We start from the raw sequence: 118,476 nt of genomic DNA on the forward strand, positions 1-118,476 counted from the left end.
CCCATCCAGAGTATTCACTATGACAACACAGGTCTTTTCTTCCCTTCCACACTAACTGTCTTTAAAGGGTTGCTGGCCATTTTGCAGGCCTTCTGCACATGGCAGACCTTGGGGCAGTTTCATGTCCGGAAGGATTTTGTCCCATCTGTTGTATTTTTAAAAAGCTTTTGGGTATGTATTGTTTGTCCTCCAGTTTCCATGCTCAGCCCTTTCTCATGAAAGGAGCAGAAAGGGGCCCCTCCCATTACAGCCAGCAGCCAGCGCCCTCCCCTGAGCTGTGAGACACCCAGATTCAAGCCCTGCTCTGACTGATTGGAGCAGGGATGTGCAGCCAGGGCTCCCAGCTCTCAGGAGACGACCTGGGCACCAGCCTGTGGGATATTCAGGGGAGGGGATGTCTCAGTCTCTTCTGTTAAAGTCATTTCACCAGGTATAAATAGTCACCTGGCCCAGAGAAAGCAAGTGAGGGATTGACTCTAACCCAGCAACTGGGGCCCTCAACTAGAAGATGCCAGAGCAAGGTTCAAGTCCCTTCTCCAAAGCAGACAGAGCAGGGATTTGAATTTGGATCTTCCCTCTCCCCAGCAAGCACCCTGTTCACCTGGCTCCTGGGACACATCCCCACTCACCCTGGCTGGGTGAGATCGGAGCACACCTACCAGAGCGGGTCCCTCACGGGAGAGAGGCAGAGAATTGCCTGGTTGGAGCATCCTGCTGGGGCAGCATCAGGACTTAGGCATGCACAAGGTTGCCCACCAGGGGAACGTAGGTGCCTGTGGGCATTGAGGTGGTGGCTGAGCAGGGCTTTTGGGCACATCAGCGGCACCTGGCTATCGAAAGAGGCAGTTAGGTGCCCATGTGAATCCAGCCCAGAAACCTGTATCATCGAGTGGCCTGGTCCTTCCAGGGGGGCTGGGCTCAGCCCGTCTGCCAGGCACGTGATGGGTTTGGACTTGGGGCAGGTGACCAGGCATCATGTGATGGTAGCCCCAGGCAAGGCTTCCTGTGAGAGGGGGCTCGAGAGCCCAGGAAGGCCCTTGGAGGCCTTTGGAGTGGGGCTGGCAGCGCTCCCCTGCTCAGAGAGCTGTGGGGGCTGAAAGAAATAGCTGGGGGTGTCATGTCCTGATACAAAGATAAAAGGGGAATGTACAGGTGAGCAGACTGGGGAAGGGGCTCTCCATGCCACGCAGAGAGAGGGCAGGTAGAAGTGCCCGGCCGTGAGGGGCAGAAGCTACTGAAAGGGCGCATTTGAGGGAAGCATTCAGGGAGAACGAGCTGGCTCTGGGGAAGGAGGTATTGAAAAAAGCCAACAGCTTAGAGGCAATTTAGTGAGGGGGAGGGGAAGTCTCCCTTCTATCGCCTTGAGTTGCCCAGTGCAAGGCCCTGGTAAGGCGTAGCATGAAGTTGCGGGTGTCTGTTTTGTTTAGATGACCTGGGTTGTTTTAATAACATCTCCTGGAAGGGATATTTGACTTGTCCAAGCACCTGGGATGTGATTTGAAAGCCTGAGAGCAGGGAAATTGAGGCAGCTAGGGGGAACAGTGCTGGATGAGGCGAGATCATGTTGCTCACAGTTTTCATAGAGATTTCTAAACATTAGCTGTGCTGGCTCACAGCAACTGCGTGGGGTAGGTTTGGGAATATGGCAACATAAGTGAGAGGGAAGAACTATCGCTTGCAGTGTCAGACCAACAGGCCTGAGTGCAATGTAAGCTTTTCTCCCTGACAGGCAGTAGTGGGATCTCTGCTGTTCCCTAATTGGCTGACATTCATTCCTTTCCTATCTCAAAGAGGACCCAATCTGGCTGCTGTCATGAGTGCTAAATATTTATTCCCCCCCAGTGCTCTGAATACCATCCCTTCAAAGGGATGTGGAATTGCTTGTCCCAGTGCTGGGATGCTTCCCATCACCATGGAGAGTAGCAAAAGGCTAGACATTCACGCAGGAGCAGAGTTACAGCGCAAACAGCTAGAATCCTAGCATCCTAGGCCCTTGTATTTAAAGCTATATCACACTTGCCCTTGCTGGAGGAGGTCTAAATGATGCAGTGGTGTCTGAGTCACTAGAGGAGAGATAAAAGCAGCAGGTTGGGTTTTTGTTGATTTTGGTTTTGGCGGCGGGGGGGGTGGGGGAGCGTTTAAGAACTGAGGCAAAGGAGAAACACTAAACATCCTGTGTTCAGCTTCCAACCTGTGAGCATGAGTGTAGCCCATAAAGAAGGCAATATTTTGCCCTAGATTTGAAGGGCACCGCATGGCACACTCAGCACCGGAGCCAGAAGGTGACTTAGCATTGCAGCACCTAGCGTCAGCTGGCCTACTGCTCCGTGGAACGTTCAGCCTTGACTTAGCCTCCCTGCCCAGGACGCAGGGAGTGCCACAGTGCCCAAGAACGGGATCCACGAAAGCCGGCCTGCTGAGCGGGGGAGCTGCCCAAGCTAGCTAATAGAATAGAGTGAGGAGAGGGGAAGTGGCCTGAGCCCCACCCTCTTAGGGAAGTAGGCGGGTAACTCTGGGCTAGAGGGAGGCACCATCCTCCGCTTGGGATTCACGGCTGCGAACCCTCTGCTGGAGCCAGGTGCCCAATCCAGATCGGTCCATTCTTGCAAAAAACAAAGGTGGTGGTAACGGTGCCAGCCCCCATCTCACCTCTTATGCCCAATAGCCCACTGGTTAGAGAACTCAACCCAGCATGGGAGAGACTGTGATGGGGCAGCGTGCTGCAGCCCCACCTCTTCCACAACACAGACCTTGCTTGTGAACCTCCCCGCACAGTTCATTTACAGTATTTAACCCCTCCACAATACACAGCAGTATCTCTACAGTTTTACACACCGCTTCTCAACTTTCGCACCCCTTTGCCAAAAAAAGGGGGGAGGGAGGTGTCTCCTCAGAGGACCCCCTTTATCAGGCTCTCCTAGTTTTCTGTGTCTCTCCCAACCACTCCTTCCTGTCCCCTTTTATACAGCTTCCCTGTTAACACGCTAATTGTCTCATTGACTCACCAGCCCCAACCTGGCCTGTTAATCAGGTATACCTCAGTCTAATTAGACTTTCTCCAGGGGAATCTAATTAGTACTAATAGTGACTAGCATGCTCGCTCAAGTGCTAGCCATCAGCACTCCATCACAGGGACCAAGGTTCATCTCTTCCCTCAGCCTGCTTTGGAGTAGGAATTTGAACCTCCATTTCCCACCCCTGGTCACCAACCATGTTACCTCAACAGGTCCTGCTGGGTTTGACCCCTGCAAAAGAGCACGTTTCAGGAGCCTATGATCAGCGTGAGAACACAGTGACAGAGAAGGGCTTGTTCAAAACAAAGAATGATTTATATTTCCATAGGAAAACAGACAGGAAAAGGATCAAAACAACAAAATGATTTTCCACATGTTATCCTGCCTAAACCTTAACCTCTCCTTATATTTTTCCATAGGCTCCCTTGTCTCAGACACACACCCCAGCACCGGGTTGGGTGAGGGCCCCCCTGCAGCCTTTACTGTCAGTCTGGCCCCAGTCAGTATCTCGCCCCCAAGCACTCTTTTATCCATTTCAAAATCCCTGTTTGTTTGGGGACCCTGAACCTGGGCACCCCACGTAACAAGGTCACCATTCACCATTAGCACGGCTCCTTGCATTCAAGTGATGGAACTTTGCTCCTGCTGCCTCGCTCTGCGATAGCTTTTCTTCTGGTAGCTTGGCCCTCTGCCAAGGTCACCATTTAGCCCACCCCTTCCCTGGTTACAAAGTTCAACAGGACCCCTGTCCAAATGCCATCTCCAGATGGTGTTCGGCCCCAGCTAAGTGATAAGAACACACCTAAATTCTTAAAGTCTAGGCCTTTACAGACAGGCCTGAATATCTATATCCTAACACGCCACCCCTTCCTTTTCTTTTGGGATCCTCCTGCCCAGGTATCCCTGGAAAAGCATAGGACATAGGGCGACACACTTCCTGATAGGGCCAGGCATCAAGGTGGAAGGTGTTGATGCTCCATCTGTCCCACTGCCCCTTGTGTAGTACCATGCCCTGCAGCTTCTCTCGTACGGGCATATCACACCTATTCCAATTAGTGTTCCAGACTTCTCAGTATAGCAGGCCCAAGAAGGTTGGGTCTGGGTTGTCTAGCACACTGAGGGGTGGGGAGGGCTTACTACATTAGTTATCGGTTATAATTACTGGCTGTTCTCTAGGGGGTTGTGCCCACCTTGTTCGTTTTCATATGCAACGTAACACAAATACAGTTAACAATACACCAGCTGCTATGATAATCCACAGCAACACTGAGTGTCCTGACCACTGCAGTATGGTCCAACATCCCGGCCACCACCAAAAACACGGCTTCTCCTCCTGTGATAGGGTTAAGATCCTAATGTGTCCAGTTGCTGGCAGTTGCAACAAACTGCCCCTGCAGGTTTTGCGTGCTTTTGTCCATATTATAAGTCCGTTGAATGTCCACAGAGAAATGGGTTATTGTCCAAACCAACTTAACCACTTGGTATGGAATCAGGCCATATGCCCTGGCTCGATTAGTTACAGCAATAGGATTTACATATCCATTTGTGTGCCAAAGTCCAGATAGCAATGTGTAGATGTATGTGGTTTGGTTATGGGCTGGTGTAATTGTGCCCCCAGTAATATGTACATTCCCAGCAAAACACTTCATACACAGTACACCCAATTGTCCACCCCTTGCCAGAGGCCATTGGCTGTGCTCCTCCATGGCCATCAGGGAGGGGCACATCCAAACATCTTCTCTGGATTTACACCATTTTACACACCCCTACATTGATTCCAAGTGAGCTCCTCCCCTTCTCATTATTCCCATAGGGCTTGTGGGGACCACCGTAGTTGCCGTTCCATTTCCAGGTACCACGGTAGCTATTACACAGGTGCTGGCCTCCTCGTTGAGCATTTTGCATTCCCATACACATCTTCCCCCCAGGTCAGCCTTTTGAAGCCATCCCCCACCCACATCATGAGGTTTTGTGTTCATTGAAACAACAATGCTAGCAACAAGACAAACACCACAGATAAACAACACAAAACATAGATCATTGGCATTATGGGTTATTCTTCTACTGGCGCCAGCTTGCTTGTAGAGTGTCTGACAAAAAGAAACAATTTCCACTCCCCTGGCGGAGACAGATTATTGCTTAATAATAATACCACTTCCTTTTACAAATCTCCTTGCTAATTGCAGGAAAACAGAAGAATTACCTCCAGGCTCTCCTTATTTTGTTCTATAGTTGGGCTAGTGAATTACCCTGCTCACTGGTCATTTATGAAATTCATGAGGTGGTGTACCTCAGTTTCCCCTCTTGTACAACAGACCAGGTTTGCTATAGTTTTTCTGCTGTACCAAGCTTTAAGTTTATTCTCAGATAATAGCAGAGAGACAGCTTCAGATTTTAGCACTGCACACACACACCCCCCCACACCCCCACCCTCTTAAGGTTAACCTGTCCCCCTTATTTTCAGGCTTGACTTGTTTTTTCCACCTCCCTTTCCTGGAGGGCCATAATTTGAGTCTTCTAGTAGCTTGTTTGCTGATCAGATGTATTTATTATTTGCAGGTCCTTTGTTTCTTTGTGCTGCCACTTCCCTTGCCCCATCAGCTAAGTAATTTGCATCCACACAGAGGCTTTTTGGCTTGCTTTTGGATGAGCAGCCCAGAGACTGTCTTAAAAGGGACACATTCCACTTCAACCAGAGTTCTGATTACTTTCCACTTTCATCTCCTGCTCCAAAACACACACAGATCTGAAAAAGAAAGCACAACCTATTGTGGCTCCTTTTGGAGCCCTAATAGGATTATATTAAGTGCCATGTTTTGTTTGCATTTCTTTTACCCCTTCTCAAATATACACTGCACACGTCCTGGGAAAGTGCACATTCCTTCCATAGTTTAACCTCCATAACATTATATTAGCCATATTAATTCTACACAAGGTGTAGCTGCCTCCCCCGCGCCCACAGAGTTTTCATGCACCCCCACCAAAGCGACATCCCAATCCCCCAGAGCCACCCCAAGGCTCAGTGTTCCAAGGCATCATTGCTCCCCTTTTCCTTTTCTTTTTCCTGTGCGCACACACAAAGTTCTCTTTTGCCTAACATCCCTTGCACTGCGATTACTCTTTTTTTACACAACTGTACCCCAATTACACTCCCATCTTGTACAACTAGAGACAGCCATGGGTAGCCAAGTTAAATTCCAATAGAAACCCCTTACATTCCTTTAGTGATTTTGATTACATTACCTAATAGTTAAATCATTTGATCAGATTATCTCTGCCTGCTGCGTGCAGCAACCCCTTATAGACCATTTCTGTGGGAAAAGGGCCCATTTTCCCTCAGAATAGCTGTAAAGACTTCTGGGGACAGAAGCATAGTGCTGGTAGTAGCCACTCTACCTGACCCCCTTGGATAATTTAATTACCAAGCTTTCAACCTATGTGATTGCACAGAGTCGCACATACAGTTACATTTATTTAACTGGGTTTTATCATTAAACAAAAACTTCCTTCTTGTAATACCACAATTGTTACTCTTTAACATCTTCACAACTGTTACCTTTTACCATTTCCACAACTCCCAAATGTTTACTTTCATCCAAACTTTGTATTATTAATTTTTGCAAAAGCTATTTGTAACTTTTCACTTACTTCTTTAAATCACTTACTCCTACATTTAGTTCTTTAAGATAGTGCAATTTGTATGTAACAACTTAGCCACCAAGTACAATTATTGCCACACAGCTGCCTTAACCTGTGCTGTCTTTACCTTAAGACTATTACAAAATGCAGTAAAACATTTGTCTCCATGGATGCCCATGGATCTTATACTCCAAAAAATTCCAATGGAATACAGCAGACCTCCATCATGCTTTGTGCAGAAAACCCAAAACCTTTTACATACGTATCCAAAGTACCCTCCATTAAAACTTCAGAAAAACAAAAGTGTGGAAAGGTGGAAGAAGAGGTGGAAAGAAACTAATTAAGCCTGTCAGGTCAGTTTAAAGTACAGGCTTCCAGCAGCAAATTAAGTAAACTGAAAAAAGGAAGAAGGAAAAGAAGAAAAGGATACAGTTAACTCTGAGCCAAGATTAAGCTCCCTGGGTTGAAACACTTGGGAACCCTTACTCCCAGGTTTTCATCCTGGCTCCGGGACAAGAGTGGGGGTTAGTATCTGCTCCTGCAAACCCTGCCATTTTTCACTTTGAAACCTACTTTCCTCCCCCCACCCCACTCCCCAAGGGCCAAGTCCCACCTCATGTAATGCTGCCCGTACTTCAAATCTCTCACAAGCAGACTGAAGTGCCTCCATTCCCTGGACAGCATCTAGTCCCCATGGGCAGGAACCTTCTTCCACTACCCATATACCAAGGAGGGTGGGCTTCTCAGCCACTCCCCATACCACTGGATTCCCTAACACAACCTCCGTTTCCTTTTTAATCTCATCCCACGCTCACCCCTGCACCTGGTATGGGGCCTGGTTCTTCCTTATCCATTTATCAAAAAAATCCATTACCCCGGCTTGCCAGAACCCGCAACTACCATTTCAAGAGTGCACTATACCCCTCCAAGCAGCTGCGCGGACTATTGGGGTGGGGGACTTACAGGCTGCCACTCACCTATCTGATGCGATGCATCCAAGTCATGGCACCAAGATGTTAGAGAGTTTATTCCTTCACTCTGCCACTTCCCTGGTCCTTCTCGCATGAACAGAGAGCAACAATACCCGAAGTCCAAAGGTGCAAACAATTCGGTGTTTATTGGGGTGAACTTCCAGCAAGCTTAAATCCAAATTCTTTTCCTTATTTGTGAATCCCAACTTACTTCCTGTTTGCCCCTAATTTATATAGTAATATTCTCAGCTATACCTTAACCAATCATTTTACTGAAATTTAACTAACCAATCCGAACATATTGTAACATGATTAGGTAACCAATTATATCCCACCACCTTAATTAGTTTACACCCAGCAAAATTAATTATACAGCAGACAGAAACTATCACAGAACCAGACAGAGACCATGCAAATAAACAATAACAAAGTGGGAACTATAATGACAAAACAATACAGAAGTGAGGATTTTACAACGACATCTATAAAGACATAAGGGTTTCCCAGCTGTGTCTATTGATAAGTGAGTTCTCACGAAACAGAAAACTATCAAATTAAATTTGCTTTTACATCCTCTAAGCTCTTCCCTTTCTCTGGAGGAGATAGATTGGATCATCTTTCTAACAGCCCCAGATTGCCTTATTTCAATATGACTAGTTTGGGATGTGACCGTTCGCTTCCCAGCTTATGGCTGCTCCCACTGCTTATCCAAAGGCCTTAGCCTGAGAAGAGGGCCTCAGACTGTCACAGTGAGAGGAGGCCCTTACACCGACAGACAGTGATTTTGATTCTTTCTTTTATACCTCTATAACTAGCTAAGTGATAAGAACAAACCATCCCGATGTGTAGAAAGAATAGTAAATATGGCAGGCGACCAGCTTGGCTTAACAGTGAAATCGTTGCTGATCTTAAATACAAAAAAGAAGCTGACAAGAAGTGGAAAATTGGACAAATGACCAGGGAGGAGTATAAAAATATTGCTCAGGTATGCAGGAATAAAATCAGGAAGGACAAATCACACTTGGAGTTGCAGCTAGCAAGAGATGTTAAAAGAAGGGCTTCTTCAGGTATGTTAGCAGCAAGAAGAAAGCCAAGGAAAGTGTGGGCCCTTTACTGAACGAGGGAGGCAACCCTAGTGACAGAGGATGTGGAAAAAGCTAATGTACTCAATCCTTTTTTTGCCTCTGTCTTCACGAACAAGGTCAGCTCCCAGACTACTGCACTGGGCAGCACAGCATTGGGAGGAGGTGACCAGCCCCCTGTGGAGAAAAGTGGTTCCGGACTATTTAGAAAAGCTGGACAAGCACAAGTCCATGGGGCCAGATGCGCAGTATCCGAGGGTGCTAAAGGAGTTGGTGGATGTGATTGCAGAACCATTGGCCATTATCTTTGAAAACTCATGGTGATCGGGGGAGATCCCAGAAGACTGGAAAAAGGCTAATGTAGTGCCCATCTTTAAAAAAGGGAAGAAGGAGGATCCTGGGAACTACAGGCCAGTCAGCCTCACCTCAGTCCCTGGAAAAATCATGGAGCAGGTCCTCAAGGAATCAATTCTGAAGCACTTAGAGGAAAGGAAAGTGATCAGGAACAGTCAGCATGGATTCACCAAGGGCAAGTCATGCCTGACTAACCTAATTGCCTTCTGTGATGAGATAACTGGCTCTGTGGATGAGGGGAAAGCAGTGGATGTGTTATTCCTTGACTTTAGCAAAGCTTTTGACATGGTCTCCCACAGTATTCTTGTCAGCAAGTTAAAGAAGTATGGGATGGATGAATGGACTATAAGGTGAATAGAGAGCTGGCTATATCATTGGGCTCAACAGGTAGCGATCAATGGCTCCATGTCTAGTTGGCAGCGAGTATGAAGCGGAGTGCCCCAAGGGTCGGTCCTGGGGCCGGTTTTGTTCAATATCTTCATAAATGATCTGGAGGATGGCGTGGATTGCACCCTCAGCAAGTTTGTGGATGACACTAAACTGGGAGGAGTGGTAGATACGCTGGAGGGTAGGGATAGGATACAGAGGGCCCTAGACAAATTGGAGGATTGGGCCAAAAGAAATCTGATGAGGTTCAACAAGGACAAGTGCAGATTCCTGCACTTAGGACAGAAGAATCCCATGCACCACTACAGACTAGGGACCGAATGGCTCGGCAGCAGTTTGCAGAAAAGGAGCTAGGGATTACAGTGGACAAGAAACTGGATATGAGTCAGCAGTGTGCCCTTGTTGCCAAGAACGCTAACGGCATTTTGGGCTGTATAAGTAGGGGCATTGCCAGCAGATCGAGGGACGTGATCGTTCCCCTCTATTCGACATTGGTGAGGTCTCATCTGGAGTACTGTGTCCAGTTTTGGCCCCACACTACAAGAAGGATGTGGAAAAATTGGAAAGAGTCCAGCGGAGGGCAACAAAAATGATTAGGGGGCTGGAGCACATGACTTATGAGGAGAGGCTGAGGGAACTGGGATTGTATAGTCTGCGGAAGGGAAGAATGAGGGTGGATTTGATAGCTCCTTTCAACTACCTGAAGGGGGGTTCCAAAGAGGATGGATCTAGACTGTTCTCAGTGGTAGAAGAGGACAGGACAAGGAGTAATGGTCTCAAGTTGCAGTGGGGGAGGTTTAGGTTGCATGTTAGGAAAAACTTTTTCACTAGGAGGGTGGTGAAACACTGGAATGCGTTACCTGGGGAGGTGGTGGAATCTCCCTCCTTAGAGGTTTTCAAGGTCAGGCTTGACAAAGCCCTGGCTGGGATGATTTAATTGGGGATTGGTCCTGCTTTTGAGCAGGGGGTTGGACTAGATGACCTTCAGGGGTCCCTTCCAACCCTGATATTCTATGATTCTATGATAAGCCCTGGCTGGGATGATTTAGTTGGGGATTGGTCCTGCTTTGAGCAAGGGGTTGAATTAGATGACCTCCTGAGGTCCTTTCCAACCCTGATACTCTATGATTCTATGAATACACCTAAATTCTTAAAGTATAGGCCTTTTCAGACAGGCTTCAATATCTATAGCCTAACACATCTCTTCCTGGGTCTGGGTTTACCACTGGAGTTTACTCTACTCCCTCTGGCTACTTTACCCCTCCTAGCCTCTTTCCAGACTCCTTATTCCAGGACAGGGTCTGAGAGCTTACTCTCCCCCTGTACCTCTTCCTTGTCCCTGATGAGACCTCCACCCAGGGAGTGACTGAAGATTCGATTAGATTCAATCCAGTCCAATCAATCCAATCCCAAAGAGTGACTAAAGATTCCTTCTCCTGAAGCCCCTTTCTACTCTCAGCTTCCTAGTTTCATAGTGCTGTCCCAGTCCTTCCCCAGCTGGGCTTTATTCTCAATTAACCTCCTTCTCTCAGGTGATGCCAGGTGACCTAATTGGCCTCTCAGCGCCTTCTTAACCCTATCAAGGCTGGTGTGGGGTGCACAATTCATCACTGTCAGGTTTATGCTTTTCCTCAGGAAAGTTGGGGGCAGACCTCCAGCAGTAGATTTATTGTGTTGTTGTTAAGCAGCAGCAACTAAATTAGAGTCATTGCCTCATTCTGGGTATGTGTGGAGAGCTCCAGCTGGAACTACCCCTTGGTGTTCCATAGAGCTGGCCGCACTATGATACTCAACTAGAGATACACATAATATTCATTAAAAAATACAGATATCTCCACGTTTTTCAAAGCTTTGCAGAATACACAGCGTGAATCAAGCTTTTCTGGTATGAGTAAGAGTCAAGTTTCTTGTGAGTCTCAAAAAAAATGGCCCAGCTTACAATGCCAGAAGTGCCATATAACCTCTGACATGAAATCTCACATGCATTCACAAACACATTTATCAAAGCATGAGTTCCCCAAGCATGGCTGTAGAGGTAATTTATGAAGTGTGTGTTCTGTATGAGGTTTCTTTGTGGGCCCAGCACTCACACCGGAAATTCCCCTAACCTAGCAACTATCTGTAGAAACCACAGGGTGTCCCATCAGAATTCACTGTTGGCAAAAGGGCTGGCCAACTTCTGCCTCCAAAAATGCAAAGTGGGTAAATGCTGGTATCTACAATCCACTACTGCAGCTCTGATTCCCATCACAGAACAGCTGTGTGTTTGGGCCACGCCTAGCAGACTTGCCCTGAACAGGCTAAGTCCTAGAGGCAGTGTTTAGGATACTTATGCACATGTTTCATAGCTGTATTGCAAGAGCACCCAACTGAGTTGTAATTAAAGAGTCAGAATTCTAAGCTATACGCTCCCATCTATAACCATTCTGGCATCTCCAGTGGGTGTATCAGGGATAAATGACTTGCATATGTCACCACCAGCCAGTAGTTCTTATGGCTTCTTTGCTTGGTCTCTAGTTAGTACCCAAAAATCTTCCCATTCACCTTGGACTTGCAGGCCATATTCCCCAAAGCTTCCTGGTAACTAGCCTGAGGCCAGCAGAGAAATGTGAAACATACACACTTCTCTGCTCCCTGGAATGAGACCTGGCAAAATGGACTAGATCATAGTGGTGAGGGATAGAAAACACCTTTCAGAACACTGAGTCTTTCCCTAGGCCAGGCCTGGCAAGATATTAGGGTCATGGGTTCCCAGGGCTGAAGGCACCCTCCTTCATATAAATACAAACATTAGTTGCTCTTCATAGTCTGCTAAATAACTTTTGTTGACAGGTGCATATGAATGCAATATGAAAACATACAGCATCAGCAGACAGCACCACACTGACAGGTCTGAGCAAAGTCTTGGCTTTGAGAGTTGATGGCTCAGGCCTCATGTAGCTTGGATTGCTTGCACAAGGGGCTATAGAATCATAGACAATCAGGGTTGGAAGAGACCTCAGGAAGTCATGTAGTCCAACCCCCTGCTCAAAGCAGGATCAACACCAACTAAATCATCCCAGCCAGAGATTTGTCAAGCCTGATCTTAAAAACCTCTAAGGAAGGAGATTCCACCACCTCCCTAGGTAACCCATTCCAGTGCTTCACCACCCTCCTAGTGAAAAAGTTTTTCCTAGCATCCTAAACCTCCCCCATTGAAACTTGAGACCATTATTCGTTGTTCGGTCATCTGCTACCACTGAGAACAGCCTAGATCCATCCACTTTGGAACCTCCCTTCAGGTAGTTGAAGGCTGCTATCAAATCCCCCCTCACTTTTTTCTTCTGCAGACTAAATAACCCCAGTTCCCTCAGCCTCTCCTCATAAGTCATGTGACCCAGGCCCCTAATCATTTTTGTTGCCCTCCGCTGGACTCTCACCAATTTGTTCACATCCTTTCTGCAGTGGGGGCCCCAAAACTGGACACAATACTCCAGATGAGGCCTCACCAATGTCGAATAGAGGGGAATGATCACTTCCCTCGATCTGCTGGCAATGCCCCTACTTATACAGCCCAATATGCCATTAGCCTTCTTGGCAACAAGGGCACATTGTTGACTCATATCCAGCTTCTTGTCCACTGTAATCCCCAGGTCCTTTTCTGTAGAACTGACGGTTAGCCAGTCAGTCCCCAGTCTGTAGCGGTGCATGGGATTCTTCCATCCTAAATGCAAGACTCTGCACTTGCCCTTGTTGAACCTCATTAGATTGCTTTTGGCCCAGTCCTCCAATTTGTCTATGTCACTCTGGACCCTGTTCCTACCCTCCAGTGTATCTACCTCTTCCCCCAGCGTAGTGTCATCCGCAAATTTGCTGAGGGTGCTTAAGAACATAACAATAGCCAGACTGGATCAGACCAATAGTCAATCTAGCCTAGTATCCTGTCTTCTGACACTGCCAGGTGCTTCCAAGAGAATGAACAGAACATGGAAATTGGAAGTGACCCATTCCCTGTTGTCTAGTCCAGCTTCTGGTAGTTGGAGGTTTAGGGATATCTGGAGCATTGGGTTTTATCCCTGACCATCTTGGCTAATAGCCATTGATGGGCCTATCTTCCATGAACTTATCTAATTCTTTTTTGAACCCAGTTATAATTTTGGCCTTCACAGGATCCCCTGGCAATGAGTTCCACAGGTTGACTGTGCGCTGTGTGAAAAAATGGGTGTCCCCTAGTTCTTGTGTTAGGTGAAGTAATAAACAATAAGTCCTTATTCACTTTCTCCAAGCCATTCCTGATTTCATAGACCCCCCTATCATATTCCCCCCTTGGCTGTTTCTTTTCTAAGATGAACCGTCCCAGTCTTTTTAATCTCTCCACATGTGGAAGCTGTTCCATACTCCTAATAATTTTTGTTGCATTTCTCTACACCTTTTCAGATTTTTGAGATGGGGGAATCATAGACTATCAGGATTGGAAGGGACCTCAGGAGGTCATCTAGTCCAACCCCCTGCTCAAAGCAGGACCCATCCCCAATTTTTGCCCCACATCCCTAAATGGCCCCCTCAAGGATTGAACTCACAACCCTGGGTATAGCAGGCCAATGCTCAAACCACTGAGCTATACCTCCCTGCAGAAACAGAACCAGCACTGCACATAGTATTCAAGGTGTGGGTGTACCATGGATTTATTTTTGGCTTTATGATATTTTCTATTTTATTATTTATCCCTTTCCTAATGGTTCCTAACAGTCTGTTAGCTTTTTTGACTGCCGCTACAAATTGAGCAATGGTTTGCAGAGAACTATCCAGTGACTCCAAGATCTCTTTCTTGAGTGGTAACAGCTAATTTAGACCCCATCATTTTGTATGTACAGTTGGGATTATGTTTTCCAATGTGCATTACTTTGAACTTATCAACATTGAATTTCATCTACCATTCTGTCACCCAGTCCCTCAGTTTTGTGAGACTCCTTTGTAACTCTTCACAGTCTGTTTTGGACTTAACTATCATGAGTAATTCTCTATCATTTGCAAACTTTGCCACTTCACTTTTCATCCCCTTTTTTGGATCATTTATGAATATGTTGAATAGTATAGGTCCCAAGATAGATCCTTGGAGAACCCCATTATTTCTTTCTCTCTCCATTGTGAAAACTGATAATTTATTCCTACCTTTTGTTTCCTATCTTTTAATCAGTTACTGATCCAAGAGAGGACCTTCTCTCTTATCCCATGGCTGCTTACTTTTTTTAAGAGCCTTTTGTGTGTGACCTTGTCAAAGACTCTTCCTCAATATATCATGTCCATCTATGAGTCTGATAATTCTGTTCTTTCTATCCATAGAGCTTCTATGGGACAGTTTGATTTATTTAACATTTTTACTTTGACTATTTGACTCGATGCTTTCTGTTACTAAGTGTGCCAGTGTGCCCATCCCGCACGAGCACAAACTCCTCTGTCATTCTGATATATTTTGTACTCTGGTGTTACCATGTCCTACTGATTATCATCATTCCACCAAGTTTCTGTTATATCAACATCCTCATTTATTGCCAGGACGCTAATTCACTCTAGTATTTAGATTTCTAACATTTGTATATAAGCACTTGTACATTTTGTCAATATTCAGTTGCTTTCCTTCACATCTTATATTTAAATGGGACTCTTTTACATTTGACTGTTCCTCACTAGCTTCTACCTGTACTTTATTAGCTTCTTTCCTACCCTCTTTACTAGTACCCCCTTTAATAACTGCATCACTAAGGGGTGCTATTATCAATGGCTATTAGCCAGGATGGGCAGGGATGGTGTCCCTAGCCTCTGTTTGCCAGAAGCTGGGAATGGGTGACAGGGGATGGATCACTTGATGATTACCTGTTCTGTTCATTCCCTGTGGGGCACCTGGCATTGGCCACTGTCGGAAGGCAGGATACTGGGCTAAGTGATAACATGATTTTGGTAATTAATTGATCTTTAAATATTCATGGTAAATAGGCCCAATGGCCTGTGATGGGATGTTAGATGGGGTGGGATCTGAGTTACTACAGAAAATTCTTTCCCGGATATCTGGCTGGTGAATCTTGCCCATATGCTCAGGGTTTAGCTGATCGCCATATTTGGGGTTGGGAAGGAATTTTCCTCCAGGGCAGATTGGAAGAGGCTCTGGCGGTTTTTCGCATTCCTCTGTAGCATGGGGCACGGGTCACTTGCTGGAGGATTCTCTGCTCCTTGAAGTCATTAAACGACGGACGATCTGAGGACTTCAATAGCTCAGACATAGGTGAGAGGTTTTTCGCAGGAGCGGCTGGGTGAGATTCTGTGGCCTGCGTTGTGCAGGAGGTTGGACTAGACGATCATAATGGTCCCTTCTGACCTTAGTATCTATGAATCTATGGACCTTTGGTCTGACCCAGTATAGCCGTCACTATGTTCCCTACACGTGTGCTCCTCCACGCCTATCAGCATTCCATATGGGATTTTGAGTCCATGAAGCAAAGAACAGCTTACAATTGAGCATATATGCATCCCTTTCACCTGTTACAGTAGCAATATATGAATAATAGTCTTCATTTACAAAGTAATCCAAGTGTAAGTATAGAGCTGGTTGAATAACTGATTTTTCAGTTCAGTGGCCAAACTGAAAAAAAAAACAGAAAAATGTTTTGTTTCGGGTCAACCCAAAATGACAATTTCTCACCCTAAAAGAAAAAAATTTTTTTTTTTTTTTTGTTTCGGGTCAAACAAAACATTTAGTTCAACTCAAAATAGAATGTTTCATTTCATTTTGGGAGTTTTTTATACTTTGGGGGGAAATTAGCTAAATGTAGCTAAATTTTTAAGCAAATCATCATTTTGAAACAAAAAATCAAAATGTTTCACTTCAGCATTTTCAGAATATTTTTTCCTTTTTTTTCCAGCCAAAACTATTCACTGAATTCGACCCAAATTTGCAAATAGTTTCAGTCAACCTGAAACTACATTTTTGGTGAATAAACTATTTGCCAAAAAAAATTCACCCCCGCTCTAACAGTGAATGGAAATTGCTTATGAAAAACATGAGAAAGGATTTCTGCATTGGGTTGTAGGTACCTCCCAGCAAAGTGAAAGGCATGTCTTTGCAGACCACGGTGGTTCTGGGCCTTCCCATGAAGATGAAACTAAAACATGTTATATATGGGCAATATGTGTGGGGAAGAGGCCAAATTAAGCACAAGGCGAGTATAAAGAATGTGGAGTTGGATGGGCTAACTCATGGAAGAAATCCTCTCATAGGGCGCCTCTGAGAAACAAAGGAACTCAGGGCATGGGGAGTATGATCCAGCCCTAATTGTGCAAAGAAATACTCTGAGTTTTTTTAATTTTTGGACAAATTTTTATTTGAGAACTTGGGTAGAGACGCAACGTATTTAAAAGCAGCAGCAGCTGAATCACTGGCGGGCTTTTCCCCAGATCATCCATCTCTTCTTTATTCAAACTCTCCCAAGCATACAGTCTACCTACAACATGTAATCACATGCACTGGGGAGGGGAACAGCAGACAAGACAGCCATGAATCTTCGAAGGATTTAATGAACCTAAGAGCCAAGGGGTTCAGCGCTCAATAGGGTGTGCTAGTTTTTGAAGCCTGCTGGAGCAAACTGCCTTCTTAGCAGACTCCTTTACAAAAAAGGCATCTGGATCAAACTGAGCAAGGTTTGCAGTGGGCCTGAAACCGTGAAAACACAGAAGAAGAATGGGTTAGGAGTGTCAACGTGATTTCTGAAGACTCCCTCAGTTTTAACAACTGGAGCTTAAGTTCTGAATCTATAGCTACTAAGAATAAGAGCTTATGTTTTCAGGAGAACTTCAAACTGCACCCCTTACACTCTGCACAAATCACTGACGACCTCTCCATGTCTCTCAGCCAAGATTTAATAGCAGGCATCATTGAGAGGTCCCATAGTACTAAAATTTCATTATTTTTGCAAAATCTATCACAGCGCATTCCGTAGTACATGCTGATATATTGCCACAGATAATTAAGGCTGTGATGCTGACAGGCCAGGTGCCAGTGCATGCCAGATTCTCAAGGCAATTCACTTGTATGTGAATATCAAAGATGTTGATTATATCGTTTTCATCTGTCTATATCCCATAGTTTGCTATTACGTTACTTCTACATTATGTATACCCTGTAATCAAAGGTGTGTTCGTGTAAGATTGTAATCAGGTATTAAAACTTCATGAAAACTAATGAAGGATTGTTGTTTGCTATTACCTTACCTTTTAAATTATGTATATCCCTGTGACTAAACTCATCAAACAAAAATGGAATCTTGGAAATGCTAATGAAAGACTTAATGGCTGTAACAGAAAATGCTAATTTCAAAGCCAGGGATCATGGAGGAATAAAGACACTTGTCAGATTGCCTCCTGTGGGGGAAAGCTATAAATATGGGTTCATGGAACGATCCTGCATCTCTGGACTTCTGGATTCCAACAGGGTGGAAATACTGAGTGAACCGACAGAGATCCCCAGAGTTCTCCTGGGTAACCCTGAAAGTCTTTTGGAGACTGGCAGATTACTCCATCTCTGCTAACATTTGGACTTACAAACTTTGACTCACCTGTTAATATGTTTTACTTGCTTTAACCTCTCAATAACTCTCATTTCTTTTTCTTAGCTAATAAACCTTTAGTTAGTTTACTAGAGAACTGGCTATAAGTGTTGTTCTTGGCATAAGATCCAGACTACCAATTGATTTGGGGTAAGTGACTTTGGGATTAGGAGTAACCTAATGTGATGTGACTTTTGGTTTCTATAATTTTTTATCACAAAGTGCAGTTTGTCTGGGTGGCAAGATGGGCTGGAGAGTCTAAGGGGACTGTCTGTGACTCCAGGTATAGTGATCCAGGCATTCACATTTGTTACTGGCTTGGTAAAAATCTAATAATAGAATGCACCACGAGTTTGGGGCATCTGCCCTTGTTTTCTGGCAGTCTGCCCTGAGATAGGCACTCACAGTTGTGAGCCACTCCAGACAGCCTGACAAAGGCTACACTACGATTAACAACATAAATGAACAAAGAGCATTGTATGATACATTAGCCTTACTTTTCTTACCGTATTTACTAAGTAATGTGTTAAAATCAGTAACTCAAGAGTGGTTTTCCCAGCGCTGCCATCTCAAAAAATTTCATAGCACTTTTCAAACTGTATATACAGTCTAATATACATTCACGAGTCGCTTCTTCCAATAGTAACATGCAAACATCTCTGGGGTGGAATGGCAGCTGTTTAACAGCACAACTAGCTTTTGGGTTCCTACAAGAACTAGTTCTGCTTAATACATTTCCGCATTCTGAGCGAAATGGCCATAGAACCAGCTGGTGAGACACAGGAACGATGACAAAGAAACGTGCTCTCTGCACAGCTGAGCAATCTTTCCCCTCTCCTTTTAGCAAGCCCCCTCTGGTGAGCACGTACCTTTTGCACGGCTGGGACAGTTCCTCAATCCTAGGCGTAGGCACTGCATGCTTTGCTGCCTTTGTCACTGGCCATTCGGTATCACGGGCAGGCAGATACTCGTGTGGCACCTCTTTTGCTTTAGCCAACTCTAGTGTCCGAACACTTGCTACTGCTTGCTGGGCAGCCCTGGATACCTGTGGGAGGAACCATGGGAGAAGCTCCCCTAGAGTTCTGTCCTGAAAGCACAGCTGTTAGATTGGAGCCGACAAGCATTTGGCCGTGAAGCACTGGGCTGAATGTTAGGTAGCCCCTGGGCAGCCAGTGCCAATCCTGCAGCCCAGTGCCATACTCTCCTGTCAGGAGACACCACTTCACAAAACCTTCTGTTCCCAAAGGAATTTAAGGTGTACCCAGTGCAGCCCAGCATAGCAGCCTAGAGGTGACAAAGGCATGGATCACAGTGGCAAAGTCCACAGCCAAGAGAAAAGGCTGGAGCCTAGTGGCCAGACACTGCCTGGCCACTGCTGTTATTTGATCCGAGGGAAGCACCTGGGAGTCTACCAAGCCTACTAAGTTATACACCTAAGTGACAAATGCTGCACCCATGCCCTCAATCAGAGGGGCTGACAGTGACTTTGCTAAACCCTGCAGCTGCTTCCCCCAACCTGCCGTCATAGGCTCAGTCTCAGCGAGAATGAACCTCACGTCCAGTCCTGCCCAGACCTGGAGAGAAACACACCACCGTACCCTGTGGCCTGGGCTAGGTGGCCCCATTATAATGCTGGACGCATCAAGGCGACTCGGGGTAGGGACACAAAAGGGGGCACCAGCTAAAGGGGGGGGCACATGACCTCCCTATGTGACCCCCCCACATGACTGTGCCCCCACCCACCCCCAGCCTAGGGCCCCCGCGCTCTCCCCGTCCAACGTTACCTGTGGGGGGCGGCTCTGTCCTCCCACTGCGCCAGCTTCCCCGGCATGTTTGACTGCTCTTCCTGGCAGCCAGGGCCCGGAGCCACTCCAGACGCTGCCCGGCGCAGCGCAGCAGCTGCCTGGAGAGCGCGCGGCTGTGGCAGCAGCAGGCTGCTCCTGGGGACAGCAGCTGAGAGAGCCGGAGCGCCCCCAGGGGCTGAGGAGAGCGTCCCAGGCAGGCAGCGAGGCTGGAGGAGGAGAGGCTCTGGGCCTGTCCCTCCTCTCCCCGCCCGGGCCGGCTGCTGGGGGCACTGGACGCTGGGGGGGTCGCTTGACCCTTCGGCAGACTGCAGGTGCTGCAGATACAGCTCTGCACTGAGCCTCCCCCGGCTCCTCACACGCACGCACCGAACCAGGGTGGGCAGGGTGGAGATGCCTGACACCCGCCAGAGAGCCCCCCCTAAACAGTGCTAAAGTGTCCATATCAAAGCTAGCCCGCTTCCCCAGCCCAGCTGGGAATCCATCTCTCCTAGCTGCCTCTCCCGCTACCAATTCCGTTCTCACAGCACGAGATAGGGTTGCCAACTGTCTAATTACACAAACCCAAACACCCTTGCTCTGCCCCTACCCCACCCCGCCTCAAGGCCCCACCCCCCTGCACCTTTTCTGATGCCACGCCCTGCTCACTCCATCCCCCCTCCCTTTGTCACTCGCTCTCCCCCACCCTCATCACTTTCACCAGGCTGGAGCAGGGAGTTGGGGTGTGGGAGGGGGTGCGAGCTCTGGGCTGGGGCTGAGGGGTTCAGAGTGTGGGAGGGGGCTCCGGGCTGAGCCTGGGGCAGGGGATTGGGGTGCAGGAGGGAGTGAGGGGTGCAAGTTCTGGGAGGGAGCTTGGGTGCAAAAAAGGGGGCTCTGGGTTGGGGTAGGGGGTTGGCATGCAGGAGGGGGTCTGGACTCTGGGAGGGAGTTTGGGTGCAGGAAGGGGCTCACGGCTGGGGCAGGGGCTTGGGGTTCGGGAGGGGGCAAGGGGTGCCATCTCTGGCCAGGTAGCGTTTACCTCAGGTGGCTTCTGGGAGGCGATGCAGTGGGGCTAAGGCAGGCTCAGAAGCAGCACGTCCCTGTGGCCCCTGGTGGGGAGGGGGAAGACGGCTCTGCACTCTGCCTCCGCCCACAGTTCCCAGCCAATGGGAGCTGCGGAGCTGGTGTTCGGGGCGGGGCAGCACGCAGAGATCCCCTGGCCTTTCCCACCCACCAGGGGCCACAAGGATGTGCCGACTGCTTCCAGGAGCGGCACAGGACCAGGGCAGGCAGGGAGCCTGCCTTTACCCCACTGTACCACCAGACTTTTAGCGGCCTAAAATCTCCCGGTTTGGCTTCAGCAGCCTCCGGGTGTTAGAAACTGATTCTGGGAGACTCCTGGCGAAATGGGGAGGGTTGGCAACCCTAGCACGAGAGCTCACTAGAGTGGTCATATCTGGAGAGAGAGCCATAGGTGTGCACGGTGAAGAGAGGCCCTTGGTCCAAAGGGCTACGTTAGATAACTCCCACAAGAAGAGTAGAGGGTGGGAAGGAGACAAGAGAAAATAAGGAAAGCAGCATTGTCCAATGAATAGGGCTAGGAACCAGGAGACACAGGATCTATTCCCGGAGCTGCTACTGACATACTATGACAGGTTTCAGAGTAGCAGCCATGTTAGTCTACCTGAAGCTAATACTCTCCAGCAACCACACAGCAAAAACACTAACCCAGGAACCTATCCTTGCAACAAAGCCCAATGCCAACTCTGTTCGCATATTTATTCAATAAATGACACCATCATAGGACCTAATCACATTAGCCACACCATCAGGGGCTTGTTCACCTGCACATCTACCAATGTGATATATGCCATCATGTGCCAGCAATCATAGAATCATAGAATACCAGGATTGGAAGGGACCTCAGGAGGTCATCTAGTCCAACCTGCTACTCAAAGCAGGACCCATCTCCAATTTTTGCCCCAGATCCCTAAATGACCCCCTCAAGGATTGAACTCACAACCCTGGGTTTAGCAGGCCAATGCTCAAACCACTGAGCTATCCCTCCCCCCATGTACATTGGCCAAACCAGACAGTCTCTGTGCAAAAGAATAAATGGACACAAATCTGACATCAGGAATCATAACATTCAAAAACCGGTAGGAGAACACTTCAACCTCTCTGGCCACTCAGAACAGATTTAAAGGTGGCCAGAAAAGCTTCAAAAATAGACTCCAATGAGAAACTGCTAAGCTTGAATTAATGTGCAAACTAGATACCATTAACTTGGGTTTGAATCGAGACTGGGAGTGGCTGGGTCATTACACATATTGAATCTATTTCCCCATGTTAAGTATCCTCACAGCTTCCGGTCAACTGTCTAAGTGGGCCATCTTGATTATCACTACAAAAGTTTTTTTCTCCTGCTGATAATAGCTCATCTTAATTAATTAGCCTCTTACTCCACCTTTTTATGTTCTCTGTATGTATATATATATTGTGACAAATCTCTGTCCTTGCCTCCGTGGGTCCTGTGTTTCCTGGCAGATTTCGCTAGCCTCAGAGGCTCACTGTGACCCTCCACATAACCCTTCTCTCTCTAGAGACAAGGATCACAGTCTACTGAGCCATTTGCATCATAAGCCAGCGAGGGAGGTGAGGAGAAGTTATCCTTCCTTGCACAGTCTCTGTTCTCTCCCAGTATCAGTGATTAATCAGGGGGTAAAGGTCGGGGGGGGAGAGCCCAGGCTCACCCTCTACTCCAGGCTCCAGCCCAGGGATCCTAATAGCATCAGCTATGGGAGCTGACCTTTTAGAAACATGACATGTACAATTCCCTGGGCTACTTCCCCCACAGCAGCCCTCACTTCCTCAAGCTCCACTTCACCCTTACCTCAGGGCCTCCTTCCTTGTGCCTGATATGGTGTGTACTACTCAGTCTCTCCAACAGTGCAACTTCCTCCCACAGCTCCTGACATCCACACCCATCTGACTGACTGGGAGGCTTTTAACTAGTTTCAGCCAGCCCCGGATTGGCTTCAGGTGTCCCAATCAACCTAGCCTTCTCCCTGCCTTCTGGAAAGTTCTTAATTGGCCCCAGGTGTCTTAACTGACCTGGAGCAGCTGCCATTTCACTTATCCTGGTACCAGGGATTTGTTTAGCCTGGAGCTAATATATTTATCTCCCACTACTTTTCTATAGCCATCTGGCCTTGCCCCGTCGCATATCCCCTCCTCTGCTCAACACCATAGAGTTGGGCAACTTGGGACGCCAGGCAGTATGCTCGTGACAGACCATGAGCGTTGCCATGGTGGCATCCACCCCTGTGCCATACGCGGAACTGGAATGGTTGGAGGGATAAGAACCACCTGGTGTCCCTGCCATGGGGCCAACAGTTTACTTTCTGCTGTGGGCACCCGTACCATCACCCGATCCCCTGGTTGGAACTGTCGAAGCTTCGCTTGGTGGTTATAATGGGTTCGTTGGGTCTCCTGTGCTCTCTCCAAGTGTTCCCGTACATGGGCGTAACTCGGGCTATCCGATCTCTCATCTGCAGTACGTGCTCAACTATGTTCCTTCCGGGATTTGGCTCCTCTTCCCAGACTTCTCTGGCTATACCCAATATGCCCCAAGGGTGGCGCCCATATAGTAGTTTGAATAGAGAGAAACCCGTGGAGGCTGCGGAACCTCCCGGATGGTGAACATGAGGTAAGGCAATAGGGTATCCCAATCTTTCCCATCCCGGCTCACCACTTTCCTGATCATGGCCTTGAGGGTCCTATTGAACCTTTCCACAAGGCCATCTGTTTGCGGGTGGTATACAGAGGTCCGTAGGGCTTGTACATGGAGCAATGAACAGAGATCTTTCATCAACTTGGACACGAAAGGTGTCCCTTGATCAGTCAATATCTCCTTGGGTAGCCCAACCCGGGCAAAGATCTGTACTAGCTCCTTAGCTATTGTCTTGGAAGCTGTGTTGTGCAGGGGAACAGCTTCCGGGTACCAGGTTGCATAGTCCAGTACAAGCACATGTTGGTGGCCCCGAGCTCTCTTCTCCAGGGGCCCTACCAGATCCATGGCTATCTGTTCGAAAGGAACCTCTATTATTGGAAGAGGTATCAAAGGAGCCCGCAAGTGTGGGTGAGGGCTATGTAACTGACACTCTGGACAAGAGGTGCAGTATCGCTGGACATCTTCATGTACTCCTGGCCAGAAGAACCTTCACAGGATCCGTGCCTGGGTTTTCTCTACCCCTAGGTGTCCTCCAAACAGGTGACTGTGGGCGAGACTCAATATGGCTTTTTGATGTTTTTGTGGCACCAGAAGTTGTTGTATCTCTTGCTCCTGCATTTGCACCATGCGGTACAGGAGATCTTTCTTCACTATAAAGTAAGGTCTGGGACCCCGGACCTTTCCATCCACGGGTATCCCATCAATCTCAGCCACCTCTTTCCTGGCGTTATCATATCTGGGGTCCTCCGCCTGGTCCCGCCCAAAAGTCTCTCTCCCAGGACTAACCTGCCTAAGCTCCCAGGGGCCGGCTTCTGCTTCTTCCAACGGCTCGCCACCGTCATGGCTGGGGGCAGCCTCTGGCTCACCTTCTGTGGTGGAAGTTTCTCTGTTGGCTGCTCGCGTCCATCTGCCTACTAGGGAGGTCTTCTGGCCCTGGGTCAGGATCCGGGTTCCCAAGGCCTTCGCAGCCTTCCTCTCTTTTTTTGTCTTCCGCGTCTTTCGGGTGGCTGAGAACAGATCTTGAGAAATCTCAGCGAACATCGGGTGTTGACATTCCCCCGGTGACAAGTTGCTGTCTCAGGATCCCCACCTCCCTCCAGCCTCTCTGGGGGGAGTAAATTATCAAACCCTGGATAGTCCCTCCCAATGACTACAGGATATGGGAGTTTAGGAACTACGCCCACGGTCACCTCAATGGGGTTTCCCTGAACCTCTATCTCCCCTGGGATGGTGGGGTAATGGCTCATGGCCCCATGCACACATGTCACTGCTATGCGTTTGGCTTGTAGCAGCTGACTATTTTTACCAGCTTCCCCGATATAAGGGTGATAGCACTCCCAGAGTCCACAAGCGTTGTAGTCTCTGCTCCATTTATCCTCACTGGCCTGGTGTAATTATGTGGGGCTAATGCGACCCCCGCGAGGTGGATAAGGGAGCATGGGACCTCCCAATCCCCCAAGTTACATTGCATAGGCTCCTCGGTGCTGGGACACTGTGCTGCTATGTGTCCCCACTCCCCACATGCATAACATCTATAATTGCTTTTAATCACTCCCCTATCCCGGGGGCTAGGGGGTTTAGTCCTGGGGTTCTCCCCACTCAGGCCAATCCCTTCCTTCTGGGGTCCCTGCTGGTTTTCAGCCCCCCCTCTTCCACCTAGGACTCCCCGGGGGTTTGGCTGCCCAACCTTCCAGGGTTGGGGTCGGGTGCTTGCTTCGAAAGGGGCCTTCCTTGGGTAGTCGGGTCAGTTCCCTGGCAGTCATCTGTCTTTCTATCAGCGTGATCATCTCGTACGTGGAAGGATCGTTCTGGCCTACCCATTTGCGGAGATCTGGCGGCAGTCCCCGCATGTAATGGTCTATGACCAGGGTCTTCAAAATCTCCTCTGGCCTGCACACCTCGGGCTGTAACCACTTCAATGCGAGGTGTATGAGGTCGAATAGCTCGGACCTCAGGGGTTTGTTCTCCTGGTATTTCCACTCATGGAACCTCTGGGCCCTTACCGCTGCCGTTACCCCTGATCGTGCTAGGATCTCTGCCTTCAGAGGGGTATAGTCAGTGGCATCCGTGGCAGGCAAGTCAAAGTAGGCCTTCTGGGCCTCTCCACACAAAAAAAAGGGGTGAGAATGCTGGCCCACTGCTCCTGGGGCCACTCCTCACGCTGAGCAGTCCTTTCGAATGAGAGGAGATATGCCTCTATGTCATCTCCTGACGTCATCTTTGGCAGACAAGCAGTGGCCCTCAGGGTTAGCGTCCTGTCAGACCCCTGGGCCTGGGTGGTGAGGATCTTCAGCTGGTCCACCGCCTCCCTCAAGAGGGCATGATCTTGGGTCACCTGGCTCATCAATAATTGATTGGTTTCCTGCTGTAGCCGCATAGACTCCTGTTGTGCCATTGCCTGAACCTGGGTGGCCTCCTGCTGGGCTGCCATGGCTTGTACCAGAGCTTTGACCACCTCCTCCACTGTAGTACAAAGCAAACAAACAAAAAACAAAAAAAAAATCCAAAACCCCAGTGCACTTTTTTTTTAAACCTCTTTCTTCCGCCACGCTGTGAATGAAGTCCCACTCCTGACACCAGTTGTGACAAAGCTCTGTCCTTGTCTCCATGGGTCCCGCGTTTCCTGGTGGATTTCGCTAGCCTCAGAGACTCACTGTGACCCTCCACATAACCCTTCTCTTTCTAGAGACAAGTGTCACAGTCTACTGAGCCATTTTCATCATAAGCCAGAGAGGGAGGTGCAGAGAAGTTATCCTCCCTTGCACAGTCTCTGTTGTCTCCCAGTCTCAGTGATTAATCAGGGGGCAAAGGTGGGGGAGGAGGAGGAGGAGAGCCCGGGCCCACCCTCTACTCCGGGCTCCAGCCCAGGGATCCTAATAGTATCAGCTATGGGAGCTGACCTTTTAGAAACATGACATGTACAATTCCCTGGGCTACTTCCCCCACAGCAGCCCTCACTTCCTCAAGCTCCACTTCATCCTTACCTCAGGGCCTCCTTCTTTGTGCCTGATATGGTGTGTACTGCTCAGTCTCTCCAACAGCACAACTTCCTCCCACAGCTCCTGACATCCACACCCACCTGACTAACTGGAAGGCTTTTAACCAGTTTCAGCCAGCCCCTGATTGGCTTCAGGTGTCCCAGTCAACCTAGCATTCTCCCTGTCTTCTGGAAAGTTCTTAACTGGCTCCAGGTGTCTTAATTGACCTGGAGCTTCCGCCATTTCACTTATCCTGGTACCAAGGATTTGTTTAGCCTGGAGCTAATATATCTATCTCCCACTACTTTTCTATAGCCATCTGGCCTTGCTCCGTCACAATATCTTCTTACTCTATATTCCATTCTATGCATCCAATGAAGTGGGCTGTAGCCCACGAAAGCTTATGCTCAAATAAATTTGTTAGTCTCGAAGGTGCCACAAGTACTCCTGTTCTTTTGACGTACAATGTGATCTTGGGCAAGTCACCTCCCTTCTCTGTGCCTCAGTTACTCCTCCCTCCCCTGTCCACTTAGACTGTAAAAGTTCTCTCACTGCGTGTGTGCAGTGTCCAGCACAGCAAGGCCTGATGGCTGAGGGAACCACTGTAATACCAAAGATAAGGCCCAAGGGGCTAGGAGCTTGGGCAAAAGAGAATCAAGTCCAGGGCCAGGGTGTTAGTGGTTGGGATGGAGAGGAAAGAGCGGATTTCAGAGCTATTGATGGGAAAGAACCAGCTAAGGAGAGGGAAATGAAGGAGAGGAATTCCCTCAACTCCAGACCCTGCCCCTTTGTTCTGGTCCATTCCACAGACTCAGACTTCAGTCTTGAGCAACCCTTGGCTAGCTGAGATCCTGCAGTCAGGCCCCCTCTCCGATGAGACTAGATCACCCTGGCCTCTCAGGCTATCCTATGCCAAAGCACTTTCATTCCATGCCTCACCTTTGCTGCCCTGCATGGTGCACTCTCCATCTTAACCACTGAGTCTCCCTCTTCCCATAAGCTGGACAAGCTTCAAATGGATCTGTACTGCTGCAACAATTGCTCCTTTTTCTACTGGGGCAAGTCCAAAGCGCAGTGCCAGCCTGTGAACCATGTCAGGTGCCAGGCAAATACATGGGTGGGAGAAAGAATCCTTGTCCCAGGCTACAGACTGGCTGCAGGCCTGTTCTGCAGCAGTTACTTCAGCCTAATGGGTAGAGCAGCTTCTCTGGGCCCTTATGCATGGAGGATAATGAGAGGATCTGTGCAGTGATAGAATCATAGAATACCAGGATTGGAAGGGACCTCAGGAGGTCATCTAGTCCAACCTGCTGCTCAAAGCAGGACCCATCCCCAATTTTTGCCCCAGATCCCTAAATGGCCCCCTCAAGGATTGAACTCACAACCCTGGGTTTAGCAGGCCAATGCTCAAACCACTGAGCTATCCCTCCTCCCCTTCCAGTCCCCACTGTCCTCCAGTCTGTCCATCTCTTACCTACTCACCCACCCGCCATCTATCCGTCTGCCTCGTGTTCATGCCTTGCACATCTTCAGGGTATCTGAGCACCATAAGCCAGGCACCCGGGATCCAGCGGATTGCACCAGAACCATTGCCCAGAGGTTCTCTGCAGGCAGGGAGGAGGGTACTGGGTTGTGAAGCCCTAAGCTGTTTTTTAAACACTAAAAGCTAGCAAGAGATGTCAAGAGTAACAAGAATGGTTTCTTCAGGTATGTTGGCAACAAGAAGAAAGCCAAGGAAAGTGTGGGCCCCTTACTGAATGAGGGAGGCAACCTAGTGACAGAGGATGTGGAAAAAGCTAATGTGCTCAATGCTTTTTTTGCCTCTGTCTTCACTAATGAGGACAGCTCCCAGACTGCTGCGCTGGGCATCACAACATGGGGAGTAGATGGCCAGCCCTCTGTGGAGAAAGAGGTGGTTAGGGACTATTTAGAAAAGCTGGACGTGCACAAGTCCATGGGGCCGGACGAGTTGCATCCGAGAGTGCTAAAGGAATTGGTGGCTGTGATTGCAGAGCCATTGGCCATTATCTTTGAAAACTCGTGGCGAAAGGGGGAAGTCCCTGATGACTGGAAAAAGGCTAATGTAGTGCCAATCTTTAAAAAAGGGAAGAAGGAGGATCCTGGGAACTACAGGCCAGTCAGCCTCACCTCAGTCCCCGGAAAAATCATGGAGCAGGTCCTCAAGGAATCAATCCTGAAGCACTTACATGAGAGGAAAGTGATCAGGAACAGTTAGCATGGATTCACCAAGGGAAGGTCATGCCTGACTAATCTAATCGCCTTCTATGATGAGATTACTGGTTCTGTGGATGAAGGGAAAGCAGTGGATGTATTGTTTCTTGACTTTAGCAAAGCTTTTGACACGTTCTCCCACAGTATTCTTGTCAGCAAGTTAAAGAAGTATGGGCTGGATGAATGCACTATAAGGTGGGTAGAAAGTTGGCTACATTGTCGGGCTTAACGGGTAGTGATCAATGGCTCCATGTCTAGTTGGCAGCCAGTGTCAAGTGGAGTGCCCCAGGGGTCAGTCCTGGGGCTGGTTTTGTTTAATATCTTCATAAATGATCTGGAGGATGGTGTGGATTGCACTCTCAGCAAATTTGCGGATGATACTAAACTGGGAGGAGTGGTAGATACGCTGGAGGGCAGGGATAGGATACAGAGGGACCTAGACAAATTGGAGGATTGGGCCAAAAGAAATCTGATGAGGTTCAGTAAGGATAAGTGCAGGGTCCTGCACTTAGGACGGAAGAACCCAATGCACAGCTACAGGCTAGGGACCGAATGGCTAGGCAGCAGTTCTGCGGAAAAGGACCTAGGGGTGACAGTGGACGAGAAGCTGGATATGAGTCAGCAGTGTGCCCTTGTTGCCAAGAAGGCCAATGGCATTTTGGGATGTATAAGTAGGGGCATAGCGAGCAGATGGAGGGACGTGATCGTTCCCCTCTATTGGACATTGGTGAGGCCTCATCTGGAGTACTGTGTCCAGTTTTGGGCCCCACACTACAAGAAGGATGTGGATAAATTGGAGAGAGTCCAGCGAAGGGCAACAAAAATGATTAGGGGTCTGGAACACATGACTTATGAGGAGAGGCTGAGGGAACTGGGATTGTTTAGTTTGCAGAAGAGAAGAATGAGGGAGGATTTGATAGCTGCTTTCAACTACCTGAGAGGTGGTTCCAGAGAGGATGGTTCTAGACTATTCTCAGTGGTAGAAGAGGACAGGACAAGGAGTAATGGTCTCAAGTTGCAGTGGGGGAGGTTTAGGTTGGATATTAGGAAAAACTTTTTCACTAGGAGGGTGGTGAAACACTGGAATGCGTTACCTAGGGAGGTGGTAGAATCTCCTTCCTTAGAAGTTTTTAAGGTCAGGCTTGACAAAGCCCTGGTTGGGATGATTTAATTGGGGATTGGTCCTGCTTTGAGCAGGGGGTTGGACTAGATGACCTCCTGAGGTCCCTTCCAACCCTGATATTCTATGATTCTATGAATGCATAAGCATTGTCTGCTTTGTCATCTAAGGGAGACCAGTGACAGCCCGTCAATAGAGAGGAAGGCCCTCCACGACAAGGAGCTGCAGCCACGTTGCCTTACTGGGCGGATCGCGGACTCGGGACTTCCCCGGTCGTAGCACAAAGTATTCTTCTGAATCTTCGGCTGGGCAAGACGTTGTGTTCTTGGAGGGGTGAGAGTCATCCTTGCAGTGTCTGCAATTTGTGTTTCAACCTACAGAGGACAAATAAACCAGTACACAGGTCTGTTAGGTTTCAGAGTAGCAGCCGTGTTAGTCTGTATTTGCAAAAAGAAAAGGAGTACTAGTGGCACCTTAGAGACTAACCAATTTATTTGAGCATAAGCTTTCATGAGCTACAGCTCACTTCATCGGATGCATTCAGTGGAAAAACTTATGCTTATGCTCAAATAAATTGGTTAGTCTCTAAGGTGCCACAAGTACTCCTTTTCTTTTTGCGAATACAGACTAACACGGCTGCTACTCTGAAACCTTTTAGGGTGGGAGTTTCAAAAGTGCCTAAGTGGTTGAGGAGCACAAATCCCATTGAAATCAATGGGCCCTGGAAATGCCACTCTGACTCCACAAACCGGGCTTCACTGAATTCAGTGGGGCTTCACTGAATGCTGTTTGGAAGTCAGGGTGTTGGCCTTCTTTATGAGAGGAAACAACAGATGGACCGAGGACCTCACAGAACTGCTGGAGCCACAGGCAATGGAAAGGAAGGACCTTAGATAATGGTTACAGTGGTGCGTTCACAATTCTGTGCTCAAGGGTGGATAAACAGCAACCATAGGAGGAGAATACAGGGATTATAAGTGAAGAGAGAAAAGGGGAAGTCCTTCCAAAGTTTGTGTGTGCGAGTGTACCTGGTAGCCAGCCAACCTGCTCAATGGAAACTCGCCAGGGGTGCCCCAGGCACACAAAGGCTAATCAGAGCCATGTTAGTCTGTACCCACAAAAGCAACGAGGAGTCCGGTGGCACATTAAAGACTAACAGATTTATTTGGGCATAAGCTATTTTGGGCACACACTAATCTGTAAGGCAAGAGAAGCAAGGGGGGATAAAACACTTCACACAGTATAGATGGCATGGAACTGCTTAGTCTGCAGGCCTGCAGCCAGGGGTTACTGGGCCTGGGAAAAGTGCATCAGCAGGCCCAATGGGCCCCAGGGGATCCAAGTACGGTAAAGCCATTTCTCACCAGATGTACAAGGTACTTGTCCTGACATCAGCCTTTCCACTCGCCTCTCCACCACAATGCCAAGCTCTTTCTGGTCCACCAACCGCTGTACTGTATTACTTTCCCAGAGCCTCACAGACTTCGATCCTGCTACTCTTCCCCTGGGTCCTACTCTCTTGTCCTGCACTTTACCCTCAGCATCTAACCTTTCTGGCCATGTCTCCAGGCAGGCTGCAGCAGGCTTCCTGCTCCTCTCCAGCTGTAAGCACTGCTCTCACCCCTCTCGCTGTGTGTGCGGCTTGATCACATCCCAGCCAGCTCTGGCCCCCACAGTAGAGGACCTGGCAGTGTGGTGGAGGAGAGGATGGAAGGTCTGATGTCAGGCACCTACTTCGTACACCTGGTTTGAACCGAGGCCTATTGGACTCGAACAGAGGGGGCTGACAGGACTCCCGGGAAGGTAAAGCCACCTGGCATTCACTGAGCTGCATCCATTATCATGGGCATACATGTGCTAGTATAACTGTAGACATTGATCTGGGGGGTTAGGACTGTGCTTCATTGACAATAAACCTGACCAAGTGCCTTCCCACCTTGACGGATCTTGTGGTCATTGAGCACTCTGCTCGAGGTCTGCTGTGCCAGCTACCTGCGCAGAGCTGGGATGGCATATGGAGGAAACACACGCAACCAAACGTCTAACTACACTGGGGACCCCAACCACTGATCTGTTAAGTAAATGAGCTGCCCTCTGTAGGAATCACAATCTAACTTGGCAGAAAGCTATGAGTTAGGGAACCCTCTAACCTACCCTGCAAATTCCCACAAAGTTTGATGAAATTTGGACCCGATGAATTGCCAGCAAGGGGGGCCCCATGTGAATTTTAAAAAAGAAAATGGGGAAACATGACAATAGGTGCTGGGTCACTTTTAATCATTACTTGGCTTCCAATTTGCCATTGCTTAATATCACTCTTTTCATCAAATGCTTGATTCATTTTTTGCTGTTCTGCGGCGTGTTATGCTGCAGCAGCCCCTTGGACCATACCCAACCAGTGTTTAAGATTGTTTATCCTGATTGTTGTTGCCATTGCTTTTACAGTTTCCCAGTCTGGGGGGTATAGCAAGTTTCTCCAGCCATGCATCGGTCTGCCAAAGAGCACCTCAGAAGGGCTAAATCCGGTGAAATTTGGACGGCTCCGGATTCTCACATGAACCCATGGTAGCACCATATCCCAATTTGTTCCCAACTCACTGCACACTTTGGATAATTCAATTTTAAGAGACTTGTTCATTCTTTCCACCTGCCCTCAGAGGATGGTAGGGAATGTGCAAAGGTAGGGGAATACCAGCCCATGTACCCATGCTCTGGAATACTTCCCCAATGAATGCAGGTCCATTATCAGAATCAATACTGTGTGGTAGTCCCCATTTGGGGAACACTTCCGTCATCAGCATTTTAGCAGCTGCAGGGCTATCTTCCTTCCTGGTGGGAAATGCCTCTACAAATAAAAATCTGTTCTTTCTCAGTGTGGTGAGCAATGGCCCCACAAAATCCACCTGCAAGCGCTACAGCCTGCAAGGGACTCTTTAAAGCCTGGTGCATTAGTTCTCCCCACCTTTTCCTTCTAGCAGGGCTTATAGGGAATATATCTGGTATTCATCTATTCAAGAAAATAATCGTGTAATCCCTCATATATATCCATCTATAAACCTGTACTACTCTATAAAGTATAAGCATAATACACTTATAACCGTGACCAAAGCCCTTCTCATCTATCACCAATTAAGTAGAAAGGCCTTCTCATGTCACCCAAAAGTTATCAAAAAACAACTCTAAACCCCACACATCAGTCATGGTCCCATGCCTAACACTCCCAGGTCCACCATAAGGAACTAAAAACAATTAAAAAATAAAATCTGTCTATCAGTCGTACGAGGGAATGTGCAGATTATGGGACAGATGAGGCATGAATGTGTGGATGGTAAAGTAAGGTGACTACATAACACTGTTTAGTCCAATGGGTCATCTTCAGTCCATGAATTATGCTTTTCCAGGACAATCAATGGGTGAACATCCTCCCCATAAAAAGAGAAAAAGTGGGGGCATGTGGTAGAAAGAGAGTCTGAGACATAAGCCCTTGTATCAGAAGCCTGGAATAAGGCCTGAGGCCTGGGCTAAAGTTGTGATCAAAGTCAGGCTGTGAGCTAGGCTTCACTGAATCTGGCAAGAACAGGACTGATATTGCAGAAACACACATTCCGAAGAGGTGCTAGGCACAGGACACTCACACAAACACATTCCAGAAGGGTGGTACCGGAACAGCACTTCAATACCAGCACATTCCCTAACGAGAACAGGAACACGCTGACCCATCTTAAAGATAAGGTCAGAATGACAGCATGATGGACAGAGATGTTTTGATCGAACCAACGTGTACAAGGTGATGGGTGGCACCTAACTACGTCAGCGGGGCAATATGTAACTTGTTTGCATTGAGGTATAAAATGGAGTCTTGGAGGAAGTGTCTTTGGTCAGCCAAGGGGATAGTGGAAAGTCCCGCCATTCATTGACCTGGTCCATAACCACGGGGCATACATGTGCTAATGTAACTAGACACTGATCTGGGGAGCTAGGACCATGCTTGATTGACAATAAACCCGACCAAGTGCCTTTGCACCGTGATGGATCTTGTGGTCATTGGGCAGTTTGCTCAAGGTCTGCTATGCCAGCTACCTGTGCAGAGCTTTGACAGCATACAGAGGAAACAAACACAGGCAAACATCTAACTACATTTATAACTATACGTTGTGGTAGCACTGAGGAGGCCCAGTCATGGACCAGGACCCCATTGTGCTAGGTACTGTACAAACATAGAACAAAAAGACTTAATCTAAGTGTAAGACAAGAGACAACAGATGGACACAGACAGACGGGGGAGTGCAAGGAAACAAAGAGACAATACAGGTCAGCATCATGGACAGTGGGCTTAGCACACCAGCGACCTGAACTTTGTCAGGTTTTTTTGTATGCTTCATGGAAAAGGAGGGCGGTGCAGGATGCCAGTGAGGTGGCTTGGTGGGTATTTAGGGGAGCTCCTCCCAAGAGGGAGGTACAGCATGGGAGGAAGCACAAAGAAGCTTGTTTGACAATTTAGCAAGTGGAGTTTTGCAAGATCAGCCAGGGGACTTTCGGGGACATGAGTATTGTACTTGTCTTCTTTTGCTGGCCACATTGTATCTGGGAAATAGAGAGAATGGGATCTGTCATTTCAGCCAAATGTTGTTCTTGGCATTCACAGCTGGCATGAAGTAGGCAAACACCTGCATCCAAAAATATAAACTGGATATACAACATGTTCCCTCCCAGACAGCCCTACTGCTACACAACAGAAGTCACTAAAGAGAGGGAGGCATTGCTTTCCTAGAATACATCTATTTTTCAGCTACGACAGGAAATACTGTGACAAAGAAATATATTGACCATCAACAATCCACCTATTGCACAAAGCATCCAGATTTTTGTGGCTAATGGGATTCATGGTTGTTATTGTTTTTTTTATTTTAGCCAGCTGATTGAAATGAAATGATATGAAATGAAATCACTGAACTACACCCAAATAGAATTCACAGAAGCTATGTGAGCAAAATGCAGAAGTAGGTTTCTCCCTGTGTTGTAATAGTGCGAGATGTGGCAATGGCCTGCAATATCCTTGGAAGACCTTACTGAATTAAGTTTAAGTATCTTTGCGGTCCATTATATTAAATGCAAAGGTTATTATCGTGGGGCAGGATAGTATGTAACCTCTCTGGGGGCGGGGCAGCTGTGATGTGAGGCGTGAATGATCAAAGGACTATACTGAACAATGTGCCAGATGAGAATGGGCAATTGTGAAGGGGATTTCCTGGGAAATGCCTCGGGGGAGGTGAATGTAAATTCCCTGTCTCCAGTTACGCAAAAACCAAGCTTTTTGAAGCTCCACGCTGAGGAGCGGGCTTTTGTTTCACCTGTTACATGAGGCCAAGATCAAAGGCCCAAGCTGTATACAGGAAAGAGTGATGACTCCCCTTTTACAGTTACAGTGTGAGACCTATCAGTTAGCCAGTTTTAATCAATTTAATGTGTGCCATGTTAATTTTGTATCATATTTTTTTTTAACCAAAATGTCATGCAGTACCAAGTCAAAACCCTTACAGAAGTTTACGTGTATTCTGTCACCCCTATTATCTTTATCAACCAACCAAAGCAATAAAAAAAAGACATCATGCAAATGGGCTACCATTTAAGTCACCACTAAAATACAAGAAAAAAGACGCTTTAAAAATGGCATCAGTTAGTATGGCTAAGCAGCCACGGCAGGTCTGGCAAACTTTCTTAACCTAGTAATTAAAAAGCATATCAAGCAACTTCTGCCCCATCTCCTGAACTGGTGGAACCATCCAGCTGTTTCTGTAGTGCAAACAGGCCATCGTGTCTATTCCGGGGCTAACCTCGGGCTGCAGCATCCAAAGTTAATCTGCTGCTGAAAGCCGATACAGGGAGGAGCAATGGTTCCCCTTTCCCAGTTTGGCTGAACATCACCATCACCTTTCTGTCTAGCTTGAAGCCTGGATGCACTGATTTCGGACAGGCAAGTTCTTGAACCCGCTGGGAAGCCTCACAGGTGAGCGCAGCTGTTGACACGGGCCACTCCGGAGAACTACGAGGCCTAGAGAAAAACACAAACATGCAATATGGACACAGCTTCAGGGCGTTCCCAGAATACGTTTGTTTATTTGAATTAAACTAGACACATTGTTGCAGAATTATTGTAGTTGTTTGTCTACAAGGATTGTGGTGGTAATGCTGTAACAACCAGCCCTAAAACTGGTTTTCATTTAATGCCTGGTGTAAATAAAACCAAACCCATAGAGACAATGTAACTTAAGGAGTGCATGAAAATATCTGGAGTAGGTGTGTGCTTGAGGGACCCATCACCCTGCTAAGCAGTGAGCTGGGTGTGGAGTCCCCACTCCACATGGACATGGGTCCAGTGTGAAAGGTCTAGTCCTACCCCACCAGCCCTGATTGAATTGGGGGGCGGAGAGGGGAGCTGGCCCCAGAGCTCTGCTGGCTAAGGGATGGCTGACTTGACTCCCTGAAGCCAACCTACTCCCCACTGGAGGAGGGGAATGCCACTCCAGAGCAGGAGCTCTGCCTGCAGCCCTGGCAGGCTCTGGGCTGATCGGTGGGCACAGGGGTGGGGCTGGAGAAGACTGTGGGGTTAGGTGGGGAGCACATGTTGCTGCGGGAGGGAGCAGGACCATGTACAGCCTGGCCCTGCAGGCTGGGGGTCAGCCCAGGGAGCAGGTTGGGGGCATGGGCACAGCAAGGCTGAAGGCACAACCTGGATCCAGCGAGGAGCCCAGTGACACGGAGATGGACACCAGGCAATGCAGCAGAGACCAGGATTCACCCTCCCAGCTCACACCCAACCAAGACCCTGGCCTGTGCTGCCAGGGGCAGGAGGTGCCTGTCCTGGGACTGGAGCTGCAGGTCAGATGGACTCTTATTTGGGCTAGTGAATGCTGATCTGTATGTCTGGGCTCTGGGGACTCAGTACACCATGCTCTGGCTGGAAGCAGCATGAGAGACTCACCACAGGCCCACAAATGGTCTCTTGTGGTATTTCAGGGTTTGTCCTGCCCACATAAAGCCACTGACGTAATAGCTGAGTGCAGCCTTTATTTCCGGCTGCCTCCCCGAGGGCTGTTGAGGGACCCAGGGGTTGGGAGATTAGCAGGGTTCTCTCAGGCATGAGGCTTGGGATCTGGGGTCCACATGATGAACCGGGGGTGCTCCACCCTGAGACTGAATTGCCTCACATTACAGAACTGGGAAGCAAAGTGATTTGTTGCTCTCTTTGTTACCTACGTTGCTAAACCCTCCACCACCGCGTGCCTCGCCATGATGCAAAACCATCAGCTCTACACCAAAATGTGGTATAAGCCACTTTGTACATGAATATTTAGCTGCTCTGGTGCAGAACTCCAGTGGTCAAATGAACGAAGGGAACTAGGGTGACTGTGCAAATGAGATCAAAAGAAAGAGCCGGGGAATTACAATGAGCTGCTGTGTGGACGAGGGGAAACCCTGCCATCTCTTTCCTCTCCCCGTCACAAAGCAAGGGGGACACACTCCATGTTTCAGGTCAAAGGCTGGGAACAATTTTTAACAAAATGGGGGAAGGGGTGCATTTTCACTCAGTGAAGAAGCAAAAGGCGGCAGCTGAAAATAAGGAATATAGGCATTCGAAATAGACCTGAAGTGGTGCCCAAATCCCATTGACTTTCACCTAACGACTCCAGCTCCCAGCTTAAAGTTGCATGCAGTGTACGACCTGGTGCTGCAAAGTTGGTGATGGACAGTTGCTAGTAAACTGCCTTCTACTTTTGATTGTCTGTTTCCCTAGCACACTCTGCCTCTGCTTCTCTTGGGAGACCCCATAAATAAGGCCTTCCTTTTTTTACACTGAAAATAACTTGCAGCCTGGTTAGCCCATCTCTCTGTGCTGAAAAACAGATAAGCCATTCAGGACTGCACTTTGCAGGGGAAAGCTCTTAAGAATTCTATACCTGTCCCCCAGCTGCTACCCTAACTGGACCCAGAGCAGAGAATTCTTATGATCAGGTTCACCATTTCTGATGGTTTCTGTCTACCCAGAGCTTGATAGTGGGGCCATCACAGCAGAATCTGTCTCTCCCCAAGAGTTATAACCAAGCCCAGGGCTTAATTTGTTTCCCTACTTCCCCAGAGGAAGTCAGGCAGTTTCCTTTCTTCTTTCCTTTTCGTCTTTTTTCCTCCCCCTACCCACCCCTGCCCCCCCTCCACTAGCTCTTCTCCCCTTCCTCTCTTCATCTCATTTTCCTCCTCTTCCTCTTTGCTTGAAGTTATATCAAACAGGTGAGTTATACCTCTTCCTCTTTGAGGAAGTTATACCAAACAGGTGAGTTTCACATGTCCTTCTGAAGGCAGCCAGATTAGTGGTCACTCATCTCCTCAGCCCTGCTCACACCATGTCTCCCACTCTCACCAACATCACCCTCAAGCCTGACAGCTGCACAGATGTGGAGGAATGCAGCTGCTAAGGGAGGTTATGGTCACACAGGGTTTGTCTAGACAAGGAAAAGAAGTGGACATTAGGCCAGGGGAAGAGCTGTTTGGAAAAAAGGAGGTTGTCTCCCCATGGAAAGAACATTCATTTTCATCTAATTTTCCACAGAATAATTAGATTTTTTTTGTCCAAAACTGAAAAAATTCTATATGGAAATGTGGCCACGGCACCCCATGGGAGGTGTAGTTCAGATGCCTCCTGCTCCCTTTCTCCTCCACAAGTTGGGCTCCTTGGTTGCACCAAACCTCCCTTTTTGGAGGCGGGAGGCAGTGTACCATGGAGTCCTTGGCCATGGTACACCTTGGGAGATGCAGTTCTACCAGGGCGCCTGGTAGATAAAGAAGAATGGAGACACGAGGGAACAGAACTACAATGCCCATGAGACACCACTGCAACATTTCCAAATTGAAACACTTCCACTTCCGCCATTCTGGTTTTTGGCAAAACAATACATTTTTTCAGTGGAAAGCTTTTTGCAAAAAACTTCATTTTGTCAAAAACCCATTTTTATGTAAAAAAACCCAACAGTTTGGATTGACTATTTTCAGCCTGCCCTAGTCAGGGGCAGCTAATATTTGTTAGCTAAGCCTGACCTATCCTCACCTCTTTTCCTAATCTAACCAAGCCCAGAGAGAAAGGCACCCTCTTAGACCCTATGGTCAGTACTATGGAGGGTCTGTTCCATCAGGACTATGCTTTGAATATGACCCAGTGTTCTATTCTTTTCATCAGATGAATACGTGTTTATGGTAAATGTATCCTTGTCTCACATTTATAACCCTTGCCTATTCCAAGTACACCACCTATTTTGCCCTTGGAGTCATCATAACATAATGATGTGCTCTCTAGGACGGTTCGCAATCATTTTCAAAGTGTGGAGTTTGTTGGCCACACAAATACAGAAACTTTCAGCCCTCCCATTCACATCTATGCAGGCAATGTGAGGAAAGCACTGCGTGTAACTTATATGCTTAGCTTCTTTCAACCCAATTTGGCAGCTGGAAGGAGGCAAGTCCACACGATGACAGCAGCCAGCTAGCTGCAGATCATCAGCAAGGGCCACACAGAGCACAGCACCTCTGCTCTCCCCCTTTTTTGGTTCTGTTCGTTTTGCTCCTACTCCAACCAGACAAACTGCTTTTGAATGCTCATTATGCTGAAAACCCACTTGAAACATGTGTAGCACAATAAGAGCTGTGTCATCTTTTACCTTTGTTTTAAGTACACTGTTTGGTATTTTTTAGGTTCTGCCAACTTCAATATTCGAGGTGACGGTAAAGCTAAATCCATCAACGGTGGGCGCTGCCAGATCTCTGACATCCGGCCACAGCTGTACAGGAAGAGATGCCTTTGGGAATGTCATGGAAGAAGTAATGAAGAGAGTCAGGCAGGACCATAACCTCATTAAAACAGTGACAACAAGCATGCATGGCCAAACCAGGATAACTTAAATCCATACGCAGACATTCCACATGCAAAAATCCACATTTCTGTACTCAAACTAGGTACAATGCATAAACAAATGGGTACTTGCACATGGGATTACCTGATTTGGCCATGCAAATACCTGCTTGCTTGCATGCACAAAGGTGTGTGGGGGGGGGGGGTGAAAATGTAGTCCTTTCTATGGGCAGTTTTAAGAAACTACTTCATAATACAAATCCCACAATATCTCTGAAGCATGTAAATTAGAATCAGTCTAAGTATAACATTTAATAACATATTGAACTGTTATAGCTCCTTTCATGTCAGGGTCTCAGAAGCACGGAATTAATTTAGCCTCATAACAATCCCCTTGGCAGGTGGAGTCAGGATGATTATCCTCACTGTATGGATGGGGAAAATGAAACACAGCGAGGTTTGTTCGAGGCCAGTGGTGGAGATGGGACTACAATGCGGTAGTACAGATTCCCAATTGTTTCTCTGTAATTCTCACCCCACCTACTATACCCACTTTACTTAACACTGGCATTTTGTTTTTTATTTGTAAATCAGTGTTTTATATTAACTCTGAGTAGGAAAGAGACAAGAAACTAGTGGCAATGGCAAGAGAGAAACAAATACAGTTGTATTGTCATGACATCCCCAATCCTTATTCTGGCTACTGAGCATTATATTCAACAGCACAAGAAATGCAGAGACACTTTCTCATGGGTGTTATGGCTCCTCAGGGGCTAGAAATCTACTCTACACCCTGACAGAGCTTTGACCTAGTCTCCTCACCAAAACCACCCCCTCCAGTACTTATTTCAAAAATGAATTGAGACTTATAAGCACTTAGAGAAACCTTCCGCTAAAAAAATCCAGTTATCCCCCTGGGATCTACAAAGCATCGGGGACAGTGAATCTTTAGGAAGGGACTGGTGAATTAATTCAATGATTAGCACCTGATAAGCAAAAAATATTGTTTATTCTTCTGTGACTTTATTGAAACTGCTACCAGAGAACTGCAAATTTGGGCATTGTCCCCCTGGAACAACTTTGAACTACATATCCGTATGGCCAGTTTGTCCCCTGGCTTTGCCTTATTCCATCAAATCCATAAGTTATGAAAAACAATGATCATCTGGAGAAGGGAATTTCCATTGGTTTTTTATGACAAATACAATTGGCAGATGTTAATGAAACTGAAGATTCATTACCTCAATATAACCAATAGTGGTAATAATCATTCACCTACACCTCAAGATGGGCATTTTAAGTATGTACATGGCTTTGTGATCAATCCTCTTTTGAAAGAGGAACTAAATAACACTGCTCAGTAATAACACTTGTTAGGGCCTGTTTTCTTCTTGCAAGCTGTTGGCAGTGGGTTGGTTAATTTGTTGCCTTACAGCCACATTCCTTGGACAATAGTGTGCTCTCGTCTATGCCCTCATTTGGTGTACTGGCTCCTCTTTGATATCATCACACGCGGTCTGGTATGTTAACAAAACTCCATGCTACAAATTCAACCCTATTAATTCATATATCTTTCCATTCTCTTCATCAGCATGTGACACAGGGATGTTTGTTGAACACAGGGGAATTTACACAATGTAGACGATTTGCTGAAGGATGCATGCGCCATTATCTAGCATTATCCTTCTTCTCATGGAACAACAGGGCCATGAAGGAGAGAGGGCTATGGTCTAGGAAAGCACACAGGGCCTTGTTTCCAAGGGTCTCAGCCATGGGGCATCAGACAGCATGTGCAAGACAGGACAGTTGTGGCTTGCTGAAGGCTATTGGGTACAGGGGCCTGCAGACCAGGGGAAATGGAGAGGTCAAAGACAGCGCCAACCCTGTGCAACTTAGCAAGTCACTATAGAGAACCCTGGGCTCTTACAGTGGTGGGGAGAAGGAAGGGGGAGTGGACAGCAGGTCCAGAGCTTCTGCCCAGGCAGTCCTCCCACCTGGCCCTGCAGACCAGCTAACGAATGATGCAGCAGGACTCTGCTCCTTCTACCCTCAAGCCGCTGGATCGTTATGCCTTTGAAGTGGCAGTGCGTGTGGGACAGGTAGTTGAGTAAATGGGTGAACAGTGAAGGGGTGATAGGTTGGGCGGGGGACAGTGCCACATAAATCCAGGTCTAATGCTGCATAGGATACAGGGCCTTGCATTGGGGGCAGGGTGTAACAATCCACACCCACGCACATTACACAGACACAACCACCACCAGTCAAATGTCACACAACACCCGGCGTTCCGTTCTAAAGCCACGCGCCATGTGGAAACCAAGATCAAATTGGCACTAGACTGAACCTGGTGTCACTGGAATTCTAAGATGACAAATTGTTGCTCCAGCAACAACAGCTTCCCTTTACGTGAGTCATACCCTTCTCACAGCCCATCAGCGGCTCCACCCTTCTACCTAATCCCTGTATTGCCTGCCAGGTTTTGGAGGGAGCCTGAATTAAAACTGAAATACAATTTAACCCTCCCAATTTCCCTTTGGAAATCAACCTGCTCACAGTTTTTGGAACAAACATATATTTAGGAGGAGACTATATTATGAAGAACCAAGATTTTCTATTATGAAAAATCGGGATTTTTCAGAAGTGACCAGTGATTTGCTGACTTGTGTTTGGGTGCTCAACCTGAGAAAACCTTAAAAGGGGGGCTTGATTTTCAGAAAGTGCTGAGCACCTGCCCTCTGAAAAAATGAGACTCCTTAAAGTGTCTCAAATTGGCCACCTGAAAATGGAGGCACTCAGAATCATTAGTCCTATGTTGAAAATCTCAGCAACATTTAGTGACCAGAACAACCACAAAGATGAAATAGATGGGAGCCATTGAAAAAACATTCTATGTAGAGACATTTGTAATAAATGCTTTACACTTCTGCAGCCCCTTTTCATCCAGAAAATTGCAGAACTCAGCCAAACATAGAGAGACCTTAAGACGGCAAAACTGAACAACTGCTTTACTCAGTAGCAGCTCTGCTGAGCTGATCTCAGAGGGAAGCTGTTCATGGTGGATTGGACTACAGTCATAATGTGAAAGTGCAGAAACTTCTGCTTTCTTCTCCTGTTCTAGATTCACCTCTGTACAGTTGTCATGTCTTTATTTGTATTGATTATTATCAGTAAACCCTGAGCTGTTGCATTCATTAGTGAATGTTTTCCAACAGAAGGAAGAGCGCTCCTGAATACAACCAACCTGCGCTGAAGGTTACCATCGAAAATTTTCTTGGGTTTGGCCAGAGACATAATTCTTGGCGTTGGCTGAGCCATCAAAGCACTCAGGGAGAGGGGCCAAATTGTCTGCTGGTTTCCCCATTCTAACCTACTGTTAAAACAGGGAATAAAAGGGAAACAAAATTCACGGTTAGATGATCACTAAACTAAGCTTTGCACTGAGCCTCTGATGCTCTTCCAAATTTGCAAAACAACTGAGGAGCAACGTGCATGTTTATTGGTTTCAACCATTGTCGCTGCACAATGTGAGCAGCCCTCTCAATGACATTCCTGAGGAACAGCATGACCTGCTCCATCCCACCATCCCCAGCCATGTCCACTTTCAGGAGAGGCCATCTTCCATCTGCCAGACCTTAAACACACTGGTAAGGGTGGTTGATAAGTCTCCCTTTGCTCTCCTCCCAACTGTCCAAAATGTGCAGGGGAACAAGAACTGGCCAGGCATGACAAGAACTGGAAAAATGCACAGCCACCCAAATGGCAGGTGAAACTTGAGGACTACAGTAATCCTGACCACAACCGGAGCTAAATTAACGTGTAGGCACTACATATTCAGGGCCCTGGATTGTCTTAGCCTGACCACAGCTGCTGTGGGTGAACTTTGGCCTGGTCTACAGTACGTGGTTATTTCGGAATTAGCAGAGTTAATTCGAAATAAAACTGATTCCGTCCACACGACCAAACCAGTTTTTTTGATTTAAAGGGCTCTTTAATCCGATTTCTGTACTCCACTTCAGCAAGTGGAGTAGCGCTAAAATCGAGATCACAGTTCTGGGTTACAGGTACCGTGGACACAATTCAACATTATTGGCCTCCGGGAGCTATCCCAGAATGCTCCCTTGTGACCACTCTGGACAACACTCTCAACTCCGACGCACTAACCAGGTAGGCAGTAAAAGCCCCAGGAACTTTTGAATTTCATTTCCTGTTTGGTCACCATCAGCACAGTCCACTATCACAGGCGACCATGCAGAGTCCACCATCACAAGAGACCATGCAGTCCCAGATTCGCAGACTAGCTCCAGCATGGTCCGAATGGGAGGTACTGGATGTCATCACATTTTGGGGAGACAAATCTGTTATGGCAGAACTGTATTCCAAAAAAAAAAAAAAAAAATGCAAATACTTACGCTGAAGTCTCCAGGGCCATGACAGAAAGAGGCTACTCCAGGGACACAGAGCAGTGTCGTTCAAAAATCAAGGAGCTCAGGCAAATGTACCAAAAAGCCAGAGAGGCGAACGGGCACTCTGGGTCACAGTCCCATACATGCTGCTTCTATCGTGAGCTGCATGCAATTATGGGGGGTGACGCCACCACTACCCAACCACTGTCCGTGGACGTCTGCAAGGGGGGAGTTGCATGGAGCGAGGAGGATGAGTTATTGGAGAATGAAGAGGAGGAGGACAGTACACAGGGGGCAAGTGGGGAATCTGTTTTCCCCCCTAGCCAGGAACCAGTCTTAACACTGGACCCAGTAGCCTCCCCCCACTCCCAAGGCGGGCTCCTGGAATATGACCCTGGAGAAGGCACTTCTGGTGAGTGAGAGCCTGATCAGAGCCACGCAGTGGGGGGAAACCCAGCCGTGCTGGGCTGTTCGCATTTAGTTTAAAGGGCTCATCGCTGCTCAGAGCCTCATCGGAGCCATGCGGTGGGGGTGTGTGGGCAGCTGGGGGGTGTTGTGTGAAGCAATCATCCCAGAGAGCCCGCAGGCCCTCCTTTGATATGGCAAACGCACCAGGCATTGCTTGCTATGGGAAAGGGGGCCTGGCAGTTTGAAAGCATTGAAACGAATGCGGAAGAAACAGAACCCTGTGTGCCCCTAGGGCTTACCATGTCTGCCTTCAAGCTGAATTCTGTTGCCCAGCCACATGTGATGGCTTACTCACACCAAAGTGTCAGGCACTTCAGCATAAGAGGCAAAATGCGACCTTGTACAAAAAGAACATGTGCTGTGTACTATGAATTGCTTGTTTCACTGAGAAAGAGTGTCCCCTTTGTTCTCTAAAATGTATCTTTTAAAATACTACCCTCTCTTTTTCTCCTCCCGCAGGTGAAAATGTTTCGACGCAGCCCCTATCTACTCCGTCCCAGAGGCTGGTCTAGATTAGAAGGTAGAAAAAACGAACTCGGGACGACATGTTCGCCGAACTCATGCAGTCCTCCCGCACGGACAGGGCCCAGCTGAATGTGTGGAGGCAAACAATTGCAGAGTCCCATAAAGCATTAAATGAACACGAAGAGAGGAGGGACGCGCGTGATGAGAGCAGGCAGGATGCTATGGTCAAGCCCACGGGGGAGCAAACTGACATGCTCCACTGTATGGTGGATCTAATGCGGGAAAGACAGTAGACCACAGACTGCCACTGCAGCCCCTGTATAACTGCCCTCCCTCCTCCCCAAGTTCCATAGCCTCCTCACCCAGATGCCCAAGAACACGGGGCGGCGGGGGAGGGGGGGGCGGAGGGAGGCTGCGGGGACCCACACACTCAACCCCAGAGGATTGCACAACCAGGAGAAAGCTGGCATATCCAAAATTTTGATTTGCTTTCCGGACTTGTCCTTCCCTCCTCCTCCACCCCCCTCCCACAGTACCCCCCTCCCCAGTCTATCTTCTGATTTCTCTCAATGTGTTGTGCAACAAATAATAAAGAACGGTTTTTAAACAATTGTGACTTTATTTCCTTTCATATATATAGGGGACAGGTAACTTGAAGAGAAACAAACACAACTGTCATGCCGTACCCTGGGAAGTCATGAAACTGGCTTTCAAAGCTTCTCTGATGCGCAGCGTGCCCTGCTGTGCTCTTCTAATCGCCCTGTTGTCTGGTTGTGCGAAATTGGCCACCAGGCGAGTTGCCTCAACCTCCGAACCCACCATAAACGTCTCCCCCTTACTCTCACAGAGATTATGGAGCACACAACAAGCAGCAATTACAATTGGAATATTGGTTGTGCTGAGGTCTAACCGAGTCAGTAAACTGAGCCAGCACACTTTCAAATGTCCAAAAGCACATTCTACCACCATTCTGCACTTGCTCAGCCTATAGTTGAACTGTTCCTTACTACTGTCCAGGGTGCCTGTGTACAGCTTCATGAGCCATGGCATTAAGGGATAGGTTGGGTCCCTGAGGATAACTATAGGCATTGCAACATCCCCAACAGTGATTTTCTAGTCTGGGAAGTAAGTCCCTTCCTGCAGCTGTTCAAAAAGACCAGAGTTCCTGAAGATGCGAGCATCATGCACCTTTCCCGGCCATCCCACGTTGATGTTGGTGAAACGTCCCTTGTGATCCACCAGTGCTTGCAGCACCATTGAAAAGTACCCCTTGCGGTTTACATACTGGCCGCCCCAGTGTTGCGGGGTCAAGACAGGGATATGAATTCTGTCTATTGCCCTGCTGCAGTGCATTAAAGCCATCCACTATGACGTGCACATTTCCCAAAGTCACTACCCTTGATAGCAGCTGGTCAATGATTGTGTTAGCTACTTGCATCACAGCAGCCCCCACAGTAGATTTCATAGAATCATAGAATACCAAGGTTGGAAGGGACCTTAGGAGGTCATCTAGTCCAACCCTCTGCTCAAAGCAGGACCAATCCCCAATTTTTGCCCCAGATCCCTAAATGACCCCCTCAAGGATTGAGCTTGCAACCCTGGGTTTAGCAGGCCAATGCTCAAACCACTGAGGTATCCGTCCCCCGCTCCATTTGCCCACTCCAAATTGATTCCCAACTGACGGGTAGCTGTCGGGTGTTGCAAGCTTCCACAGGGAGATGGCCACTCGCTTCTCAACTGTGAGGGCTGCTCTCATTTTGGTGTCTTTGCGCTTCAGGGCAGGGGACAGCAAGTCACAAAGTTCCATGAAAGTGGCCCTACGCATATGAAACTTTCGCAGCCACTGGGAATTATCCCATACTTGCAACACTACGCGGTCCCACCAGTCTGTGCTTGTTTCCCGGGCCCAGAATCGGTGTTCCACCGCATGAACCTGGCCCAACACCACCATAATCTCCCAATCACCACATGCTGTGCTTCTAGGAACGTCTGTGTCCCGGTCCTCATCACTATCGTAATCGCGCTGCCGTCGCTTCCTCGCCTGGTTTTGCAGGTACTGCACATACTGCTGGATAATGCGCAAGGTATTTACAATGGCCAAAACTGCAGCGGCAATCTGAGCGGGCTCCATGCTTGCCGTACTATGGTGCCTGCATGGGTAATCCTGGAAAAAGGGCGCGAAACGTAGGAGAGCAGAATGGCAGCGGAAGAGGTGCTGTTCAGTTCACGATAGCGGAAAAAATGCGGGAAATGGTTGTCTTCTGTAGCTTTCATGGAGACGGGAGCCCAGGACAGACAACATGGAGAAGCTTGGTAGCGCGGCAAGAGCGGGAGAGCAGAGTTGGTGGTGGAAGCTGTGCTGCTCAGTTCACGATGGCTGAGCAGAGTTGGCAGCGGAAGTGGTCGATGAGGAAGAGAGAGTGTAGATACTTATAGAGTTTACATAGAAAGACGAGAGGAAATGCGAGGTGGATTCATAGTACCAGAAGAGAAGTGGTGCACCATACTGCACCATCTGCCGAAAGCAGTATGGCGTCTGCACGCCAAAAAGGCACAAAACGATTGTCTGATGTAGCTTTCATGGAGGGAGGAGCAACTGATGACACGCACCCAGAAACACCTGCGAGAATGTTTTTGACCCATCATGCACTGGGAGCTTAACCCAGAATTCCATTGGGCAGCAGGGACTGCGGGAACTGTGGGATAGCTACCCACGGTGCACCGCTCCAACATTCGATGCTAGCCTCAGTACTGTGGACGCACTCTGCCAAATTCACGTGTTTTAGTGGGGACACACAAGACCGAATGTATAAAGTCACTTCAGAAAATTCAAATAGAATAATTTCGAAATAATTTTGTACTGTAGACATACCCTTAGACTCGCTAGCACTGTAAACAAAAAGTCATATTCTTTTGTCTTTCCCAGATGTCAGATGGAGACAGCTTACCAGTGTAGAAGAAACCCAAAGCCCATACAGCGTAAGCTTTGTACTTTTTCCACTAACCTACTATAGTTCTCCCAAGCTGCTTTAGGCTTCTTTGGTCTTGCTAGTTCTCTGATCCTAGTAAATGCAAATCAAGGTTACATAAGCAATTAAACTCAGAGGCTGTTAAAACAAGCATAGAGCAGGCGTTACAGTATTCTGAACCTTAAATAATTCTTGAGTCACTCAAAGATTTTCATCATGAAGCCAACATGACAAAAGAACATTCATTCATTTTTTTAAGTAATGGGCCTGGCTAATCATTGTCTCTATAACTTTACCTATCTTTTCAGTACATATATTGACGTAAGAATTCTTTCCCTCTCAGTCCAGTTTCTCCTTTGCTCAGTTCTCTGGTGAACTCATAATCCAGTTTTTTTCTGTTACAGTAGTCTGCTGTCTGGGCCAGAATTGCGCAGAAAAATTCAGGATTAAGACTTCAATGCAGAATCAGTGTGAGATGGGCCGATGTGGAAGCACTTTTTATTGTTTTAATACTGTGATATTAATACACAAGGACTAGGAGCTCAGAGATTCTCCCAGCCAACACAAAAATAAACAGAACAAGCACCACACAAATGTGCATGCATTATTATCATCATGATTATTAAATAACACCATTCACACAGTGCTTTACAAGTATAGATTAAGTCACATTCCCTGCACTAAGCTGCTTACACTTTAAGATCAATTTATTATATTACTGGTAATATTAATGTTGTTTGCTTGTTTCCGCTAGTACCTACAATGTGCAAGGCACTGCAGAAACACACAAAATACATGGTCCTTATCCCAAAAAGCTTCACTGTAAAGAAGGTAAGATGGTTACATTGAATTATCAAGAATTCCCAACAAAGTATTGTCTGTCTCTGTTTATACAGTGTCTGAAGCATGGGTAGGCACACTTGACTGGTGTTTGCGGTTGCAAGATTAAATATTCAGACTGCATATCCAATCAGGGGAAGAGATACAAGCAATTGATTTAGCAGTTCAATAGTATTTGCAAGGTCTTTGAATTAGAATCAGACTAAGTCCTCTGTCAACAACCTCTTTGCTTGTTGGAAGTTAGTGGCAAAAGAGTCTAATTAAATAGATGAAGTGCCATCAAATTCTTCCTCCTTCTCCATGAGTCCCATATTTCATATGTTGACATCCTTGGTGTCTATTCAACACTTTCTCCAGGCAGGAAGGGGGCTGGTGGCTTCCCTTTACTTTGTGACACTTCCCTTAGCAATTGAACAGAAATAGGTGTATAAATTATGCACTATGGGCCTGATCCAACACCCACTAAAGTCAATGGTGTCACTGGGCGTTGGATCAGGCCCTCCATTAGCCTGGCAATGGGAACACAGCCTGGTGAGGGGGTGGGGCTGGAGCAGTGTCTGAGAGATGTTGGTTAAGAATGCATGTACTATGTGATTATGCTATTGGGTTCTCTTAAGGGCATGTGGCCTGTCAGGGTTCCTTCCCCACTCTGAACTTTGGGGTACAGATGTGGGGACCCGCATGCAAGACCTCCTAAGCTTATTTTTACCAGCTTAGGCTAAAAACTTCCCCAAGGCACAAATTCCACCTTGTTCTTGAACAGTATGCTGCCACCACCAAGTGATTTAGACAAAGAATCAGGGAAAGGACCACTTGGAGTTCCTGTTCCCCCAAAATATCCCCCCCAAACCCTTACGCCCCCTTTCCTGGGGAGGCTTGAGAATGATAACCTAACCAAATGGTTACAAAGTGAACACAGACCCAAATCCCTGGATCTTTGGATACTGAAAAAAAATCAATCAGTTCTTAAAAGAAGAATTTTATTTAAAATAAAAAAGAAAAGGTAAAAATCCCCTCTGTAAAATCAGGTTGGAAGGTAACTTTGCAGGGTAACAAAAGATGCACAAAACACAGAGGAACCCCCTCTAGCCTTAGTTTCAAAGTTACAACAAAACAGGGATAAACCTCCCCCCAGCAAAGGGAAAATTCACAAGTTGAGAAAACAAAGATAAACTAATATGCCTTGCCTGGCTGTAATTACAATTTCTGTAATATGAGAGACTGGTTCAGTAGGGTTTGGAGGACATGGATTGATGTCCAGTCCCTCTTAGTCCCAAGAGCGAATGAACACAGAAACAAAGAACCCAAAGAAAAGCCTCACCCCATCCCCTCCCCCCGATTTAAAAGTATCTTTTGTCCTCATTGGTTCCTTTGGTCAGGTGCCAGCTAGGTTATTTGAGCTTCTTAACCCCTTACAGGTAAGGAGGAATTTTAGGCTACCTCTATGGTTATGACACAGCCTGATTTGAAACTGCTGAGAACTTCTTGCAAGATGCTGAGCACAGTAAATTCTCCCTGAAGTCAGTGGGAATGGGGGAGCTCAGCCTCTTGCAGGAAGCTGGAAAGATGCCTGCAATAGCAGATTATCTTTTAGGCAGTCTATTGTTGTTTACTTGATGCAAGAGGCAAGATAATGGACTGTGCTAATTATACTTAAGCTCTACCATCCTCACATCATAGAATCATAGAATATCAGGGTTGGAAGGGACCCCTGAAGGTCATCTAGTCCAACCCCCTGCTCGAAGCAGGACCAATTCCCAGTTAAATCATCCCAGCCAGGGCTTTGTCAAGCCTGACCTTAAAAACCTCTGAGGAAGGAGATTCTACCACCTCCCTAGGTAACGCATTCCAGTGTTTCACCACCCTCTTAGTGAAAAAGTTTTTCCTAATATCCAATCTAAACCTCCCCCACTGCAACTTGAGACCATTACTCCTCGTTCTGTCATCTGCTACCATTGAGAACAGTCTAGAGCCATCCTCTTTGGAACCCCCTTTCAGGTAGTTGAAAGCAGCTATCAAATCCCCCCTCATTCTTCTCTTCTGCAGGCTAAACAATCCCAGCTCCCTCAGCCTCTCCTCATAAGTCATGTGTTCTAGACCCCTAATCATTTTTGTTGCCCTTCGCTGGACTCTCTCCAATTTATCCACATCCTTCTTGTAGTGTGGGGCCCAAAACTGGACACAGTACTCCAGATGAGGCCTCACCAATGTCCAATAGAGGGGAACGATCACGTCCCTCCATCTGCTCGCTATGCCCCTACTTATACATCCCAAAATGCCATTGGCCTTCTTGGCAACAAGGGCACACTGCTGACTCATATCCAGCTTCTCGTCCACTGTCACCCCTAGGTCCTTTTCCGCAGAACTGCTGCCTAGCCATTCGGTCCCTAGTCTGTAGCGGTGCATTGGATTCTTCCCTCCTAAGTGCAGGACCCTGCACTTATCCTTATTGAACCTCATCAGATTTCTTTTGGCCCAATCCTCCAATTTGTCTAGGTCCTTCTGTATCCTATCCCTGCCCTCCAGCGTATCTACCACTCCTCCCAGTTTAGTATCATCCGCAAATTTGCTGAGAGTGCAATCCACACCATCCTCCAGATCATTTATGAAGATATTGAACAAAACCGGCCCCAGGACCGACCCTTGGGGCACTGCACTTGATACCAGCTGCCAACTAGACATGGAGCCATTGATCACTACCCGTTGAGCCCGACAATCTAGCCAGCTTTCTACCCACCTTATAGTGCATTCATCCAGCCCATACTTCCTTAACTTGCTGACAAGAATACTGTGGGAGACCGTGTCAAAAGCTTTGCTAAAGTCAAGAAACAATACATCCACTGCTTTCCCTTCATCCACAGAACCAGTAATCTCATCATAAAAGGCTCATCATGTACAAACTGCTTTCAGAAAGATCAGCACAACTCCCATGAGCTTCAGAGGGATTTGCTCATGAAACTCTGGTCCTGTGCCTTCAGCTCATGGCAGAACATGTCCAGGTATGGCCTTGTCTTTTAAGGATCCGAGCATCAGTTTCATTTTTTAACTCCCAGTCAAGTTGTTCTACAATGGTCTTTCCCTGAGAAGAAGCAAGGGGCCAATTAAAATTTTATATAGAACTATTTTTAGTTCCAGCCTTGTCACGGCATAAATTTAACAGTAGATAAACTCGTTTACTGAAAATGAGATTATTACTGGGCATCCTCTCAGCAGAAGAGGCTCATTAGTATCTCTCTAATCTTTACTCATCCACAATATAGTACGTTGGCCTAGATCCATTTTCTAACTATATCCAGTGGATTATAAGGAAAGTCTGACTGTAATACTTTATGTTTTCCTAAGAATCAAATCACCTCACAAAGTATGTTCTGTGCAAAGATTCCTCTCAAGAAGCATGAAAAACACCAAGATGACCTTCTGCTTGTATGCTGTTTGTTAAAAATGACAGAATGGCTGTAATTTACATCTCACCTTCAGTTTGAAATGTAGACACTTTAAAGAAATAAGTTAAAAGTATTTTCATGTCCCACTCCTGCCCCTGAATTCCACTCACAATTTTTGTGTTTTTTATGAATCACATTTTCCTGTTTTTAAAAAAATGTCATTCTCTCCTCTGCTGTCACGTGAAAGACTCCCACAAACAGGAGAAAATGACTCTCTGAAGTCCCAGCCCAGCAAATGATTTAAATAAGTCTGTAACTTTAAGCACATGAGCAGTCATATTGACAGGAGAAATAATGAAATTGACTATACCGGTCTAGTATTTGGGATTTTTTACAAATTAAAATAAATAAGCCTAAATCCTCTGCATACAATGAATGCATTTCTATTCTTTATGTGGGCATTATAATCAAAACTAGCACATCTCCAGTTTTGTATGCATGGGAATTTCTGGTAAGAGATTCTTCTAGTTGAGACAGAATAGTCTTTTACATTAAACCTCCTGGATTCACAGGTTGCTCTTTCACAAGGCGCTCAGGGTCAGCGCCACATACCTGCACACTATTACAAGCATCTATATCATGGAATGGATTTATTTTTTGCAGGTGATACACTGAAATAATGTGAATAATTTCCCCTACATTAGTTCTTGTAATAACCAGTTGACACAGACCTCCAAAAGCACATCAGCGTTGTAAGAAATGTTGTTGTGCCATCATAACTGATTTACTCATTCAAGTTCCCTCATCTGCAGCAGACATTTCCTCCTAATATTTATGACATTAGCCCCAGCCCCATGAATCCCCTTGGAGCCAGGCCTGCAGTCCACACTCAGGCAAAGCTCCCATTAGGTATGCTGGGAGCTCTGTCTGAGTGAGGAAGAGGACTTATGTACTTGCATTTCCAGATGCCTGCCAGGTTATTTTTTCTTACCTGTCACTTGAATATGAACAGAAGTAAGAAACTGCAAAGAAAACAAAAACAAAGTGGGTATTAAAAGGCTGGATAATGCCTGCATTCTGTGCTATCATTTATTTGCATTCATTGTAAGTAGATGACTATACTTTATTCTCTATAAAATAACTGGCAAGGGAAAAGAAGCGTGTCCAACTACTTAAGCCTTAGTTATCGGACAGCTTTGGGTATGTTTTCCTAGTAGTTATCCTGAATGTAACTACAGTGCAATGTACACATCATCTCTCACACTTCCCTGTGATTAATTGATGTAACAAAAAACATTCACATATTTCTTTGAACCATGCAACTGTAAGCAGGGTCTGAATGAATACTTCCCTGACAGCTAGCTGGGAGAGGAAGAGACTATGGATATGTTTATGTAAATACAGTTTGCTCCTGTTCTGTTTACATATTCATCATTTACAGCTGTGTCAAAGGATCAACTTTGGCTGGTGTTGGGTACAAATGATCTTAGCACTGAATGCAGGGGTAGTGAAGTATGGTTACCAATGTGGTAATTATTATAGGAATACAGGAAAGCAGGACTGTGCTTAACCCAGTGGTTCTAAGACTTTTGTATTGGTGACCCCTTTCACACAGCGAACCTCTGAATGTGACCCCCCCCTTATACACTAAAATTTTAAAAAAATATTTAACACTATTATAAATGCTGGAGGTGAAGCGGGGTTTGGGGTGGAGGCTGACAGCTCGCAACCCCCCAGGTAATAACCTCGTGACCCCCTGAGGGGTCACAATCCCCAGTTTGAGAACCCCTGGCTTAACCTGTCCCAAATGAGGGGGGGCACCCTCAGTTGAAAGAACCTCATTAAGCAGGGGCTCAAATGTCAGAGCCCTATGAAAGTAAGAGGGGTGGGGACAGGAGTCCTGGTGTCCTGGTCAGGAGGCTGCACAACTCCCCACCACATCCCAGGGCTCCTCTCTAAACTGGCTTAACCTGTTCTTCCTCACTGTTCAAAGAATAGAGCTAAATAGGCTTCATTAGGAGCCTCTTTTTTTATTTTAAATGTTCAATCAGAGCTGAAACCAGTTGGGTAGGACTATGTTTCTGCCCTGCCTGCTAACAGCTAAAATCACTGAGAGCTGAAATCACTTGAGATGGGGCTGTGTTTCTGCCCAGCCTGCAAAAGAACCAAAAATCACTGAGAGACTGATGTGCAGAGGTCACAGCAGAGAGGCAGAAGGTGACTTACAGTCAGCTGGCGAATGAGTGATCAGCAGGGTGGCGGCAGAGAGGCGTGACAAGCGACCCACAGGGGGCGGTGGAGGGGCTTGAAGAGCGGTTGGCAGGGTGGCTGGTGGAGGGGTGCGGCGAGAGCAGGTTGCCAGTGAGTGGAGTAAGATGCCTCTTTACCCCCCACCCAGGGGGGGAGGTGAACTCTGCAGATGCACCTCTGAACTCTGGTCTGCACTGACCAAGAACAACAACTGTGAGTGGGGTGCAGAGAAGGGTCGGGAATTTGAAGAGACTTTTGGGTTGCTGGACTTAAGAACCTGAGGAGAAAAGGACACTGCCCATCTTACTTGGGGGTGGGTCTTTTATTCATGGTTTATGTTTATGAACCCTGTTTGCGGTGTTTTCCCAAATTAACTCCTGAGTTACTTCCCTCCTTTTATTAAGTTTCTTTTCTACACTCAGACTCTGTGCTTGCAAGAGGGAAAGTATTGCCTCTCCGAGGCACCCAAGGATGGTGTGTAAATTTCCCAGGTTAAGGGTGGGGGCACGAGCTGGTTCTGTGTTGCATCAATGGAAAGGAGCCCCGAGATATTGAACCCAGCCCCGGTTGCTGCTGGCTCCACCTAGCAAAAGGGTTACATGCAGGGGTGAAAGTAACTCAGGACACTTACCGGAACGGGGCCAGGGCGAGGGGGGGGGGGGCAAAAGGGTGGGGACCTCAAAGTGCAGCAGGGTCCTTTGCCGCTGCTGTGCTTTAATGTCCCTGCCCCTTTTGCCTCCCCTAGCAGCAGCCCTGCCAGTACGGACCCTACCAGCAGGGAGAGGCAAAAAGGGTAGGGACATAAAAGTGCTGCCATGGCAGCGCTTTAATGGGGGCTGGGTACAGGCGGTGTGGGTTCTTAATGATAAGCCGTACCAGCCCGTTCCGGCTCACTTTCAATCCTGGTTACATGAGCAACAAGGGGAAATTATCATTGGATGTAACGGTAATGTACAAGTCCTTCTTTGGCTAAGTCTAATAATCTATTATGTTCTTTAACTAAAACTTCAAGGGAATTTTTCAGAGCCTTAGGTAAGCAGTATTATATAAACTGTACAAGACAAAGTACAAAAGGAATAGTGCCATTTTCAGAACTGGGATGCTTGAGAAACAGGAAAAATCCAGGGCCAATGATGTATGTTGTAAAGGCAGAAGTGAAGCAAATGATACCATACTTGTGTAATTATTGGGAAACAATGCATTATGAGGACCTCAACAAAAGCAAATCTGCAGATGGTGTGAGTTGTTATAATTAATTTCTTCAGACACTATTATTTCAACACCACTACTGGAGTCTTTATAGCTGAGGCTCTCATTTGTTCCACATCCTTTTAACCTGCTACCAAACACTATTTTTTACAAACTGATAAATATCAGCTTTAAATATTCATTCCAGGCAGTAGCCTGGCATGTAAGAAGAGCAAAGCAGGAGAAAAGAGATCTGGTATTGCAATGGTGGGATTTCTTTGCAATTCCTAGCTGATTTCTACACCATTTAAGCTGTACGTTAAAAGGAAGTTGCTAACCATTTCTTCTACAAAGACAACTTTCCAAATGCACTTTTGCACAATTAAGCCAGCCTTGCAGAATCTGTGCCCAGCTAGACAATTGCAACAACAAAACATGTAAACTGTTCCCTCACTTCACTCAAATGAGAGGTTTACTTAATTATTTTCCGGAGATCACTACAGTGCTGGAATCAGGTGTTTTTAAAAAAAAACACTTACCTTTCCCTTTGGAGACCAACAACCATGAATCACTGCTTGGAAGGCATGAGTGCCATATCACTCTCCCTGCTTCTTCCATCTACACTTGTGAAGTCGAACTATTCCCTGTAGCCCAGAGACTTGGAAAAGTGATGCCTAGGTTTTGACCACAGTATTAGCAGACTAGTTGCAGACAGAGCGTTGTGATATCCAGTCTCACAGGCTTGGAGAGCAGAACTGGGTCAGGATTTCCTCCCACTTACATGAACAATGATGATTATTTCCATCGAGGTGGCACCAAAGGACCCCAGTCAAGGATCAGGGCCCCGTTGTGCTAGGCGCTGTACAGGTGAATGACTGCATATGTGTTCCATGTGGCCCAAAGACAACTGATATGGACGTAGAGGCAAAGTGAGGACAGACACATGCATGGAATTAAACGGCAGGCTGCAACTTTTATTAAACAAGAAAGGGGCACTACCCACCCATCACCCACACTCTCCTATACCAGGCATTAAATTGGGGGTTACAGGGCTCCTTACCATATAGCCCATAACGAGGCTCTCCTCAGCCCACTCCCCAGGACTCAGTTCTCTGAGTCCTAGCACCCTCCCCCGCATGAGGGGGACAGATGGTGCAGCAGGATAAGGATCTCGGCCCATGTCGGCCACAAGTCCTGATCTCAGCCCACAAGGACTCATCTTATCACATAAGCCCATCACCCAAATCCCAGATATTTTATCTCTAGAAACCATTCACTTTGTTCTATTAATCGCACTGGAAACCAGTCGCAAGTTGCGATGAGTAAACACCAGCACCTCAGTACTGCAGTTAGGTGCTAAGCACGTTCCTATTCAACCCACTGTGGCTTGCAGGTGCTGCAAAGAAGGCCAAAAAAACCTCTCTGATCCTCTGCCAATTGGCCTATGGGAGAAAAATTCATTCCAGACCCCCGAAACAGGCAATTGGCTACACCCACAGCATCGATCAGGCCAGGCTCCCACTCCTAGTTTAGGGGGTAGGGTGGGCTGCTGGAACGGAGCTCAAAGAGGCTCCACGTGGCTCCTGCACCCTGGGAAGTGGGGAATGCTGGCCAATCAGCACCCCCCTCCTCCAGCTGGCCAATAGATGGCAGAGACTCCAGGGGGAGGGGCTACCTATCGTCCCTTGGCCCATCAAGTTCCCCCACCCATTGTTGTGGGTGGTGGCATTTCACACCATCAAGGAAACCTAAAGTTCAGAGAGGAGACTCGTCCTTATTGCACCTTGTTGGCCATGACGTATGCATTATGCTAGGGAGATGAGGTCCCTAGACTTGCTTTTGTGGCATTCAGTAACATCCTTTAATGTCCCTTTTTAATTAATTTATATAAGCGGCCAAGCTTCCCTGCCTCTTGGTTGTTGAAGTGAGGTTCTGCTCTGGAACGCGACCATGCAGAAATGAGAGAACCTCTGCAGGGCTCCCTCCCTGTTGATTATCTCTCTCTGATTTCCATATCAATTGTCCTCAGTTTCTAGGTAAAACATATAGCTCTGGCTACTCCCAGCTGCTCAGCAGAGAAAACAGATTCTGGCTGGGAAGGACTGGCAAAGAATTCCCCAGGTGTAAGAGGATTCTCTGACGGGAGGGTTGAGGGAGGCAGAACCGTTCCTGCACCAGCTGACCTTGTTAAGAACTTTACGTAAAAGCTGTAATGCTTGAGCAAGCCCCAAGCAGCTATAGCTTCTGCTGGGGCTGGCTGGCACTGGGCTAAGACACCACTTGGGCCCCATTCCCCCCTGCACTCAAGCAAAGCTTAGGGGCCAAGGGAGGGGGAGAGAATCCTGCCAATTGTTTTTCTAACTGCCAGCTCTGCACATTCCACTCGGATCCTAAAGCCAAAGTGGGCTCTTTCTGACAGCTGCATCATCCTCAGTCAGCCTCTGCTGCAGGGAGCACGACCAGTGTGCAAGTAAAATCAGCCAGGTGCCCAATTCTGTGAGCAGGGCTATCCCCAGGGTGGGGGCGAAGCTGGATGGTCCCGCATGGGTGAGGAATGAGTGGCAGGGTCATGCTGGATTGGGGAGTGTCCTGTGACTGAAGAGATGAGGGTCGGTGACTGGAGTGGGTTGAGAGTCTGTGAATATGGAGGCTGAAAGAAAGGGCACCTGGCTTTCACAGAGTGATATCTGAGAACAGGGTCACATAATTGTGATCAGGCTAAGGCAGGTACTGGTGTAAAGACAGGCTTCCTCTTCACTGGAGGAGAGGGTTAGGAGCGGCTTTCTGGCTCTGACAAGCACCGAGCCAAGGCCCCTGCCCTTAAGCAGGAGCCAGCTTCTCTGGTGCCTGTTTCCATGTGGTGAGCACCCCCCTCCCCATTTCCTTCAGGTACTCAGCTGAGACTGTAGCTCCAGCCAGCAACCTCACAGAGCTCCCATCATCCATCAGCTGAGTTTGTAAGTTACACAAACCATGGCTGAGGCTCTCATGGAACCTGCAAACACAATAGCCACTATACATATTACTCCTAATGGCCACAAGGCTGGATTCTCCTCATGCTTACACTGGTGTTATGCTGTTGTAACTCCACTGACTGGAATGGGGTTACTCTTGACTTAGACCCATGGAGCAGGAGCAAAATTAGGCCCATAATCTCCACAGAGACCTTAGTATAACTTCCAGAAATAAAAAATGTGGGATTGCCTTGCATCTTGAGGAGTCCTTTAGCCTTGTGCAAAGTGTGTGCAAAGCACCACCAGTCTGAGCTGGGAGCACTTCACACCAGTTCTGCACAGGAATAAATAACTCCACAAGGTGAAACAATGGAGAGAATCGGACCTAGCTCTAAAATTTTCAACGCAGCCTTAGTAAAAATAGTCCTATGCCCAAAGTCTCAAAAGTACTACTAAATACATTCCTAAATGTCCTTCTTCTTTCAGTTATTCTATTTTGTATCTATTAAGTAAACAAATGCATGCTGGAAGCTTTTACAAAAAAGGAAAGAACGCTTTTTTAAAAAAGTCTCTTATTGCAAAAATGATGAGCCTCCAGCTCCTTGGGTTAGAAACCGAACATGAAAAACGTGAGGAGGAAAGAAACATCTTCTGAAGAAGTTACACAGTTGTTTGTGTGCACATGGAGAACTGGGCTTACAACCTTAGCTGTGGAATAATGTAGCTCCACACCTCAGTGTCTAGTATCTGATGGAAAAGCTTGCCCTCTGCTGGAACGCTTTATCAAAAGTCATGGTCAATGTAACATTGTACCAGACGTGATATAGGACAGAAATGAACACTATTTACTGTTCAAGCAGAAAAGGAGAGAGAGTCAAGACAGTGCAACATTCAGGCGTTATTCCTTCCTCTATGTATGCTGTTTTCTCATCAAGCACTTCCTGTGTAACTCACCTAAAGGCTTACCATCCCCTGATGATAACCTAGGCAGGCCTAGTTTCTTCAGATACCTCAGCAAGTGCCTGGGCATTAGCCTGGCTCCCCCAAACAACTCCCACCTCTCTTTCGGGGGGGAGGGATAGCTCAGTGGTTTGAGAATTGGCCTGCTAAACCTAGGGTTGTGAGTTCAATCCTTGAGGGGGCCATTTAGGGATCTGGGGCAAAAATTGGGGATTGGTCCTGCTTTGAACAGGGGGTTGGACTAGATGACCTCCTGAGGTCCCTTCCAACCCTGATAGTCTATGATTCTTAAGAGAGTGTTCCTTTTTAAACGTCAGGATCCTTTTGCTCTCCTGGGTCCCTAGGATTTTCCCCATTCTGGCATGGTCTCTTGGCAACCCTCAAATGCTTGCTGAAAAGTGCCTTACCGTGAGCCATTTTTTTCCTTCCTGACAACCCCCTAGTAAACTAAACCAGAATATTCGCACAGCAAACATCCTGCTAACCAGACCAAGACACATTCATTGCTGCAGGCGCCACCAATTTGGGAGACTTAATGTACCTTTCTACACACAATACATTATTTGAAAGCTTATTATGTCCACTCTAACATGAGCTGTCAAGTGGTGCCATCACCATAGAAATAGGGATAAACAATGGTATCATCAACGTGTTGAAATATTAGCATTTGTTTTTGTTAGTTTAATGACTCTATGAATTATTTTCAAGACATAAAATTAGATTTCTTTGTGACCTCAAAGCATCATAACAAAAAGGGTAAAACAAAATCTAATAATAAATGTGTACAGGTACCATTAAAACATAATCACACTTGTGACATTTCTAGTCATTATCTAGTTCACCATTATGGTCTCCGTGGAGAGTGCATGGGATTCGAGAGTCTTCCTTGCTGTGGCAGTGCGCAGTTCTGTGCAGGGAAGATTGCGCCTGAAGTCAGAACAGATGATTGTGGAGCAACCTCTACCGGCAGAGGCACAAACAAGGTGTTGTAGAAGCTCAGATGCCATCGGGCCCTTGAATACAGAAAGTAGTTCACTATCTCCATTTTCCCCATCCATGTTGCACTGGTGATCCAGTATCTGGCTTACCTATGTGCAAAGGTGTCCAAATCTTTGTTTGCCAACATGCTCTTTTGACTTGTTCTTCAGAACTATCCTCACATGGTGGGAGTCTGGCCAGTGACCTGTCCTTTTTGATGGCTAGATTGAGGCGCAAGCAATGTAGGCCTCAGGGTCTCCTTTTTCGCTCGCTCTGGTCTTACAGCACTGCTACCAACTTCCTTGCTGCAGAAATTGCAGCTTGTCCGTCACTCTCACAATTTGACAAGATCTCTGAAGCAGTAAGCTCCCTTTCTTTTGACAACATTAAACAGATTTTTTTCCCCAATACCAAACAGGGATAACACAAAATCACAAGCTGTTAATGCATGTATAACAGGAAATATGCTGCAGAAATCAGGAGTGAGTGCGTCACAGATTGCACGTACAGGCATGAAGCGATGCTTGTCAGTTGTACTGGTAATGGTGCCTGTTTCAATCCACACATTATCTCTGTGTTCTATTTTTTGAAAGCAGTGAACAGCAATGACCAAAACATCTCTATCAGGTCACTTAATTACAATGGTTTCTTTGACATCAAGAGACCCAAAAGACATACCTGGGAAGAGTTTTGTCTGCATGAAGTGCCGTCTGATTGAGCTGATGGAAGAAAAGATCCGAGGATTGGAGATGCAGGTGGAAAGTCTGATTGAGTTTAGAAGGGGGTTCGAGCGGATTATGGAGCAAAGACATGAGGCGGCTGAAGGGAAAAGCTCAGACTTGCAGATGGAAGCAGGACCGAAGAACTCTGAGGTGAAGAAAATGGACAGTGGAAGCATGTAACTAAGAGAACCAGGTAGAGGAAAAGACGGGCTAGTGAAGGAGAAATAGAGCTCAAGAACAGGTTTTCAGAGTTGGAAAATGAAGAAGGGGCTCAGCAGGTGGTCACTGAAGATGGAAGAGCAAGGAAGAAGAGAAGAGCGGCTAGTCCTAAAGGAAAAGGGGAAGAGTCAATGGAGACTACACCAAATATGAGCCCCAGAAGGATACAGGATGGGTTGAAGAAGATTACAAGGGAGAATAGGAATGGAAAGAACTTGCACCCAGAGGGAACAGGGGATAGACCGGAGAATCGCACCATCACCAGGAAAAGGCAGGTCTACGTGATCGGGGACTCCTTACTGAGAAGAATGGACAGGCCTGTAACCAGAGCTGATCCAGAGAATAGAAGGGTGTGCTGCCTTCCAGATGCTAAGATACGGGATGTGGACCTGAGGTTGAAGAGGATCCTAAGGGGAGCGGGAAAGAATCCACTGATCGTCCTTCGTGTGGGAACAAATTTTACAGGTAGATTCTCACTTGAACAGGTTGGGGAAGACGCTCCACCAGCGGAGAGTGCACCCCGTAACAAGTAGGCAACCCCATCATTTCGCCAGATTGGCTTAGGAAAGGAATTCTGACCATCAGCCAATTTAACATGGCACTTTCCTCCCTTTTACAATATTAAAATTGAGGTCCAATCTAGAGCCTAAGAAGGAGTGGCAATATTCCCAAATTAGACATGCCCTCTCCCATCTGTTTGGCCCCATGCCTGAGCTAACCTGACTCACCTGAACTGCTTTCATTCCTCCAAATATTATCCAGATTGCCAAGATCTATGGCAACACTATATGCACACAGGGCCAGCAAATTTGAAATAAACATGAATACCCCAAAAAGAAATGGGAGGAGGAACTAGGATTGAAACCAATTGAAACAAAATTTAGCCAGTGCTCCTTAGATCTCCATTTAAGCTTAACCCATCCGAAAATCATATAGAGTATGCATTGGACCCCTCTCCAACTGATCAAAACAGCTGCTGCTAAGGCAGACAAAGGTTGGTGCCATGATTCAGCAGGTGCTAACTTAACACATGTACTCTGGGAAGGCTCCTACACCAGGCAGAAGTGAATGGCAGAGTTAATTTTTTCCGATCAAATAAAATTTGTTACAAGCTAAACAGGTAATTTAAAACCTAATGGATGTTAATTGGAAGCTGAATAAAGTGAAAAACTTTGGCTAAGCAGAGTGTTAATAATTGCTGAAAGACTAGCACTACAAACATGGAAATCCAAAAGGGGACCAAAGACTGGAACACAGACATGGTAAACTGGGCCCCCATGGAAAGAATCGTACACACCTTAACAGCAATAGCCAAGAACAACTCTCCGCCATGTGGGATGCTCTCCTGCAAGTAGCTGGATGATCTTATTAATAGGGCTGTCGATTAATCACAGTTAACTCACGTGATTAATTCAAAAAAATTAATCGCAATTAAAATAATTTACTGTGATTAATCGCAGTTTTAATTCACTGTTAAACAAGAAACTACCAATTGAAATGTATTAAGTATTTTGGATGCTTTTCTACATAGTCATATATATGTTGTATTCTGTGTTGTAATTGAAATCAAAGTGTATAATTTAATTACAAATATTTGCACTGTAAAAATGATAGAAGAAATAGTATTTTTCAATTCACCTCATACAAGTACTGTAGTGCAATCTCTTTGTCCTGAAAGCGCAACCTCCAAATGTAGATTTTTTTTGTTTGTTACATAACTGCACTCAACAACAAAACAATATAAAACTTCAGAGACTATAACTCCACCCAGTCCTACTTCTTGTTCAGCCAGTCGCTAAGACAAACAAGGTTATTTGCATTTACAGGAGATAATGCTGCCCTCTTCTTATTTACAATGTCACCAGAAAGTGAAAACAGGCATTTGCATGGCATTTTTGTAGCTAGCATTGCAAGGTATTTACGTGCCAGATACGCTAAACATTCATATGCCCCTTCATGTTTCAGCCACCATTCCAGAGGACATGCTTCCATGCTGATGATGCTTGTTAAAAAAAATAATCTGTTAAATAAATTTATGATTGAACTCCTTGGGGGAGAATTGTATGTCTTCGGCTCTGTTTTACTCGCATTCTGCCATATATTTAATTTACAGCAGTCTTGGATGATGACCTAGCACATGTTGTTGTTCGTTTTAAGAACACTTTCACTGCAGATTTGACAAAATGCAAAGAAGGTACCAATGTGAGATTTCTAAAAATAGTTACAGCACTTGACCCAAGATTTAAGAATCTGAAGTGCCATCCAAAATCTGAGAGGGACGAGGTGTGGAGCATGCTTTCAGAAGTCTTAAAAGAGCAACACTCAGATGCAGAAACTGCAGAACCCAAACCACCAAAAAAGAAAATCAACCTTCTGCTAGTGGCATCTGACTCAGATAATGAAAATGAACATGCGTCGGTCCGCGCTGCTTTGGATTGTTTTTGAGCAGAACCCATCATCAACATGGACGCATGTCCCCTGGAATGGTGGCTGAAGCATGCGCATCTGGCACGTAAATATCTTGCGATGCCGGCTATAACAGTGCCATGAGAACACCTGTTCTCACTTTCAGGTGACACTGTAAACAAAAAGCGGGCAGCATTATCTCCTGCAAATGTAAACAAACTTGTTTGAGCGACTGGCTGAACAAGAAGTAGGACTGAGTGGACTTGCAAGCTCTAAAATATGACATTGTTTTATTTTTGAATGCAGTATTTTTGTACATAATTCTATATTTGTAAATTCACCTTTTAAGATAAAGAGATTACACTACAGTACTTGTATAAGGTGAATTGAAAAATACTATTTCTTTTGTCTTTTTACAGTGCAAATACTTGTAATCAAAAATAATAACAAGTGAGCACTGTACACTTTGCATTCTGTATTGTAATTGAAACAGATATATTGGAAAAAGTTGAAAACATCCTAAGACATTTAAATAAATGGTATTCTATTATTGTTTAACATTGTGATTAATTGTGCAATTAATCACGATTAATTTTTTAAATCGCCTGACAGCCCTACTTACTAATGCCGGTTTTGGCGGCGTGTGAATGGCGCTCTGCAAAGCCCTGCCCCAGAGCTCCGCACGCTTCGGGGGCCAGCCGAGCCCGGCCCCAGTGCGGGCGGGGGTCAGGCTGGGCACGGCCAGTCGCTGCCGCTCTCCGTACAGCGGCACCCGGAGCACCAGCGCGGCCGGGGGAAGGTGCCGCTCCCCGGCAGGGCGGCTGCACGTCGCGGTCCCGCCCCGCGCAGGGCCGTGCACCCACCTGGCTGCCGGCCCGCCATGCTGAGAGCCGGACCCGCTCCGCGCCCGCCCTGGCTTGGCGCCGCCCTTTGTCCCGGTCGCCAGGGCAACCGCGTTCTCAGCCACAGAAATGGGGCGGCGCGCGCCGCTGTAGGTGCGTGGCGCGAGGGCAGCTCGCGCGCTGCAGCGCCCCCTGCTGCTAGAAGCCGGCTTGCAGCGCCCCCGCGGCCGGGGCTGGGGCCAGGGGCACCGGCTGGGCTCAGAGCCCCCGCGGCCGGGGCTGGCGCCAGGGGCCCCGGCTGGGCTCGGAGCCCCCGCGGCCGGGGCTGGGGCCAGGGGCCCCGGCTGGGCTCAGAGCCCCCACGGCCGGGGCTGGGGCCAGGGGCACCGGCTGGGCTCAAAGCCCCCGCGGCCGGGGCTGGGGCCAGGGGCACCGGCTGGGTTCAGAGCCCCCGCGGCCGGGGCTGGGGCCAGGGGCACCGGCTGGGTTCAGAGCCCCGCGGCCAGGGCTGGGGCCAGGGACACCGGCTGGGTTCAGAGCCCCGCGGCCGGGGCTGGGGCCGGGTCCCCGGCTGGGCTCGGAGCCCCCGCGGCCGGGGCTGGGGCCAGGGACACCGGCTGGGTTCAGAGCCCCGCGGCCGGGGCTGGGGCCGGGGCACCGGCTGGGCTCAGAGCCCCCGCGGCCGGGGCTGGGGCCGGGGCACCGGCTGGGTTCAGAGCCCCGCGGCCGGGGCTGGGGCCAGGGGCCCCGGCTGGGCTCAGAGACCCCGCGGCCGGGGCTGGGGCCAGGGGCCCCGGCTGGGCTCGGAGCCCCGCGGCCGGGGCTGGGGCCAGGGGCACCGGCTGGGTTCAGAGCCCCGCGGCCAGGGCTGGGGCCAGGGACACCGGCTGGGTTCAGAGCCCCGCGGCCGGGGCTGGGGCCGGGTCCCCGGCTGGGCTCGGAGCCCCCGCGGCCGGGGCTGGGGCCAGGGACACCGGCTGGGCTCAGAGCCCCCGCGGCCGGGGCTGGGGCCGGGGCACCGGCTGGGCTCAGAGCCCCCGCGGCCGGGGCTGGGGCCGGGGCACCGGCTGGGTTCAGAGCCCCCGCGGCCGGGGCTGGGGCCGGGGCACCGGCTGGGTTCAGAGCCCCGCGGCCGGGGCTGGGGCCAGGGGCCCCGGCTGGGCTCAGAGCCCCCGCGGCCGGGGCTGGGGCCAGGGGCCCCGGCTGGGCTCGGAGCCCCGCGGCCGGGGCTGGGGCCAGGGGCCCCGGCTGGGCTCGGAGCCCCGCGGCCGGGGCTGGGGCCAGGGGCCCCGGCTGGGCTCGGAGCCCCGGGGCTGGGGCCAGGGGCCCCGGCTGGGTTCGGAGCCCCCGCGGCCGGGGCTGGGGCCAGGGGCCCCGGCTAGGCTCAGAGCCCCCACGGCCGGGGCTGGGGCCAGGGGCACCGGCTGGGTTCAGAGCCCCCGCGGCCAGGGCTGGGGCCAGGGGCACCGGCTGGGTTCAGAGCCCCCGCGGCCGGGGCTGGGGCCAGGGGCACCGGCTGGGTTCAGAGCCCCGCGGCCAGGGCTGGGGCCAGGGGCCCCGGCTGGGCTCGGAGCCCCCGCGGCCGGGGCTGGGGCCAGGGGCCCCGGCTGGGCTCGGAGCCCCGCGGCCGGGGCTGGGGCCAGGGGCCCCGGCTGGGTTCGGAGCCCCCGCGGCCGGGGCTGGGGCCAGGGGCCCCGGCTAGGCTCAGAGCCCCCACGGCCGGGGCTGGGGCCAGGGGCACCGGCTGGGTTCAGAGCCCCCGCGGCCAGGGCTGGGGCCAGGGGCACCGGCTGGGTTCAGAGCCCCCGCGGCCGGGGCTGGGGCCAGGGGCACCGGCTGGGTTCAGAGCCCCGCGGCCAGGGCTGGGGCCAGGGGCCCCGGCTGGGCTCGGAGCCCCCGCGGCCGGGGCTGGGGCCAGGGTCCCCGGCTGGGTTCAGAGCCCCGCGGCCGGGGCTGGGGCCAGGGGCACCGGCTGGGCTCAGAGCCCCCGCGGCCGGGGCTCGGGCCGGGGCACCGGCTGGGCTCAGAGCCCCCGCGGCCGGGGCTGGGGCCAGGGGCCCCGGCTGGGCTCGGAGCCCCCGCGGCCGGGGCTGGGGCCAGGGGCCCCGGCTGGGCTCGGAGCCCCGCGGCCGGGGCTGGGGCCAGGGGCCCCGGCTGGGCTCGGAGCCCCGCGGCCGGGGCTGGGGCCAGGGGCACCGGCTGGGTTCAGAGCCCCCGCGGCCGGGGCTGGGGCCAGGGGCACCGGCTGGGTTCAGAGCCCCCGCGGCCGGGGCTGGGGCCGGGGCACCGGCTGGGTTCAGAGCCCCCGCGGCTGGGGCCAGGGTCCCCGGCTGGGCTCGGAGCCCCGCGGCCGGGGCTGGGGCCAGGGGCCCCGGCTGGGCTCGGAGCCCCGCGGCCGGGGCTGGGGCCAGGGGCCCCGGCTGGGCTCGGAGCCCCGCGGCCGGGGCTGGGGCCAGGGGCACCGGCTGGGCTCAGAGCCCCCACGGCCGGGGCTGGGGCCAGGGGCACCGGCTGGGTTCAGAGCCCCGCGGCCAGGGCTGGGGCCAGGGTCCCCGGCTGGGTTCAGAGCCCCCGCGGCCAGGGCTGGGCTCAGGGTCCCCGGCTGGGCTCAGAGCCCCCACGGCCGGGGCTGGGGCCAGGGGCACCGGCTGGGTTCAGAGCCCCGCGGCCAGGGCTGGGGCCAGGGTCCCCGGCTGGGCTCAGAGCCCCCACGGCCAGGCTCAGAGCCCCCACGGCCGGGCTCAGAGCCCCCACGGCCGGGCTCAGAGCCCCCACGGCCGGGGCTGGGGCCAGGGTCCCCGGCTGGGTTCGGAGCCCCCGCGGCCGGGGCTGGGGCCAGGGTCCCCGGCTGGGCTCAGAGCCCCCACGGCTGGGGCCAGGGGCCCCGGCTGGGCTCGGAGCCCCGCGGCCGGGGCTGGGCCAGGGTCCCCGGCTGGGTTCAGAGCCCCGCGGCCGGGGCTGGGGCCAGGGGCACCGGCTGGGCTCAGAGCCCCCGCGGCCGGGGCTGGGGCCGGGGCACCGGCTGGGCTCAGAGCCCCCGGGGCTGGGGCCAGGGGCCCCGGCTGGGCTCGGAGCCCCGCGGCCGGGGCTGGGGTCAGGGGCACCGGCTGGGCTCAGAGCCCCCACGGCCGGGGCTGGGGCCGGGGCACCGGCTGGGCTCAGAGCCCCCGCGGCCGGGGCTGGGGCCAGGGGCTGGGGCCAGGGGCCCCGGCTGGGCTCGGAGCCCCGCGGCCGGGGCTGGGGCCAGGGGCCCCGGCTGGGCTCGGAGCCCCGCGGCCGGGGCTGGGGCCAGGGGCCCCGGCTGGGCTCGGAGCCCCGCGGCCGGGGCTGCGGCCAGGGTCCCCGGCTGGGTTCAGAGCCCCCACGGCCGGGGCTGGGGCCGGGGCACCGGCTGGGCTCAGAGCCCCCGCGGCCGGGGCTGGGGCCAGGGGCCCCGGCTGGGCTCGGAGCCCCACGGCCGGGGCTGGGGCCAGGGGCCCCGGCTGGGCTCGGAGCCCCGCGGCCGGGGCTGGGGCCAGGGGCCCCGGCTGGGCTCGGAGCCCCGCGGCCGGGGCTGCGGCCAGGGTCCCCGGCTGGGTTCAGAGCCCCCACGGCCGGGTTCAGAGCCCCCACGGCCGGGTTCAGAGCCCCCACGGCCGGGGCTGGGGCCAGGGGCACCGGCTGGGTTCAGAGCCCCGCGGCCAGGGCTGGGGCCAGGGGCACCGGCTGGGTTCAGAGCCCCCGCGGCCGGGGCTGGGGCCAGGGTCCCCGGCTGGGTTCGGAGCCCCCGCGGCCGGGGCTGGGGCCAGGGTCCCCGGCTGGGCTCAGAGCCCCCACGGCCGGGGCTGCGGCCAGGGTCCCCGGCTGGGCTCGGAGCCCCGCGGCCGGGGCTGCGGCCAGGGGCACCGGCTGGGTTCGGAGCCCCGCGGCCGGGGCTGGGGCCAGGGGCACCGGCTGGGCTCAGAGCCCCCACGGCCGGGGCTGGGGCCGGGGCACCGGCTGGGATGGGTTCAGAGTCCCACAGCGGGGGCCAGGGGCACCGGCTGGGGCCAGAGACCGCTGACCATGGCTGTGGCCAGGGGCTCCGACTGGGTTCAGAGCCCTGCGGCCAGGGCTAGGGACTAAGTTGTGATGGGTTCCCCCTGGGATGCTACCTGGAACTGGGGTACCACTGAGCCCTCTGATCCACCAGCCTGTGCTCCCTGTCCCACTGTACTGCTGTGAGAAGCTGCAAAGCTCTCCAGCCTGCACTTTCACCAGCATACATACAGGCAGGAACACACCCAGCTGCAGTTACATGCAGGCTCTCTAACCGCCAGCTTCCCAGCCTAGGGCCACAGAGCAGTACCATCCTGCCCTGGTCAAATCTGGCCAGTATATGGGTTTAAATACCACATTTGCCTCTCCCTCAATGTGAAGAAAACAATGCACATTTGTGGTAACCAAGCAGAGCTTTTCCTCAAGCACTCCAGTCAAAGCTCACTGGTTTAGATTAAAACAAAAATAAATTTATTAACTACAAAAGACAGATTTTAAGTGATTATAGCAAACAGATCAAAGCAGATTACCTAGCAAATAAACAAAAATCACAAACTAAGCTTTATATACTAAATAGATTGGATATGAATTAGCAAATTCTCACCCTGAGTGATAAACAGGCTGGCAGATTCTTAAGGCACAAGCTACCTTTGCTTTGCAGCTTGGGTTTCCCAGGTTTTCATACACAGGCTAAAAATTAGGACTTTCAAGCGATTAAAAAAAATAATTGTGATTAATCGCACAATTAAAAAAAAATCATGATTAATTGCGCTATTAAACAATAATAGAATATCATTTATTTAAATATTTGTGGATGTTTTCTACGTTTTCCAGCATATCTATTTCAATTACAATACAGAATACAAAGTGCACAGTGCTCACTTTATATTTATTTTTATTACAAGTGTTTGCACTTTAAAAAGACAAAAGAAATAGTATTTTTCAATTCACCTAATACAAGTACTCTAATGCAATCTCTTTATCATGAAAGTTGAACTCACAAATATAGAATTCTGTACAAAAAAACTGCATTCAAAAATAAAACAATGTAAAACTTTAGAGCCTACAAGACCACTCAGTCCTACTTCAGCCAATTTCTCAGACAAACAAGTTTGGTTACAATTTGCAGGAGATAATGCTGCCTGATTCTTGTTTACAGTGTCACCTGAAAGTGAGAACAGGCGTTCTCATGGCACTGTTGTAGCCGGCGTTGCAAGATATTTATGTGCCAGATGCACTAAAGATTCATATGTCCCTTCGTGCTTCAACCACCATTCCAGGGGACATGCATCCATGTTGATGATGGGTTCTGCTCAAAAACCATCCAAAGCAGTGCGGACCGACACATGTTCATTTTCGTTATCTGAGTCAGATGCCACCAGCAGAAGGTTGATTTTCTTTTTTGGTGGTTTGGGTTCTGCAGTTTCTGCATCTGAGTGTTGCTCTTTTAAGACTTCTGAAAGCATGCTCCACACCTCGTCCCTCTCAGATTTTGGATGGCACTTCAGATTCTTAAATCTTGGGTCAAGTGCTGTAACTATTTTTAGAAATCTCACATTGGTACCTTCTTTGCATTTTGTCAAATCTGCAGTGAAAGTGTTCTTAAAACAAACAACAACATGTGCTAGGTCATCATCCAAGATTGCTGTAACATGTAATATATGGCAGAATGCAGGTAAAACAGAGCCGAAGACATACAATTCTCCCCGAAGGAGTTCAGTCACAAATTTAATTAACGCATTCTTTTTTTAACGAGTGTCATCAAAGCATGTCCTCTGGAATGGTGGCCGAAACATGAAGGGGCATACAAATGTTTCGTGTACCTGGCACATAAGTACCTTGCAATGCTAGCTACGAAAATGCCATGCAAATGCCTGTTCTCACTTTCTGGTGACATTGTAAATAAGAAGAGGGCAGCAGTATCTCCTGTAAATGTAAATAACCTTGTTTGTCTTAGCAATTGACTGAACAAGAAGTAGGACTGAGTGGACTTGTAGCCTCTGAAGTTTTACATTGTTTTGTTTTTGAGTGCAGTTATGTAACAAAAAAATTCTACATTTGGAGGTTGCACTTTCAGGACAAAGAGTACAATACACTACAGTACTTGTATGAGGTGAATTTAAAAATACTATTTCTTTTGTTTATCATTTTTACAGTGCAAATATTTCTAATAAAAATAATAATATAAAGTGAAAATTTTACACTTTGTATTCTGTTTTAATTGAAATCAATATATTTGAAAATGTAGAAAACCATCCAAAAATATTTAAGAAATGTCAATTGGTATTCTATTGTTTAAGACTGCAACTAATCATAATTAATTTTTTTGAGTTAATCGTGTGATTAATCGACAGCCCTACTAGAAATCCCTTAGTCTGGGACCATCACTTCCCCCAGGTCAGTCTTTGTTCCTTAGATGTTTCCAGGTGTGTTGTTGTAGGGAGAGTGAGGTCCCATCATGATGTCATTTTCTCCCTTTTATATCTTCTCCCCACTTGCTGGAAAGCTCTTTTGCTGTGACCTGGGTCAAACAGTTCCCATTGTGCAGTGCTATCTCTGAGAGGTTTATGTTGTACACAGTTCCTGGGGTAATCCTGGTGCTTGTGTGCATTTCCTCAATAAGCCATTCACGTTGTTTGGCCTTTTAACTGTTGTACCTGGCAGGCTGCTTGTGGGTGATTTCAACCTCACAACAGGTTTCAGTAACACATACAGAGCCAAACTTCATAACTTCTCATACGATGATAGAACGTACCATCCAATGAGCTATTACTGTCTAGCGGATCAAGACTTTTTGAATGATACCTCACAAGGCATACTTTGGGCAAAACATATCTTAATTGTATGACAGTGGTGAATAAGGGGGTGCCAGGGTGTCACCGGCCAGGTTCAGAGCCCTGTAGCCAGTGCTGGGGATGGGGCACCGGCTGGTCCAGAAGCCCCAGGGGTAGGGACGGGGTCACTGGTCCGGTTCAGAGCCCTGCAGCCTGGGGTGGGACAGGGACAGGGGCAGCAGCTGGTCCAGAGCCCCCTGGCCAGGGCTGAGGACAGGAACCAGCTGGGTCCAGAGCCCCCGTGGCCGGGGCTGGGATGGAGGCACTGGCTCTGGACAGGGGCTCCTAGGCAGGCTCACCAAGCTCTTACACTCCAGCTGTGACGCTGTGACGCTGCCCTAGGTGTGGGTGGCACATCCAGTAGAGTTCAGAGGTGCCCACCCGCATACAATGGAAGCCCATCGCCCAAGGCCATGACCAGAGGGAGCGGCGGTTCCAACACCTTATTTGCCCAACACTTATTTCTTCTTCTCCAGCTCCCTGCAGCCAGGCCCAGTGCAGGCTGCTGGATCCTGCTGTGTGCACTGCCCCAACAGTTTAAACCAGTCCACAGCACAGGTAGGTCCTGTCTGCACTGGCCAGGGAACCTGTACTTAAACCTGAATAGCTAGAGAAGCCTTAACATGGGGCCTGATCTTACCAAGGACTGAGCATCTCCTGCAGCGTGCTGCTCAGCTTATGGGAAACAAAGGTGCTCAGCACCACACAGAATCAGACCCCCAGTTTCCCTGGCTATGTAGACTGGGCCTATGGGAGAATGAATCCAGGAAGTGCAGATCTGGACTGTTAAACATTTTGGGCCGATTCTCCACCCTTACAACATCATTTGTTAAGGAAAGGTAAAGCACCTGTTATGCTGAAAGTATTTAAATCTTGATTTGAGAACTTTAAAATAACTCAGCCAGAGGTCATGGGTCTATTACAGGAGTGAGGAGCTGAGGTTTTGTGGACTGCAGTGTGCAGGAGGTCAGACTAGATGATCATCATGGTCCCTTCTGGCCTTAAAGTTTAGTCTATTAACCTACTAACAGGGAGAGAATTTTAAAACCACTTTACTGACAATGAGTTAAGATCAAGTATAGCATCAGCTTGCTATCAGTTATGCAGCCTGTCTATAGATCATAAACTGTATTTACAGAGAAGGAATTCTTTGCACTGGCATTTTTTCCCTACTCTCTCAACTCTGATCTTATATTAAAATAATGTCAAATATTATTTTAAATTAGCAGATGGCATCAGGGCTCTGCCCTGTCTGTTAGGAATGGCATATTTTTTTTCTTCTGACAGTATTGCAGTCCCAGTGTTGCCAACTCTCACAGCTTCAACAGGAGTCTCATGATATTCAATGCTTTCTTTAAAAACCCAGCTTCTGGAGTCATGATTACTTTGAGAATCTCAGCATTCACTTTAAAAATAAGTTTATAGCCCTCATGGATGTGAAGAAAAGCTTTAAAATGTGACCCCTAAAGCCTATGACACCAGAAGGCAAAGAAAAGGAACCCAAAAGTTATTTTTAAAATCTTGTAATTCTGAGTGCTTGGGATTGATAATACTGCATCCCCATGGTCTTCTCTTTCAACTCCTTCCAATTTGAGCATTTTCTTTTTAAAGATTTTAAAAAATTCTCTTGTAGTTGTCTATGAATTTGTCATGGTTATGGCTGCTGTAGTGTTTGCCCCTTGTGCCTGCCCTAGCTGGAAGAAGACGGAGTCTCCGATTCATAGATTCTAAGGGTACGTCTTCACTACCCACTGGCTCAGCGGGTAGTGATCGATCTATTGGGGATTGATTTATTGCGTCTCGTCTAGATCCCTGAATCGACGCCTGTACTCCACCTCGGCAGGAGGAGTAAGCAGCGTTGATGGGGGAGCTGCTGCGGTCAACTCGCCGCTGTGAGGACGGCCAGTAACTCGAACTAAGATATTTCGACTTCAGCTATGCGAATAGAATAGCGGAAGTTGCGTATCTTAGTTCGAACCCCGCCCCCCAGCGTAGCCCAGGCCTCAGGCTAGCGAACAGGAGCGGCTAATGGGAGTGTTGCAAGGGAGTTCTCCAGGTGAAGGAGGAGCAATTACATGACCCTTGGGGTAAGTTTGGCGTCTGTTGTGTGTGTGTGTTGTGGTGTGCTTGCTGCTGGACTGAAATATACCATGTGTTCTGTTTGTTTGGGGGACCGTGTGCTGAGCCTAGCAGCCTGCTAGGCAAAGCTGAGAGCGTCTTAACGAGGCTTTGATCCCTAAGCCCTTTAGCACCCATCAACCCTTAACCAGGGGGTGGGGCTTGTCAGGAAGACCAGTGCTTTAAAAAGCCCACTCCTAAAACCAGAGGAGCTAGCGAACAGGGGAGTCTTGTGAGGGACTTTAGAGGAGTGTGAGGGGGGGCTAGATACACTTAACATTCTTTAAATTTAAAGCCCAAAACACCCCCTGACAAAAATCAAAACAACAACAAAGGAACAAGCTGCAGGAGTAAAAAGAGAATGCAGGCAGAAGTCAAGCAACAGAGTGGGGGCTATCCAATTTATTGCATCCAATGCAGCTCTCTATAAATATATCAGAGGGATAAATACCACAGAGGGAGAAGAATTATTTAAGCTCAGTACCAATGTGGACACAAATGGATATAAACTGGCGATCAAGAAGTTTAGACTTGAAATTAGATGAAGGTTTCTAACCATCAGAGGAGTGAAGTTCTGGAACAGCCTTCCAAGGGAAGCAGTGGGAGCAAAAGACATATCTGGCTTCAAGACTAAGCTCGATAAGTTTATGGAAGGGATGATATGATGGGATAACCTAATTTTGGCAATTAATTAATCTTCAATTATTAGCGGTAGATATGCCCAATGGCCCATGATGGGATGTTAGATGGGGTGGGATCTGAGTTACTACAGAGAATTCTTTCCTGGGTGTCTGGCTAGTGAGTCTTGTCCATATGCTCAGGATTTAGCTGATCGCCATATTTGGGGTCAGGAAGGAATTTTCCTCCAGGGCAGATTGGCAGAGGCCCTGGAGCATTTTTGTCTTCTTCTGCAGCGTGGGACACGGGTCACTTGCTGGAGGATTAGCTGCACCTTGAAGTCTTTAAACCACCATTTGAGGACTTCAGTAGCTCAGACATAGGTTAGGGGTTTGTTAGAGGAGTGGGTAGGTGAGATTCTGTGGCCTGCTTTGTGCAGGAGGTCGGACTAGATGATCATAATGGTCCCTTCTGACCTTAAAGCCTAGGATTCTATGAATGATTACCTGCCCTATGGGCAGGAGGTGTATGTGTGTATTCGGTGCAAGGAGCTCCTGGCCCTCAGAGACCGTGTACGGGCTTTGGAGACCAGGGTGGCTGAGCTGGAGGAGCTAAGGGAGACAGAGAGGTACATAGATGAGACTTTCTGGGACACAGTAGAATGGTCCCACCCCCGGTCTGACAGCCTCTGTGCTGTTGAGGAGGATGAAAGTCTCAGGGAAGGAGAACATCCAACTGGAGCCAAGGGAAACAATCCCATAGTTGTGGAAGTCCCAGACGATTTTGTGTTATCCTCTTGCACTGATACCTCTCCAGAGGGAACTCCAGTTATTAGGAAGAGACAGGTATTAATAATGGGTGATTCAATGATTAGAAACAGATAGCTGGATTTGCAATGACTGCGAGAACAGCCTGGTGCGACAGTAAGTGCAGATCTCTCGAGACACCTAGATAGACTTATGTGTAGTGCTGGGGAGGAGCCTGTGGTCGTGGTACATGTAGGTACCAATGACATAGGGAAGGATAGGAGAGAGGTCCTGGAGGCCAAATTAAGCTGCTAGGTAAGAGATTGGAGTCCAGAGCCTCTATGGTAACATTCTCTGAAATGCTCCCAGTTCCATGCACAGGGCCAGTTAGACAGGCAGAACTGCAGGATCTCAATGCGTGGATGAGATGATGGTGCATGGAGGAGCAGTTGAGATTTCTTAGAAACTGAGGAAGCTTTCGGGAAAGGGGGAGCCTATGCTGGAAGGAGGGGCTCCACCTAAACCAGAATGGAACCAGAGGGCTGGCACTTCACATTAAAAAGGTTGTAGAGCAGTTTTTAAACTAAGGGCTGGGAAACGCCGACAGGTGCGGAGAAGCACGTGGTTCGGACAGAGACATCCCTTAGGAGAGGCTCTATTAATGGAAATTCTCTATGTCCTAGTAAGGAGGAGGGGATGGAAGATGATAAAAGACTGGTAGGATCTGATAAGAAACAGTTAAATGAAAAAAAGCCCCATTCAATTACATCATGTAATCACAGACAGCTAAAAAGTGACAAGTTTTTAAAGTGCTTATATACCAATGCTAGAAGTCTAAATAATAAGATGGGTGAACGAGAATGGCTCGTGTTAAAGGAGGATATTGATATAACAGGCATCACAGAAATTTGGCGGAATGCGGATAATCAATGGAACACAGTAATACCAAGGTTCAAAATATATTGGAAGGACAGAAGAGATCGTGCTGGTGGGGGAGTGGCACTATATGTGAAAACGTAGAATCAAATGAAGTAAAAATCTTAAATGAACCAAACTGTACCATAGAATCTCTATGGATAGTAATTCCATGCTCTAATAAGAATATAGCAGTAGAGGTATATTACCGACCACCTGACCAGGATGGTGATAGTGACTGTGGAATGCTCACGGAAATTAGGGAGGTTATTACAATAAAAAACTCAATAATAATGGGGGATTTCAGCTATCCCCATATTGCACTATAAGGTGGGTAGAAAGCTGGCTAGATTGTCGGGCTCAACGGGTAGTGATCAATGGCTCCATGTCTAGTTGGCAGCCGGTGTCAAGTGGAGTGCCCCAAGGGTCGGTCCTGGGGCCGGTTTTGTTCAATATCTTCATAAATGATCTGGAGGATGGTGTGGATTGCACTCTCAGCAAATTTGCGGATGATACTAAACTGGGAGGAGTGGTAGATACGCTGGAGGGGAGGGATAGGATACAGAAGGACCTAGACAAATTGGAGGATTGAGCCAAAAGAAATCTGATGAGGTTCAATAAGGACAAGTGCAGGGTCCTGCACTTAGGATGGAAGAATCCAATGCACCGCTACAGACTAGGGACCGAATGGCTAGGCAGCAGTTCTGCGGAAAAGGACCTAGGGGTGACAGTGGACGAGAAGCTGGATATGAGTCAGCAGTGTGCCCTTGTTGCCAAGAAGGCCAATGGCATTTTGGGATGTATAAGTAGGGGCATAGCGAGCAGATGGAGGGACGTGATCGTTCCCCTCTATTGGACATTGGTGAGGCCTCATCTGGAGTACTGTGTCCAGTTTTGGGCCCCACACTACAAGAAGGATGTGGATAAATTGGAGAGAGTCCAGCGAAGGGCAACAAAAATGATTAGGGGTCTAGAACACATGACTTATGAGGAGAGGCTGAGGGAGCTGGGATTGTTTAGCCTGCAGAAGAGAAGAATGAGGGGGGATTTGATAGCTGCTTTCAACTACCTGAAAGGGGGTTCCAAAGAGGATGGCTCTAGACTGTTCTCAATGGTAGCAGATGACAGAACGAGGAGTAATGGTCTCAAGTTGCAGTGGGGGAGGTTTAGATTGGATATTAGGAAAAACTTTTTCACTAGGAGGGTGGTGAAGCACTGGAATGCGTTACCTAGGGAGGTGGTGGAATCTCCTTCCTTAGAGGTTTTTAAGGTCAGGCTTGACAAAGCCCTGGCTGGGATGATTTAACTGGGAATTGGTCCTGCTTCGAGCAGGGGGTTGGACTAGATGACCTTCAGGGGTCCCTTCCAACCCTGATATTCTATGATTCTATGACTGGGTACATGTCACCTCAGGACAGGATGCAGAGATAAAGTTTCTTGACACCTTAAATAACTGCTTCTTGAAGAAGCTAGCCCTGGAACCCACAAGAGGAGAGGCAATTCTTGATTTAGTCCTAAGTGGAGCACAGGATCAGGTCCAAGAGGTGAATATAGATGGACCGCTTGGTAATAGTGACCATAATATAATTAAATTTAACATCCCTGGGACGGGGAAAATACCACAGCAGCCCAAATATGGTAACATTTAATTTCAGAAAGGGGGGCTACACAAAAATGAGGAAGTTAAATAGAAATTAAAAGGTACAGCACAAAAAAATGAAATCCCTGCAAGCTGCATGGAAACTTTTTAAAGACACCATAATAGAGGCTTTAAACGTACACCCCAAATTAAAAGACATAGTAAGAGAACCAAAGAAGTGCCACTGTGGCTAAACAACAAAGTAAAAGAAGCAGTGAGAGACAAAAAGTGAAAGTTAAAGTGAAAGTTAAATCGTAGTGAGGAAAATAGAAAGGAGCATAAAGTCTGGCAAATTAAGTGTAAAAATTTAATTAGGAAGGCCAAAAAAGGATTTGAACAGCTTGCCAAAGACTCAAAAAGTAATAGCAAAAAAATTTTTTTAAGTACATCAGAAGCAGGAAGCCTGCTAAACAACCAGTGGGGCCACTGGACGATCGAGATGCTAAAGGAGCACTCAAGGATGATAAGGCCATTGCGGAGAAACTAAATGAATTCTTTGTATAGGACTTCATGGCTGAGGATGCGAGGGAGATTCCCAAATCTGAGCCATTCTTTTAGGTGACAAATCTAAAGAACTGTCCCCGATTATAGCAGAACTACTAACTATAATCTATAACCTATCATTTAAATCAGCTTCTGCACCAAATGACTGGATGATAGCTAATGTGACATCCATTTTTAAAAAGGGCTCCAGAGGTGATCCCGGCAAATACAGGCCAGTAAGCCTGATTTCAGTACCGGGCTAACTGGTTGAAACTATGGTAAAGAACAGAATTGTCAGACACATAGATGAACATAATTTGTTGGGGAAGAGTCAACATGGATTTGTAAAGGAAATCTACTAGAATTCTTTAAGGGGGTCAACAAGCATTTGGACAAAGGGGATCCAGTGGATATAGTGTACTTAGATTTTCAGAAAGCCTGTGACAAGGTCCCTCACCAAAGGCTCTTAAGCAAAGTAAGCTCTCATAGGATAAGAGGGAAGGTCCTCTTACGGATTGGTAACTGGTTAAAAGATAGGAAACAAAGGGTAGGAATAAATTGTCAGTTTTCAGACTGGAGAGAGGTAAGTAGTGGTGTCCCCCAGGGGTCTGTACTGGGCCCAGTCCTATTCAACATATTCATAAATGATCTGGAAAAGGGGGTAAACAGTGAGGTGGCAAAATCTGCTGATGATACAAAACTACTCAAGACAGTTAAGTCCCAGGCAGACTGCGAAGAGCTACAAAAGGATCTCTCAAAACTGGGTGACTGGGCAACAAAATGGCAGATGAAATGTAATGTTGATAAATGCAAAGCAATGCATGTTGGAAAACATAATCCCAACTATACATATAAAATGATGGGGTCTAAATTAGCTGTTACCACTGAATAAAGATCTTAGAGTTATTGTGGATAGTTCTCTGAAAACATCCACTCAATGTGCAGCAGCAGTCAAAAAAGCAAACCGAATGTTGGGAATCATTAAGAAGGGGATAGATAATAAGATAGAAAATATCATATTGCCTCTATATAAATCCATAGTACATTCACATCTTGAATACTATAGGCAGATGTGGTTGCCCCATCCCAAAAAAGATACATTGGAATTGGAAAAGGTTCAGAAAAGGGCGACAAAAATGATGAGGGGTATGGAACGGCTGCCATATGAGGAGAGATTAATAAGACTGGGACTTTTCAGCTTGGAAAGGAGACGACTAAGGGGGGATATCATAGAGGTTTATAAAATGACGACTGGTGTGGAGAAAGTAAATAAGGAAGTGTTATTAACTCCTTCTTATAACACAAGAACTAGGGGTCACCAAATGAAATTAATAGGCAGACGATTTAAAACAAACAAAAGGAAGTATTTTTTCACACAACGCAGTCAACCTGTGGAACTCCTTGCCAGAGGATGTTGTGAAGGCCAAGACTATAACAGGGTTCAAAAAAGAACTAGATAAGTTCATGGAGGATAGGTCCATCAATGGCTATTAGCCAGGATGGACAGGGATGGTGTCCCTAACCTCTGTTTGCCAGAAGCTGGAAATGGGCAACAGGAGATGGATCACTTGATGATTACCTGTTCTGTTCATTCCCTCTGGGGCACATTGGCCATTGTTGGAAGGCAGGGTACTGGGCTAGATGGACCATTTGTCTGACCCAGTATCGTCGTTCTTATGTTCTAAGGCCAGAAGATATCATTATGATCAACCAATCTGACCTGCATAGCTCACCTGCCAGAGAATTTTACCAGTAATTTCTATATTAAGTCCATAACCTCTGTTTTGAGCTATCATCACCTCTTTCTCAGCTTAGGGCAAAGGGCAAGGAAACAAAGCAGTAGTGGTGTCACCGAATTTGGTTAAAGTTCTGCTCCAGTAGTCTATCTGGCAGAAAAATCAGTTTTGGTCTGTTCTTTAAGTCAGTAAAGTCCAATATTTTGGGTCAGATCTGCTCCTGGAGTAGGGTTCAGCACTATACAGGCGGAATGGTGAGGCTGGAAACTGGACACAGTCGGAGGTTTGAAATGAACACACTTTCTCTCTCATGCTGCTTGTTTGGGAGGGTGTTTGAATGAACACCCCCTTCCTTTCCCCAGCCAATCAACTAACAGGAGTGGCCCAAGCAATGGTTGCAGGCAGTCACTGTTAACCAGGGGGAGAGTGCTAGCTGCCTGAGCAGAGTCCAGGAAGTGGGAGGTGAAGCAGCAGCCTGGAACAGGAGATGTGTTCGAAGCAGAGGAAAGGAGGTCTTTGGAGAAAGAGTGGGAAGCCTGGGACCAGGATGGGGTGCAGAAAGGGAGGGGGAGAGAGAATGGTACCTGGGGCTGCAATGAGGAATTACAAAGGAAGAAGCCTAGACTCTAGATGGCTGTGAAAGGGTCTGATTTTGACATTAGCAATACCAGAGTGTAATGAAACCTCAAACTAACTCTACCAGACCATCGTGAGGTTCTGGAATATCAACTGAGCAGTCTGGTCAGATAAATGAAACTCAGACATGTGACTAAGATAAAATGTTCTGCTTTATATAACTGTTTCAGTGGACAAATGGAAAGGCTGCTGCTACAAAACCTTTGTACAGTATCTGCTGTTACAAAACCTTTGCTTGGTATTTACAGTATTTTCTAAATAGTCTTATTAAGGAGATACATTCTTTAAATTAAAGAGACAATGGCAAGATGAACATAATGAACAAATTGTTTTCCTCATCTGTAAATAACCAAAGTAATTTTTAAAATGTGATTTATTTTTCATCTTTGATACTGTGTTTACTTTTTGGCATTTGACTTAGTTCAGGGCCGGTCAATTTGCCCTGAAATAACTTTAATTGTCTTTAAAACCAATATAGTTAAACTAATGCAAAGAGGGTGTCTGGACAGTCTTATCTGGTATAAGAATGGCTAATTTCAGTTTAGCTTAAATGAGTTCCTAACTGAATTAAAATAAACCAAAATAAGCCACTCTTAAACTAAAGTAAGTGTCCCTACAGCCGTCTGCATCACTTTAACTAAACAGATTTAAATTCACACCGTAAATTATACTGTTGAAACTATCTTCTATAGGAAAAGAAACCTTTAGACAGTGGTTTCTACCGTCTCAGTTTCACTTCCTGGTTTTCACACACCCAACAAAAGGCTGCAAGCCAAGATTTTCAAAGGGAATTAGTGATTTTGGATGCCCAACTCAAGACTCCTTAAAAGGGCTCAATTTCCAGAAAGTGACGAATGGCCACCCTCTGAAAAACAGCCCTTCTCAAAGGTGTCAAGCTGACACTCAGAAATTGGGGCATCCAAAATTGCTAGTCACTCCTGAACAATCTTATTCTTCCCAACACTGTGGGGGAATGTTTTCATATTTTTAAGTGCAGAAATCATTGCTATTAGGATTTTGTAAAACATAAAAACAAAAACTAAATTTCAGGCTTAGCTCCTCAGCTGGTATAAATCAGTGTCATGTAACTGAAGTTAATGGAGTAAGGTTGATTTATACCAGCTGAGGATCTGGCTCAGTGTGTCTAAACTGCATCTCCTATTAACTCTGTCTTATTGAAACTTCCCCTGCCCCACAAATACTAGAAAAAAAAATACACTGCTTTTCAAAGATATTTTAAACTGCAAACCCTAAATAAAATAGATGTTCGTAACAAATTGACATCATTTTCATATAAACTCAATGCATTAGGAAAAATAAAGCCACATATTTTGATTTGAAAGTGGCTGCAAGCTGGCAATACAATAGTACAGTATCCCATTACTGCTCCCAGGAGAACAGTTGTCACTGAGTTTCTGAAACCAGCTGCGCAATCAGTTCCTTGGCATCCTTCATGCTGGAAGAGATCTCGGAGCCATCCTCTGCCACGTGGGTTCCAATCAGGAACATCTTTCTCTCATCTCCCATTTGAGACAATGCCAGAGCATCATGAATGTCTGTGATGCAATATGCACCTTTGAGATCCTGACCAACAAAGACAAAACAACTCTGTTACTTGCATCTCTTATAAGCACCAATTACACCATTCAGTCTCTGAGGCAAAGACCAGTACATTTGGATAATTGAGAGCGAGTACTGTGAATTGAGGGGAAGATTTTCAAAAGCGCCTAATGGATTTCGGAGCATAAATTCCTATTGACTCAGTGAGATCTGTGCTCCCAAACCCTTCAGCCTTTTGAAAATCTGGCTATCTCCGTTTTAATTTTTCTCTAGCATATAATCCAAGGGCATGATCCTGTTTTATGCTGTTCCAATGTCTCTGACACCAAGGCCCATCCCTGAACTTGAGAGTCCCCACTGGTAATGTGACCCAATGGATTTCTAGAAGTGCACACCCATCAGACAGATACATGGCCCAAGTAAAAGTCAAGTCATTAGAAAATCTGAGGCAAAGCAGAAGAAACAAACAGGGTTTTATTAAGATAAAAGCATCTTGTTTTAGAAAAGAAAAGGCATTTTCTTTGTCATATTGATATAATATGGGTGTGATTCAATTCAGGGTGCAGAGTAGCCAAGGAATACAAAGTTATCTTCTGTATTTTAGTGCATTAGGTAGAAGAAAATGTGCCTAGTTGAGAGAAAGCATATCGCAGTTTCCACGTTCCTTCAGCTATGCACCCATTCTATGACACAAAGTACCTAATATAAAGAATCATTTGGGATTCACCAAGTGGATGCTAGTAGGTAACGTGAAACATATAGATAAATGCCATCCAGCCCCTAAATTAAATAATATTTTCCCATGACACTGTACAGACACATTGCTGAGCCTTCAGATCCAAACTGTCAACCAGGGTTAGCCAGTTCTCCATTTTTGCACCTGCAAATTGCACACACAATTTCACATGTGAATTTATTTACACCCCGACTTAGGTCATATATAAGCACCTGACCTAAGTGCAAAACCAATCCTTGGATTGTTTTCATCTGCAATTGGGAAGCACAAAATTGAAGACCAATTTCTGAAATACCTGGCCTTTAAAGATTCAGATGTGTTTGGAGAGGTTTATTCTTCCCCTCCACTTTGAATGGTGAAGTTTCCCTTTTACCTGTTTATTGGCTAGGATCACTACGGGCAGAGTGGAGTCATTTTGGATCAGCTGATGAAGAAGCTGTTTAGCCAAAGGGAAGCGCTCATGATCTGCTGAATCCACAACGAATATCAGCACCAGAACCCTGGGCAGGTACATCTTCCAATAGGAACGCAAAGATTCACTGCCCCCAACTGGAAGAGAACAGTATAGCAGAGCACTCTGTTAGTAACCCTCGCAATGCAGCTACAAGATATGCAATGTGAACACAAGATATTCAGATGAGAGAATATTTGATTTTATGTACTTTTGTTATCCGTTAACAATTCCTAAATATAAAGGCATCTAATCAAAATACCATCTCCTTATTTTTCAAATGTTAAGCTGTCCTTAGTTTCTCTATGTTTTGCGGGGGAAGGGGAGTGGGGGAAGCTAGCTTCGTGCTACAGGATAGCAGATTCTCTCCCTGAAAACATTCCTACAAAAGACTACATCCAAGTGCTTGTTCTTTTATTAAGGCCTAACATTTTCAAACATTTGAGAAGCTTACTCACCTTGCAGTAACTGAGGTTCTTCGAGATGTGTCCCTGTGAGTGCTCCACTCCAGGTCACGGTGTGTCCCAGCACCATTGATCGGAGATCTTTGGCAGTAGTGCCTGGTCGGGACGAACGCACTCAGCTGCTGTCTCGCATCGTCGTTAGGATCTGCCTGAGGGTGCGCGTCCCGCACCCCACTCAGTTCCTTCTCTACCCGTAGAGTTGTCTGATTAGTACTCCAAAGTAGAGGGGAGGAGGGTGGGTAGTGGAGCACCCACAGGGGGACACATCTCGAAGAACCTCAATTACTGCAAGGTGAATAACCTTCTCTTCTTTTTCGAGTGCTGTCCCTGTGGATGCTCCATTCCGGGTGACTGTGAAGCAGTACCCACTATGGTTGGTGGGATTTTGGAGTTGCGGCTGTAATAATGGTAGACAGTACTGTATGGCCTACTATGGTGTCTGCCATGGTATCCTGTGTGATAGCCTAATGTCTGGCAAATGTGTGGTCTGATGTCCATGTGGCCACCTTGCATACGTCAGTAATAGGTAAGTTGTGGAGGAAGGCAACAGATGTTGACATCACCCAAGTAGAATGAGTTCTGATGTCTTCGGGTGGTTGAGCATTCTGAGTCTGGTAGCATGACCTGATGCAGTCAGAGATCCACTTGGAGAGTTGTTGCTTAGAGATAGCATCACCCTTTGATCTCTCGGTAGTGGAGACCAATAGCCTAGAGGATTTACGAAATGGCTTAGTTCTGTCAAGATAGAATGCAATTGCCTGCTTCCTGTGGAGTCTTATGAGGTTTGGGATAGAATGCAGGTAAGTGTATTGGCTGGTTAAGGTGGAAGGTAGACACCACCTTGGGGAGGAATTTGGGGTGGGGACGCAACATAACCTTGTCTTTAGAGAAAATCGTGTAGAGAGGGTAGGCCATCAGGGCGCTTATTTCACCGACCCTTCTCACTTACATTATGGCAACCAAGAAAGCTACTTTCATAGACATGTGGAGCAGGGATGAGGTAGCCAGGGGCTCGAAGGGAGGTTTCATGAGACCTTGGAGAACTAGGCTGAGATTCCAGAAGGCTGCTGGTGGATGAATCTCAGGGTAGAGATTTTGCAGGCCCGTGTAGAAGCGTTTTATGTGGGGGGCGCAAAAAGTGAATATCCATCCAGCCAGTCATGGAAGGTGGTAAGGGACGCGAGGTGTACTCTGATAGAACCGAGTGAGAGCCTGTCCTGTTTTAGATTCAAAAGGTAGTCTAAGATGTCAGGGAGGGTTGCGGTAAGGGGTGTCAAGCGTCTGTGGAAGCACCATACAGAGAAGCGTTTCCACTTTTGCAGGTAAGTCTTACGAGTGGAGTCTCTTCTACTGTGCAGGAGGACATACTGGACCTGCTCCGAACAGGCTAATTTGTGGGTTTGAAACCATGAAGGAACCACGCCGTCAGATGGAGTTTCTGGAACTGCGGGTGGAGAAAAGCTGACTGTTATCCTGGAAGAGCAGATCTGGTCTGTTGGGGAGAGTCCTTGGAGGACGGATGGACTTGCGCAGCAGGTAAGGATACCATGTCTGTCTGGACCAATATGGGGCAATAAGTATGACCCTGTCCTCATCCTCTCTGATCTTGCGTAGAATCCTGTGTATCAGTGGGATCGGTGGAAAAGCATACATGAGGGATTTGTTCCACAGAATGAGGAATGCATCCCTTAGGGATGTGGTCCCGAGTCCAGCTCAGGAGCAGAAGAGATGGCATTTGCAGTTTTGAGTTGTGGCAAAGAGGTCTATCGACGGCGTGCCCCAGTGGGAGAAGAGCTGTCGGAGTACCGTGGTATGTAATTCCTATTTGTGTTCCTTGGAGAAGTGTCCGCTGAGTGTATCAGTGGTAGTGTTGTGACACCCAGGCAGGTGGGAAGTGGTGATTTCGATGTGATGTTGTATGCACCAATTCCATAACCGGATGGCTGCTGTGCCTAGGGAGTGCGATTGTGCTCCCCCGCGCCTGTTGCTGTAGAACATACATGCTATATTGTCCATCAGGATCCAAATTGATTTGTTCTTTATGATGGGGAGAAAGTGAAGGCAGGCATACCTGACTGCTCTGAGCTCTAGAACACCGTGTGTTCCCCTAGGTGCGCTCCCCAGCCTATCAGGGAAGCATCCGTGCTGAGCATGAGTACTGGGGAGTGTGGATGGTGTGGAAGAGTGTTGGATCATATTAAAGAAGTTCTGTATTAAAATCACAAATGAGTTTGATTCCCCATAGTTTAAATTCCAGGGTATTACTAATTAAGAGGTCTCTTGGTTTTTGGTACTGTTTCTCTCCCTCTATGTGTGAAACTTTCCAGCCGCTAATTGTGTTAGTACATTCTAAGACAGAGTCTGTTCTCAAAGCAATTCTTTGTAACAACAACAACAACTCACACAGAGAGAGACTCAAAGCAATACTCTGTAACAACAGAAACAGCACTCAGAGACTCCCCGTCCTTTTGTTGTATTCATCTCGCTTTGTTAACAATTGTGATTAAAATAGAGATAGAGGATGTACATGAATGGATGCTTGGTGTGGATAATAACTGAATGATCAGGGAGGTGCCAGCCTAAGAATCCAGTGTCCATTGGCTGAAGAAGGCGTCAAGTGGAAATAACCAGAGGACCCCCAGAGGGCAGACTGGGAATCCACCCAACAGCCACAAGAATGGGAGAACCAAAGAACAAGATAACAGCTGGCAGCACGGAGCCGTCAGTAATGTGCCATATGCTGATTGATTCAGCAACAGCATGATGAAGCAATTCCCATAGACTGGCATAGGAAGAAATTCCTGTAAAAATGGACTCTAGAAAGTGAGAATTTTGGGGTCTGATTCTGCAAACCAACTTCCAGGAGCGTCAGATGAGCATCTGACAAGGCCCTGCTCCCTCCTCATGTCCAGGCCACCTGGCCAGTGGCTTGGCATGAGCAACTCTAAGGCTGGTAACTATGATAACAACCTTGCAGAACCTGTGTGTGTATGAATGAATGTGTGAATAAATATGAAATTGAATGGAATGTTATAGCTATAACTAACAGCTTACTATGATTCTTTCTGTATTCACAATAAATGTGGCATTTTGCCTTTTCCCCTTTAATAAGATCCGGCTGGTTTTTATTTTATTGGTATAACAAGAGAAAGATGGTAAAACGTGTCGCTTTTAATGTCTCGTTGTACGTGCCACCTTTGATAAGGCAGTCGTCTAAGTATATCCCGTGTTTGCAGAGGTGGGCCACGACTACAGCTAGGGTCTTGGAGAATACTCTTGGTGCTGTGGAAAAACAGAATGGAAGTACTCTGTATTGAAAGTGGTCGTGTCCGCGTGAGAATCGCAGGAAGCGTCTGTGTGCTGGATGAACGGATATGTGGAAATAGGCATCTTGTAGGTCAAGGGCTGTGAACCAGTCCCTTTGTTCCAGCATAAGTATTATTGTGCCCAATGTGACCATCTTGAATTTCTGTCCGCGTACAGATGTGTTGAGTGGGCGTAGGTCTAGTATAGGTCTCCATCCCCCGCCTTTCTTTTGGGTCAGAAAGCAGTGAGAGTAGAAGCCTTTTCCCCGACGTTGTCTTCGTACAGACTCCACTGCACCTAGCCGGAGAAGATGAGCCACTTCCATGCGAAGTAGGTGCTCGTGAGAGGGGTCCCTGAAGAGGGAGGGGGAACGGTGGGCAGGATATGAAAGGGATGGAGTAACCTGACTGAACTATTTCCAGGACCCAGCAGTCCTGGGTGACCCGTTGCCAGGCATGGTGGAAAACCTAGAGAGGGTGGCCAAATGGGCAAATAGGTGGCAGAGTCAAGGGGTGGTCGTGCAGACCCCCGACCAGCACTTCAAAATTGCTGTTTATTTTCCGATGGGTGGGAGGTAGCTGGTTGCGTGTGGTTTTGTCTGCGCCTAGGAGTATTGCAGTTTCTCCCAATATCATACAGTCTGGGCTGGGGCTGGTGATATTGTTGTGTGCAGGGCCTCTGATAAGGTTGATACCGTTGTCTCCTGGGGAGGGACGAGTATATCCCTAGTGTGCGCAGGGTGTCTTTCATAGTGTGAAGGACTTCGTCGCTTTAGTTTTTTGTTGGTCTGCAGATCTTTGGGATACCGGAAGCAGACAGCCAGGAAGACCTGCGCATCACCACCGCAGTCGCAGTAGTGCGGGCTGCTGGGTCCGCCATGTCCAGGGATGCTTGTAGTGCCGTCCTGGACACCAACTGACCTTCGACAAGGACTGACTTAAAATTCCACTCTCCTGTCCTTCGGGATATGGGAGGCAAAATCAAAGAGCTTGTTGTAGTTGTCATAGTCATAGCTTGCGAGGAGGGCGGAATAATTTGCAATTTAAATTGTAGAGCAGAGGAGGTATAAACCTTGCAGCCCAGGAGGTCAAGGCGTTTGAGGTCCTTGTCTTGCGGAGTGGGCTGGTATTGTGGCTGTTTTGTTCTGTGTATCGCTGCATCCACCACAAGAGAGTTGGGTTGTGGGTGGGAAAATAAGAAATCTACCTCCTTAGTGGGAACATAATATTTACATTCAGCCTTCTTGCATGTTGGTGGGATGGAGGCAGGGGTCTGCCATAGAATATCAGCTGATTCTAGGAGGAATTTGTTTATGGGTAGCACGATCTTTGAGGGCGCAGAGAGTTGGACAATTTTGAGGCATCTGTATTGTGTCTCCTGGACTTCCTCCAAAGGAATGTCTTGGCTGAGTGCCACCCTATTGAAAAGTTCCTGGAATTGCTTAAAATCATCCACATTTTGTGGAGGTGGAGGCATGAGGGCTTCATCTGCAGCTGATGGAAAGGCAGGAGCCAGTAAATCCAGGAAGGGTTCATAGCCCACATCTTCAAGAAGGGGTTCAGGAACTCTAGATGTAGATGTTGCTGGAGACAGAGGCGCAGAACGGGCTTGCGGTCTGGTGGAAGGGGCATGAGGAGGAGTGGTGGCAGGAGCTGATCAAGGGCATACCATGCCACTGAGGCCAGGGCATAGGGTAGGAAAAGTGGGGCCCCGCCCACAGGGGGACAGAGTAGGGAAACTGAGGCTGGTTCTTGTGAAGTGCTGTGCCTTGAGACAGATATGGCTCCGGTGGAGGAGGAGAAACAGGCGGGGAGAACTCTGCCTGCTGCTGCATGTTGTTCTCGCTGTCAGTGAAGGCAGCCAGGTCGGGGTGGTGAGAGTGGGTGTTCAAACAGTGAGTGCTCCATGTCGAGGAGCGGAGAGTCAGGCTCAGGGGCCACGGAGATATCCCGCTGATGCTCCCTGGGCTGCGGTGCTGCGGAGCACAAGCGGCAGCCCGCAGCAACTTTTGTTTAGCTTTAGTGGGAGCCACAGGCCGTTTGTAGGAGCCCTGCAGAGGTTCCGCGTCTGCTGCGGGGGTGACGGGCAGGCTCGGTGCCAACGTTCTTGTGGGCACCGGGGTGAAATGCACTGCCAGCACCGGGTCCATCGTCGGTGCCGGCGGGACCGGTGCTGAGGAGAACTTCCCGCTGTGGAAAGTCGGGTCCCTGCTTTTGTGCTCGGCGTGAGCCACGGCCGAGGTGCTGGGGCGGTCGGAAGCGCCTGCTCTTGGTGCTGTCAGCACCGAGGGTAAAGATCTCAGAGAAGACCCTTTATCCTTTTGAAGGTCTCTGCGCGGAGACATTGGGGCTTCCTGCCTCTTCGCCTGAGAGGGTGAAGCCACACTCCCGATCGGTTCTGACTTAGCCCGGGAGCATGAGGGAGAGGGTTTACTGCCTGTCTCCACAGGCAGCTGTACACTAGGTAAAAATCCTTGCTTAGGATACATTTTACTGACCCCGGTATCTTCTGGATCCTGAGTAAAGCTGGCTGCAATACTGTACTTCCCAACTACTCAGCTGAGTCACCCACCAGTAACATAACTGAGCTCAGCCTGCTCCTATCTGCAAAGTGGACTTTGCATTGCCTGTGGATTTCAGTGGGAGCAGCTGCCCAGTACAAGGCACAGGTGTGATCATGCACTGCTACTCTGCGCAGCTCGCCTGATCCACTCTTTTAAGCGACCAGAGGTTCAGAATGTACAAGCTTCCTCTTAGGCAAACTTCAAAGTCAGTGCAATACTCTAGTGGAGGTTGATGTATATATATATTAAAGGACAATTAGAACATCTAGTCTGATCTCCTGTTTAACACACGCCATAGAATTTCAACCAGTTACTAACAGTGTGCTGTACAACAGAACGCCTTTGTGGATTATTACAACAATACATATGTTGCATTTATAGCATGCTTTGCAAACATGGGGGCCAAATACTTCACAAATGGTCACTGAGTTGGGCCCCTGCCCTTCCAACATAAAACATTTAGGGCTTGATTTTCAGAGGTGCAAAACTCCAGCTGATTAGAATGGAGGCTGTGGGTGCTTCGCACCTCTGCAAATCAGGCTTCATGGTGGCTACCTAAAGTGAGCTTGCACATTTGCAAACATAGGCCTGACAATCTCACAATCACTCTCAGAGGTAATACACAGATGAGGAAGTTACTCACCTTGTGCAGTAACGATGGTTCTTTAAGATGTGTGTCCCTATGGGTGCTCCACTATAAGTGTCTGAGTGCCCCTGCGCCTTTAGTCAGATATTTTTGGTAGCAGTGTCCCATTGAGCCCGCGCATGTGCCCTCCCTCCCTCATGGTCTGCCTTGAGGCTATTTAGCCCTGCACAGGTGAACCCCCCCTCACTTCCTTCTCTACTGCAGAGCCCTATAGAGGGCTCTGAAGTAGAGGGGAGGAGGGCGGGTTGTGGAGCACCCATAAGGACACACATCTCGAAGGACCATCGTTACTGCACAAGATGAGTAAATTCCTCTTCTTCGCGTCGTGTTCCTATGGGTGCTCCACAGTAGGTGACTCCCGAGCAGCACCCACCACTGAAGGCTGGGACTCTGAAGTGGAGTCTTTTACTACAGAGAGTACTGTGGAGTCGAAGATGGTGTGACCAGCCAAATCTTCAGTGATCGCATAACATTCTGCGAAAGTATGGGCAGAGGCTGGGGTATCCCTACGGAATGTGATTGAGGTAAAAAATGGCCTCGTGGAGTGCATATGGTCTCTGGATGGAAGCAAGTAGCACCCTTGATAAGTGATTAATGCAACTAGAGTCCCATTTGGATAGTCTCTGAGCTGATATCACAGAGACTTTGGATCTTTCTGTGGACAAAAGGAAGAGTTTAGGGGATTTCCTGAAGTCCTTAGTCCTGTCCAAGTAGAATGCTAATGTCCTTCTAATATCTAACATATACACAATTGTCTCCCAGTTGTCACAATGTGGCTTTGGGAAAAAACAGGGAGACGGATCTGTTGATTCATATGGAAAGTGCAGAGAAAGTAGGGAGAAACTTGGGATATGGTCTTAGAGTTACTTTGTCTTTTTTTTTTTTTTTTTTAAAGGCTGTGAATGATGGATTTCTCCTATGTACCTAGCTGAGGTGATGGCAATTAATAATGCTGTCTTCATGGACAGGTGTAAGAGAGAACAAGTTGCCCTGGACTTGGAGGGAGGTCTAGTCAAAGCCCTGAGAACTAGGTTAAAGTCCCAGGCTGGAGCAGGTGGTGTCACCTGTGGGAAGAGATTCCCAATGCCCTTAAAGAATCTACACTTAGTGGGTGAGCAAACACCAAGTGGGAAGCCAATTTCACCGCAAGATGAACCTTAAGGAAGCTGAGTGAGAGTTTAAAATGTAGTGCAAAATCAGAGGGAGGAAAGATGAGGTTGAGTCTGTGTGTTTGAAATGACACAAACTTGGAGTTGTTTCCATTTTGTAGATAAGTATGTCAAGCAGTCAACTTTTGGTTGTGTTGCAACACATTCAGCTTGTCAGAGCATTCTGCCTCTAAGCCTTGGAACTAAGGAGGAGCCAAGCCTGGAGGTGAAGGACCCGCAGGTTGGGGTGAAGAGTTAGCCCATTGTTTTGAGAGAGCGGGTGAGGGATGGGCTGAAGAGAAACAGGAGGGCATATTGCCATCTGTGTCAGGTAAGGGAGCCAGACTTGTCATGGTCAAGAGGAGCAATCAGAATAACACTTGCTTTGTCTCATTGAATTTTCAACAGAATCTTGGATAGAGTAGGAAACTGGTAAGAGACATATAAGTGGGCCCTGTCCCGTGGGAAGATGAGGGCAACTGCCAGTGACTGTTTCCCCAGGCCGGCCCTGGAGCAGTAACAAGGGCGGCTATATCTTGGAGCACCTCTGAATTCAGTACACACTCATTGTTGTGAGAAAATTGCAACTGAGACTGTTGGCTGTGACATTCTGTATCCCTGGTAGATAGACAGCTGAGATGAGCACATTGCGATGGGTGCATCAATTCCAAAGTTTGAGTGCTGCCTTGTAGAGGGAGGGAGATCTGGCAGCTCCTTGGCGGTTTATACAAAACATACAGGTCACATTAAGCCCACCATGACCTTTGTGGGTTGTTTTTGATGAAAGGCAGAGTTTGTGCACAGGCGCTCCCGACAGCCCTTAGCCCCAAAAGAGTGACGTGGAAGCTCATTTCTGTGGACGGCCATTTGTCTTGAACCTTGTGGTTGTGTAGGTGAGCTCCCCAGTGTATTAGGGAGACATGTGTCCCAGGGTGGTGAATGTGGGTAGCGAGAGGAATGCTCTCGCTTGTACTGCATCAAAGTTGGTGCTGATAAAGTCCAGTCACTGTACCGGGGTTAGCATGCCACTACAATGAAGAGAACCTTGGAGAATACCCTGTGTGGAGCAGCCTGTGCTGAAAATGATCCTGCCCCAAAGGTAAGCAGTAGGAAATCTGCTGTACAATGGTTGTATTGAGATATGGAAGTAGGCACCCTGTAGGTTCAGGGCTAGAAATCAATCTCCTTGCTTTAGAGCTGGTCCTAACTGCTGTGAAGTAGGGCAAGGTGACTTCTGAGTGGTGTGACAGGTATACAGATGGCAGCTGATGTGTAAGGTATCACTGTTCAGGCCCTCGACCAGCTCATCAAAAGTGCTTTTAAGAGGCAGTTTGAGAGGTCACAGACTGGGATGCTGCCTGTTCCCACTTTTGAGCCCTGGTCCTCTTACACTGTGGCTCATAGCACTGAGATGGTGGGTATTGAGAAGATTGTGACCTGTGGTGTGGTTGAGAGGTATATCTTCTCTTCTGTCTCACAATGTAGATTCCTAAGGGGTGTAACGTGGTCTGAGAATCCTTCAGGATGCGGAGAGAAAATCGGTCTTCTCCATAAAGAGTTTGGCCCTTCAAACTGGAAGTCTGTAGCTCTTTGGGCAATCTAGAGAGGCGTAGCCCAAAAAACAAAAACAACACAACCTGCCTCAGTACCACTGTCATGGAGACTGGGCGGGCAGCTGTAACAGCTACATCCAGTGCTGTCTCTGGGACCAGTCTGGCTATTAACTGACCATCTCTAAGAATGGTCTGAATCTGTTCTTTTTGTGTTTCCAGTAATGTTCCAGAAACACATTGGGTTTCCCATAATTAATAAAATTGTATTTGGCCATGTCAGTTTGGTAATTTATGACTCTAAACAGTAATGTTGTCAATGAATAGGCCATCTTGCTAAGCCTGATCGTATGGAGTTGACTTGGCATCATATTGCTTGCTTCGTGCATTAACCACATCCACTATGATGGAGTTGTGTTGCGGATGTTGAAAACAAAGTCTGCCTCTTTGGGTAGAGATGTAGGGTTTTTGTTTTTTTAAAACACTCTGTTGCTGGATGGTGTGATGGAGGCTGGTGTCTGCCAGATGACTTTGGCAGGATCTAGAATCGCCTCATTAATTGGGAGGACAATTCTAGATGAGAAGTTGGTGTGCATCAATGTCAGAGCCAGCAATAGTTCTGTCCCATGTTCATATCCCACCTTTCTACTCTGCTTGACACTTCCCAGCCCCAGGTGCCTGTCGCAGCACCAACCCCTCCTTGCTCAGAGAAGCCGCTCTCCCGGGGGAGCCCAGCTGGACAAAAGGCACTGCTGCAGGGCTAGTCTACACCACACTATATCCACACAGCTGTGCCGCTGTAGCACACCCGATGAAGACGTGCCATGCCGACAGGAGAGCGCTCTCATGTCGGCATAATTACTCCACCTCAATGGTGTGGACACTGCTTTACGTGGATGTAACTTGCATCGCTCAGGGGGTGGCTTTTTCACTTAAGTGGTAGTGTAGACAAGTGCTAGGTCTGGGCATATGGCTTCCAAAGCCCCTCCCGTATCTGCTCCGCAGGGCAGTGTGACGACAGAGCTAGGAATAAGATCTGGGTTCTCCCGCATGGCAGGACACAGCAGTATGTGCCCTGACTAAGCACAATCCTGCACCCACTGTCCATGCAGATTTCCAGACTTCAACTGGGTGTACAACTGGGATACAGGGTTAGACTATTATACATATTACTACACAGTAGGCCTGGACGATAAGGCTAAACACACGGTCACCTTACTGGCTTCTAACGGCATGTGTGTGGTTCACGTGGGTTGTGGTATCACCACAACCCCTGGGATGCGCCTGGCACCTTGGCAGTGGTTTTGCTGCATTGTATTTGTATATCTGAATTCACAGGGTATTCACACAATTGTGGAACAAGAGTCACTTCCCTTTACACATGAGACCAGCCATCTTGGGTACTACTGTGTAGTAACTGAGGCCTGGAAAAGGCAGCTTGTTTTTACTTGTCTTCGCCAGACCTTAGACAGTCAGTTAAAGGTACAATTGACCTTAGTTAGCTTGAGGTACAATTAACTCGAGGTACTTTAACACACTGAGCATTTGTAGTTTGGCAGAGCCATTTTCCTGGGACAAATGACAATCGTTTGTAGCCTAGAACAAATGAGCCTTTCAAAAGGGGTGCCTTCACTAGGATAAAAGGTGTATTCTTAACTCAGGTGTGGGCTACACTTATAGGTTCTGCCAGTTTAACTCACCAACTTAGTTAAACTGGCAAAGCCCTCTTGCTGTGGGCAAAGCTATATTGGTATAAAAGTGCTTCTACTGGTATAGCTTATGCCAGTTCCGAGCAGTGGCGTGGCTAGGAGTGAACGTTTGGGTGGGCCCCGACTTTTGGGTGGACGGGCAATGGCAGATGGTGCTAGCTTAGCTTCTTCCCCGACGCCACGACTATGCCTCTGGTTCAGAGAACGAACACAAGCTACTTCAGCATAAACACTGTGATCCCAGTATGACTGCGTCTACACGCGGGTGTTTACTGGTCTCGCTATGTCAACAAAGCCACACCCCTCACTGACACAGCAGTGCGGGTAAAGCTTTTAAATCTACACTAGGCCTAACATGAAGTAAAATCTTGGGCTCTCTCTTCACTGCATAGTTAACCTGGATGACTGGCCCCCAAGCCTGAGCAGCTGGATTAGCCTAGTCTGGCTGTGAGCATCCCCACAGCAAAGCCTTTCCCACGTTCTTGAGTCCTCGCTGTTTCTGCATTCACCCGTGTGTGTGACGGGGGGCACAGCCCCCGGCTCTGGGGGCGGTGACGCACTAGAACGCCCACGGGACGGGGGGGCACAGCCCCCGGCTCTGGGGGCGGTGACGCACTAGAACGCCCACGGGACGGGGGGGCACAGCCCCCGGCTCTGGGGGCGGTGACGCACTAGAACGCCCACGGGACGGGGGGCACAGGCCCTGGCTCTCGGGGCGGTGACACACTAGAACGCCCACGGGACGGGGGGGGCACAGCCCCCGGCTCTGGGGGCGGTGACGCACTAGAACGCCCACGGGACCCCCCGGCTCTGGGGGCGGTGACGCACTAGAACGCCCACGGGACCCCCCGGCTCTGGGGGCGGTGACGCACTAGAACGCCCACGGGACCCCCCGGCTCTGGGGGCGGTGACGCACTAGAACGCCCACGGGACGGGGGGGCACAGCCCCCGGCTTTGGGTGCGGTGACACACTAGAACACCCACGGGACGGGGGGCACAGGCCCTGGCTCTCGGGGCGGTGACACACTAGAACGCCCACGGGACGGGGGGCACAGGCCCTGGCTCTCGGGGCGGTGACACACTAGAACGCCCACGGGACGGGGGGCACAGGCCCTGGCTCTCGGGGCGGTGACACACTAGAACGCCCACGGGACGGGGGGCACAGGCCCTGGCTCTCGGGGCGGTGACACACTAGAACGCCCACGGGACGGGGGGCACAGGCCCTGGCTCTCGGGGCGGTGACGCACTAGAACGCCCACGGGACGGGGGGCACAGGCCCTGGCTCTCGGGGCGGTGACACACTAGAACGCCCATGGGACGGGGGGCACAGGCCCTGGCTCTCGGGGCGGTGACACACTAGAACGCCCACGGGACGGGGGGGCACAGCCCCCGGCTCTGGGGGCGGTGACACACTAGAACGCCCACGGGACGGGGGGCACAGCCCCTGGCTCTCTGTCCTGCCCTGTCAATTATGGGAGCACTTGTCTATCCTTCGGAGGACACCGTAGGAAGGCAGCGAAGGACTATAAGCACTTGGGGGATTTAACCTGCATGCTCATGGCAAAGTGGAAGAATTCTAGCCTGAGTTAAACTGGAGCCCAGGTTCTAGCCTGTACCCTTAAGGGGTCACCTAGCCCAGGGTCCAAACCCAGCTCAGAGGCTTTTGTGTGTGGCTGGTAGGGATTTGGGCTAACACCCAGGTAAGAGCCCAGGTTAACTGTGCAGTGAAGACAGACCAAAAGTTAGCTTATTCAAGTTAAGAACACACCATTTCTCCTACTGAAGACCAGGCCAATATGTTCACAATCTTGAGTTAACTGGCAATTAATTAACTCAAGGTAAAAAAACCACCAGTGCAGACCAGGCCTGTGATATCAGCATACAATTGACTTCAAATCCTTTGCATAATGCTCGTATTGGTCAAAGTGGTGCACTTCATGGCAGTGATATCAGTGCCAGGAAACAGAAAAGTCAGAGTTATGATTATGGAATTCTTCACCAGCTGGCTGCTTGTTGCGGGGGCAGAGGGGGATCATGTTTGCTTAAATGCAGGGCCCTGTCTGTGTATTGGGCACCAAGCTGGATCTAAAATCTGCGGTAAGGGCCAGGGTCCAGTGCAGGCCAGAAATACTGGAGCAGCTTCAGGTATATTCGAAAAAGGAGGATTCCTTGAATTAAACACAAACACAGATAACACCAGCCACGAGAATATCCCTGATTTATATTGATTTGAAAGTCAGTCTGTTTGATGCAGCTTCTAGATTTCCAACAAGCCCTGGAATTTTGTTCTGAAAACACAGACCTGGCCACAGAAGTTGTGGAGGGAGGCTGGAAGGTTTGGGAACTGCAGAAAAACAGCTGGGATTAGGGCACCCAGGAAGCAGTGGAGACTCTTTGCCCCAGGGAGGAGACTTCCCTGTTTTAAGGAGGGGACAGAGGTCCCTTGTTCCCCAGCCCAGAAGCTTTTCACCAGGAACCACACTGCCCCCGAATTCCCCACTGGAGTTTCACCAGACTAGAGTGGCAAACCAGGCCCTTAATCTTAATATGTTTTATTTCCACTAGGGGAAGCATTGCACATGCTGCAAGGTTTTTGCAGCTAGAAGCTTATTTTTAGTTCCCATCAGCCTCTTCTGAGAACAGAGACCTCAGAAGGAGAGTCACCCTAGCCGTTTTCAAAGCTCCAAAGGGAAAGCTTAAAAGATTTATTCTAATTGTGTCACTAAAAATTATGTGTCTTATACAGGATACGTAATCAGTTATGAAGCTGTTATCTGAGAGTCTGATAATGTATTTCAGGACTGAGAGGATGCAGACGCATAGGAAAGCAAAGTTATTACATAGAAAGTTCCGGTTTTTTTCCAATGTATGGTACTTACCTGGTCCCAATTATCACAGTACCTGAGCACCTCTCCCCTCCATCAGGTAAGGAAGTGCTACTGGTCCAACTTTTTATAGGCCGCGAGGCCAGAAGGGACCACTGTGATCATCTATTCTGACCTCCTGTATAACACAGGCCAGAGAACTTTCCCTAAATAATTCCCGTTTTACAGGTGGGGAGCCTAAGTGTTACACACACAGAGCCTAAGTGGTCTGCCCAAAGTCACACAGAGAGTCTGTGTCAGAGCAAGGAATTTACCCAGATAGCTCAAGTCCAAGGCTTGCCCTAGCCACTGGGCCATCCTTTCTCCCTATAAATCCCTTCTTCCTCATGAATGCTAAGGACTGCTGCATCCTTAATCCTACTCTACCACCAGGAGTCAGATGCTCCCAGTCTGGAAATATTACAGTGGCCTCTCCCACAGACACACCATTCATTGCTATGGAGATAGTGTCACAGTGGCACACAGATTTTAAAGGTATTTAAGCTCCTAGTGGTATTTTTGAAAGCACCTAAATGCCTAAAAAGCCAGGTGGATAATGAGATTTAAATATATATATCAATATATCTCAATTTTTTTATTGAAGTTATACTTTTTCTTTTAAAAAAAATGATCTGTTCAAACAAATCTGAAATCATGAAAATTTCTGTTAAGGCCTAAACTTTACTATAATCTATTTAAATCATTTTCATTACTTAAAAAAAAAAATAGTCAAGCAATACCTGTTTGCTGCCAAGTTTTAAAGAAAGTCAGACTATGGAACTGGTGCAAGTCTCTGGCCAAGCAGAGTTTGCTGACGTGCTAGACAGCAGCAGCCTCTTCTGCCGGTGCAGAGACAATATTTTCTTTCAGTTTATTCAATTAGTTCAGTTAAATGACTAGCTCATTCAAAGTGAAAAAACCAGTTAGGAGCGGAAAAAGCAGGAAAGTTTGTTGACCAATCTATGAATAAAACTGAAGCATGAGAGACTGAGATCTGCTAGTTCTAATATCTTGAAGGACATGGTGACCAGAAACAATCAGTTCAACGCACTAGCTTCAGATCACACTTCCTTTGTTTATTAAATCAGTTTTAAAAACAAAATATGTTTTGATCAGCTTAATTTTTTTCCCTCATGAATCTAGTACATTTAAGGTAGTTTTATTTAGCTAATAGAAAACAATTTTAAAATGCGGATTTTGTGCATTTAACTGAATTCCACTTTCCATCCAAATGCAGCCTGACATAGATCACAAGTAAACGAATAATTATCATCTAGTAAAGAAGAAATGTGTCCATATTTTCTAACATGATAAAAAGAAGTAAAAATTAAGAATCTGAGTAAATGTAAGCAAAGCTATATAATTGCTTAAATAACTATGTATAGCTATGGTATATTCCCCTGGTTAGCAAAAAAGTACCAAAATATACCTCAGCCTCTCTTTAGGAATACAACTAAAAAGTACAAATACAAAACAAAATTAAAATTGATTATTTAAATCAAAGCTTCCTGCTTGCCGATTTAAATCGCTGATTTAAAAAATCAACCTACCCTTCACAGACACTTTTGAAAATCCCACTAGGCACCCGAATACTTTTAAAAATCTGGGCCTATATTTTCTAAATACTGGATTTCTGTTTGCTTGGTTCCTTTTAGTTCTCATAAAAGATGGTGGCCTGACAGAACAGCAAACTTCTATTTATCCAAGTAAACAGGCAACACTATAAGTTCCTATATATTGCCCTGCCAACACGCCCCACTCCTACTCTAGAGAGCAGAACCCTGTCTCTATGTACATTCAGTTATTATTAGAGGTGGAGCACGAGCAAAGTTACATAAGGGTTTCCATTCTGTTGCTTAGAATTTGTCAAGCTTTTCTGTTCTGGCTGAATATAGGGAGGGTTGTTCTTCATCTGGGAATGATGTTGTTCCCCTTAAATTTTAGTCAAAACAGATCAGTAGTTTCCAGAACAAAGAACATGGGGAAAAAATACACCTTTTCAATTATCAAGAAAAGAAAGAGTAACTTTTCTCTAACAGCTCTAGCACATCCACGGTACATAGTAAGAACTAGACATTTGGGGTAGAGATAATCCTGTGGTTACAGCTGGGCCTGCCTTTTGGTGGTATGACCTGTTAAAGTATTTTTAAAATGTGCTTGGAACACGTGTACTGGATTTGGTAATGCCGTTTTAATGGTTTGCCAACATGCATGCATAACACAGAAAATACCACAGGCCAGATAAGTAAATAGATTAGATAGGGAGGTACAGATTTGACTGACAGAAACTGAACTAAGACATCTCATTTCACAGAGGTCACTAAAGAGCCACCAGTTAACAACAAACTTTGGTTACTACCAGCCAGGCCTGGATAGGAAAGGACAACTCTGAAATGAAAGGTTCTGTCAAGTATTGCCTGAACCAAGCAGTTCTACTCTACAAAACTGCTTTGGATATTAATATAATGCATGCTTTGGGCTCAGCCAGAGCATTCTCCACTTCCTTCCAAGTCAATGGAAGGTGCAGGTGCTAAATACCTCTCAGTGGATGCTTTGAGGATCAGGGCCCTGTTAAGGAACTGTTTCAGTCGGATATTATAAATAACCCAAATGTACTATAGCCAGAAACAAAACTGGTTTTAGACTGTTTTCATGCATTGAACTAGTGTATATTTTTCCCAGTGAAAATTAAGTTTTTAAGACCTCCAAAGTGGTCACAGCAGCTTCTTGTTTGTAGACTCAGTCAGCATCCAGAGTCCACCCTAGGAACGGTCTGGAGGAAGGAAGGGATTAGCCAGAGTTCAAAGGGACACCAGCTTAACAGTAATTAAGAATTAAAACAGTTAGCGTTCCTGTGGTTTTTCAACTTTACAAACATCAGAAGATCCTTATTCTTTCCTAGCCTTAGAGCGATTACCCAGCCCTCGTGCCAACGCTATACTTAGCTAGACACGTTCTCTAGTGAAAAACACTAATTCATAGCTGTAAAACACAACTTTCTTCAACAGTGTCACTGTTTTGGGTTATGTTAGCATTCTCTCACATTCAGCAAAAGTCATCCCGAGTGTAACTTCACTGGAGCTAGGCCAGAAATGACTTTGGCTCCATGTTTCCATTTAGCATATGTGCACACGTGCATGCACTTTGACGCCAATTTATTTTCCTAAGCAAGAAACAATGCAGAAAGATGTAATCCGTTAATAAGCACCATAGCCGTACAGTCTTCACAGTGTCCCAGAGGACAGTGTGACAGCACATTCCTGAAATTGGAAGGATTAAAAATGGTGGGTCTATAGAGGGATGGTTTAAAAAAAGGGAGCTTCTGATTATGAAAAAATTAATACACCAACTATGTACCCAGCAAAATAGACAGGACAGATATATATTTGGTTACCTTTTACGTTATACTCAGAAAAACTACTGTAAAAAAACCAGCACCTCTCTCCATTTTTTTTGGAAAAGTACCATTTGATAGACATGCCTGGTCTGTTAAATACGTGTATAGAGAGATTTCACTCAATTTAATAAAATCACCAGAAATGACATATTGTTGGTGTTGTAATGATGCTCACACTTTATACGGTACCACCCTGTTAAACAGAAAGATCTGATGACTATATTCCTGTATAATGTCTCTTTAGACAAAAACTCTCTGTTGTAATAATTATTTTGTTTCTGATACTTACATGGCAAGGATCTGTAAACTTGTTTAAACTTCCTAAATAAATAAATAAATAGTTAAAAAAATTAAGGGTCTAAGCATTCTACCTAAAGCAAAGCTCCCATTAAGTATAATGAGAATTTTCCTTATGTTACTTATTAAAATGCACGCACTTACTTTCTAAGAATTCCATCTTCGCCTCTTCGGTGTTGATGCAGACCGCATTGATGCCCTCTGTGGAAGCTGTACTTCGCTTCACATGGTTTGTGGCCAGTGAGTGGAGAACGCTGGTCTTCCCCGCTCCATCCAGGCCCAATACTAATATCTGTTTGCTTTGGAGCTTACCCTGTGAAATAAGAATGAACATGTTCACTAGTGCAGCAGGAAGAGGGTGAGTAGGCTGGTCAGCATACAGGTCTGCAGAGAATCACACTATGAAGTTTTATAGGACTAGCATACAAGGAAGCAAGAGAACTGATCTGTCTGTGTGTGGCTAAGAGAAAAAAAACTCAAATATTAGTCAAATTCTAGCAAGATGAATGCAGTAGGGGTCTATGCCTGCACTGGGAATAGAAAGGCTTAGAAATGTATCAAATTAGAGCCTGATCCTGCAAATAGCTATGAATACGCTTTCTTTATACACTGAATAACCCCCACCGCCTTCAATGGGACTACTCAAAGTGTGTGAAGTTAGCTTGTTGCAGGGACCATCATCAGTTTGTTTGGAACGACTTCCGTTGTCCAATATCACAGCCATTCTGTAAAAGAGAAGCCTCCCCACTTGCAATGTGAGTGGGACACACTGGAGCTCCTGCAGTTTTCCCAGCCCCCATTAACAGAACACTGCCATGTCTTTCGGGGAAAAAAACATCTTAGTCTCCTTTATTTATAGGCACCCTTTTAGAAGCCTGAAAATAAGTGTTTCTCTACAAATACTAACACGTTCTCCTTGGCAAACGCCTGTTTCTTCTGAGCTTTGAATGCATCTGGATTAATATATTTGCACCTGATTAACGACCTTCAATGCACACCTCATATCATCAAGCCAAGACTTTGTCGTCTGTGGCCTAGCATTATCAGTTAGCCCACCACAGCTATTGGAATATCGTTTGTCACTTCATCTCTGCAGCAAGAAGCAGAAAGAACAAAGGTACATTATGCTCTTGTAGAATCTGATTTATTTGACTTGGCAGTTAGTTTGTTTTTACTAGCTATTCAGACTCGCCCAGCACATGGTGAGAGCAGGCAGAGCCCGTCCCCCCCATCCAGGCATGTGGGGACAGCCAGGCGGATGGGGGAAGGCCTGGGGCTCTGGTTGGGAGGTTAGGACAGGATGACGGAGGCTACCCAGGATGGTTTGATCTCCATCAGCCTCCTGGTTCCAGCCCCCAGCTGCTCCCCATGACCCCTCTCACCTCCCGCTCTGGCAGGGCACCGGGCACCCAGCCACCTCCCTCCAGCTGCGCCATGCGGCCTGTTCCCAGCTGGGGCCAGGGGATAGAGGGCCAAACCAGAGAGGCAGTTTGGTCACCCGCCATTCCTCGGCAGCGCAGCCCTTTGCTGGCCCGGAGGAGCAGCTGCAGGAGGCTCTGTGCCACCCCACCACACGGGGCCTGTCGAGCAGGGGCGAGGGGCCACCGGGTGCGTGAGCGTCACCGGGCGCGTGAGCGTCACCTGGGATGAGCAACACCGGGTGGCGCTGGATGTGGGAATCACACCACCCCAGAGGTGTGGGCACACTGTTGTGTATTACGGCTAGCAGTGCAAAACCCAGCGCGCCGTGCGCCCCGCCATACTCATTCTCCGGTGCTGCAGCAGCTGGCTAGCTTCGTTCTGAAATGAGGGGTCTCTATGGCATGCGGGCATTAAAGATCCCGTGGTGATTTTGTTCAAAGCAGGGGATTGAGGCACTGTCCTTAGCCACAACAGCACCTCCCTGCACTGCTGTGCAGCATGCTGCCTGCACAACAGTGTGTTGCAGACCTCCCCTGCACAAGTGGGTCCTATTTATATAGTTTCTTAAGGGCGTTGGACTCTGTCTGGTGTAATTTGTTTTTTGCAGATTGGGCTACAATCTAGCATTGAGCCTATGAAATCTGTTTTGGTGCCAGCTTTCTGAGCTCTCTGTGCCACTCACACAGCTTTTAGCTCTAAAATCACCCTTGTATTGCAAGACTTCTCTTTACCACCTGAATTTCTGTCACTAGATTCTCCATCACTATTTAAACCAATGATCGCTAGCACAGTTTTGTTGCTAATGTAGGTGTTTTGCACCCACAGTTGGCTTTTGGATACCCACAGAACTCTGTGTATATCTCATACCAAACAACACAGAAAGAATGGAAAATTCATACCAGCTATCCCAAAGCACAAGAGCATAACAATGACACTTAGACCCAGATTCTCAAAGGTATTGGTCACCTAACTCCTATTGCTTTTGCACTTATCTGGACCTTAGCTCTTTTCATTCACAGATCTCAACGTGTTTTACAAAGGAAGGGACATATCCTTATCCCTGTTCTGTACAGACAAGAGAAATGAATGATTCATTTTTGGTAACGCAGTTGGTCTGACAAAGCTGAGTCTAGAAGCCAGGTCTCCTGACTCCCAGTTCACTGCCCTCCCCACTAAGGGTGACCAGATGTCCCAATACTATCGGGACCTCTGGATATTTGGGGCTTTGTTTTATATAGGACCCTATTACCACCCCCACCCCGATTTTTCACACTTGCTACCTGGTCAGTCTATGCCCACTAGACCATGCTGCTTCCCTACCTTTTAAATAGTAGAATACTTAATAACATTGATGAAAACATTGAAAATATAGGACTGTATCAGCTCTAATGGAGACAGCCACAGCTCCTATTTATTTCAATGGGAGTTGAGCCCACTTATCCAGCCCAATGAGGCTCATAGCCTTCCGAGTGTTATATGCATGGGAGTAAATAACTGACCCTGACATTACCCTGGTCTTTGCTCCCAACAGCACATCAGCCTTGAGTTCATTGTTGCCAGCAGAGGCACCGATTGCCTGGATGACTGGTTACTGCAGTAAGTCCTCAACACCTGATTTGTCTATTTAACTGCTACATGGCACAGAAAGCCATTTTGGGAAATCTGCACTTAAAAGGATCTTGACCTGATAAAAATGCAAGGGAGTTGGGAGCTGGAAAGATCAGCCTGGTATTTTGCTCCTGTCATAGAAACAAAGGATTGGAAAGGACCTCAAAAGGGTGTCTAGTTCCTCTCCCAAACTCTGAGGCAGGAGTGAGTATTCCTGGACAGGTTTCAGAGTAGCAGCCATGTTAGACTGTATCTGCAAAAAGAAAAGGAGGATTTGTGGCACCTTAGAGACTAACAAATTTATTTGAGCATAAGCTTTCGTGAGCTACAGCTCACTTTATCGGATGCATTCAGTGAAAAATACAGTGGGGAGATTTATATACACAGAGAACATGAAACAATGGGTGTTACCATACACACTGTAGGTGTTTGTCCAACAGCGTCCAGTGCAGGGATCCCACAGCCTCCCTCCTGTTCCTGCGCTCAACCATCCTTAGAGTGAGAACGTTTTTCCTAGTGTCTAACCTAACCTCGCGACAAACTAAGCTGAGTACTTCTTGTCTTACCCTCGGCGAACACGGAGAACAATTCAAGCCATGTAAACTGCAGTCTAGATTCCCAGTGTGACAGGGGCTTTACAAATGCGTGTAGCAGATGATAACCTCTGCAAGCCAGTGGCATTAGCCATCCATACCATGCAGAAAAAGCATACTCAGGCCACCGAAATAAAGAACCGCACACTATTTGCATATGAACCATCCCCCAGCCAGCAGCTGAAGTCATCAGCTATCCTGCAGATTTGTGTGTATATTTTGCTGCCATGATCCACAACATAGAAGAAAGTGGTAAGAGTTTGATCTCACAGCTGCCCACTACACAGCAGCGCGTTTACTACCCAGCACTCAATATTTGCAGGATTAGGGCCTACGCAGGTATAGGCTGTGGTTCACTAATTTAGAAAAGTTAATTGCTTGTGATATAGAGATATACTGTATATTAGCCACTTAATTGCTCTCCAGACTCGTACTAAAATTGATGGTGACTCAGTTACATGGCCCCGTCCCTAAGGGCCACATTTTTAAAGGTATTTAAATGCCTGAAGATACAAATGGGCACCTAAATACCTTTAAAAATCTGACCCTAAGGGCATGCTAAAATTCAGCCCTGAAGAAACTTAAGGTGACCTGCCAGGAATGGGACATGGGGTGTGGGAATTGCGGCTGCATCCTCTTTCTTGCTTCTTAATGATGGGGGAAGGAAGCTTTGAAGGTGTTGTCAAACATAAATTGTTTTTCCTTTGCCTGAGAGAGAGCAGGATTGTCAAGCCTGGTCTTGCCTGGTTTTGTAGGAGAACTCACTTGAGGTCTCAGCATGAAGGGGTTGGGTGTGTAAGACTTCAGCAAGTTTCTGGGTCGTGGTTAAAAGGTAGGTCAGGTCCCATCTGCACTACAGACTGGACCTGGTGATGTAACTAAGTGCCCTGTTGTGGCTGAAGTCAAAGCGCAGACAGGCTCAGGGGTTTGACTGTCAAGTAAAACAAGGGATTGATAATCTAGATACACAGCAGGAGGCACCAGCTCACAACAGCATGTACGACAGATTAAATAGACCAGAAATGCCGCTCAGAGTTTGCAGTAACTAGGAGATGACTTTTCAGAGCTGATGTGGCGTTCTCTAGTTAAAACCAGAGAACCTCAAGCACAGTCATTCAAGCCAGGTTATCCACAGGGCTCAGCTCCCCTTTAGGCACCTACACACAATGGTTGGATTTTCAAAAGGGCCTGGACCCCAGCAGCTCTCAGAGAGCAATGGTGGACCCTGCCCCTCCAGCCCCTTTGAGAACAAGAGGGGCTGCTGAGCTTTTTGGAAAAGGTGACTATTTATTTAAGTGCCTAAGTGGGAGCTGTTGGGGGCTGAACTCTTAAAATCCAGCTCTGGCTTTTTTCATTCCTTGTCTCCACTGTCTGTTACATGAGCAGGTGCCATTTGGGGGTTCCCAGCTCCATCGCAGGCTCCACAATCGCCACCAGGTAACAGACGTGGCAGAGTTCACTGCTGATGAACAGAGCTCAGAACTAAACTACAATAAGCAGATGCCAAGTTGTAGGCTTAGTGAGGCTAAATATCAGCTCCATCTCTCGCTCTCCTCTCTTTTAACAGGTACCTCATTCATAATTGCTGTCGTTTCTAAGGAAGGAGCAGCCTGCAGCCAGCATTTCACCAGAGCGTTAGCATTCGTAACGGGTTACCGATTCAATTCAGGGGAGACCTGACAGTGGGGGGAACAAGCAGAATCACAGCTTGTTCGGCTCAGGTCAGACATGAGCATCTGGACTTGTACACCCCCGTTATACTGTGAGAACAAAAGTTGAGACAGCAGCTGGATAAGTTCATGGAGGGTAGGTCCATCAGTGACTATTAAGCAGGATAGTGAGGGACGCAATCCCATGCTCTGAGTGTCCCTAGCCTGTTTTTTGCTGGAAGCTGGGAATAGGCAACAGAGGATGGATCACTCAATCATTGCCCTCTTCTGTTCATTTCCTATGGGGCACCTGGCATTGGCCGTTGTAAGACGACGGAGTACTGGGCTAGATAGACCATTAGTCTGACCCAGTCTGGCCGTTTTTATGTTCAGCTATTGCATTTGCAGGTGGCTGACTGGGATAGGATGTGATGTAGAGGAGGCAGAAGAAACCTGAACTGAAGCACTAGCTTGGTGTGGGTTATTTCTGTAAAGCAGCCTCTGACCCAGTTCTACCTAACACTGGCCAAACCAAACCACTTCAACAACTAGTTAAGCTCTGCTCTTTGGGGTAGTAAGAGGAGATCACAGAACTCTGCCTGCTTGTAAATGGGTGATATTGCTGAAGACAGCAGTACAAAACATTTCATGCCTTTACTTCAGTGACCATTACTGCTCTTGGAAGTGAGGAGTCAGCAATCGCAAGAGCTCGGCCCTATCCCAGCTCTCCCACAGCCAGTCTGTCTGAACTAGGAGGTGGGTTTTAGGCAGCGTATGTTAACTCACCCCTGTCTTTCCTCTCGCAGAGATGCAAGTTAACTAACACCTTCCACCTCCATCCAGCAGGTCCAGGTTGATCCCTGGGGGTAGCCATGCATCTCAGAGGCACCATCACAATCCTGAGCCCCTCCTAAATGTGCTGCCAACCAAGCCAAGCTGTGTGGTGACACACATACATTCACAAGAGACCACTGGTTGAGCTCACAGGAGCCATCTGGCTGGGAATCATGGCCGGATTATGGCTCAGAACTGCACAATAGAACAATTACTACTGTACGAGCTGCATGCATTAACCCACAGTGCCACCTATACGCCAGCCTCTACACAATCATCAGAGCTGCAGCCTCTCCTCTGCCTTCATTCACTAACCCTTCCCTTCCCGGAATGGCAGCTGGCCTTGTTCTTGAGGCATTAGCCAAGGTGTTTCTGTGTGCACCCAGCCGAGGCCCCTATGCAGGCAAGTCTCCCGTTGGCTTCAGTGCGAGTTCTGCCCAAGATCTAAACAAGGATGGGCCTTGTGGGGTTTCTGTGGCCAGACTGCCAGCAGCTTTCAAAGGTGTGTGAACCAGTGTTCCACCATGTATCCAAGTAGGCAAGGACTGAAGAAACTCTGGACAGGAGGGTTCTGCTTTATTACACAGCTGTATCCAGAAAACAAGAAATAGCAATTGCCACTTGATTAGTCACTGTGCATCTGTCCAGAGATCTTAATGTGGATGGAGCCTGGGGCTGCTAGAATGAGGAGGGAAGGATGCACCCTGGCAATGGCACCGAGGTAGCACAGCCCCTTAGACGGGACTATGATGGCCAGGCAGGCAGGCAAGGGCAATGCAAACACGGCCTTGCAGGAGCAGAAAGAAGGCACGGCAGCATCGATTAGACACCGAGGTGAGAAAAGCCACTTGTGCACACACAGGTTAAGCCGCAGAGCTGTAGGGTTCTTTGTCCAATCAAACCTCATGTGAATGGTAGTTTCAATCTTATAGTGTATTCAGGGGACACCCGAAAGCACGTGTGAGATCTGGAATGGACCCAGGTGCTGAAATCTACAGCCCTCAAAGCTCTGCCAGCTACCTCTAGAATAGGGGTCTCAAACACACAGCCGGCAGGGTTATTTGCTGCAGCCCGCCAAGCTCCCCGCCCCCCCGGAGTTATTTCCTGTGGCCACCAAGCTCCCCTCACCCGCCGCCCTCCCTCCTCCCCAGTGCACCGTGTCTCCGCTCCTCTGCCTACCTCCAGGCACTTCCTGCCACCAAACAGCTGTTTGGCAGCACTTAGCGCTTTCCAGGAGGGAGGAGCAGGGAGCCGCGTGCTCACGGGAGGAGGCGGAGAAGGGGTGGGGATCTGGGGAAGGGGTTGGAATAGGGGCCGGGAATGGGTGGGAAGATGCAAGGCAGGGGCTCATGGAAGGGGTGGAGTGCGGGTGGGGCCGGGGCAGGGTGGGGGACTTTTGTATCTTTATATGAAAAGGTGCCAGTGATGCGGCCCTCGGGCCAACGTACTAGTCCTCATGTGGCCCTCGTGGTGATTTGAGTTTGAGATCCCTGCTCTGGAAGCTGTTGGGATGATTAATTACAGAAATAGAATTATTTATAGAAAAATGATCCACACTCCTCTCTTACTGCTGGCTCATGAGATAGCTGGATGACAGCTTGCAGAAAAGCAGTGCAGAACAAGTGTTAGTGCATGCAAGAGAGAAGACGGGGGCCAGTCAGCCAGTCACTTACAGGCTCTGCAGCTTTGGCGCATACAGTTTCATAACATGGCAGAGTGTAGATGGAAGAGTGCCTCAGGCCACAAGACATAGCAATGAATCCTTCCCCCGCTTCTACAGTCTCATCTCCACTCCTCACTTTGTATTTCTGGTTGCTCTCTATCACCATCCAAAGACAGGAGCTCCTTGCTCATTTCATTGCATCTCAGCTCTGCATGTCTTAGTCTTGTGGGTGGAGAAATTTCTTCATGATCTATGTTCCCAGAATGGTTTTCATCAAATGGCTGATCGGTTCACTAGCCCCCGGCCAGCTAACTATACACGACAGCAAACCAGCTCCCCAGCAGTGACAGCACATGGGCTGCAGCAGAGGTCACTGTATCATCAGTCCATCCTTTCATTCCTAAGCAGGCAGAGACGCTTTGAGCAGGTTCACATGATGTCCTGGGCTAGTGCGATGCCACCAGACCCTTGTATTTGGGGGGAGAAACAATTTCTATCTTGCAAAGGGAAGCTCTAGTTATCCTCAGCCTCCCCCTGAAATGTGCTGGGCTCGGGGTCACCTTTTGGAATATTTCCACTGGAGTCTCTCTGTCAGCCTTCAAGGCTGAGTGTCAGGCCCCGCTATTCAAGCCAGCCCATCATTACCCCCGTGGAGCTCCCTTTAATCACCAGCTCTTCCTTTCTTTCCCCTGCAATTGCCAGAGTGGCTATCTGAATTATTGCGTTTACCTTCTGCACAACACACAGATCCACCGCGATGGAATCCATATGAACATATTCAGTTCACGCACAACATGAAACCAGCAGTGTCTCCATGACTGTTAGTGGGCCAGTTTTCATCTCTATTACACAAGTGTAAGACTTGATTAACACCAATGACTTAAAAAACAAAACACAAAACCAAAAACCTATTGACTCCTCTGGAATTCCTCTGGTTTAAGAGAAGTTAGAATTGCACCTTGGATGTCAGGGTGAGCCAAAGCTGTGGCTCTAGGGTTACAGGTAATCCCCTGAAAATGTAACAAGTGCTCTCTTGGACTATGGTCAGTTTCAGCAGTCAGTGCAATCAACAGGCAGAGGCACAGGCAGTTCATAAATGAAGAAGGAGTTTTATTTGGGGTGTGTTTTGGGAGGCCTGCCAAACAATCAGTGGGCCAACGAGATGCTAAAGGAGCACTCAAGAAAGAAAAGGCCGTTGCACAGAAATGTAAATGAATCCCTTGCATCAGTCTTCACTGCAGAGGATGTGAGGGAGATCCCCACACCTGAGCCTTCTTTGTAGGTGGCAAACCTGAGGAACTGCCCCAGACTGAGGGGTCAATAGAGGAGGTTTTGGAACAAACTGATAAATTAAACAGTAATAAGTCACCAGGACCAGATGGTATCACACAAGCGTTCTGAAGGAACTCAAATGTGAAATTTCAGCACTACCAACAGGGATATGCAACCTATCACTTAAATCAGCCTCTGTACCAGACGACTGGAGGGTAGCTAATGCAACACTGATTTTTAAAAAGGGTTCCAGAGGTGATCTTGGCAATTACAGGCCAGTAAGCCTGAGTTCAGTACCAGGCAAACTGGTTGAACTACAGTAAGAACAGAATCATCAGATGCATAGATGAACAAGGTATGTTGGGACAAATCAACACAGCTTTTGTAAAGGGAAATCCATGTACTTGTTTGGTCAGGTATGACAAAGTGGATATAGTGTACTTTGACTTTCACAAAGCCTTTGACAAGGTCCCTCACAAAAGGCTCTTAAGTAAAGTGGGCAGCATGGGATAAGAGAAGATTCTCATGGATCAGTAGCTGTAGCTCACGAAAGCTCATGCTCAAATAAATTGGTTAGTCTCTAAGGTGCCACAAGTACTCCTTTTCTTTTTGCGAATACAGACTAACACGGCTGTTACTCTGAAACCTGGTTAAAAGATAGGAAATTGAAGGCAGGAATAAATGGTCAGTTTTCACAGTGGAGAGAGGTAAATAGAGGGGTCCCCCAGGGACCTGTAATGGGACGCGTGCTGTTCAACATATTCATTGATAATCTGGCAAAAGGAGTGAACAGTGAGGTGGCAAAGTTTGCAGATGATAGAAAATTTCTCAAGATCGTTAAGTCCAAAACAGACTGCGAAGAGTTACAAAGGAATCTCACAAAACTGGGTGACTGGGCAACAAAATGGCAAATGAAATTCAGTGTTGATAAATGCAGTGTAAATGCACATTGGAAAACATAATTCCAACTATACACAATGATGGGGTGTAAATTAGCTGTTACCACTCAAGAAAGAGAACTTGGAGTCACTGTGCATAGTTTTCTGAAAACATCCACTCAGTGTGCAGCAGCAGTCAAAAAGCTAACAATGTTGAGAACCATTAGGAAAGGGATAGAAAATAAGACAGTAAATATCATAATGCCATGATATAAATCCACGGGACGCCCACACTTTGGATACTGTGTGCAGTTCTGGTCACCCCATCGCAAAAAAAGTTATATCATCATCTGAAAAGGTACAGAGAAGAGCTACAAAAATATTTAGAGGGATGGAACAGCTTCCATACAAGGAGAGATTGAAAAGACTGGGACTTTTCAGTTTAAAAGAGAGAGAATTAGCGGGGATATGACAGAGCTCTAGAAAAGCATGTATAGTATGGAGAAAGTGAATAAGGACGTATTATTTACTCTTTCACATAATACAAGAACCAGGGGTCCACCAATGAAGTTAATAGGCAGCAGGTTTAAAATAAACAAAAGGAAGTATTTCACATAACAAAGCGGACCAGGGGGTGTTGTGGAGGCCAAAAGTGTAACTGGGTTGGTTCTAAAAAGAATTAGATACATTCATGGAAGACAGGCCTATATTAGCCAAAATGGTCAGGGACGCAAACCCATGCTGTGGGTGTCCCTAAACCTCTGACTGCCAGAAGCTAGGACTGAACGACAGGGGATGGATCACTTGACCATTGTCCTGTTCTGTTAATTCTCTCTAGGGCACCTGGCATTGGCCACTGTTGGAAGACAGGATACTGGGCTAGATGGACCATTGGTCTGAATTAGTATGGCCGTTCTCATGCGTGTATGTATTTATTTAGATTGTTTTAGTGTCTAATGTAAGGAGACTAGCCATGAGAATTTAAGACCCCTTTCTATCCAGATGCTGGGCATGTGCCTCCACTCTTCCCTTCCCCTGACTTCACACCTGAGCTAGAGCCACTTCCTTCTCCAGGCATGAGTGCCGAAACACATCTATAAAGCCTCTCCTGTGAGCCTGGGTCTCAGCTGAGCAGAAACTCTCAGTTCCACTAATTTGTGAATGAAGCTTCTGTGACATGGATTTTAGCCCGCCAAACACTGTAGAGTAGAGCTGGGTCTGAAAATTGAGTGCAGTGGGTTGTGCTCTCTATGGTTACATTATGATATATAAGGAAGGCAGGATTTTTTTCTTTAAATGAGAAGTTCAAGAACTGTCTGCCCTGGAAGTCTCTTTGGCGATCTAGTGAAGCAGTAGGATTATGAAATCCTAACGCACCAATGAAGAACAAAGCCCAGTGCTTTTTCTACATGTAAGTCACACTTACAAGTCTAACTGAAAAATCACAGTGGCCAGTTAACTCAAGAGCTGTCTCTGCCCCGAGACCACCAAGTGCTCCACTAACATGAACCCACAGAAGCACACGGAGTCTTCCCAATGGGCTTGGATCAGGCCTTCCCTGGCTTTACACGACCACATGGGTCTGCACTTACAGATCCTGCTGTCTGAAATTACTCTAGTGTTTACTAAGTGCAGGATTTGATCGGGGGGGAGGGGGGAGGACATTCAGAAAAAGAAAGAAAGAGAGTAGATCCCACAAATGTGAACTTTACAATGATGGGCTTTTCCATTTCCTAGCCCCCATCCACTGCTGGGGAAAGCAAAGTTCAACTCCACTGACTTCAGCGGGGTTGTGCGATTTTATGACAGTGATAAATTGGGCCCAATAACCTTCTTTATTTTTTTAAAGGCTTTTCAAACATCATTGTGGGCAGGTGGGAACAAGAGCCTGAGATTAACCTGTCAGATTCAAACCATGCTAATCCTTAACCTCTGAAGAATGTTCTCCTGCTCTCTGTGAAAGTCAGCCCTGCCTCTTCCTAGACAGGCAAAGCTGGGTTACCCTGGAAGAAATAAGTAGATACGGGATGGAGACAGCATATTGCTTATGGGTGAGATTTTCAAAAGCAGCCAGGGGAGTCAGGCACACACCGGTCCCCAGTGGTCAATAGGAACTATATGCCTAAATCGCATGGGCCTCTCTGACACTCCCAGTCTGCATTTCTGTGTGAAGAGTTTGCTCTTGTACCAGAAATCAAGAGAGCAGCAGGAGTGTCTATGGTTCAACAGGTTTCAGAGTACCAGCTGTGTTAAGTCTGTATCTGCAAAAAGAAAAGGAGGACTTGTGGCACCTTAGAGACTAACAAATTTATTAGAGCATAAGCAGTCGTGAGCTACAGCATCTGATGAAGTGAGCTGTAGCTCACGAAAGCTTATGCTCTAATAAATTTGTTAGTCTCTAAGGTGCCACAAGTCCTCCTTTTCTTTTTATGGTTTAACAGGAGCATAAGAGTGAACTTGCAGCCACCTTGGCATGGAAGGATTTGCATTCGATTAGTTCTGAAGCTGTGAACGGTGGGTCTTACATAGATAAAGCCCCTGTGGCTTAGTTACTAAAATAAACGTTTAATCTGTTGCCCGTTTATTACAGCAGGGCAGCTCCTCAATCCAGTACAAAGGGGACACACGAGCTGTCCCAGCGAGAGCCAAGCGAAGACTGTCCCGACTCGGAGCGAGCCCGCTGAAGTCACCAGCGGCAGCACGCCCCTTGCTGCGCTTGGCCCCAGGCCGCCCCTGGGCCGGGGCAGGGAGAGCCAGCCCCTGCGGGAGAGGCGCTCCAGGCACCTCCTATTCTGAGCCGTCCTTCCACTCGGCACTAACAAGATTTCCCCCAAGGCCGTTCGGGCTTATCCTGCCTTGGCCTCGATAGCCCGGGAGCAGGCAGATCTCCTGGCCTGGCTGGCTCCGCTCGCCTGTGCCCGGGATTGCAGGGAGGCCTGGCCACACTCCCCCGCTCCGCGCGGCCCAGGAACGAGCTCTTGCCCCACACGCCCCTGCCGGTACCCCGGGGGCCGGGAAGAAGGGCAGGTCCCGCGGCTCCGGCCGGTGACCTCCCAGCGGGACCCCTACGTCCGTACGGCCCTGCCCGGCCACGGAGCAGCCGCCCGAGGGGGCGCCCGGGCCCCCGCAGAGCTCGCAGCCCGGCGGAACCCCGCGCCCGGCTCCCTGCCCCGTACCTGCTCCCCGGCCGCCGCGCAGGCTCCGCCCGCCCGCGGCTCCAGCGGCGGCTCCGGCGGCAGCGCTCGGCCCCCGGGGTCCCGGGCCAGGTAGCGCCAGGCGGCGTAGGCCCCGCCCGCGCCGAGCGCCACGACCGCGCCCGCCAGCCCTGCCCGCCGCAGGCTGCTGCCCATCGCGGCTCTGCCCCGGGCAGGGCGGGACTCCCCGCCAGACGCCTGGGCGTAGGGCCGGGCTGCGCGTTCCCCTGCCGGAGCCGGGCGGGAAGGGGCTGTACCTCCGCCGGGCCCGCCCCGCGCCCGCCCCCGCCTTCGCCCCACCTCCCCCGCCGGCTGCTCGCTCCGTCCGGCCCCGGGTCCCCGCCAGCGTCCCCACGTCCTCCCCCGCCTGCAGCGCGCCCTTCGCCTTCCTCCTCTCGCCACCCGGCCGCCGACCCCGAGCGGCCAGCTGCGAGCCGGAAGTGCTGCGGGGTGCTGCAGCAATCCCGCTGTGAAGGGTTGTCGTGTATTTTACAAGGGGGCCCCGGGGGTGTTTTCTTCATTCTCACTCCCTGTCACACCCAAGAGCAATGCCCAAAGCAGCTTTCAGTCAGGTCCACGTTCCCCGAGCAAACCCCGTCCCCAGCCCCAGCCGCTGCCTAAAACTTGACTCTATTTCCCCGGGCGTGAACTGTGCTCTAGTGACACCATGGACAGGGGCGCCGGAACAATGTGGATCCTGGGGGTGCTGAGAGCCCTTGAACCAAATTATAAACCCTGTGTGTGATCGAAAGGACTTCAAACCAGGGGTGCTACCGCACCCCCCCCCCGCACCCCTAGTTTCAGCGCCTATGACCAGGGCCAGATTAAGGCAGGGGCTTTAAGGGCTGCAGCCCAGGGCCCCAGCTCAAGGCGGGCCCCGCAAAAATAAATCACAGGCAGCGACCTCCAACTCCAGGCCACTAAAAGCACAGTGGGGCGCTCAGGCTGCCTGCCTGCCATAGCCCTACGCGGCCCCCAGAAGCAGCCGGGCGCTAGCATGTCTCTGTGGCCCCTAGGGGGACAGGGGGAGGCAGCTCCATGAGCTCCCCCTCGCCCCCAACACCATCCCCACCGCTGGGAATCAGTCAATGGGAGCTACGGGGGCAGCACTTGCAGGCACGGGCAGTGCACAGAGATACACCATTCCCCTCCCTCCAGGGGCCGCGGAGATGCCGGCTGCTTCTGGGAGCCGCATGGGGCTATGGCAGGAAGTCTTCCTGGGAGTCGATGTGGTAAGCGCCTCCCAGCTAGAGCCTGCAACTCGCACCCCCTCCTGCACCCCAACCCCCTGCCCCAGATCAGAATCCTCCTCTGCACCCAAACTCCCTCCCAGACACTGCACCCCCTCTTGCACCCCAATCCTCTGCCCCAGCCCCCTCCTGCACCAAACTCCCTCCCAGGAAAAAGACAGGGGCCTCACAAAATCTAATCACGCTGGGCCCACAGGAAAGTTAATCCGGCCCTGCTTATGACCATGGACAGCAATGTAGCTTGGCAGACAGAATCAAACATGGCTAATGCTGTAATAAGAACACTGTGGGCCTGATTTGCAACAGTCAGTACGCAGCTGCTCTCCTGTAGGCACTTAAATGAATTGGCCAAATTGTCTGGTGCCTACAAGGGAGTAGTGGAGGGAGGGGCAGGGCCTGGATTTTCAAATTCCACAATTAAAAAAAAATCGTTTGAGAAGGAAGGAAACCATATTCAAAATTTCTCCCCCCCTGCCCCCCCCAAAATGTATTTTGGGTCAATTGAAACATTTTGTTACAATTTCACCCTTTTAAACTTTTTAAAAATACTTTTATGCATAAACAATTTTCTTTCAAAAAGTCATTTCAAAACAAAAGTGTTCCATTTTTAAAATGTCAAATGGAATGTTTTAACATTAAAACACTTTATTTTTTCCCCTTAAATGAAATTTCATCAAAATAGACACCGTTTTTCCAAATAATTTCAACTGACAAAAATGGCATTTTTCAGTCAAACTATTATCACCAACAAAAATCTGACCACCTCTGCATACATAAAAAAGGGGAAATGACTGCCTAGGAAGGAGTACTGTGGCAAGGGATCTGGGGATCATAGTGGACCACAAGCTAAATATGAGTCAATAGTACAACACGGTTGCAAATAAAGCAAACATCATTCTGGGATGTGTTAGCAGGAGTGTTGTCAGCAAGACATGAGATGTAATTCTTCCACTCTGCTCCATGCTGATGAGGCCTCAACTGGAGTATTTTGTCCACTGGGCAGCACATGTCAGGAAAGATATGGACAAATTGGAGGATGTCAAGAGAAGACCAAAAATGATTAAAGGTCTAGAGCAGTGGTTCTCAACCAGGGGGACATGTACCCCAGGGGGTACGCAGAGGTCTTCCAGGGGTACATCAACTCATCTAGATATTTGCCTAGTTTTAGAATAGGCTACATATAAGGCACCGCTAGCGAAGTCAGTACAAACTAAAATTTCAAACAGACAATGACTTGTTTATACTGCTCTACATACTGTTGGGGACACTGGGCATGGCCACTAGGTAACTCGAGGGGATGGAAGACCACGAGTGTCGATGAAGCCCCCTCACACTAGGCCCAAGTGACCTTGGCCTCCCCCGCCTGGAGGCACTCGCAGCAGTTATGTTGAGGATCTGCAACAATATGTTGCAAAGTTAGACTGCCTGAAACTAAACAAGGCCAAACAAGGCAGATATGGCAGAACAATGCTGAACAAAGCAGCTTTATATCTATAGTTTAATAGATGGTACAGAGAACAAGGGAACTAGCTGGTAACTGGATTGGCTGGCTATATGGATACTTAGGGCAGCTTGCTATTGGATAAGTATGCTGAAGAAAGGATGTATAAAAGCCTGTGTAACTTCCTGCTTGGTGTGCAGGATTTGAGATTCTATTCTCCCTGTACCTTCTTTGAAACTTCAAATAAACTTTTCCGCTTCTCCATCCCGTTGTGATTATTGGGTGATGCACACCGGGCAACGAACCCCTGCCGTTGCTTGCCTCTGGCACTGGGTGCCGGCAACAGCTTTTGGCGTCCCTGGGTGGGCTACGAGGCCGCTATTGAGCCTTGCCCAGACCCCTCCTGGAGGTCAAGGATTGCAGTGAGAACCGACGCCCAGCGCGCACCGGTGAGTTCATCGGGGGCCTCGGAGGAGATGCGATTTGATCGACCCCGGAGGGCACAACAGTGCAACGCACTCATATAGTGGAGAAGCAGCTGCGGAAGATGGTGGGGAACCGGTCCCTTGGATAAGGTAGGAACCTTTTGAAATCCGGATTGTATGCTCTGTCGGAACCTGGGGATGCCCAGAGTTACCCTGTAGGTATGGGACAGGGACAGAGCTCGGGGGATAGGGCACAGTGTACACCCTTAGCCCTGGTCTACACTAGGACTTTAGGTCGAATTTAGCAGCATTAAATCGATGTAAACCTGCACCCGTCCACACGATGAAGCCCTTTATTTTGACTTAAAGGGCTCTTAAAATCGATTTCTGTACTCCACCCCTGACAAGTGGATTAGCGCTTAAATCGGCCTTGCCGGGTCGAACTTGGGGTACTGTGGACACAATTCGACGGTACTGGCCTCCGGGAGCTACCCCAGAGTGCTCCATTGTGACTGCTCTGGACAGCACTCTCAACTCAGATGCACTGGCCAGGTAGACAGGAAAAGAACTGCGAACTTTTGAATCTCATTTCCTGTTTGGCCAGCGTGGCAAGCTGCAGGTGACCATGCAGAGCTCATCAGCAGAGGTGACCATGATGGAGTCCCAGAATTGCAAAAGAGCTCCAGCATGGACCGAACGGGAGGTACGGAATCTGATCGCTGTATGGGGAGAGGAATCCGTGCTATCAGAACTCAGTTCCAGTTTTCGAAATGCCAAAACCTTTGTCAAAATCTCCCAGGGCATGAAGGACAGAGGCCATAACAGGGACCCGACGCAGTGCCGCATGAAACTTAAGGAGCTGAGGCAAGCCTACCAGAAAACCAGAGAGGCGAATGGCCGCTCCGGGTCAGAGCCCCAAACATGCTGCTTCTCTGATGAGCTGCATGCCATTTTAGGGGGTTCAGCCACCACTACCCCAGCCGTGTTGTTTGACTCCTTCAA

General features: G+C 48.2%; 1 protein-coding gene across 2 annotated transcripts; it reads right to left on the reverse strand.

Annotated features, from left to right (window-relative positions):
• Nucleotides 1–35,583: 35,583 nt before the first annotated feature.
• Nucleotides 35,584–114,515, reverse strand: ARL9 (ARF like GTPase 9). Of its 2 annotated transcripts, none has more exons than XM_077814823.1 (4): nt 114,341–114,515; nt 101,390–101,558; nt 53,285–53,315; nt 35,584–35,919 (listed from the first exon to the last, which is right to left on the reverse strand). In XM_077814823.1, the coding sequence occupies exons 1-4, from the start codon at nt 114,512–114,514 to the stop codon at nt 35,697–35,699; spliced, it is 597 nt and encodes a 198-aa protein (XP_077670949.1). In that variant the 5' UTR covers nt 114,515; the 3' UTR covers nt 35,584–35,696. The 2 variants fall into 2 exon arrangements, with proteins under 2 accessions (XP_077670949.1, XP_077670948.1); XM_077814822.1 differs by lacking the exons at nt 35,584–35,919; nt 53,285–53,315 and adding exons at nt 80,688–82,138; nt 83,224–83,399.
• Between the last annotated feature and the right edge of the window lie 3,961 nt (nt 114,516–118,476).

Source organism: Eretmochelys imbricata, chromosome 4 (genome assembly GCF_965152235.1).
Source record: "Eretmochelys imbricata isolate rEreImb1 chromosome 4, rEreImb1.hap1, whole genome shotgun sequence".
Classification (NCBI taxonomy): Eukaryota; Metazoa; Chordata; order Testudines; family Cheloniidae; genus Eretmochelys; species Eretmochelys imbricata.

Bases quoted from the DNA above. Each gene is read 5' to 3' on its own strand.
- ARL9 (XM_077814822.1), bottom strand. From the start codon at position 114,514: ATGGGCAGCAGCCTGCGGCGGGCAGGGCTGGCGGGCGCGGTCGTGGCG. The intron at 101,559-114,340 runs GTACGGGGCAGG...CTTATTTCACAG, and splicing joins GCGCGGCGGCCGGGGAGCAG to GGTAAGCTCCAAAGCAAACA. The intron at 82,139-83,223 runs GTAAAAGGGAAA...TTTGTTGGTCAG, and splicing joins TGATCCTAGCCAATAAACAG to GATCTCAAAGGTGCATATTG.